Source organism: Artibeus jamaicensis, unplaced genomic scaffold (genome assembly GCF_021234435.1).
Source record: "Artibeus jamaicensis isolate MK-2021 breed Jamaican fruit bat unplaced genomic scaffold, CSHL_Jam_final scaffold_474, whole genome shotgun sequence".
In the NCBI taxonomy this organism is placed as follows: Eukaryota; Metazoa; Chordata; class Mammalia; order Chiroptera; family Phyllostomidae; genus Artibeus; species Artibeus jamaicensis.
The window spans coordinates 33,793,940-33,938,118 of NW_026522046.1; positions in this window are offsets into that span (position 1 = coordinate 33,793,940).

The following is a 144,179-nucleotide window of genomic DNA, read 5'->3' on the forward strand; positions in this document are numbered from 1 at the left end:
GTATCACATAGGTTTTTAAAGCTAAGGGGATGCAGGTTATATACTAAACATCTTACATTTTTATACTTTGTACTTACACTAAATTTAAGAAATGTTATCATTTGAAATGTTCGTGTTTTCATTCTGACTTTTGATAAGTTTTAACTTTCAGCTCCTTTACTTGTAGAAAATATTGAAGTGTACTACTGTATTACTTGACTTGCAATCGGTATATTGCTTAAGTCTAAGAGGAAAACATGCCTTCAACTGTTTACCTATTGTCCTCAGTCTGCTTCATTCACTGAATGCCATAGTGCATCCTTGGAACCTCTGATTCATCCCAAGTGAGATTAGGAAACACATGCCAGCACAGGATATGATTCCTAAATACAACCTCTTCTCATTACGGCATGAATAATTTTGAGTTTACAGATGATAAAACATGTTTTGAAAACTATTTGATAGTTTCTGAAATAAAATGTGCTATAAAACAAGCTCTAAGTTTGTGTAAAACTTTTCATTTAGGCTTAGTTTCTGTAAAACTTTTCATTTAGGCTTAGTTTCATGGTTGAGTATAGGATTGAAAATCCACGGGAAGTTAAAACTCGGGTTAGTTCTACCCAGGAGAATGTTAGTAGATGGCCAAGCATAGAGACAGCATAGTTTTAAGTGTGATATTTACATGGCAACAAAACATAAACTTCTGTGCTATAGGTTCTGTACTGCTATTTCCTGAATAACATCAGAACTGCAGTTATTCTTAAGCTTATGGTTCAAGTGGAAGTAAACATTGTGATGACTATTGTGGTATGAATGAAATGTGTTAGGGTATTGATAATGCCTATGTTTGGCTCTGATGTTTTGTTTAGTCTTCTGTGTTGAAGCTGGTATTGGTGGAGTAGCATCCAGAGTAGAACTTTATGTTTGTTTCTAATAAAAAGTAGGTTTAACATCAAATTCCTTAATACAGTCTGTATACCAATGAAAACTGTTTTCCAATGAGTACAAACAAGTAATGGACCATGGTCTGAGGAGCTACTAGAAAACTCCATGGGTTACAACCAATATAATGTAAATGGCCTTATCCTATAATGATATTTTTGAAAAAAGAAGCCTTCTGTTCACTGTATTCACCAATGCATTCTTTCATATTTAGAAATGTATTGCAAGAAGGAAATGTAAGTATACTATATTATTTCATTGTATTCGGTAAGTTGCTTAACTCTAGGAGGAAAACAGATCACAACTATTGCCCTCAGTATGCTTTTCATTCTCTGAAAGCTATAGTGCAGTGTTGGAACTTCTTAAATTTATCTCATACCAAGTGAGATTAGGGAATTCATAGAAGCACAAGACACAATTCCTAAATACAACTTCTTTTCATTATGTCATGAATAATTCTGACTTTACAGATGATACAACGTGTTGTTTTGAAATAAATACTTTGCATGCACTGGGAAGGAGCTGCTGAGCTACCCACGTGCCTGTTGATCTCCCCTCTCCCCAAGACCTCAGTGACTTCTGGGATCTGGCCATAGTTAATTCATGGCTCAGGAGGGAGCCTATGGGATCCTGCCCTAGAGCTGGTGACTGTCCTGATTACATTATTCTGAATGACGTCCTAGTTAAGATGTTGGAAAGAAAATACAGAACTATTTGGAGAAAAATGATAGATGTTCTCACATTTATTTACTGCCCTCCATCAGCATTCTGCATTGATCATGGTGACCATCTCAGACTTTAAGGTCTACATGCTTATTTTTTCTTCTTGGAATTAGTCCAACCCTATTCTTAGCCATCATCCAGCCTTGTCCAAAGGTAGCCTTCTGTAAAAGAGTTTATGTTTTCTAATATTTGACTTCACACAACCTTTAAGCCTCATCTCTTCCCCTTTCTCATCTGGACAAGCTGATAAAAAGCCCAGGTCCTCTCTCTCTCTTGGGGTCAACAGGAGTTTCAAACCACTGCTAAGTTCTTTCAAAAGGAAATTTACATGGCCCCACACACTGACCATAATAAAACTCCAAATTAGTTTATTTTCCTTGTTCTCTCAAGACATTGTTGGAACTTGGAGGCCTGCTCTGCTCTTGGGGAGGCTTGTCATGTACATCATAAATTCTTTCATACCTTTTGGGGTGTGTGTGGCCTTATCAGGCTTGACAACTGAAACAAATTTTGGATGAGGTTTCATTTTTGTTCCTAAAGAAAACATATATAGCACCTCTCCCTTTCCTAGTCTCATCTCAAATATATCTTCTCTTTTGAAAAGTATTCTATGGACAGCCTGTGAAGTATCTCCCACTCCTATATTTCATGTTCTTGAAACTTATTCTGTACAGAATATACTCTTTACTTTCTTCAAGTTGCATACAAATTGGTCATGACTGTGCTTATGTTTGTGTGCTTATGACCTGTGAAAAATCTGAAAGAAGATATGGACTGTATTTCTCTTCTTTATCATTGTATCTTCATAGCCAAAATTAGTTTCTGCCATTTAGTATTGAAACAATACTTATTTATTGAATAACATTCTAAATGAAATTGTACTTCAAGGAAATTTTTAGAAGTGATAACATTTTATTGTAAACTAAAAAAAAATAGATTAATGTATTTCCCCAAAACAATAAAGATAGAGTTTATCTAAAACTGTACTTATGGACATTCAACAGATGTACTTATGGACATCTTGTGGAAAGATGTCTAAAAGAATGCCATTCATTGAATGAAACCACGTTCCATGTAATAGTTCGTGCTGTATGGAGTAAGTCTCAGACTTTCTCTGTCTCTTTATCTACCTATCATCTATCTATCTATCATCTATCTATCTATCTATCTATCTATCTATCTATCATCTATCTATTGTAATCATCTTTTTATCTCTATCTCTTCTCTGTATTTCTCTATCTCTATGTATGTCTCTCTTTTGTGTCTAATTAGGAACTCGGAGTCTTACTGCCTTCAATTAAACTTCATCAATTTTCTTCAAATAGAAGCCTCCTCTGTACTTCCCCGAAGACCTAGATTCCTTCTCTTCTGGATTACTAAAGTGGTTCCCTAAAGGTCTCATTACTGCAGTAGCTTCCTCATGATTCACCATTCACTGCTTTTCTAAACTTCCTATTATAAATCCTATCATGCCTCTCTCCAAAATCCTTTAATGATTTATTATATTTATACTTCATTACATCTTACTTACTCCAACTTTAATTATACCTATGACCAGCTAAATAGAATTTGGGGGTAATTTTGATAATAAAACACAGAACTTTATATGCCCTCAATAATGTCAAATTTTCATCAAATATTCCTTTTAGTGTTATTTCTTCTTTAAAGAATCCCACTGTGTCCAAGGTTGATTTAGATGGCTTTCCACTTTATTCCATTTTATCTATCAAACCTTAAATATTATTAATTGAAAGTGTCATTTTGTTATCATGTCTTATTCTTAATTATTTGAGGGTGCAGTATTTTATCTATAGACTTTATCAATAGCATATATGTATTATATAACAATAATAAAGTATTAACTAAAATAAGCAATAATTAAATAATATATAATACTGACTAGTCCATATTAAATAGCCAAAAAGTAAACTGGGAATAAAAGTAACTGGTACTATGCCCATATTGATGGTTTAGAGATAGTCAAAATACTTATCAGGGAATGGAATGACACATAAGAGTAGAATAAATGAATTATGTAATAAGATAAAAGTAGTGTGTTAGATAAGCAACAGGCAAGGCCAAGAGATTTAAAATACAATGCTATTAGGTATAAAAAAATCTTTCGTAGTCAGGTATTCTGATGATGAATGGGGTACAATATCTGCTTAATGTAGTCTGTTATCTTTTATAGATTATTTGGTTCAATTATTTTACCTTTTGCTGGGGATATATGTAGTTGAGCTAAGGAAGTTAATTTTTTTTGCTTAACATTGTTTATTATTAGAAAAATCAGATGTAAGAAAGAGGATTTGCTATTCATAATATTAGATATGATATTGTTTCCTAAGGACCAAGTTGGCATTTTCTAAACTTAACCTTGGTTCTGGGATTTTTCAAAGCAATATTTACTTCATAAAGACTTGAGAAATTATAACATGTGATCTGAATGCTTATAAAATATAAATATTTTCTTAGGACAAAGTTTAGATGAGTTATTAAAAAGAGTTAAGAAAATGTGCATAAAATGTAGAAGAAAAAGAAAATAGAGCTTGGACTGAAAACAGAACCAAAGTTATGACAATATTAAAACAAGAGTGTGTAACTGTAAATGGAGTTTTAAGTCTATAAAGGATCAAAGACAAGACTCTAAGGTATGTCTCTGTGGATGATTTGATCTCAGATACATGAAACAACTTTAAATCCTATTGGCTCCCAGCTCTTAAGTCATCGCCATGTCTACCAAGCAGATGATAATGTGTGAGCACTTTTCTTCTGGTTCACCCAGTCTGCATCTCATTTCCTATGATTTGTTAATGCCTTGGAATGGGATGTACAATAGCAATGAAATAGCAATCTTTCTAAAGATAGAAAGAGGGCTTTCAAAACACTTCAAGCCCAGCATGGCTGAGTTGTGAGAGGCAGAAGGGTGTGATAGAACTCTGAAGAAAATTATAGTAGGTTAAGTGGAGGTTATGGAGGACATGGAAACTAATGTGGAAATATGTAACACTTCTTTTAAGGACATTAGGAAGTCACATGCTGAACTTTGTAGTTATGAAAATCATGATAGCTGTGGGAAAATTTTACCACAGACAGAGTGGTCATTAGAAAGCTGTCAGCAGGTGAGGGAAGATATGAAGCAGAGAACAGTTTTAACAGTAGGGATAAAATTGTGCAGACAAGTTGTGTAGGTATCTGTAAAAAGCAGAGGACAGTGGCTAAAGAATGATGGAGCATCAGAATAAAGCAAAATTACTACCTAAAATAAATGTTGAAATACATATGTGTATCTTTTAAGCATTACTGAAAAATTTCCTGATAATCTGAGCAACAAAAAAGGGTAAAAATGGGATTCTAACAATCAAGTAAGATAAGGGATTTTTGATGCTTGTTATTCTAATATTGTTTAAAGGTTTAAAATTGGAAGACAGATAAAATGCATTCCCTCAAACAAGGATACACAAAAATTTAATTTTAAAATAGCTTTTTTATTATGAATTATTTTAGTGTTTTGTTCCTATTCTGTTATACTTAGCTACATGGCAAGAATACATTTTTATCTATACATATGCATCTTGATTCTTATAAACAATGATTGGATAGGGCTTCCCTGGATAATTAGATTATTTCTCACTTTAAATATCCAATTACTTCCTATGAATAAATTCCTAGAAGTAACATTCTGAAGGAAAAATGCATGCCTACTTTAAAGCATTTAATATGTGTTGCTGAATTCACATTGGTATTAAATTCTGAACATTAAATTATAACTCATAAAAAGTAAACATTTGGCCAACATAGTTTAAAAAACAGAAAGGAAAAAATGAGATATCTACCTCTCACTTATTAGATGCATACTTTAGAATTCTTAAGAGAAAAACTTTCAGAGTTTTATGTTTCTTATCTGTTTGTTGCTAAGATTAAATGAGACAGGGCAGGCACTGTGCAAATCATTAACCATAATACTACCAGTAGACTTTCTGTAGCATTTCATGTTATTGAAGATAGTATAAATTCTTCCTTCCTGACAAAAATCTATTTCATTTTTAAACTCTGACTCTGAAATCAGCCACCCTTAACTAATAAGACTAAGTCAAATAGCAGATTTGACTTAATACTTTTCAAATTCTAGAAAATACCCAAAAGTATATTTTTCCCCTTTGTCACCATGGTATTTGAACATGAATCATATATTAACAATTGATGGTTAGTACAGCAGAACAATTAAAAGTTTGCTACATCTTTCTTGAAATGCGCTATAGTTTATGCGCGCATTTCCTGTCTTCACTTGAAATCTTTAAGATTATTTATGTGACTATTAAATTACATTCTCCACAATTTACTTTAATCCTATATCTTATTGAATTACTCCTCTAATCTAATCTTTCCAATTATTTTTATAACACAACCAGTGATATTTTCCTTGGCCTGCAAGGCTCTAAATAATCAGGCCCTGGTTACCACTGGGACCTCCACAACACTGCTCTCCTGCTCTCTCCTGTATGTCAGTCACATTGGCCACCTTTCAGTTCATGAAATGTGCAGAGCTGGCTTCAGGGTAAGTTATGTAGTTCCCTTAGAAATTTCTTCTCCAGCATTTCACATGCCCAGCTTCTTCGGTTGCCACCTTCTCACAATGGCTTTCCCAGATTTTTCAATCAGTTTTAAATAAGTTCATTTCATCATCTTTCACTCTCGTAACATCTTCATGTATTTTCTTCATATAGGAAAGAAACTGCATCTCAAAGTGTCTTTGTTCCAAATAGTTTTTCTATATTTACCCTAAGTGTTTGCAAATCTGTCTCTTTTATCAAGTAAGTAATAAGCATCATTAAAAGTAGGAACAATCAGGCAGAAGAAAAAATGAAACACTGTCCTTTGTGAGAACATGGAGGGACCTTGAGAATATCATATTAAGCAAAATACATGAGAAAGGAAAAGTCAAGAACCTTCACATGATTTCACTCACATGTAGGATATAAAACTGAAAATAACAAATGAACAAATAAGACAAACAAACAAAAAATTATGGACAGACAATGATATGGTGGTTACCAGAGGAATGGTGGCTAGGGGCATAGTAAAGGGTAAAGAAGATCAAATATTTGAGATACAGTGATGGAAGAAATGTTGACTTTCAGTGATGCACACACAATACAATATGCAGATCATGTATCATAGAATTGTATAATTGAAACATAATCTTATTATCAATGTTATCCCAATGAGCTCAACTTAAAAAATGGGAACAATGTCCTTCCCACTTCCCATTTTAATTCCTAACAACAGGGGTAAGTACCTAGGGGCGAGTGAAGGTAGGCTTACATTGTTCATATGGAAAATAATATAATAAATAATAATACAAGAATAAATTCGGTTTTGCTTATTCACAACTGTAAACCTATTTTTGCCAACCTCTATATAGCAGGATCCAAATAAACAGATGTTAAATGAAAGATTAGTATTTGAATTTAAAATCCTGGACACTGGGGAAAAAACACACTGGAAAAGTGTCTCTTGGATTTGTCACCTGAGAGCACCGGTGTTAGTATCCCTATTATTTAAAATTATTAATTTTTCATATGTGTATTCAAAAGCAACACCAGGAAGTACACAGTTTAAAAGGCAACATTTGTTATTTGTTTCATTTTTTAAAATGTGAAATAATAAGTTTTTCAAATTGTTGTGTTTATATGTTAGGATGTGATCTAACTATTAATTGGTATAATGTGAAGTTTTGTTAATTACGGTACCTTGTATATTTGAGAGTCTCCCTTCCATTCATAATGAACACAAAAATTTCCTCACAAACCCTGAAATTTGCAGTTTCCACTTAAATGTTAATTTTTATTTTTTAAATTTTTCTTTTTCAATTTATTGTTCAAGTACAGTTTTCTGTCTTTTACTCCCATCCCAGCCCACCCATCAGTCCTCCCCACCTCACTCCCATTTCCACCCCTGTTAGTTTTTGTCCCTGTGTCCTTTATACTTGTTCCTGTGAATCCTTCCCCTTTTCCCCTGAAATTCCCTCCCCTCTGGTCCCTGTCAGCCTGTTCTCTATTTCAGTGTCTTTGATTATATTTTGCTTGCTTGTTTGTTTTGTTGTTTAGTTTCTTGTTAAAGGTGAGATCATATGGTATTTGTCTTTCACCACCTGGCTTATTTCACTCAGCATAACGCTTTCCAGTTCCATCCATGTTGTTGCAAAGCGTCCTTCTGTCTTTCTGCTTCTTCTTTCTTTCTGCTGCATAGAATTCCATTGTGTAAGTGTACCATAGTGTTTGGATCTAATTTTTAAATACAGTATCAGTGGAATTTTGATATATAATCATTTTTCTCAGCAATGCCATCTCAGATGTTTTAATAAAAGATTTTATAATTAAAAGGCTGTTATTTGTGCCAGACTCTATATGTATGTGTATATATGTATCTATATCTATACCTACATATCTACATCTGTATATAGATAAATATGTAATTTAATCCTGGATGAATGGCTGATTTCAGAAACTTACTCATGCAAAATTCAATGAGATGTCAGATCATTATTGCTTTGTTTCAAAGCCATTCCAAAAAATTTAAAAAAAAGAACTCCAAAGTAATTTTTACATTTTGATATATGATGTTGAAAACAATGAAAATATAAGTGAGAGTCCTTCCAATTATGTAATCAGAGACTGAAAATTTCCTTTGCTCTCTTGATCTAGCTTAAAATCCACAACACTCAGTTTTCTAGTAAAATTTACAAATGTGTGCAAACATCTTCCCTGAAATCCTTTCGTATGTAAAACATGACCATAAATTTATTGATGTAATAATGTCGACTGAATATTTAGGGTACCATTTTGGCTGCTGAAAAATATCCAGCAACAAAGTGTCTTAAATAGTTTATTTCTCTCTCAGATAATGTTCAATGCATTAGAAGCTAAAATCTAGAATCACAGCTGTCTCACATTAAAGATCTAGGGTCCTTCTCTTGCTTATCTTTGCTATTCATTCATAATTTTTGTCTTTTTATTTTAATCGTTCAAAATGTCTCGTCATTATATCTGTATTTCTTCCAGCAGAAATAGATTAAAAAACAAGACAATGCTTTTTTTGTTTGTTTGTTTTAAGAATTGGAAAATAAAGTTGCCTACACCATCTCCACTTTGTCCCACTGACCAGATACTAGCCATACGATCTAGTTACAAAATAGTCTTTATTTGAATATTCGTGCATCTATCCTCAACTAACATTTCCATTATCATAAAAACAGTCAAGAAAATGTCATGATTTTCTATGTTTCCAATGGATGAACACAATCCAAAATCTAAGGTTGCTCTGAGTATATTATCACCTGTTAGTGTTGAGTTTTTATTATGATCTAAATAAAAATGGAATATCTGTGTATTTAAATGTAAATTTTTTCATGATTACAAGGTTAAGTAAAGATGAACTTTACAGTAAATTTTCTTTACTTAAAATGTTTTAACCAAATAAGCATATATGTGAATATGTATAACATGCAGTATATATTATATATATATAGATGTGAAAGATACATTCATAAGACACATGATTAATGGCCAAAATTTAAACAGAAATTGCATGTGGGTATTTAATATCATAAAATGTAAAACAAAATAAGAGCTCTTACAAAATTAAAATTGCTCTTTCAATAGTATTCTTCACCAAGTATTGAATTAAGTTAAATTATTAATAAAAAAACTCTTCTCGTATCTATTTTCAGTCATTCCACAATTCTATTTTATATTTGTTAAATATAGATATTTATTAATATATATTAATATATACTTAAAGTTTATTTTCTGTTTTTTTATCCCCAACAATCAAATGCCTCCTTTCAAAAAGATGTATTATCTCTAAAGCAAATATGTTACTTTAGAAAGAGTGTTCTAAAAAGCATAAGAGGATAAAAGAAGCTCCATAGGGAGAACAGAATCTATCAAGCACTGTTTGTGTTAAGGCCTATCTCTGTTAGATTCTCTAATATTCCAGAGATTTGGGTGCAATAGCAAACAGAAATGAAGCATATCAAGTAAAAGAAGAAATCCTATTAGGAGAATGAACAGTGATAATCTCTGATTTAATTTTCACAGATCTTAGTATTAACAAATGAAACTACATAAACAGACATTACTAAGAATCAAAGTAGATAAAGTACTGTACCATGCGGTAACCAAAATAAGTACAGATGTTTCATTGCCTTTCATCCTTCTTAATGTTGCTTCCGACTGATTCCCATTAAATGCTAAATGATTAGCTAATTGTTTAGAAAGTGAAAGAAAGCTATCCTTTAAAAGTGTTCTTCACTAGATTGCTAATAATTTTGCATGGATAAAAATCAGAGAATACAAAATATCTATGCACAGAGTGGATTTTCTTGCAAGTTCATGGAGTCTAAGAGGGTGGGAGCATAAACTAAAGAAATAGAGCCGATGTTGGCAGACTTTCCACTTACATTACTCTTCATCTTGACTCCTATATAAATCAGGAAACTTGGTTGTAGAGAAAAAAATTCAAGCCATCTTAAGTAAAGGCATTTTTTTAGGAAACTAATGACTCTTGGGAGTCTTTATGTAAATAATTGCTGGGCTACTTAGCAAATGAAATGACATCAGACAGATGTCCTCCTTAACTCTTTACTCTGGGGCCACATGGTATTTTTCCTTTATACTGTCTTTTTTCTCATCTGTATAATCCATTTCACTCTGAAAAATTCTTAATTTCTTCACTGGAGAATGCGGTTTGCACATGGCTTGGGGAAGAGATCTCAGTGCCTTATGCCTGTTTCTTAATTCCAAATCCTCAAATTGTTCAGTTCGATACTATGAAGCAGCTTATTCAAAATACAGTCTCAATTATTTCCTCAATTTCTTTCCTCTGCTATAGAGATTGAAAAGTCAAGAACATAATTTCTCACTTCCTTTTATGTAAGGATCACCAAGTAACACATTTCTGTATGGTGAAACGAGGTGAAATCTAACAGGGGTTTTTGGAAAAAAAATGCTTTTAGAAAAAGGCATTGGTACTTGCTACTCATCCCTCTTCTTGCCTGAAATGTAAACATATCACTAGAAGGAGAATAAATGCAGACATTTCTAAGAGATATCTTCTCCTAGTTTTAGTCAAGAGTTTATTAACAACTCAGACATTTAGGACTATGAGAATTGGGTTCACATAGTACATAGGACTTCTGAATTTAAGGACTGGGCACAGAAGGAATGAATGTGAGTAGCAAAGAAGTAATGTCTCTCACTGATAAAGCTCAAAGTCCATGATCACTTTTCTTTAATTCCTGCAGAGATCATTGATTATTGACCAGTTTTCAAATGGCATAATGATGTTATAATCAACCATGTAAACTTTCGAATATTATATTATTGAAAAAAAGTGAAAAGTGTCATTTTGAAAAGAAAGCTTGAGAAATAGTAATAAGAGATTGCTAGTGAGGAAATTAAATATTTTCATTTTTTATATTTCACTGTTAACCTTAAGTATTGCACAGTATCAATTCTTCAGGTACAATGTGAAAGCCACAACGATGCTTAATAGGTGGGACATTTTCTTAGACAAATATAATTTATTAGCTTCTAGGAAAACATAATCTATTCATTTATTTAACATTTACTGATAACTGACAATAACCAATTTGCTATTCTTGTTAACTAGTTCTCTGTCCTGAAGGAGTTTATTTTTTTTAAATGGAAACAAAAATGCCACTAATAATATATATTATAAATGTTTCACTAATAATATTGTGAATCACAAAAAGTAATTCATTGTACCTGCATATCAAAAACTATGCACAGAAATAATACATTTAAATTAACATCCTAAGGCATCAAGAATCACTGGATGGAAAAACACTGGGCAGCAAAGGCATTGAAAGTAGAGCAAGAACATGAAGGTGCAGAGACCAGAAGCTCCTTCATGGGGTAAAGAATTACTTTTAGTTTATTTACCTCTGTAAGACTGGAATTCATGGAGTGGCAGATCAGTCTAGAAAATTAGGTTGGTATTAGACTGCTAAAGTACTTGAAGGTCTTGCTGATGAGACTTAAATAATTTATTTACTATTAGAAGTGGGGAGAATTAGAGGCTTTAAAAATTACAAGAGACATAAATAGAGCAAAGCTTACACAAGAGTACTATGTTATTCATTTGTTTTCAGTGCCATTTACAGCCTTGACCTTGCTCTTCCTAGCATAAAAGGGGGCTGTACACATTACCTATGTTTCCATGACTACTGACTCTGGCTTGGTTTTCAGTCAATAGGAGACACTAGGAGAAGATTTCAAGATAGAAGAAAATTCTTCTTTGGAGAGATATGTGGCAGACTCTACATCTTTCTTATACCCTTGCTCCTGCCACACTGACTTTGCTTCTATGGTCCCAGATCATGACAGGCATATCTGCTGTGGTCCCAATACCAATAGACAGACTGTCCATACAATTGGGAGTTGAATGAGGTGTGGCATACAACCAGATAATAACTTCGCCAACCACCAAGGGCCATGGCAAGGACATTGAGTTTCACAGTGCTCCTGTAAGGCAGGTTACATTTTTGGGGTAACAAAATATATGCTCCCCTGAACCCTAGGCAAGATTGTGGCAGGAGAAAGTCCTTACACTGAGCATGTGCAGGGCTAGCTAGATAATTGGATAATAGGAAACAAAAGGTGGACCCACCAAAAGTACACAAAAGTTTAGGAAGTTAATTGTTTATTCTGATAAAGTACCTGGTCCATCCCACACTTGGAACAAAGAGATCTCACTCTTACTCATGGCTGTTGCTTCATATCTGCACTTGGCTAGTATACTAGCCTGTTTTTTTCCATGCACCCATGGCCTTCAGGATAGAGTCTCTCTCTTTTGCTGACCTCATGGAGCATTCATTGGTGCCTTCACTGGCCTAGGAGTATGGGATCTCGTAGCCCAAGAAACTGTATGGCCATTAGTAGTACCTGCTCCACACGCAGCCTCCAGGAGGAAGCCTGAAGCTAGACAGCAGCTGGGAGCAAGCTAAGCACCTGGATCACCACTTAGAAGCTACCTTAGGCTCCCAAGGACTGTACTTTAAAATCGAGCAGGAATTCTGGGCACCACTTTTGGTTTGGGTCTCACTAGGAGCAGCTGGGTTTTGCTTGCATTTGGTGGGGGAGATGAACTTTGCCATGGGAAGGCCCCATTGTCTCAGATCATTCTGCTTTGGAATAAAAACTTTTTTTTACCCAGCCTCTGCTGCTAGAGTTTGCCTTTTGGTGGCAATGGGCAGCTGAAATTCACTTTGGTTTGGTGGCAGTTCCACCATTCACTAGAAGCGCTGAATTCTTGAGGCTGGTACCACCACCTCCTCCTTTTTTTTCTTCAGTGCTCAGAAGGGCAATAGCCTCCTGTGGCTGTTAAAGTGAAGATTTTGCCATTATCTTCTAATTGTCCTTTTTCTCTTATGAAGTCTTTGGAATTAATTTTCCAAGTTAAATTCTCTCTACTGAATTACCTGACATGAGTTTGTTTACCTCACTCTACCCTGACAAATTAAAAATTCAGACAGTTTTGTTAGAAAATAGATTTGAAATTCTTTGCCATCCCTTTTCAATGCTTTTGAGTGAGTTGTGTAATATGCAGCTTTGTTCTTGAAATTGCCATCATGAAGATGACCTCAAAATCAATTAAGGCGTTTAATCACTAGAAGTTGAAGATTGTTTTGTCTTGTATTCAGTCACTCTGTCAAAGCCTTTGCACAAGCTTACATGTCATTTTGGTATCACCTGGTGCTACTTGAGCAATGTCAACATAACAAACAAAATCAGAGTATTTACTTTCCTGTTTTCTTCTTTCTATGCCTTTTTTACATCAATCCACTTTTTGCAGGAATCTAAAAAAAACTAGAGAAAGTTGTTTATAATTTAAAACCTTAAAGTCATTAAAAATTAAATGGCTCAATGCTTAAAACACGCAAGTACTTCAAGTTCATCTGGCTTTGTTTTTAGGACAAAAAATGTTTGACTTAGTCACCTTGCAGGTGTACCGTAAACACATCAGCAGTGACAATACATCTTTTGTTATCTTTTCAGTCATTGTTCTCACCTCTATATTTAAAGTGAATTTAGGAACAGCCCCACAGAGAAGGCAGGTGAAGTTGATAGACAACAGGAAGAAAGTCATTTGGGAAAGTAGATAACACAATCTATTTAAAAATAGAATTTGTACTAAGTAGTTTATTTTGATTATTTTATCAAATTAATTAAGTGCAAGATCATTCTTAAAGATGTCAGGTATACAGAAGAATTTCCATGAATCCTTATCTTTTGAAAAAAAACGTATTTTACTTCTCTGATATTTAGTAATTTTTTGCTTAAAAATACCTTTAAGTTCCATTTAAAATAATATGGCCCCCCTCTCAGATAATGACACACCTTCTTTCACATTTTGGAAACCAACAGGTTTAAATGTAACTTCGACTGAAAGCTTGCCTCACTGGATGGGGCACAGGTAGGTAAATTTATCCTGAATAAACTTTATGGAATAGAATTTTAAAAGCATTTTGGAACTCATTTTGTTTTCTAAACTAATATTCATACCAGAGCATCAATGAGAATAGCATACATTTTAATCAGATGTCTTTAACTCTCTGATCTTTCAATTAAGTTTGAGCTCTCCCTCTGGAAATAAAAAAGTTTAAATGTTCCAAAGGTTTCCTTGATGCGTAACTACCAAAAATGACTGGGATGCACAGTTGGAAAGTGTTTCATACAAATGACTTTCTCTTTGGGTATTGGAATTTATGTGTGATTATTATAGTACTGCATTTTCATTTTAGTTGTTCAATATAAGTAATAAAAGAATAGTTTTCACACATAATAATCATGTACTAAGCTTCAGGACTTATCAAAATACATGGACAAAGAAAGAGGTAAAGTTTGGGTTATAGAACATGGCTGTAAAAGTCAGACAGATGTTTCAGGCCTGCAGCGTTAAGTAGTCCTGGTACATTTTTACACCAATGAAGAGAGAGAAACTTATCTGCCATGTCGTGATTCCCTAAAATATGCTCTGTAAACATGATGATTCATTTTAAATTGTTATACACGTACATCTGTATTGTATCTATTGTTGTGTGTGTGTGTGCATGTGTGTACACGATTTCCAGGCTGTTCAATTTTACTTTCCTGATCAATTTACTTTTTTTAAAAGTTAAATCCAAATTATAGGCAGTCCTTTCATCTTCCATGCAGATTATAAAGAAAAAATACACTTTTTTCATGCCGCATGAAAAGTGTCAATGTAACAGACGTTCAAAGCTGTAGAGAATTCCTATAAGTTGCTTTGAGCCAAACTGATGACAGTTGCCGGGAAGTAGGACCTCAATGGATTGAGAAAAAGCTCCAGAGAATGGCTGCTATGCATCTTATTTTGTATATTACGATTCAAAGAGAAGATGTAAGTGAGTTACATGAATCCATTGGTGATCGTCAGGGAGGCAGAAGAAAGTAAAGCAGGGAAACCTCTGGGGTTGGATACAAAGTAAAATGATGGACACATACTTCTTTTACACAGGTGGTTACATGGTAGCTAACCATCATCAATTAACATAACAATGGCAATTAAGGGATTTGTGTCTCTGGTCTGGTGTTCATTCTTTGAGGGATCTGGATAAAGGGAAATTACTTTGTTGTTGGAAAGTTATTTTTTATCAGGTATGTTATCCTACATACAAAAAGAAAAAGGCTTAGTCAAGGTGATGGTGAACCATTGTCCTTGGAGATTAGAGGCTACGATATGACTACCCACCATAGACTGCTTTTAGTTAAAAAGTGGTAATTTTAGACCATTACGTATGGTTATGTAGGATTCTGAGTCTGTAAGGCTGCCATGCAGGCCTCCCTTGAACTTGCCAGACTTGGTATATGGCCTGTGTTCATCCACAGAAGTCTATCCTATTTAAAGCATTTTGCAAAACTAAGAAATATTGCTGTTAATTTCGTGGCTAATATTTCCCGTCAATGATGTTATAGACTATTTGGATGATGGGAGCGATCTGACCTGGAATCTTTACTCAAATGAATTAAAAATTACAGCCATGCTTTTAATCACAAAACATTTCAAGCCAATGAATGTTTCTTTTTAAGAATTCTTCTAGTGGTTGTTATAGGAATCTGAGTAGACTTGTAAGGTAAGAACAAAGCCAAAGAGCTGTTTTGCTCACTGTGAATGATAAGACATGCCAACTGAGGAGAGAGCAAACTAACCGTGATTATTATGTTCCCTTTTACATGCCTGCATTTAAGCCTAATGTGACATATGTGCTTAACTAACATTTTTTACAATGGTGTATAACAACATGCATTGTACAACTTCTGCCCTATAGTGTTACTGTACATAGTTAACTAGTTATTAATAAGTAAGTGAGAAAGACATTTTTGAGAATAATCAACCAAGGAGCATAAGCCCGCTTGTTCCACTAGGAAGCTACAGCTTCACACACTTCAGGTATCACAACACTGTCATGTTAAGGATTAAAACCCCTCCTTCCAGTACATGATTGTTTGGGAGAACAAGGGGATATAAGTACATATGCAAAATAAGTCAAAAGGGCACAGGGGGAGGTGCTTGACCATAAAGGCCTGCCAGTTTAACCTGGGAAAGGGGTCATTGGACCAGAGGGCGGACCTATCGGAATCTCGTGAAAGTTTGCTAAGTTGATTGGTTGTTTTGGAAGAGTGCCTGGTCTCTCCCAGTCTGGAGATAATATGATCCAGCCTAACAAAGAAACCCCTTTGCAGGGGCCCCCGTGCTTGCCTGTTCACTTCTCCATAGTAACCATGCTGGTCTAGCAACTGTGGAGACTCAAATACAGGCTCTGGGTGGGAGACTGGATACCACAGCACAGCCATCGGTTGTAGCCAGGAACTGTGCTAAGCCACCTGGATGGGGACTGAGACCCTTTTGCAGCTGCCTGTGAGCTCAGAAGGATAAGCTTTAATATAAAAACAGAAACTCTGGACACTGACCTTTGTTTTGGTCTTTCTGAAATCACAGTTGGACATTTTCCATGATAGGACAGACAAAGAGGGGATATAGAGTCACTCTTCTGTTTTCACCCTGATAAATCCTGGACACCACAGTCACCTGGGTGAAGATCTATGAAATGCTTTTCTGAGGGTCCCATAAGAGTCCCATTCCACAGGCACTGATAGTAGAACTTTTTACTAATATGAGCCATAGAGCCATAATTCCTCCAATTTATGCTGACTTACAATGCCCCTCAGTGACTTTGTCACGAATGGTTTGGTGACGGATGTATAGACATGGCAAGTATGATTCAACCTGATTCACAGCTAAGGCGGTAAACCCTCAAAGTCACTTAGTGATTTGAGAGCAAGTTTTAGAGAAGATTTTTTTATTGTTAGTCCAGTGTGGTATGACTAACAGAAAAGCAACATCCATAAATTATAACATCAGAAAGTCAAGTCTAGTAGTTGTAATTCTCTGAGTAGCCTGAGAACTAAGATGGAAAATTTTACCTCAAAATTATCAGTTTTTCTCTATAAAAACAGTAACATTATATTTTGGTGATTTCTTTCACAAATATGTGTTTTCCAGCAGGAACTGTCAATTTCCATTATTAACAATTTGGTATTTGCAATTTTTCCTGCATGCTAACATGCATTTGTTTTTTTGGTTTTGTTTTTAATATATTTAATTTAATTATTATTCAAGTGCAGTTTTATGTCTTTTACTCCCATCCCAGCCCACTTCCACAGTGCCCCCCACCTCCCTCCCATTCCCCCCTCTTAGTTTTCCTCCATGTGTCCTTTATGCTTGTTCCTGTGAATCCTTCCCCTTTCCCCCTGAAATTCCCTCCCCTCTCCTCCCCTGGTCCCTGTCAGCCTGTCCTCTATTTCAGTGTCTTTGGTTATCTTTTGCTTCCTTATTTGTTTTATTGTTTAGGTTCCTCTTAAAGGTGAGATCATATGGTATTTGTCTTTCACTGCCTGGCTTATTTCACTCATAATGCTTTCCAGTTCCATCCATGCTGTTGCAAAGGGTAGGAGCTCCTTCTTTCTTTTTGCTGCATTTGTATTCCGAAATCAATACTAACAATCTTTTGTGGTCATTTGGGGGCATGCATATGCACAGGATGGTGAAAAGTTTGAGGAGCCTGATGCTCACATTGCCAGCTGAGGTCAAACAAGCCATTCTCTTCTTATTTCAGCTCTCATAGTGTAAAATTGTCCTCTTTGCGTTACAATAATGCCACTTGCTTTTCATTTTTGTTTTTTGTTGATGTTGCTATTTGTGATTCCAGCTGATTAAGATGGTCCCTAAATGTAGTAGTGAAGTGCTATGCACTTTCCCTAAGTGCGAAAAGCTATCAGGAAACTTACTGAGAAAATAAGTATGTTTAGGTAAGTTTCATTCAGGCATGAGTTAACATGCTTACTGTGACTTCAATGTTCATCAGTCAACAATACATATTAAATAAGGTGTCTTTAAAAAGAAACATACTCCTGTGAGTGTGAAGTGTCAGTGCGGTGTACACATCCCAGAAGAATGAAAAGACTGAGGTTCTGAATTTACAGAAGACCAGTTTATACATTGCTGATGTTCCTTTCTCTTGTTCTCCTTTATTAGCCAGCACCCGAGTTTAGGAAACACAAGCTTTTGCTCATTGATATTCTGTACAACTTAAGAAAATGGTAACACTCTCATTTTTATGGGAAGGGAAAAAGACTACTCTTTAGTGCCAGGATTTTAACAGCTCTGATCACATGGTTTGTCTTGTACAGTAGATAAGGCAAGAATTCTGCTAAAAAACAATATGCATTTAAAAATTTATGGGGCATAAAGTCATTCTGAATAATCTGTGAAAAACGTAAGAAATAATTGCCAGGGAGTAGAGTGAAACAAGGAAAAACTAGAGAGAAATTGATAGTTGGTTTTAGAAAATAAAGTAAAATTTGTTGAACACAGGAGTGCAGGGGTCATCTATTCTGGTGTTTGTTTTTCTTCCTGTAACATACTTCTCTTTTGAGAAAAGTTCAGAGATGGCTGATGGGTTAGGGGAAGTTCAAGGGAGATTGATTAACTGTATGGTAGTCAAGGGGCAATGGTGTATGCAGTTGGAAATGGCAGTAGAGCGACAGCTGCAGACAAACACAGGAGAGTGAGCTATAGAATACTTGCACCTTTGGGTCACCATTGACTCACACAGTATGTGATATATTTCCCATACCTAATTAATAAGTATCTAAGCTACCAAATAGCTTTCATACAATATTTTAGGTTTAGAATTTTATACTATTGAAATGCTTATAAAAATATATAACTACAAAAGGTCTATATATGGCATAATTTGTAAGAGTACAATGCCAAAAAATAAAAAAGGAAACATAAGGTAGAGTATTATGTGGTGCTTAGAATGAACATAAATCTACAAGTTATTGAAAATTATTGCTTTCTAGTCCCAGTTGTAAAAATGTAATATTTTTGAATGATATGCATAGCAAAGAAAGAGACATAACCAACTAATAGTAATTTTCTCAGAACGAGTTAGAAGAAATTTTCATTCTTTATTGTACATGTTTATTCATTTTTTATATGTATTTATTAAAACACATATTTTGCTTTTAAAAATAAATAACAAGGAATTTCAAAGAAATTTGGGACTCTGGATACTTCAATCAATTAACTAATTATTTTTAGTCACTGGGCACATACAGATATATGTACTAACTGTGGTCATAGTTGAAATTATATATATTTCCCAGTGATCATTATTATTTTTGATTTTTCAGAGCTGATTTTATGTCAACCTATGCTTTATACTTGTGGATATAAGTATTTGGAAAATGATTGGTGCCTGAGAGTCACATTCGTGCTTAAAGACTAGATTATAAAATGTAAAATGCTCAGCACATGTAGAACACTTTAAACAGTATGCTGCCTGGCTGATTCAACAAGGCCTCTCTTTTTGACCATCTAATCACAGAACATTTGGAAAATTGTAAAGAGTAGCACGGTTAGAATCAGAAAGGCAAAATAAACTGAGTGAATAAGTAAGAGCCAAGAAGTGTTATTAATCATGAGCAAAAGATTGTCAAGATGTAGAGCACAGTAAGGTATCAGTAAGGAACAAAAAACAGAACAGAGTGAGGCAATCTGTCCACGACTATTAGAACGATTGTTTAGAACAATCGTTGTTACCGAATGTTGGAATTACATAGCATCCTAGTGATGATCATTCTATTGTACTGCATAGCATCCTCCTAATGATTATTCCGTGAGCCCTAGCAATGGATAGTATCTCCCATCCTTACTTCATTATGTACATACATACTATGAGTCTCTATCAATGGAAGTAACCTAAGTGTGTCCCTCTTTACGGAAGTAAAAAAGGAGTACCTGACACAGTTGGAAACCAGACTGACTTTAAAAAAACTAATCTCTTCTGCTTCCCTTCCAGTTTTATGATTTCACCCTACTCTTCCTATTACTTATCTCACAGTTTTTTAATCTTAACTTTGTCATGTATTTGGATATAATTTTCTCAAAGATTCTTAGTCTTTGATAACATTCTAAAGCCAATGCAATTTTTATGCCTAATTTCACTGAGTCCACATTTAGAGTTAGGTGTTTCTGCTTTGAGAATATTTAAGTATTTCTGATAAACATATTTAATCATTAAAAGTGTATGCTACATTTTATTTTCATAAATTCTGCTGACATAGTTCATATTTACATATAGCTTTTACCTGTGCTTAAAGCAAAGAGAAGAGGAAAGAGATACTTAAATTTAAACAATGTAAGTTAAGAAAAGCGTTATTTTTTTTGATGAGAGTGTAACATGTTTTAGGACTCTTAATCATATAAATAATCTCTCAAATTATGTGTAATACCCGCAATCCATTGCATATAACATATTGAACATTAGATAAAGACTTTCATTCTTAAGAATATAGTAGGTACTTGCTAAAGATTTCAGTGAGACAAAGGGTAGCAAATCTAAAATTTTACTAATACAATATAGAAGCCAAAGTACTTATGTGTAAGACCCATGGACATGAACAAAGGTGGGGGAATGCTGGTGGCGGGGGGGCGGTTTGCAGGGCAGAGGGTAATAAGGGGGGAAAATGGGACAATTGTAATAGCATAATCAATAAAATATATTTTAAAAATGAATAACAAGAAAAGAAAAACAATAGATAAATAAAATCTTGGTACTTTAAAACAACAAAAATAATGCACTAATAGATTTAAGTCTCTCACTTCAAAACATGAAACTAAAGTTCTGAAATTGTACAACTTAAAATCAGTGGCCACACTGAAAATTTTAGTACCCTAAACCTCACACAGGTAATCCACTGGCATTGACAACTGGCATCATATTTTACAATAATATTCCTTACTATTTTCCAATATCAGCCTATTGGTCTTGATGTTGTGAAATGGATTTTACTTTTTTAATTTTCTCTAGCACATTTGTGCAAATAAGACTTCAGATAAGGATAGTCATACTCCATCTTCTCACCATGTTGCTCTTTTCCAAAATATAATCACAGATAGAGTGTAATCATGGGATGCATTTAATGACCATAACTATTCCAGGGAACAAGCCTTGGGCTTTTCAGAAGGGCAGGAGTAGGAAACAGTTGCCACCACAAACATATGTAGTGTAGTCATTGGAGTTACCCCGAAGGCCAGGATCACTGCCATCATTAGTAACACTTTAATTTGTTGAGCAAAGAGAAATCAATCTGTAAAAGGAGGAAATGCATTGCTGTTTTTCCAAAAGCTAATGGCAATCTTGACATTGTAAAGATTCATTTACAGAGTTGTACAGAACAAGAAGAACTGGTCAGATATGGAATTGTTTATTTTCATGCCCGCCCATATAAGTGGTGAAAAACGATAAACTTATTTTCTTTGCTCCCTACTCTCCAAAAACTAGTGGAAATTTTTGTTCTTAAAAATATCTTACTGCCAAACCTAGTAAGAATATTGAATGCAAAACGGAAACCAGTACTTCTAATTAATGAACAAGGAGAAAATAGTACATAATCCTTCTCTAGTTTTAAACAACTCTATGTTAAATAGATTGTTTTAGTTATGTGAAAATGTAGAATATAAAATCTTATATGTGTTATAGATATTTTATAGCATATATTTGAATAGTTTTAGTATAAGCATGTTTCATTGATAGTGATAATTATATAATTATATATAGATATCCTTAAGTTTAGTAAGTAGAGCTCTAACAGGACAAAAATTGAACTTTAATTTTTAATTTCTTCTTGACCTACTACTAATGGAAGTTTCACTGCATTATCTTTTTAGAGTTCAAAATGCTAATTAGGAGTTCTTCATCAGTAATAATTCAAATATGTGGAAAATTATGATATTAGATTTTTATTTTTGAGTTAATGTATTTTGTGTTTCCTTCTCTTCTCCAAGTTCTGATAACATTGAAGACAGTTTAGAACATTTAGTACTTCCCATTTCAGCTATATATATATATGTATATATATATAGATATATATAGTTTAAAGGAACACATTGTATGTATTTCGTCACATTTTCTCCTTTCCAAATCTGACTCCATAATATATACTCTAATAAGCTAAATTTTACATACCACATTTTAACCCATAAGTAGAATATTATACATTACATCTGCAATAGTTTTTTCTATCTACAGACATTTCGATTTTCTGAATGTGTGTTGCATTGAAGATTTTTAATTTTATAATTTGAATTTCTTAGAGTCAGGCAAAATTAATCATTTCGAATTAAATAAAATTAAAAATATATATACTCTGCAATGCAAAGTTGAAATATAAATAAATAAATAAATGAATAAATAAATAAGCCCTGTCTAGTAACCTCTTTTCCTTACCTGTCTGGTGTTTCTTTTTGGATTCAGTTGGTCTTTGGGGCCAGACAACTTGCTTTGTTAACATGTATTTGAATATTTCATCTTTGCAGTTTTGGCATTAATTCTTCATTACACGTCCAGTAGAATTATCCAGTAAAGCAATGCGCTCTCCCAGAAGAGTAGAAAAGATTCAGTCTAACTAGTCTTATCATCTTAAAAGCCTTACTGAAGAAAATGACCAGGCACAATTTTATGGGATCTTATTTCATAGGGTAAAATCATATGATAGTTTTCTCCATCAGAATATTAAGATTCCAGTAGAATCCGAATTCTCACTGGAATGCCTACCTGTTCCAACTTCTGCTTAATTATAGAGAAGCACGTGTATGTGTTAGAACCAGGAGTAGAGGGGCCTTACTCCTGCTGCACTGACATTTTGCCATGTGTTCTGCCTTTCAACACTGATTGCGCTAGACATAATCCTGGATTTAATGAACTTTGATCTCGCCACATTATTTTTAAGTAAGATCTTAATATGGATGGTAATATAGTTTCAAAAAACATATCTAGTAGGTTATTTAAGCAACAGAGCAATCATAAAAAGATTTCTATATACAATTTCAGAATATAACTTTCACTATGGTATAAAAATTAGTGAGTTATTTTTTATTAAATAATTTTTATTGTTACTCTATTACATTTGTTCCAGTTTCCCCCTTTGCCCTCCTCTTCCCAGCCCACCCCACACTCCCACAGTCAATTTTCACACTGTTCTCTGTGTCTGTAGGTCATTCATACACCTTTTTTGTCTAGTCCCTTCTTTCCACTATTATCCCTCTTCCCCCTAACCTCTGGTCACTTTCAATCTGTTCCATGTTTCCATGCCTGTGGTTCTATTTTGTTCATTAGTTTATTTTTCTCATTAGATTCCTCTTATAGATGAGGTCATATGGTATTTGTCTTTCACCAGCTGGCTTACTTCACTTAGCATAATATTCTCCAGTTCTATCTCTGCTGTCACAAAAGGTACAGTTTTCATTTTGCTTTCTGCTGCATTGTTAACTAGTTTTTGAGGCAAGCATGCAGTTTATCATATGGTAGTTAAAATAATTTGCATAGCATTGACTATTTTCTCTGACTTCTGATAAACTCTAATAGATGAAGCAAGACTATTTTTATGACAAACGGGGAAAAGCAAACATGCTTCATTAACATTTCATTAACATAATGATTGTCCTTACTTTTTCATTACTTTTCAATCTGAAGTATAATAAATAGCAAATACTAGCCATGTGTATAATGATGGTTGTGTCATCAAGCATGCATAAATAATATTTTTATTTCCTATATGTTAAAAAGTGTATGATTTATGTTTTTAAACATACAGTTCACCGTATTTAAGATTTTATAGTCTTAAAGGGTTGAAGACTTTTGCACAGTTATTAAAAATATAAAATCCAATCCCATGTAAGGAAAAAATAACATTTTGAGTAATGTATTTGAAAAGCATCATACCTTCAGCTTTCCTTTTATACTCCAGTTTTAGAGTTGGGCATTTGACAAATATACCCATCTATCCACTCTATCATTGATTTTGGAGGTGATTTCTGACTCTGCAAGGGTTCTTCTCTTGAGTTTGGCAGCTTTTGATGAAAATATGAAATTAGAGAAGAATGTTCTGAGCCAAGACAGATGATCAACATTATCTGAGGCACTGAAGATAAGTACCTCTATCTTGCTCTCAGACTGATGATTTACTCCTCCAAAGGCACAGAGGAAAGTGAGGACTATCGGACATTATTGAGGAGACAAGCCTCAAGAACATAAAGGGAAACAAATAAAGAGTTTAACTCAAACACTATACTTCCAAAATATGCACTAGTACTTAAAAGAGACGGACAAGAAGGAAGAGGTTAAAACACATGAATCCTCACACTCCTACAACAAATATGAGGCAGAGGATGAGAGAAAAGAGAATATTCAAATATTGGGTGAAATAAAAAATTGATTATATTTCACAATTTATGTGTTTTTTGTTTGAAAGGAAATGGAGTTATAGAAAGAAGACATATAACAAACACTAATTTAGAATATCTCTTGCTTCTTATGGTTACTGATTTAGAATATCTCTTGATCTTATCCTTACTCCTTAAAAAGAAGTAGTTGATGAGGCAGTGATTATAAAGGAATTGAAATCAGATAACAAAAAGACATTTTGTAGGTTTATGTTAAATGTTTATTTTGATTTATTTGGTATTGCTTTTTAAGAAAAGTTTATTTTTATGTATCACAGAATGGCAGCCATTTTATTTTATAGAAGCAACTAATATTTTACTTCAGTTTCTTATTCTACTTTTTATATAATTTAAGCTTTCTTTTTGGAAAATTAAGGAAATCAATTTGAAAATATTTCTACACAGCTTATCATTTCAGGTTTAATTTATGGTGCATTTCAGGAGCAATTATAAGCATGCAAAATATTCTTTAAATTCAGGTAGAAATGTTGAAATCTAAAACAATAAAACTTCAAAGGTGATTTGAAATGTGGCTTTTATATTATTTTTTATTAAATATATTTGGATGGAATTGGTTAATAAGGTTATATAGGTTTAATGATACATGGTGTGTACATTGCACTGTGTGCCTACCATTCAAAGTCAAGTCTCTTCCATCACCGTATATTTCACCCTCTTGCCACTTACTACCATTCCACCCCCCTTTCCCTCTGGTAACCACCATACTGTTGTCTGTGTCTATGGGTTTTCATTTTATTTGCTCTTCTTGTTTATTCACTTGTTTTGTTTTATATCCCACATATGAGTGAAACCATATGGCTCTTGGCTTTTTCTGTCTGATTAATTTTGCTTAGCATGAGATCCATCCATGGAGATCCATCCATGTTATCACAAATGGTAGTATTTCATCTCTTCTTATTGCTGAGTAGTATTCCATGTACATATCACCTTCTTTATCCAATCATATATCAATGGACACTTTGATTGTTTCCATGTCTTGGCCACTGTGAATTATGTTGCTATGAGCACAGGGGTGCATATAGTATCTTTATGAGTAAATGTTTTCAAGATTTTCAAGTAGAATCCAGAAGAGGGGTTGCTGCATCATATGATAACTCTATTCTTAGTTTTTTGAGGAGCCTCCATGATGTTTTCCATAGTGGTTGTACAAGTGTACATTCCTACCAGCAGCAAGTGAGTCTTGTGCAGGCCCTTCTCTCAAGAAGATATGCCAATGGCCAACAGATATAGGAAAAGATGCTCAACTTCACTAGCTATTAGAGAAATGCAAAACAAAACTACAATGACATATCAACTCACACCTGTCAGAATGGTTATTATCAAGACAACTAACAAGTGTTGGAGAGGTTGCAGATAAAAAAAAACCCTCCTACACTTCTGGTCTTAGATTTTTGAGGAGCTTTGTATATCTAGGATCATCTACTATAAAACACAGAAGATATTGTAGAACACCTTTACCATATTAAACAAAACTATACAAATTTGAAGATGCACAATGTTTTCACAACTACACAAGTAATAAAAACCACACAGGAGTAAAAAATTAAAGTAATAAAAAAGTTAAAAATGACCCTCTATTTAAAGAACATTTTGAAAAAACAATATACTCACTTAAAATGTTCTGCTGTCACACTCAAAATTTTACTTTAAGAGATTGACATTTCAGAAAGCTATTCTAGGAACTTTTATGTATGGGTTTCGTTAAGTTATTTAACATGTGAAACAAAAAGAAATCTTGTTTGCCATGAAAACCATTAAAATAATTTGGAAGAAGAGATTACAAGTATAGGGTGCATGTATAGATATGGATGGAATTGGGAGAAAGAAAGGGAGAGGGAAAGAGAGACAGAAAGAGATTGATTCAAGGAGATTGTGCCAATGAAGTAGGTTTATTAAAGTGTACCTATTCTTCTATGACTCTGAGACATCCCATATAGATATATACCTACCTTTGGAAGTCATGTAATATACTAGGGTATTCTAAAGAAACAGACTGATATAATATGGAAAACAGAGAGAGATAAATAGATGGAGAGAAGAGACAGAGAGAGGGGCCCGCAATCTTGTCTGCAAACTGTAGAACTAAGAAGACCGTGGTATAATTCAGTCTGTGAGTCCGAGGGTCTAATAACCACAAGAGCTGATGGTATAATTCACAGTTAAAGGCTAAAGGTCTAAGAATCTGGTACTATTGGTGTGAGTCTTGGAGTCTAAAGGCCCCAAAACTATGAACTCCTACGTCTAAGGGCAAGAAAAGTTAGACATTCCCGCTTATTAAGCAGAAAAGGGGTATTTGCCCTTCCCTTTCTCTTTCTGTTTTATTCTGGACCTCACGCTATTGGTTGCTGCCCACCCCCATTGGGGAGGGTTGAACTTTAGTCAAGCTACAGAATAAATTACTAATCTCTTCCAGAAATGTCTTCACAGACATACCGGAAAGAATGATCACCAGACATCCGGACATCCCTTTGCCCAGCCAACTTGAAACCAAAAAAATTAAGTATCATGTGTAATCAGTTAACAAGTCATTGAGTTGAAATGTCACAAAAATGCAAGAATGCCTTTCACAGTCTTTGAATGTCCTTTAGAATCATTTTCTATCTACACGATAAATTTTTATGTTTGACTACATAAAGAATATTTATCATTTTTTGTAATAATTACAAATAGAAAGAAAACTGGGAAGTGTCATGAAAAATGAAATATGACTAAGAGACCCACAAGTCTCTTAGTCAATGGCAGTCCCAGGGCTGCCATTCTATATGTAGCATGAACTTGGAAATGCTATTTAACTTTCCATGGTTTTGCCTATTTTCTGGTTGAATCAAAAGCAATTTTAAGGTCCAATTTTCTTACTTGATGTTGACTCAATACTTATGTCTTTCTTTTTACTAAACATCAACCTCAGACTTGCATAAATATTTATTACACATGACATGCCTGTTCATACTTGCTAGTAATATGTCTAGCCCTTTTTGACTTTGCCAGGCTTATTTTGCCATTTATTTTGTTTCTGCATATTCTTTAAACTTTTAGAGAAATTATTGAATATAATATATAAATAATTATACGTAAAGCAAAGTGCATATTTCATCAAATTATAATAAAGAGAAAAAGCAAGTAGCTGCCATCTGTATCAAATAATTGAAAACTGTCTACACCCACAATGCTATTTAAACATTTAAATAAATAGAGTAATTCTCATTTTTTTCTTATAACTTTAGCATTTTCCTATTTATTTTTACTCTTTTATGTGTATATATTATTTTTATTTTATATTTATCTTTTATTACCTTGAGTGTTGTACAGTTTATTTGCTACATTTACTTATAAAATTGTTTTTATTATTTTATGCAAGTAATATTTATTTACACTTAGTCATTTACCTCTTTTTCTGCTATTCTTTCTTTAATGTATTTTCTTTTTTTATTATTATTTTTTAAATTTTATTTAGTTACTTTTCTTTTTTTTTAATTTTATTTAGTTACTTTTCAAGTACATTTTTTTTATCTATTTCTCCCATCCCACCCCCCCCGCCCAGTCTCCCCCCTCCCTCCCATTCCCCCCCCCAATCCTCATCTCTGTGTCTTTCATACTTGTTCCTCAAAATCCCTCCCCCTTTTTCCCCTTAAGTTCCCTTCCCTCTCCCCTCTGGTCGCTGCCCACTTGTTCTCTATTTCAGCGTCTTTGTTTTTATTCTGTTTGCTTGTTTGTTTTATTCTTTAGCTTCCTGTCAAAGGTGAGATCATATGGTATTTGTCCTTCAATGCCTGGCCTATTTCACTCAGCATAATGCTTTCCAGTTCCATCCATGTTGTTGCAAAAGGTAGTAGCTCCTTCTTTCTCTCTGCTGCATAGAATTCCATTGTGTATATGTACCACAATTTTTTGATCCATTTGTTTACTGATGGGCACCTAGGTTGCTTCCAACTCTTGGCTATTGTAAATTGTGCTGCTATGAACATTGTGGTGCATAACCCAACCCTCTACAGTCAATTAATATTTGACAAAGGGGGCAGTAACATAAAATGGAGTAAAGATAGCCTCTTCAGCAAATGGTGTTGGGAGAACTGGACAGATACGTGCAAAAAAAATGAAACTTGAGCACCAACTTACACCATACACCAAAATAAATTCAAGGTGGATAAAAGACTTAAATATAAGCCATGACACCATTAAAGTCCTAGAGGAGAACATTGGCAAGAAAATCTCAGATATTCCACGCAGCAACATTTTTACGGATATGTCCCCTAGAGCAAGGAATATAAAGGAAAGAATAAACAAATGGGATCTCATCAAAATAAAAAGCTTCTGCATGGTTAAAGAAAACAGTATTAAATTAAAAAGACAACCAACTGTATGGGAAAACATATTTGCCAATGATACCTCAGACAAAGGTTTAATCTCCAAAATATACAAAGAACTTACACGACTCCACTCTAGGAAGACATCGAACCCAATTAAAAAATGGGAAAAGGACTTGAACAGACACTTCTCCAAGGAGGACATACAGAATATCCAGAGACTCATGAAGAGATGCTCAATATCGTTAGCTATCAGAGAGATGCAAATTAAAACCACAATGAGATACCACTTTATACCAGTCAGGATGGCTATAATAGACAAAGCAACAAACAACAAATGTTGGAGAGGGTGTGGGGAAAAGGGGACCTTAGTTCACTGTTGGTGGGATTGCAGACTGGTACAACCATTATGGAAAACAGTATGGAATTTTCTCAGAAAAATAAAAATTGACCTGCCTTTTGACCCAGCAATTCCACTGCTAGGATTATACCCCAAGAATCCTAAAACATCAATTTTAATGTATTTTCTAATGTCCATCTAGAATCAGTTATAATGGAAACATATTTCAGTATTTCCTTTCTTGCAAACATGTGGATGATTAATCTCTCTCTATTTTATTTTGAAATATATTCACCTTCAACTATGAAGGATACTTTTTATAATTGGTGGTATTTTCTTTCAGCTCTTTGATGTTATCAACTTATAATAGTGACAATATTCGATGCTTTTTAAGATGTTTTTCTTTATATTTAGTTTTCAGAAGTGTTATTCTGATAAGTATCTCTTGTATTGGTTCAGTTTAGTGTTCGTGATATTTCAACTTAAACTTAGATATCTTTACAAGTTTTGGAAAGTTCACAGATACTATGTCTTCTTATGTCTTCTCCCCTCTCCTTTGAGAACTCTAAAAACTGTACAGTACATATTCTGACTACCTATTTCTTGACACTCCCTTTGTGTTTCACATGTTTCCTTAATTTTGTTCATATAACTCATTCTGCATACATTCTTCTTGACATTATTTCTAGGTTGGAAACTTAGAAACTTAACAATTTGCTTCAATTGTTAAGTCTTCTACAGTTCTCTTAATTGTTTTAGCATTTTTCAGTATACTAATTTTGTTCCTTTTCTGAAATTCTTATTTTTGCTTTTCCCCTTGAACATAACACATCTTATTATCAATCTGCTAATCCAAATGAAGCTTGCATAAACATCTTATTACCATGTCACACAATTGATTTTATATGCTTTTCCATTATCAGTGGATAAGTCCCCTAAGTATTTGTTGTTGTTGATAATGTAGGTGAAGTTATAAAGCATGAGCCTTAAAACTGCATAGTTTTATAAATCTCTAAGTCTGTCTCACTAGTTTAAATCTGTTCTTCTCCATTGATAATTTTAATACCTTATTTTGTCATTTGAAATATTTCTGTGTTCTTTTATGACTTTTAAAAATTAATATTTTACTGGTTTATTATCTAGCCCTTCTACTGTAAAATGTAGAGATTCTCTACTGTGACTCTGACATCATTCTATTTGTCCAACATGTCATTGATTACAACACCAAACAGATTATTAGGTGAAGATCTGGACCTTATTCTTGAGAACATTCACCTATAAATAAATAACTTTCAGTTGATTGAGCAATAAATTCAGCCAACAATTAGTTTATATTTGTTTTTCCTTTTTCTTATAATAATTCTGGAAAATTGTCTCAAATGTATTACTAAAATCAAGGAACAATACATCAATTAATCACATTTAGTAACTGGCATTTTACTTAACAACATGACTTCAAGGAAGCCCATAGAAAATAATGCTTCCTTTCCATCTTTTCTCATGGCATTTTATTTTACTGCTCCTTCTGGAATATTAACATTGTTAGCCATTTGGTTGTTTCTGTAATCTTTAATTTTCAACCCCAATTTTAGCTTTAGAAAGTCTTGGTCTCTGACTTTCCAAAAACATTGACAAAGGTGCAATTTTAAAAACAGCAAAATAATCGCCCTTTTCAGACAGTACCAAATAGCAGGGTTGTCCTGTTTTGAATACTGGAAGATTGACTAATCTCACAAAAACTGTTCTGTATCAAAAATGCAACCTTCATCAAAACATTTTTTTCGTATTCTAAACTATGCCAAGCAAACTGCTTTGCCCTTCATTTTCCTCAAAGGTCTCAGTTCAATCTTGGCTTTAACTTTCCTGAATATACTTACAATATCTGCTTCTCCCTTGAATCTCTTGTATGTTCCTCTCAGTCATTCTTCAATTTGTAATAGTGTGTCCTTCATGGTTAGATCAGTGTAAGCATCCAAGTGAAACATGTATAGTGTTAAATTAGAATACATAAAACAATAGAGCAGCAGTTAAAATTACATGTAGCATATAAAAACTATGAGCCTTCAAGTACCACCCCATTAGGAAAGACCAATTAAAAACGTCTGCTCTTTCACTCTTCCCTGACGGTCATTAGACCAAAGGTTTGATAGATTGAAAGTTTAGTCTGAATTACCTATATTGTGTGTTCCTAAAATAATCCTGATTCCTTTCGTGACAACACAAAACTTCAAATTAATTGTTTTACATATCATTTAAATGTTATAAGTACGGGCCAGATTTTAAACAATAAAAAGATATAAGACTCTCAGAATGCATCTTTGGACTTAGCTTCACAGCATGTTCTCAGGTTGCTTACTCTTGTCTAAACTACAAAGCCCACTGCTGGTTTCTTCAAATCTGTAGATGTCCCTCTTCCAAGCTACTTCTAGCTTGACTGCTATGACTGCTGTCAGAACCAGGTCTCCTGCTAGGTTGGGGAAGGGACTTGTGTGTACTTGATGGAAGATTTCATATTGCCTACATTAACTAGGCAGAATTATCACTAACTTTCCTAAGAATGGGAAAAAAAGTACCTGACTCAGGAGAGAATTGGAATCTACTGAGTAAACATAGCTGCTGCTATTTTGAAGACAAAAAGAAAAGGCAAAAGAAAAAAAGGGAATAGATCAAGTAAGAGTTACATTTTAACTTTTCTCTACAAATAGAAACCTTAGTGTATTGTGAAAATAAAGATGACTGAAACATCAATGTTTCCAAATCTCTCATCTTTTGCCTCAATCCTTTTTGCTTCTTTGGACTTTGGATAATGGAAAGGGCTATCTATCATTAAACAATCCAAGAACATAAATGATTAACTGTAATATTTTTAGAAACCCCGGATAATAAATAGATGCAGCTGATTTTCAACATTAGTTTCACATTACATTCCTCCTATAATGCATTTATAAATTGTTTCGCCATAATTTCTGAGTCCTTCAGCTTATAAAACCCCAGTCATTGTTGCTTTCTTGGGTTGCCAGGAAAATCGAGATTGGTTGGCTTTAAGCATCTCAAGAAAAGTATTTCACTTAGCTGTCCCACCTCAACTGAAAATTTAAAACTGTTATGCTACCAAGAATTACATTGTTTAAATTCTATTAAGAGTACAATTGCTTTTCCTTATAGTGAGTCTTGATTTAGCCCATCAAAGTACTTTAACATCCCCTATCTTTTTAATAAGCATTTGCTGTATGAGCAAGTGTGTCTAAGGTTATGCTCCTCAAAAACAAAACCTCAAACACATAGTTATACAAGTGATTTCTGAGAGAATCTTCTCAGGAGAAACCTGTAAAGAAGTGAGAGAAAGGAAAGTAGGCAAGAGGAAGAGACTAAACTAAGATGTTGGCTCAGGTGAAGGCTACTCATGAGACCCTCTGATCTCATGATTAGCTCTGGAGCATAAATCCCACCCAAATATAGGGGACTGAGCTCAGTCATTGACTAGAAGCTACCAAAAATTGAGAGAGAGAGAGTAGTGATACATCTTATGGGCAGTTCATGATAATGGATGCAAGTATGAGCCATTAGCTTTCAACACCAAGAGTAGATAGCAATTGAAGTACTAGCCTAGATTTAAAAAAAGAGAAAACTTGGTATGAGAATCACTAGTATCTGCTACAACAAAAAACATAAGCAATGAGCAGTAAAGGAAGTTGACAAAGATTTCAGGGTTGTTTTTCTTAAAGGACCTGATTATTCTAGACAGCTAGTTGTATCTTTGGTTATATAACAACAGTCATTCATCACTACAAAAATCTGCAGATAGATGGAGCCAAGCATTCTCAGCATTCTGTTTTAAATATTACCTGTTAGATTCACTAATGATTTGCTCTAAATCCTACATCACACAATATCACCTAAATGTCAACAAACTGACTTTGTATTTTCTCCACAAAACTAGGGAAAAGATAAACAGGGCCAGCCTTAGTTACTCAACTATACTTTAATCACAGACAGTAAAAACTGTGACACGCAAAAGGAAATGCCAATGGTCCACTAAGAAAAAAGTATGAAAGAGAAATATCTTCTGATATCAGAAACCTGCCTTTGAAGTTGTGGACGGACATGTCATCATTTCATTGACTGTTCTTTCTTAATCTTACGTAATATTCTGTATATCTTAAGTATGAAGCAACTCAACCTTTCAAAGAAACTGATTATACAATAATTGCCTGTGATCAAACTAATAACTTGGAAAGGAAATCATGTGTCTACCTTAATATAATGAAAAATACACAAAATTGTCACTCAATTTAGGCAATGTGTGCAACTGCTCAATTTAAACAAAATATTCAAAAGAAAGGCAATGGAGTATGGAAATGGCAATGGAGTATGGAAATAGCAATGGGATAGTAGTTCTTTGATGTCAAATATAAGTTCTCCTGGGAAAAGAATAGGTCCTTTTTAGCATGAATCCACTCCAGAGTTCATATTCTGTTCAAATATATGTATATGTGTATTATGTATCTATATCTGTGTATACATGTACACATTATATGCATACATTGAGTCTATTTATTTATTTTAAACATCTCTCTTTTTTATTTAATTATTTTTCAAGTACAGTTTTCTGTTTTTTACTCCCATCCCAGCCCACCCCTCCCAGTGCTCCCCACCTCCCTCCCAATTCCACCCCCCTTAGTTGTTGTCCATGTGTCCTTTATACTAGTTCCTGTAAATCCTTCCCCTTTTTCCCCTGGAATTCCCTCCCCTCTGGTCACTGTCCCCCTGTTTTCTGCATACATTGAGTTCTAAAAGATGCGTTTCCATTATGCTTCTTCTATCCAGAGAGTGGATGAAACCGTCTATGTGCAGAATGCATGCTCACTCTGTACTCCAGTGCTTTGAGGCTATGTTACTATGGCTCATTTTTAAGGCCAATTAAATCAGATGGTAAAAAATATTGGATATAGTGAAGGTTCCGCATACGGACTTCAACCAGTTTCACAACACAGAGCTATTTAGCATAGGTGTTTTTGTAGCTGTGATGACAGTGTCGGCTTTGATTGTGTTAATAGTGCCCTAGGGACCCACCACAGCTTGAGGCTCAGGCACAGCAGCATCTGGCACCGTGCGATGGGAGGGAGGAGTTCCTCCTGTAGACGGCTGAATGTTTGCGAGCACACACCTGCTGGTGGCTCCTTTTCTCCCTCCTCTACAGCTCTTTTGCCTCTCTCCATTTATACAAATTGTAAATGGGTCAAAAACTCCTCGTATTGAAGGACCGCAAACATTAATATGAGAGGTGTAATTTACTCATATATCATTTAGTGCAATCCTTACTAATAAAACATGGTTTCCCAGGAAGCATTCCTCATTATTTTATCTTCAATGAAACATTATTAAGTACTCAGTGATAACTTATTACACTGAATATCTTAACAATCATGTATTTCTATGATTTCTTTCAGAAATTTTATAAGAAGCTATGACATTTTCTCTAATTAAAAAAATGATGGACTTATACCTTGAAATCTCTTCTTCGTATTCCCTTTCAAATATCTACAAAAATAGTAATAAGATACCATAAAATGCTGTCTTACAAATTCAGTTTTACTGGATTAAAATAGAATTTCTGTTATCCCTAAGTATGATTCCGTTAAACAATATGGTTATGAGATTTCTCTTAACACTATTTTGCTTTTGCTGTAAGTACAATTTATTGCTACAATTTTACACATTCAGCCCTTTCATCTATAAATTATGTAGAATTACATTTGATGGTTTGACTATTTAGAAATAAAAAGCAATCAAGTATGTTCTTTGAAGCAAATACTATTTTTCAGTTATGTAAACAAAAATTTCATAAAACTAAAGCAGAGTCATTTCGGAGGCAGTCTGGTGCCACATTCTTCTCAGTGGTCTCAAGAGATATGTTCCTGTTTGCTGACACTTGGTGGTTTAAGCTTTTGATCTTCATTCTTAATAAAAGTCCTGGGACAGCCATTGTAAGGAACATATGTATTCAACAGACATGCATATGTTCTGTTTTTATCATGTTTAGAAGGTACGACTAACCTTTAAAGTTGGAAGATTTCACATAAATGTACAAAATTACAACTTCTCCTGAAAAAAATTATAAATGCTGGCAGCAAAGAATGTTTTTTTTTAATTTTATTTAGTTATTTTTCAAGTACAGTTTTTTGTCTATTTCTCCCATCCCAGCCCCACCCCTCCCACCCCCTGCTCCCCACCTCCCTCCCATTTCCACCCCCCTTAGTTCTTGTCCCAGTGTCCTTCATACTTGTTCCTCTAAATCCCTCTCCCTTTTTCCCTTAAATTCCCTTCCATCTCCCCTCTTGTCACTGCCCCCCTTTTCTCCATTTCAGTGTCTTTGTTTTATTCTGCTTGCTTATTTATTTTGTTGTTAACTTCCTATTAAAGGTGAGATCATATGGTATTTGTCTTTCAACACCTGGCCTATTTCACTCAGCATAATGCTTTCCAGTTCCATCCATGTTGTTGCAAAGGGTAGTAACTCCTTCTTTCTCTCTGCTGCATAGAGTTCCACTGTGTATATGTACCATAATTTTTTGATCCATTCATTTACTGACGGGCACCTAGGTTACTTCCAACTCTTGGCTATTGTAAGAATGTTAATTTGAACCTGACAGCGCTTGACTGCAGTGAAGTAGCACCACTTGCCTTAGTTGGCTGTGCCTCACCACAGTATGTAGTCACAAGGCAAATACATATGAACTTAAACCCAGACTATTTTACCCAATTAAATAACCAATAAGACCCCAGTGGAAATTCAAGTTTGGGAATCCCTGCCAAACAGATTTTACTGTCATTACTTTTTGCTTCTACACAGTCTTAAGATAGTTATCCTGTGATCCAAACACATGCCAAGCGGCGTCAGGAGATGTCACAGTAAAGCATCTTGAAATGACGGTGAATATTTTATTTAAAAATATCAAAATTAGCCCTGACTGGTATAGCTCAGTGGATTGAGCGCAGGCCTGCGAACCAGAGGATCTCAGTTGGATTCCCAGTCAGGGCACATGCCTGGGTTGCAGACCAGGTCCCCAGTGGGGGAAGCATGAGAGGCAACCATACATTGATGTTTTTCTCCCTCTCTCCTTCCCTTCCCCTCTAAAGATAAATAAATAAAATCTTACAATGAAATAAAATAAAAGTCCAGGACTAAAGGACCTCACTAGTGAATTCTACTACATTCTACATTAAAATATTTCATAGTTAGCCTCTCCAAACTCTTCTAACAAACTGAAGAGGCAGTACTTCTGAACACATTCAATGAGAAAAAGATAACACACACACACACACACAAATTCAGACCAATATTTTGATGAATACAGATGCAAATATCCTAAATGAAATGCTAACAAATAGAATACACCAATACATTAAAAATAGTACTTTACAATAAAGTGGGGTTTATTCCAGGGGCACAAGGATGGTTCAAGATAGGCAAATTGATCAATGAAATATACCACATTAACAAAATAAAGGGTGAAAATCACATGATCTTATCAACAGATAAAGAAAAGGCATTAGGTATGATACAACATCTGTTTATGATTAAAGCACTCAATAAATAAATATAGAAGAAAGTACCTCAACATAATAAAGGTCATATATGACAAAGCCTTGAGTAATATTATAGTCAGTGGTAAGAAAAATGAACACTTTTCCTCTAAAATCAGGAACAAGATAAGTACGTCCACTCTTGTCATTCTTGTTCATCATCATAGTGGAAATCCTAGCTGGAGCAATCAAGAAAAAGAAAGAAAGAAAAGGCATTCAAATTAAGAAAGAAGATGTAAAGGTGTCACTTTTTGCAGATCACATGTTTCTTTATAGAGGAAACTTTAAAGGCTACACTAAAAAAAAACTATTAGGAACAATAAATAAATGCAGTAAACTTGCAAGATACAAATAAATCAATGTAAAAAAAATATACTGCAGTCCTCTATACTAACAATAAAATTTCCAAAAAAGAAATTAAAAAAAGTTCTTTCATAATTGCAACAAAATGAATAAAATATTTAAGAATAAACTTAATAAAAGATGGGAAGGACCTCTGTGCTGAAAACTGCAAAACATTTTTAAATGAGATTGAAAAAGACACAATGAGATAAAGACATATTTTGTGTTCATGGATTGGAAGACTAAGCATAGTTAAAATGTTCACATTACTCAAAACAATATACAGATCTAATGCAATCCCGCTCTAAACCCCAATGACATTTTTTAAAGAAATAGAACAAGAAATCATCAGATTTGTGTTATTGATTAAAAATCATTATTTTCTCTTTTATCCTAGTGGATACTTTAGACTGAATAGAAATATCTGATTTCCCCTTAGGCATATTCTACTGCTAAATGCCAATGCATATATTTTAATTAAAATTGATGGGGGAAAATAGCAATATGAAACAAGAAACATTTTTTTCTCTAGCAGGTTTTCTGAAACCTAAAATTTTAGAACTATTTACTAATTTTTGGGGGGTAAATTATGGCTTTAAATGAAAGACAATAGAATATTGATAATCTGAAATCAATATTGATTGTCATATATATTTGGATAATCATACAATTGAATAATAAATTTCTTTCTCACTCCTTAAAAATGTCATTACAGCAAAAATAAACCCAATATTTTAAATCAGTAAATAAAATTATAAAAATTCATATCTCCAGACCCATAAATCTTTTAACATTTTCATTTTTAATCTTGTTTTGAATTGTAACATTCTTACATAAAAATACACAAATCATATGTTATTACCACAGTCTTCTTTAATAAGGCAAACTCACGTATAAGAATCAGAATATCATCAGCAACCCAGAAGGCTTCTAAAGATACTTATAAATTTCTGTAGCCCCTGAAAAGTACCTACTAAACTGTCTTCCCCAAAGTTAGGTTGTTTCGCTCATTTTATTTTTCATTTTTAAATTTTTTATTTAATTTTCGCTGTACTTTTTTCATTACCACTTACTCCCTTTACACTCCCCTCCCCCCAGCAATCACCACGCTGCTGTCCATGTCCCTGAGTCCTTTTCCCCTTCTGCTCCACCCCCCCCAACCTCCCCTCCACTCCCTGTCATCTGCTCTCCATCTGTGAGTCTGTCTCTGTTTTGCTTTTTAGTTCAGTTTGTTCATTAGATCCCACCTATAAGAGAAATCATGTGGTATTTGTCTTTCTCTGACTGGCTTATTTCACTTAACATAATGTTCTCTAGGTCCACCCATACTGTAGCAAAGGGTAAATTTTTCTTGTTTTTATAGCTGATTAGTATTCCATTGTGTGAAAGCCCCACAGTTATCTTATCCACTCATCAATTCATAGACACTTGTGCTGCTTCCATATCTCGAAAATTGTAAATAATATTGCAATGAACATAAAAGTACTTATGTTCTTTTGAGTTACTGTTTTGGGTTCCTTTAAATGTATTCCCAGCAGTGGAATCGCTGGTTCAAAAAGCAGATTCAGTATAAATCGAATAGTAGTTTTTCTCTTGTTTTTTGCTTCTTTCACTAAACATTATGTTTACAAAGCTGTACATTGTTATAGCATGGAGCAGTGAGTCATTCATTTTCATTAACAAATATTAATTTGTATAAATTACTACATAATTTGCCACAATTTATTTTACTATTACATTACTAATGGATATTTAATATCTTCAAGGTTATAGGTGTTATAATGTTGCTGTCATGAATATTCATATACATGTATTTTGCAAACATGTTTACTCATTTCTTTCAGGTATGTAGTTAGAAGAGGTATGATTTTGAAGGAACTGGCAAACAAGATTCTGCAGTTGACTTAACAATTTTGCTTCTTCATCAACAGTATACAAAAGTTCATTTGATTCGTATTTTTACTAACTCTTAGTGTTTTTCATTGTTTCATTTAAGTAATTCTTTTGCATGACTAACATGTTCCTTCAGATCTATTCTCAGGATTGGAATTGCTGGGTCGCAGGCAGTTGCATTTTTAACTTTTCGAGGTAGCTCCATGCGGCTCTCCACACTGCATCCCACCCATAGTGCGAGGGTTCCATTTTCTCCACATCCTCACCAGCACTTGCTGTTTGTGGACTGATTGATGGTAAACATTCTGACGGGTGTGATGTGATCTTACAGTGGTTTTAATTTTTCATTTCTCTCATAATTAGTGACACTGAGCATCATTTCATCCTTTTATGGTCTCCTGTATGTCCTCTTTGGGGAAATGTCTTGATGGCAGCTTTTTGTCTAGTTTTAAAAATCATTATTTCCCTAAAGCCGGGTAAATTATTTTCTTTCTTTTTCCATAAAAGGTTGGTTTACCTTCTGATTAATAATTCACTTGTGACTGATATTTCATTACGGGAGCTGGCATACAAGTTTCATTTTTCATGTACATTGTCTCAGTGCTATTTACCATTCTTTCTACTGCTCTACCATGTCATCTGTGCCATAAATCAATTTATAATATATTTATGGGCCTGTGTCTGCATTTTATCTTTCTTAATTAACCTATTTATGTGTATGCCAATACCACACTCTAATGTTTTAGCATTTGGGGCTTCAATGTCTGACAGGCCATGACCTCAAGGTTTGTATTTTGATCTTTCTTTCATAGTCTTAGATTGATTATTCCTGGCTGTTTATATTTCTATATAAATTTTTTAGTTATTTTATGAATTTCCAGAAAATCTTCCTGGACTTTACTTGGCATTTTATTACTAACATGAGTCAGTTTTGATGAATAGACATCATTACAACTTACAAGATACAGTCTGTATTTATTCTGTGTTTTAAAACAAATCAATTCAGCACATCCTGAAGAGGAAGTTCTCATACAACTTTAAATTTCAAGCTACTTTACCCAAATTAGAGATGTTTGGAAATATATTGCAATAATGTAGATGAAAGACTGATTTTTCAGGTAGGAAGTCACTGTATCCTATTTCATAGTTTATATGGATAAAAATACTTAGAAGCCCACATAAGCATATAAAAATCAATCTTTCCATTTCTGTTGTTTAGCTTTATTCCACTTTTGGATTTAAACATGTAGATGGAATGTCAAAACTCAAAAGATGCTTCTAGAGAAGATAGGATAGAGCAAAACTGTTTAGTTACTCCCCATGTAGTAGGCCCTGCTTATTACTAAGCTATTTAATTGAACACTATATGGGGGTAGCAAAATTAGTTTCATCAGAAAACAATGTTATATACTACATGTTAGGGAAAAATAGAAACATATGTAAGGAATCTTTTAAAAAAAGAAACTCCTATATTTAGTTGAAAACATAGTCCAAGAATTCAGGTCAATATTTCATCTCAACAAATTGCACAAGCAATCACTGATAAAATGGACTATAAGAAGCAGCCAAGTGTTATGAATAACTAGACCATTTCTGAGAACTACTCTATTCTTTCTTATTGGTTTGAGGCTATATTTAAAATAACACTTTTATCATTTTCACTTATTTCTTGACAGCTTCTGATAATATAAATATAAATCATCTTTAATGTAAATTGTATAATCTAACTGAACATATTAGCCAAAATTGCATCATTTCATTTTGCTGAGACAAAAATTACTGAAAAGAACATTTTAAGGTCAATTTTTTAGTAAAAAAAGAACAAAACACATTTTCTAAGTATATTTAACATTTTACCACATATGATACTTAATTCTCAAGATGAAGATGTTTTCAAGCCAACTTAAATAGACAAAAAGGACAGTTCCCTTTTTCCTGGTGGGAGTGTTATTTTATTTCACCCATGTGTGTCCATTGAACACAACAGAACTTACTATTATCAGAAGAAATAGTTTAATATCAAATGCAATAAAATTAGCTTTGTTGCATTTGGGCAACACTTTCAAACAGGTTAATAAATACCTAACAGTGTTATTTAATATCTGAACTTACTGAGGTGGTTAAAATATTTCTACATCTTAATGGTTTTATCAAAAAGGCAAACCTACTTAAAATTAGAACATATACAAAGAAAAATTTTATAATGCAGTGTCATTAACTAATATATGTCATGACATTTTAGACAAAAAAATTTTCCCTGCTTTTTGGAATAAAATCTCATGCTCAGTTATATATAAGTCAAAGCACTTAGATTAAAATCTTTTTAATGGGAGGGAAAACAAAATATGTATTCCATTCTTATAGGCACCCATGATGCCTGTGAGTCTAAGTGAATGCTGTGTATGCAGCTAAAATTAATCGCAGGTGTCTAAGTTTTCCAAAGTCAGTTTTCTGCTCTTTTTATATCCAAAGTGTATTTGGTATTTGAAAACTTCTCATGCATCAAAACATGAACTTATAGCTACAAGGCAATATGGCACAGTAGATAAAGCAATGAACAGTGAGTAGAGGACATGCTCTTTGGTGAGGATTTGTCATTTGCAACAGTGGATTGCAAACAAGAAGCTGAACCTCCTTGAAGAGGTTATATTTGAGTAGTCTTGACCAACAGAGTCTGTTTTATGTTGCTACATGCAAAGGATTGATAGGATCGGTAACTCGTATGCTTTGTGAAATTACTACTATGCCGCTGTTTTTTGGATATATCCCTTTCATTCTCAGTAATCATGATGTTACATTCAAAAACTTTGGAGGACAAATTTAGACATAGTTAATCACATTATAAAGCAATACTTCACGTTTTTGTTTTTCTGTACAATGTAGAAAATAACAAAATTATAGTGCCTTTTTATAACATTTTTTACTCTAAATTAAATTAATGCCCTAGCATTCTAATGATTAAAGAAAATCTGTATTTCTGCAGCTCAGAAGCCCTATAATATATCTTATCCTTGTCCAGTTATCACCAATATTATGATCTATTTAAGCAAAGCTTTGCCTGTTCCTCTTTTTTAATTTAATTATTGTTCAAGTAGAGTTTTCTATCTTTTACTCCCATCCCAGCCCACCCCCCAGTGCTCCCCACCTCCCTTTTATTTCTGCCCTTGTTAGTTTTTGTCCATGTGTCCTTTATACTTGTTCCTGTGAATGTTAATCTTTAATGCTCTGAAAAGACACCAATATGTGACATTGGAACATTTAAAAGTATCATGACCTTATTCAAGATAGAGGTTTTTGAGAAATAATAGCTTATTTACTGAAAGGAAATATTCCTTTTATTAATCTGACTTATATATTAGAAAACTGTTAAAAACACAGTATCAGAAGAGTAAGAGCTATTGTATTTTATTTAGTGAATATGTTATTATTTTACTTACAGCATATTTTTAAACTCTATCAATTTTTAAATAATCAAAAATTGTAAGTAATTTAAATATCTTAAAATGTATATTGATTCTCTTGCATATAGAAAGAACACCTAATGTTATTTCATGTTTTCAAGATACTAATTAAAATGTGCATTTTATTTTGTTTTCCTGCATAAGTCTCATTTGAAACTGATGACCCAATTTAGTTTTGCTTTGCAAGAAATTAGTAATTATCCTTTTTGTGTAGTTAGGATACCATAGTAAAACAAATTTATACCATTTTATAATAACTTAATCCAGTTTATACATACATTTAATGTTGTTTTCATTTAATAAAAAGTTGTTAGGCTGTATTTAGTATAGTGGAAACGTACACTATTCAAGTAATGATAGTATCCACATTATAAAATGTAAGATAATTAAATTTACCCCAAACATAAAATAGGCTTTAATAGCATTTGTACAATTCACAATTTCATATCCTATTACCTGTGTTGAAAGTTCTCTCAAATTACAAAACAGAGATTACATAATTGGCAGACGGACTGTGCTTGCCTAAATACATTTCAGGCTGTTCAGAATGGTGGTGAAAAGCCTGGTCTGAAGGAGGCTACCCCATTCAGTGCTACTTATAATAAGCCTCCTTTATGTCTCATACATGGTTATAAATAAAAAAAATAGGTGAGGAATATAAAAACTTTTGCCCTCAAAACAAAACCAAAATAAAAACCTGGACTACTCTTTAAGGTTATAATTAGCTATTTTACACAATTTCTTTTTCTTGGAAATACATTGTAAATACATTGTATCAATGGATTCATCCCTGCCGTAAATTCATTGTGACTTTGTAAACAAATATTCTTCATATAAGTCAATTATGTTGTGATCAAGTTTAGTAAATCAGTTAATGTTTAAGTTGAAATATGCCAATCCTGTTACTTTACTAAATTAGAAAAAAGTACACATGAATACAAAGGGAATTGACTAAATATTATTAATTTAGTGGAATTCGACCTGATGCGGATACATTTCTGACTATTCAAAATGATAGAACAGAATCAATAAAGTTCTTTGATATATATATACATATCTTAAAGTATTATGTGAGATTCCTTTGGGAATACCAAAGGAATTCCTTTGGAGATTCTGTTTGAATTTTGAATGTTTTTACATGCTTTTTAGAAAGTAATTGTATATAATGATGACATTTCAATCACTTTTTAATGAAAGTTTATTCATTTTTAAAATCTAAATTGTATGGTATTGCTTTAGGAGATCAATATTCACTGTATGAGAAAATTAAATTAAAAGCAGATATATAATGAACCCAAATAAAGTTTATGTTTTTAAGTATTCTTACCTGATTGTTGATAACACATGAGCCAAAAGTCCAATGCTATACCAGAGTTACTGTCTTCTGTTTTTTCTTCAGTTTAAAAAGATTGAGAAAACAGACAAATAAAGATCAAAATGACTAGAACAAGAATGGGAAAATCAGACTTCGATTCAATAGCATTTGGTCCAGTGTGTAAAATTTTTGGTCGCTGAGAAGGTACAGATTAATAAAGTATATTTAAAAAAAAAGAAGTAGGGCTTGCTTGAGTGTGGTTGGTGGGGTAGTAAAATGGGTGTAATAATTTATAGTTTTAATTTGAACATTTCATCTAAAATGTCATATGGTATGCATGGGTGGGATATGTTACAGAATTATATGCTTATGATTTTGTAATAAAAGATTTTCTAATACAAAGGAAAAAAAATAAAATGACTAGAACAAGAATGGGAAAATCAGACTTCGATTCAATAGCATTTGGTCCAGTGTGTAAAATTTTTGGTTGCTGATGGTAGATAAAATCAAATACTTGAATCTAGAGATTATTTGTAAAATTTAAAATTTAGAATGAGAGAGAGAGAGAAATGCAAACCTAACTGCAGAACTAACCTCCAGGCTGGAAATTCTCATTCACTGTAATATTCAGAATGAATGTGGGTTGTTGACTCCCTCAACTCTTACAATGGTTAGCGGGGCTGGGGGCTTGTAGGGTCCATAGGAGTATTGTTTTTACCAGAATTTGCTTCTTCCATTTATCTCACACATTATTGTTGTCTCAGTGTGCCGTGATATGAAAAACAGCAAATGTTGTAAGCTGCTGAAGGGAAGAGAGAGCTATTCCAATTCCACATTAAAAAACTAAAAATAGTTAAGAGCTTCTAGGATATATTGTGATGTCTTCAAAGGTCCTGAAATATTTTACCCCTCTCCTTTCCAATTAGAGAAAAATTTCTTTATCTGCCCATATATATTTAGTGCTACTTCTTTATTTTTATCTTTCACGATTAATCAAAACTGACACTTATCTATTTTAGTTCTTAAATGGCATTTAGTTCTACACTGTTCTGTATTTAAAATTACAAATATAATGTTTATTATTTGCATTGTTGAAAATAAGAACAATGGTCAGGCAGTGAAGGCAAAGCAAGACTATGTTATTCTGAACAAAGAATTTTGAACTTGAACATGGAATCAAAATTACAAGAAATAAGATGTCCTTAAACACCGCCAGATTGGGACACAGTGCTGAATCATGAACAGGATTTTAGCTGTGGTTTAGTACATATGCCTACAATTTTGTTTCCTCTGTGGTATCATCCCTTTATCCCCAGTATAAATTATGAAATAATAAAGCAGACGTATCATTAATATAGACTATCATAGGTCAAAATGCAATGTGGTTGTGGTAGTAGTTGTAACTGCTAAAACAGAGGGAGCTGTGGGCACTTTGGGTCTCATAGGAGGGCCTTATCCTTCAGATTCCTCGTCCACTTCGCTTTGACCACATTAACTTTCTTGCTGTTCTGTGTGCACCAGACAGGCTCACAATTTAAGGGCGCTGTTTTTCTTTTGTTTTCCCTGTTATACCTTAAACATCCACAATAGTGACTTGTGTGTTATAGACAATCAATAAATCTGGCAATTGAAAATATAACTCATAAAATGTGTAACAGTTTTCACCACTCCATTAAGGGCTGTGCTCAACTTGGGATAGATATGGTTACCATAAAAAATTACAAACTTGACATGAAAAATTTTATGAGGTCTGTTGATCTTAAGATCAAAGAAAATGTGCAATGCAATAGCATAAATCTAGCTTTAAATGCCCCTTCTTTTACATGTTACTGGATTAACTATTTTTCACCACTTATTTATTTTCCAATCATTTTTTAACTCCTTCTTACCACATAATACCATATCTGAGTCAACACTGGAAACCTTTACCATGAATGGTAGTAAAAGAGATGCCTTCTTTTAACAGCTGATCATTGGCATTGGTTTTTGAGTCCAGCCTCTTCTCTTCAAGGAGAGTGGCCAAATAGCATTCGAGATGAATGCTCTCTCAACAGCTCTGCATCATGGGCATTTCTCACTTAATTACAGCAGTGTCTGAATACTATCTGTGTATGTTGAAGAATAAAGGTATATTTGCACATATTCTGTATAGAAATATAGTGACTTTTAATGGATGACTCCCTTTATGTTTGTCTTGTTATTTCATTCAGCATTTCTCCCTATAGATAATTCCATGTTTATTTGTACAATTTGTACTATATATGCACATATATATATATATATATATACACACACACACATATATAGTCTTTTCGATATATGCATATATCAAGAAGACAAAAGAAACAGACTGAAAACTACACTGAATAGAACAACCAGAGCAGATACCTGAGTACACATGAAATTTCCGAGGAGAAATGCAGGACAAATAACACTGAAATCTGAGCCGCCTTTGCCACATACACTGATTGATAGCACAGTTCACCCCCTCTCTTTCTGTGTATCCCTCTTTTTTGGTCTCTATAAGGTTAAAGCTCTGAGTACTATTATGACATAGTCTATGATTTCCATGAGATAGAGTTGTGAGTGGACTAAACCCATTGTGATGCCTTGGATTATCAAAATATTAAAAAATTATTTTCCACTGGTATTTTTGAGGTTTTAAAAGATGCTAAAAATAACTGTGCTTTTACTTATGCGTGGCTCTGGCTGATTTTTTCCCACCAGATAAATGCCACTAAAAGGAAAAAATGTTTCATACTTTACATCATATTTTCATGTATAGGTAATAGTCACAAAATTTAGCAGAAAATAACATCTACCTTGCACTTTCACGATTTATAAAAGCCCCATTATTTTTTTGAATACAGCTATGCTGCTAATATTAAAATTGGCAGTCTTAATGGGATTTCTTTCATCTGACAAAACACACTGTGTTCAAGGTTAATAATACATTTTAGCAACATATATAGTGCACTTGGCAGATGTGTGCTGAGTTTCATCATGTTGATCGACAGATCCCATTCTTTCCCTCTTCATAGTAAGTAAAATTCTGCCAAAAGTCAACATCCTGAATTGCTTTAAAATTCATTTTAATGTAAATTTGGATAGAACATTTTTCTCTCGCTACAAGACAAGCCAGTCTCTGAAAGAAAACTGGCTGACTGGAAAGGAAGTTGGTGATTTTAATAGGAAACTTATAACAAAACAATGAATGGGATAAAAATTGTACTTGTTTCATGGAAAAATTGAAAAGATTTTTTTTGAGGGAGACAGAAAGAGCTACAGACACTGTCTGGTCTAAAGAATAATCCCAAGCAATCTTTTACTGGTATAATCATGATATTAAACTTGGAGATCTTCCAAGGGTGATTAACATTGACTCAGTCCTAGTATTGAAATTCCAAAAGGACATTACAAAATAGTCACGACTTTTCGAAATACAGCTAGTTCAAAACAATCACAGTGTGTTTTGTTATTGAGATTGATCGTAAATATACTCTGTAGAAGCAATCCTTCTATGAGTCTGCACATGAAACAATTTTGAAGCTAAACAACTCTTCTGGTGATTAAAAAAACTCAAGGAATCCTTCTTTGCAAGGTTGTCATATAGGAGTCTCATCTCGTTTGACAACAATGTCTGCAAAAATCTACCCACCATAAATTAACAAATGTTTATAGAACCTCTTCACGGTGCCTGCTTCAATGCCAGTTGCTAGAACACAGATTCAGACGTGTTTCCTGCTACTTAGGTCATATAATCTCTCTGGAGAGTAAAATAATGAAACTAGAATAGTATAATTGTCTCTTTGTTTTGAAAGTCTGGAGCTATGGGTATAAAGGTAAGTGTCTGTTTTGTACAGAAACCTTCAGAAAAATTTCTAGACGTAATTTCTTTGTAAATAATGGATAAGGATCACCCGTATTATATGAAAGAGGAAGGCTTTTTGGTAGAATGACCAGTAAAGGTGAAGCAGTACATGACTTTTGGGTTTATTATAATTAGGTTCATAAGCCTAAATCAAATACTATGCATAGGGGTGATACGGGAAATAAGACTGGGAAAATTAGCAATAATCAGACCATGAAATAACTTGTGTGCAAAATTGATTGTACAAACAACGATACATGTTTTAGAGAATAACTAAAGGATTCATGATTTTGTTCATCTTGATGGACCAGCTTCTTCTACCTGGAAAGTAAACCAACTTAAATAATGCTTGGGTGGCACAGTGGAGAAAATGCACCTGGATAGAACCAACCAAACTTTTATTTTAACTGTTTAAATCTTTCTCTTCCACACACACAAAGAAACACACATACAAACACGCAGGTCTGCACCAGTGACAACTGTCTGAGCATTTATTTAAAAAAGAAAGAATATAAAAATCTCATTTTTATAAATATCAGAACTAGTGAAGATATCACAGCCATTACAAGAAATTAATTTGTAGCCTTATACTGGACATGTTGCAATTTCAGAATAAACACTGTTCCCTCCTGTTAGACAAAGGTGTTGTAGATAGATTGACTGAATATTAAACACTTATAAAACACTTTAAAAGGCAAATATACATGCACAAATATAAAACACTGAGTAAGAACCAAGTGCTTATGCCAAAACTGATCTATTCAGGCCTAATGAACTCTCTGTATTTTCTTTTAGAAGGTGTTAAACTTTCTTTTGTAAATCCTGGGCGAGATAGTTACATTTCACAAGGTTTTATGCAGACTGTAACTTGGGAGCAGTTATTGAGTTTCAGCCTCACAGGGAACTTGAGTCTTTCACTTTTCACTTCTCTAGATTGTCAGTGGATGCCTATCAAATGAAAAGACTCAGAGCTGGCTATCAGGACACCTCTGGGGCCGGATAAGTTAGTACAGCTTCCTAAAGCGTTTGCACTCTGTCTCACGCTGGAAAGCCTGGCTCATTTCACATCAAGAATGTGCAGAGCAATTTGGGTCTGCAGACAACAACCAGATGGACTGCCTTGAAGACAGAAGTCCCTTGTTTGTAGACAAAACAAGTACAGAAATGCAGCCCGTGGCCACATGCCCGCAAACCTGTCAGGCAAGCTTCCATGGTTAAATCCCCTACCATCCTGATGTCCCGTGAGGATAGATTTCTGTATTAGAATTTTTATAGTGTTTATGATAATTGATTGCTCTTCTGAAATAGCAACTCATTGAACATGGATTAGGAAGCCTTTTTAAAGAAATAGGCCATGCGGAGAAGAATTAATTTTGATATAACAAATAAGCAGCTAATGCTTTAATGTGGAAGTGAGCACCATGATGCATCATCATAGTGCTATGTAGAAAATCCCAAGTGATCTGATGCAGAGCGTGAACCTTAAACAAGACAAAAGCTTCACTTTCGTTTTCAATTATTTCCTGAAAGTTATTTATTTGTGTTTTTCCAATTATTTGTTTACTTTCTATATTAAATTATGTGGGGATAAAAATAACATTTGTATATTTTTAATATTATATGCCTTATGTCATTGAAATGAGACAAACTACATACAAGGGATACATCCTTGTTTTCAAAAATATAAAAGAATAGTCTCTTATGACAGGGATAAAATAATAACTGTCCTAGATAATGACTTAGTTTTGAAAAACTTAAAATTTATCTTGTTTTCTATATAAATGTTTGTGTATATCATTAGACTTTATATTTTACAGTGTTTTTTTCTCTATCCTTTTGAAGGCATCTTTCTGAAAGGTAAGGAAAGATCTTTTGAGGTAGGACAAACTTAATCAACTGAGAAACATTCAACAGTTCAGAACATGGCAATGTTTATGGAGTGAAAACACAGCCACCTGGGAAGAGTTGGATCTCTTAAAAGAAAAGTAATTTAACTTAGAAAAATATAAAATCTTGTGTTTGGAGGTACAGTATAGGCTCCTGTGTGTGTCTGTGCACCTGTGTGCTTTGCACAAATATGCCTGTTTAAAATAATCCATTTTTCCAAATTTTAAACTTGGCATGTCCTTGGTGATTTATTTACTATGTAAGTAGCAACTGGTCAAATTTTAAAATACCATTATTATAAGCTGCTTCTTCTAGAGAAGAAAATCTTCCCTATCTGAATCAAGTCTGTAAACGTAGAACCACCACCAAGACAACTAGGTGAAACATGCTTACCTTGAATATCTAATTTAAATGACTACCTATGGCTGATAGAGCAGTGAATAGGAAGTGATATTTTTGCAGGTAAGAATAATTCTTTCTTTCAAAATACGTGAAAATTATTCCAGTCTCACTCGGGAGATATTTGCTTGTACAGAGACGCCCTAACTGGACCAGTGTGTGTTGGGAAACTACAAGTACCAGCAATTCTCCTAGACATGGGGGGCGGGTCTGAGAGAAATCAAACAACAAAATTAGGAAGAGTCAGTCTCAGCTTTGACTGCACATGACAATCCCCTGTTGAGTCCACAAAATCCTCAAGTTTAGTCACATGGAAGTCCAATCATCTCAGGATTTCAGGGATAAAACTCAGGAATCTGTTACCCCAAGTGATTGCTTTGTGGCTCATCTAGAAAAATACCATCCTAGGGAGAGTCTTATCAATTTTTAATATTCCTAAAAACCACCTGGAATCTGATAAAATGTGTATGCAGATTGAGTAAATATAAGTGGTACCTGACAGTTTACATATTAACACATTCCCCAAACCAAGTTAGGCCAATATGGCTATTTGCTGTTTCCGCTGGTGATTTCTTTTTGGCCTGTAATTATTATTTTTTAATTGCTAAGTCTTTAATATAATTAACAATTCTTTGGGGGGACTTATTTAAAACAATAATGGTAGAATTCAGATACATCATATACGACACATGTAAAATTATTTTACATTAACTTGGTTACCTGATGGTTTCTTGTATTAACCAAACTGTGTTTTTTTAAGAAAACAAAGCACCAAGAAAGTGAAAACTGAGAGTACCTATAAACTGACTTTTTATTATCTTTTTTCAGTAGTGCATATTTGTATTCACCTATATAAAATATTTTTTAAAATACTATTGACTGAAGTAAAAAATGATACTAATACATTCTGGAGGGTATACCATATCAATAAGTAAACTAGAATACAAAACACAAAAGGTGGAAAAAACATAAAGGGAATTATACTGATGTGAAATTTGCACATTTTTGTTGGAATAGTCTAATATTATTTAAAGGTTTAATGTGACAGGTTAAGTATTAATACTGTGAACTTTAGAAATACTGTTTAATAAAACTTTCTCTGATGATTGAATATGCTGTTAGTCCATGCTACCCAACGAACTCCTCATAACCTATGGTTAGCTAGCCTTTAAACGTGGCAAGGGCAGCTGCATAATTAAAATTTTAAGGACATTTAGTGTCAATTAATTTAGACTTTTATTTAAACAGCTATATGTACCTAGTGGCTACTCGATGGAAAATTCAGATATCAACCAACCATTAAAACTAAAAACAAAGAGGTACAGCCAAAATTTCAATACCGCAGTTAAAACAGGATAATAAAAGATAATTATTCCCAAAGACAAGAGAGGAATAAGGGACAAAAAAGACAATAAACTTCCGTAGCCAAAAACCAATAAATATACAGGTATTAGACTTACACACATATCAATACCTTGATCATATAAATAAATTAAACACTCATTTACAAGGAAGGTGTTTTCAGACACAATAGGAGAGCAAAAAACCATGGCTTGTGTTCTACTGTTGACCACAACTCCCAGGGCTCATGACTCAGCCGAAGTTGCAATCGTTTCCCACAGCTCTTTAACTGTTCAAGTTCATACCATGATGGCTTTGAGAAAACACAAAGTGTCCTGATTGTTTGTTTGAACTGTGAAGAATGAGTGAAAGGTAAAATTCTGTTTTCATTAACAAGCAAACCAGTGGGCCTGTATAAAAACATATAAATGTATATAGAACATACCTTTAAATGTACATATTTATTTATGCATGGATATATCATATATATCTACATACACATGCAATTTCAGGCAATGATTTCTTCACTTATATTATTTACATGGCCTCAGTGCTGTGTTTACTTTAAATCTATGTCTAACTAGACAAAATACATAAGCCTATGCAAGAACATAAGTAAGGTCTGTGAAGGCAATGATCGGTAAGGATGCCATGAGCAGTATTTATCTGTTCTGACTTCTGAGGATGCTGCAGTGTTGTCTGCAAGGGTCAAGCTAAATTCTTCCCACAAATCTGGTTATCACAGAAGCAGGAGAACTTGAATTTAGAATATAACGGGGCCAAAAATAGATAAAGGTGACTATATGCAAAGACTTTTACATTGTACCCCAGATTTATTGTGTTGATTTTTCAGATGTTATATCATGGTAGGGGATTTGTGAGGAATAAAGCTCTGAGATCTGTACATACTTCCAAATGTAAAAAAAAAGGCCCTAAAGATATAATTTCAGTTCTAATTACAGTAATAATCATAATAATCTAACATTTGGGGACTGTTTACATTACTAGTGATGCTGTCCCACCTTTTGCCATTTCTGTGCCATACTGGATGACGGACGACTTGTCTTGGGTCACACGTTAAATACACTGCAACATGTAATCACAAAAAAATATCTCACAATGTTTTAAGGAAGCTTACGATTTTGTGTTGGGCCGCACTCACAGTCGTCCTGGGCCGCACATGGCCAAGGGGCCACAGGATGGACACCCTGTGAGGCTTTCTATATAGTAAATCACTGAATATTCAAAATGCCTTTGCAGTGATTACAATCGGTCCTTATATTAAGAAACACAAAATAGAGAGCAGGTTAAGTGATACATCCAAGTGTACAGAAATTAAGGAGTGAAATCAAGGTTTTAAACTTAAACACACTGTTGTGAGAGCCAAATAAAGGGTCCCACGTGGAGTCCTGAGATTTTTGCCCGACTTTCTCTGACCAGACTGCTGGAGGGAGTATTTGGGGCAGCTCAAAGCCTTCTTGCTCCCTATTTATTCTTGTCTTGCAGAATTAGTATCTTACTACATTCCAGATTCATCCTCTTTTAATAAAGACTGAAAATATTCCACCCTGGCTGGTGTGATTCAGTGGATTGAGTGGCAGCCTATGAACCAAAGGGCTGTTGGTTCAATTCCCAGGCAGAGCACATGCCTGAGTTAAGGACCAGGTTCCCAGTTGGGGACGCATGAAAGGCAACCACACACTGATGTTTCTCTCTCTCTCTTTCTTCTTCCCTTCCTCTCTCTCTAAAAATAAATAAATACAATATTTTTAAAAGACTGAAAATATTCCATATCCTCCCCTTTTGGTTACATTGCCACCAATGGAAAACCATTCCAGATATTCCTGTAGCCCAGAATCCTCTGTCCCCCCAAGTATGGCCCTGATGACAGAGGAAGGGATAAGCCCCCTTGAGCCTGATCTCTTTAACGTTGCCCTCCTCACCTTACAACGTTGCTTCTCATATCCTCATACATTTTGATATCATTATATTTCTCTCTTTTTTTCTGAGATGGCTTTTATACTTTTCCCAGTAACGTGATTACAGAGCATGGAAAGGAAAACAAACCAACAAATATTAGCAAATAGTATCCATGTGGGTACAGGCTGGTCACATAATTGGTCATCAAGTTAAAAGAATCTCTCCACAAGAGTCTGGACATGGACATGCCTCATCATGATGTCAAGTGTGGTCAAAATCGTAAGTGCGAAGTAAGCATAAGGCCGGATGCACCGAACACTGTGGCATTGGCCCACTTTTCAGAGCATTCTAAGGGCCACTCTGTTTTGAGCCCTGTCTCTTCTTACTAGCTGCCTCGTTAAAAATCTGTTCTTGTACTTCTTTTCTGTATTATGGAAATGCTGAAGGTTTCAAATGAAGGAACTAGTAACAGAATAATTGAGGACAAAACTATAACATTTCCTACATGGAGCATAAAAATTGAAGTTCTTATTCTCTGTGAAATCCAATTTAATATTCCTTCCACCAAACACACATATAGTCACACACAGCATATCACACACACAAATGAACACATTCCACTTTAGGCCAAAGACGATTCACGGTAATATCAATTTCAGCTCTGTGAACTGTGAACTACAAAAGCATTTCTATGTGTCTTGTAGTTCATCTTCCCTGTATTGTTTCTATTGGATCTTTCTCTTGGGTATCTATCCTGCATGAGGAAACAGCAAGGAATATGGCTGCACAAAACAACAATCATTTTAATGTGCTCATGATTTTATGATTCAGAATTTGGGCTGTTCATAACTGTGACCAACTCTGCCCCATGATGACTGAGTTCAGGTGGCTCAAATGGTTGGAGATGCCTGTGAGGGATTCAATGGGACCACATATCTGGAGGTGTCAGTTCTCTGGCTGTTGGCTGATCCAAAATGTCAGACTCATCACGTGTCTGACACCTGGGCTGCGGGACAACCCCAGATTCAAGTAAGGAGAATTAGACTTTACCTCTTAATGGGAGTAGTAGCAAGAATTCGTCATTTTATTCTACTTTCTTTTTGGACTATTTTATTTTTAACCATACAGTGGTGTTCCCTATCATTATCATATTGTACATTGCATCCAAGCATTGAATTTTCTGGGGCACAGCCACAACATGAACTTCCTGTTTTTGTTTCCTTTAGTTATTTTTCCAGAAGTGGAATTGCTGGATCATAGGGTAGTTCCATGTTTAATATTTTGAGTAATCTCCACACTCTTTTCTACAGTGGCTCTTTCCATTTACAATCCCGTGAGTAGCTCACAAGAATTCATTTGTTCCCAGATCCTCACAGTTTTGTCACCGCTTGCCTTTTTACTTTGTGTGTGCATTCTAGCAAAAATGAAGATATCTCGCTCTATTATTGATTCATATTTTCCTAAAGACTCATGCTGTTGAGCTTTTTTTTTTTTTCATGGGCTGTTTGATCATTTGTACATATTCTTTGGAAAGAAAGGGTCTATTAAATGCTTTGCCAATATTTTTCATTTGATTATTTGGTTCTGCTGTTTTTTTCTATTGAGATTTACAAGTTCTTTATATACTTTGGACATTAACCCCTTATCAGTTATATAATTTGCAATATTTTCCCATTCCTTAGGTTGTCTTTTTATTTTATTTCCTGTGCAGAAGCTTTTTACTTTGATGTCATCCTACTTGTTGCTTGTGTGTCTTGAGTCCAGTCCAGTCCAGCCCTACATGACTCAGCAATTAAGGACTTGCCACCTTCCTCCCACCCCTTACAGTGAAGCAGGTTTGATCTCTTTGAACCTTTCAGTGAGAAGTAATACATTTACTACATCCTCATACTCAGAGTTTTATAGACTCCTTGCTTTTGGAGCTGTGAGCAGGGGCAGATGATATCACTAAACTCCCAATGAATGCAGTTTTCATATCATATCCTGTGCATCGTAAAATGCCAAAGAATCAGAAAATCTCAGTCAGGTAACAAATACAACAAGACTACAGGGAAATAAAAGCAAAAGTAAAGAAGCATGAAAAAAGAGTGAAATAATTGGTAGTAGTGTGTTATTTCTTGTTATTACATGTTAACTTAGATAAATAACATTATTTACTAATTTATTTGTTATCACGCAAAAAGTTATTTTAATATCAATAAATTAAACATTCTTTTTATAGCACTGAGTTACACTCAATTGAGAACTCCGTGGGAGCAGCATTTTATGAGTTAGATATTTATACATTAACAGATTTCAGAAGGCAAGCTCTTTCAGAAATGGTCACAAGATTTTCTGCTTTTTTAGAGTTACATATATTTTCAGTATAAATGTAAGCTTTCCTGTACTTTTTTCTTAAGTGATTTTTTTCATTAAGTATTGATGTGCCTTTGGTAAATTTTTTAACCTAAAAATTTACATGCTTATTGGTTGAGAATAAAAACAGAAAATCTTTGGGAGATGATTATAATTTGTTGATTAACCTCACTAGTAGAACTAAGTGAATTAGAGTCATAGATGTGGGAAGGGATATACACATAGATATGTAAACAAACACAAACACATATTTATACATAGTTAAATAGCTTCACGGAATACTGTATGTCTCACAATCAATACTCAACTGGAAAATTTCTGTAATGATGTGCATGAAGGTTAAGTTATTCTTATTTGGTTTTTCTGCTATGAAATGAAAGTCATGCCCTGGCTGGTGTAGCTCAGTGGATTGAGCGCAGGCCTGCGAACCAGACAATCGCGGTTCGATTCCCAGTCAGGGCACATACTGGGGTTGCAGGCCAGTTCCCTGCAGGCCAGTTCCCAGCAGGGGATGCATGAAAGGCAACCACACATTGATGTTTCTCTCTCTCTCTCCTTCCCTTCCCCTCTGAAGATAAATAAATAAATCTTAAAAAAAAAAAAGAAATGAAAGTCATAAATATTTTTCAGTATAATACAACTCTTCCATTTTCTTAACAATTTTTAGTTGAGAAGCAGATGGTGTTTTGGTAATGTAAACGACATCCCATTTTATAGAATTTGCTTAATTAGAATTGGATTCCATGTCTCACAGGCATTGAATTTCATTATTATACATATTGCTTGTAGTTCTATCAGCTGTCATAAATACATACAATTTTATTTTAAAATATTACTTTTAAATAATGGGTTATTTATTTCTCTGAATAAGTGGAAACAAAATACCTTTTTAATTGAATTTTATAGGGTGGTATAAGCAGTGACATTATCCTATTTCAAAATGCATGGAAAATTCAGAGTACAGATAAATTTGAGAACATATTGTCATTTTATATCTCTTCAATTACATGAGTATTTTGTGTTTTGTTTTTATTAGTAACTGAAATATTATATAATTTTAATATTTATAAAATAATAGTCATACAAAATACATACTTATTAATCCCTGAAGGCATTCTCAATTTATTCACCTTTTTTTTGTCAAAATGTTCCCACAGTAGGTTGTATGTAAGAATCAAATAGCCAATGAAAATGAAAGACATGATGCTTCTCAGAGGAATGACTTTGCATCTGCATGTATTTGTGTGTGCACACTTTTATGTGTATGTATCTCACATTTAATATTCTAATATCTTATTGTTGCTGTCCATATTTAGCTAGAAAAGGAGAGCAAAGGAAACTGGATATTAAACTCCATAATCTGGGAAGCATAAACCTGTTTGCTCTACCAGGAAGCTACAACCTCACCCTCCAGGAAATTACAGCCTTGCTCTACCAAAGAGATGAACACTCCTACCCCAACCTCTCCAGTATGGATTATGGGGGAGAACAGGGTGAGATACTGGATCACAGAGGACTGTCAATCTAATTATGGGAGTATAAACCCATCCAAACCCCACAAAAACCTTGGAAGTTCATTGGTTATTTTGTAAAAACACTTGGCCTGTCCCCAAATCAAACTCATATAATCCCAGCGAAACAAAGAAGAAATCTGTCTTTGTTTTTTCTTGCCCAGTTGTTACAGAATAACAGTCCAAGGGGGAGCAATATTTGGTCCACCGAGGGATGCCAAAAACTGCTACAGAACAACAGGGGCCCCTCCCAAGGACGGTATACTAATACCTACTGGGCTCAAAGATATACAGACTTAAAGTAGTGACCCAATGTCCCTGTTAAAATATCAAAGTCTTTCAGGATACCCACAGATGCCCACAGTGCTTCCTTCCCCCCTGCCTTAATTTGGGGTACCCTATCTCAGGAAAAGAAGCTCACGTCCGTTTTTCAGGCTGCTGGCATGGTCAGCTGTGTCGCCATCCAGGCAGGATCTCTAATTACTCCAAAGCCACGTGGCACCTTCTCATGGTCTACTGGCAAAGAGATCTTTCACCCTTCTTCCAGGCAAAGTCTCTCCTGCTTCCTAGGCCACACAGCCAAGGGGAGCACCCAAAAGCTGAGTGGGCCGCTTCTACCAAAGCTGCAGGGGTCAGCACTCTGACCAAAAGTGTGTCGCTTTCTTCTTCACCTGGCTACAGGGGTCCCCATTCTGGCAAAGCATGTGGTTCTCTTTCACCTGGGCAAGAGGGGGTCCTCACTCTGCCCAAAACCACATGGCTCTCCCTCCAATGGGTGCTGTGTCTGGGTTTACATCCCCACACCAATCTTCCTCTGTACCCCTATTTCTGACTCCTCCCACAGTCGGTTACACCTGCCAGGACTCCCATACCCTCTCTGCTTTACTGGGCTGCCATAGTGAGTCTGGGCAGGTGTGGCCCCATGGTGTGGAGCCAATCAACTTCAAGCTCTCACCCAGGTGTTATAACTCAGGGGACCTGCCCCTAGTTACATCTTGGGTGGAAGTCACTTCCTTCTCCCTGGCTCAAAGCATGGCCACAGCTATTTAACATATCTATGAAACCAGTTAAAGGTTATAGATATGTTAAATGACCATTCCAGAGGTTAGCTGTGAAACTGTTGCTATGCAAAACAACTCTCAATGGCTCTGCTCCATTTGTTCCTTCCCCCAACTGACACCTGGGGGGGTTGAGGACATCTTAATATTTCCTGGACACCCTGAGCTGTGGACCCCATCCCAAATCCTTTTCTGGGGCCCACCTCTTGACTTCACCCTGTTACGCAGTGACCTGCCCTTACATGGTGTATGCACCTGTTTTCTCCAGGACCATTTGGCCCCAGCAGTTGCATGGCCCATGGCCATGGGGACTTCATGTGCAGGCCCCAGGAGGAGCCTGACCACCCCAGCATAGCAATGAAATGCAGCTGGAAACACACCGAGTTAGCCAGAAGCTGGACTGGACTATAACACGGAACACAAACTTTGGACAGTGGCCATTATTCTGGCCCTACTGAAGACAAGATTGGACTTTCCATGGTGGAATGAAATGATACAAAAATGATACTGGGACACCAGGAGGGAACCCCTCTAATTTTATATCATCAATAAAGTTCACCACAAAACCTCATTCTTCCATGCAGGTCTCAGGAACGTTGCTTCTTGTAGACACCACAAAAACTTATTTTCCATCTATAACAATGTTGCTGGAGTAAATAAAATATAAAACACGTTATTTTGCCCTGGCTGGTGTAGCTCAGTGGACTGAGTGCGAGCCTGCGAACCAGAAGATCGCGGTTTGATTCCCAGTCAGGGCACATGCGTGGGTTGCAGGCCGGTTCCCTGCAGGCCACTTCCCAGCAGGGGACGCACGAAAGGCAACCGTACATTGATGTTTCTCTCCCTCATTCCTTCCCTTCCTCTCTAAAGATAAATAAATAAAATTAAAAAAAACATGTTATTTTAAATTACTTACTTTTATATTTTAAAATGTATCTTTTAACTATTTGATAATCGGTTGTTGGTCTAAAGAATAAGACTCTCATGGGTCTAAGGTGTATTTGACTTCTCACGGAGCAACAACAACAGGGTTATTTAAATATATTGAGCATACAATTCTTGCACTTTGGGAAAGTATAAGATAGTTTCACCTTTGTTATTCCCTTTAGTAATGGTTTCCAATACATATAAAAACTATGTTTTAAAGTAATCTAACTACAATACAATTCTAAACAACATTTAGAATTTTTTTAAAGCAGCTTAAGCTTAATATTTTCTTAACAACAGTTCTTAATGATACAGGGTACAGCCGGGGGGCCCCCAAAAAAAGATTTGGAATGGTGTCCAGAATTCAAAGTGTATAGGAATATTGGAGAAACATATAAGATGTCCTCTCCTCCCCGCCCCCAGGGGAAAGGGAAGAATGGAGCAGGGCCATTGAGAGCTGTTTTGCATAGCAACAGTTTTGCAGCTAACCTCTGGAGGAATGATTATTTAACATATCTATAACCTTTAACTGGTTTCATAGATATGTTAAATAGCTGTGGCCAAGTTTGGAGCCAGGGAGAAGGGAGTAGCTGGGACTCAAGATGTAACTAGGGGCTGTGCCCCTGAGTGAGGGGGCAGGTGTGAGAGCTTGGAAAAAGATTGGTTCCAGAACATGAGGGGATAACTGCCCAGGTGAAAGGGAAAATCACGCAGCTTTGCCAGAATGGAGATCCCTGCAGTCAGGTGAAGAAGAAAGCCACATGCTTTTGGTGGAGTGCGAACCCCTGCAGCTTTGGTAGAAGAGGCCCATGCGATTTTGGGGTACCCCCTTTGGCTGCGGGGCCTGAAAAAGCAAGAGAGACTTTGACTGGAACTGGGTACAAAGGACTCTTGCCAGTGGACCATGAGAAGGTACCACAGTACTTTGGATTAACTAGAGATCCTGCCTGCACGGTGACACAGCTGATGGTGCTAGCGCCCTGCAACACAGACGTGTGCTCTTTTCCTGATTTATGGTACCCGGAGTTGGGACAGTGGGAGAAGGGAGAGCTGTGTGGGTGTAGGTGTATACCCTAGAGGACTTTGATATTTTAGTGGTGGCATTAGGCCTGAATAGCATTAATTAAATAAACATTTCATTTCCTTTTCACAAATCTCTGGCATTGAGAGATGTCTTTCCAATTGGCGGCAGACAGAAGAGCCCAATAGATATTAGTATTTTGTTATTTGGGGAGGGGCCCCCTGTTGTATAGCAGTTTTTGGCATCCCTAGGTGGGCCAAATATTGTATTGCCCCTCCCTCGGACCTCTTGTTCTGTAACATTAAGTTGTAAAGCTGAGGTTTAGGTTACAGTTTCACTTATCTCTCTTAACTTAGTGTCAAAAACTGAATTAACTTCAAATCATTTCATAGAATAATTAACAAGTATAACAAATAATACTTAGACTTCTAAGATAATGTTTAAGTTGTTCTGACAAATAAAACCTTTTGTAGTAATACGGTATAATCAATGTTATATTTTACATTCCTTTAGCAGGTCATTTAAAGAAACACCAAAACAAATCAATAAAAAATATATTATTCTTGTTGGTGGTTGTTTTCTTGACTCTGGAATATAGACAAAAAGTCAAACTTTTAATCTCAATTTAATAGAAAGTATTTTTATTGTCCAAATAATATAGCAACTCATATTTCCACTAAACATTAGTAAACCTATCAAATAAACAACTTTAAGGTAACAATTAACAATGAAGTTTGTATTAGATCATGAACTACTTTCAGAATTATAGGAAAAATGTTTGATGTCTATTTTGATACTCAGTTTCAACTCCCTTCTCTCACCAACTTTAATTATTTAAATAAAAATTTATGTTCTCAGGCTCATCGCTTACCTATTCTGAAGTCACAAAAAAGCCAAGTACAGGTTTATCGTAATTTTGAAGAGCTCTGTGATATTCCTCTTGATCTAAATGTCTGAAGGCACATGCAGACTATACACTACATACTCAGGAAAGACATACGGAAAGCAAAGGCACCAGCCACTTACCACTGGCGCAAACACAGGGAGTGAAAATGAAGGCTGTCCTATAATCAGTCTGCGGTGTGAAGGTGTGCCTTCTAACACTGATATCACTGTTCCAGGATAGAGGACACACAGTCAAAGCATTTAAGAAAATGTGGATAATCGATTGACCACTGAAGTATACTGGAAGATGTTAACCCCAAGAAGTCAGGATGAAATTTTTTATTTATTTATTTATTTTTCGAGAGAGGGGAAGGGAAGGAGAAAGAGTGGGAGAGAAATATCAATGTATGGTTGCCTCTCATGCGTCCTCTGCTGGGAACTGGCCTGCAACCCAGGCATGTGCCCTGACTGGGAATCGAACAGTGACACTCTGGTTCGCAGGCCCTAGCTCGATCCACTGAGCTACGCCAGCCAGGGCTGGATGAAATTTTTTAAAGATGCAAACAAAACAAAGCAAAAACAGACAAACAAAAAAAAAAACTGGAAAACTCAGTGACCACATACTATGGAATACAAGATACAAATTATTCCAGAAAAATTGCTAAACAAATGGCTATGTGGACAAAGATAAACTTACATAGTAGATAGAAGAAAGGGTAGAAGAATTTGATATCGGAGTTGTTACAATAATTGTCTAAAATCTACAATGATCTGTTTTTAACAACAAATCACATGGTGTGCAAAGAAATAGAAAAGTATGTACATATAAATGAGAAATAGAAAGAAACAATGAAAAATTTCTCTTAGGAGGCTGAGATTCTTGACCTAGGAGGCAAAGAATTTAAGTTAGCATTACCAATGTATTTAGAGAGGAAAGGAAATCATGTCTGTGGAATTGAGGAAAGTATGGCAATGATGTCTCACTAAATAGAGAATTCCAAAAAAAACCATATTTTTTATTTTTAAATTTTTTTTAAATTTATTTTAATTGTTGTTCAAGTACAGTTTTCTGTCTTTTACTCCCATCCCAGCCCACCCCCTCAGTGCTCCCCACCTCCCTCCCATTTTCACCCCCCCTTAGTTTTTGTCCATGTGTCCTTTACACTTGCTCCTGTGAACCCTTCCCCTTCTCCCCGAAACTCCCTCCCCTCTCCCCTCTGGTCCCTGTCAGCTTGTTCTGTATCTGTTCAGTGTCTTTGGTTATATTTTGCTTACTTGTTTGTTTTGTTGTTTAGGTTCTTGTTCCAGAGTCACATGAAAAGATGCTCAAATAAACATATTTTTTAAAGGAGCCAAATATAAATTTAGGAGTTGAAGAGTACGATAACTGAATTTTTAAAAATTGCTAACCATTGGTAGAGCTCAATACCATGTTGACTAGAAAAGAGCCAGCAAATATGAATATAGTTCAATAGGAATTATCCTGGCTGAGAAGTAAAAAGAAAATGAAAAGTGAACAGAGTTAACAGAACTGAGGGACATCGGGTATACAAGGACGCACACCATAGCAGGCCCGGAAACAGGAGAGAAAGGGGCAGAAAGATACTTGAAAAATTGGGGTGAAAATGTCTTCAATTTGATGGAAAACATGAAAGCTACATATCTACATATTCAAGAACCTTACTGAGGTACAAGTAGGAGAAACACAAATGTACATTCCTTTGTACATTATATTCATAATGTTTAAACATCAGGAACAAAATGAAAACAGGAGGAGTAAAATGACTCGTCACATGTAGAGGATTGTCAGTAAGTTGACTTTTCATCAGAAACTGTAGAGATGAAAAAACTGTGAGATGATATTTTTAAAGTGTTTAAAGAAAAAAGTCTGCTCAAAAAGTAAAAAATGTCAAATGTAAATTCAGTATCCTTATAGCCTATATTTAGAAAAATACAAAATTTAAATCTAACTTATTTAGCAGTTTAGTGTCAGTTACATTTGGAATTGACTATATCTTCTCAATTCTTTAATAGATTAAATATCAAAAGTATTAGAATAATGGCCCAGGGAAGAATTAACAAAATATCTGTGGCTATTAATACTTTTCCATCTATCTATCTATCTATCATCGGTTTATCTAGAAACCTGAAATGTGAAAAATAAGAAGGGAGAGAAAAAGAATAAAACGGGAAGAGAAAAAGATAAACTGTTGGAAATTTGTGTGTGTGTGTATCTATATCTATATCTATATCTATATCTATATCTATATCTATATCTATATCTATATCTATAGATATATGTATCAGTCAGCTAACTAAAAAAATTGATGGTCTTTTAATATATACCCTTAGGCTAATTCACTGTTTTGTGTATTAAATACAATGTAAAGTTAAAGTTTTCCCTGTATGTGTGTGATGTGTGTGTGACCCTGTGAACAAAATAAGAAAACAATTATCTGAATTATAGGCCATTTTAACTACACAATTTTGCACTTGTGAAAATATCTTCAAATTTGTATTGATTATCTTTGAAGAGGCCACTGAACCTATCACACTTGTAGAAATTGCTTCTGAGAGGAAGATTTATTGGGGCAATTACTGCATTGACTGAGGAACAAGGAGGCTAAATCCCCTCTCAACACAATTGTTCTTTCGTTGACTAGTGTTAAGTGAGAGCAAGTCGGAAGCTAAGGACACAGGAACAATCACCTTCTCCAGGGAGCAGAGCATGAAGCTTTTTAGAGACATGAACTCAAGACTAATCCATCGCAATACTGTTGGCAACAATACAGATCCACTGAAGATAATTTTACCTCATGTACTAATGTCACGAACAAAAATACTAAGCTATTTTCCTAATATTACCTATTTTTTTCTAGGAAAGACTGATTTTAAGTCTAATACCAAGGCCCATGCACACAAAAAAATCTTACATAATTCCCAAGTCTAAATTGTATGATAAAGCAAATTTCTCAGAAAGAAAATGATTATTAGTCACATTAGCTGCAGCAACTAGTCTCGGTGAGAAAAGTTACACACATTTATTCTTGTTTATTTAGTGTGTGCTGTTCATTTATTTATTCTTATTACATGATAAATACTAAGTGGACTTGGTTACAGAATGAAAGTATTCATATATTGGAGTGTGAACCATTCACAGTCAAATAATAACATTAATTGTTGAAAAAGAACTTTCAGAAAAAGTGACAATGTTAATAATAAGTATGCTATGGAAAATGCTAATTGTGATTAGAGTAAATTAAGTAGACAATTATAGTTGTATTAATAGAATAATATTCTAATGCAGTATTAATTATAAATGAGAATGAGTTTGAATGAAGTAACTATTTCATTTAATAACTTAATAGCATCAATAACTATTGATTTAGATATTTTGAGTACATCAGCCACCTTCCACATGGTAAAACATTAATTGTTCTCAGTTAATGTGTCGATTTGATCACTATCAACTTCAACTGGTCTACCCAACCATGGAGCATCGTCAGAGAGAAAACCTCCAGCATGAAATTCTGCAAACCAATTTTGACAGTTCAGTCAGTCATAGCAACTTCTCCATACACTGTACAAATCTTTTTTGGCATGTCAGTTGCATTTTTACCTTTCTTGAAATATAAAGCATACTATGCCAAAAATGTTGTGTATTTTCTTCCATTTTCAATATTAAAATGGTTATACAAAACTGCACTAATTTTCATAACTTTTTAAAATGCACACTAATATGACAGCTGTCATGATACAATCTAACAAAACTCTTTTGTATAAGGTCGAAGGCAACTAAGCACTACTAGAGCCATCTTATGAGGGAAAACAGCGAATGGACTTTTTGCCCCTTCCAATAAGAATGATAAGCAAACAATTAAGGTTGTCACTTAGACTTTACAAGTAGATTTACTCCTATCCTGACATGATCTTATCAAAGTCATTTAATACGCCATGGAAAATAACTGATAAATAAGTCAACTCTTTTGAAAACAGTTATACTCAGAAAACAGAAAGAGAGAGAATTTCTAGAACATGATTAGGCAAATGGAGACAATGAAGGAAACATCAACTTGTTAAAAATAAAAATCCCACCAAAACAGGGACTTCTTGGTTGTGCATGATGAAATCATAATTGAAGTAAGTCCAGACTAGCTTCAAAATTGACCACTGTGAATACACAGCAGTTCAATACAAACATACTGTATTAAAAACTTCCAAATTCTGGAAGGGTCTGGTAGGAAGAAAATATAAAACTAAAGGAAAATCCTTGTCCTTTTAGCAGAGTGAAAAGGACAAACTCTAACTCTGTATTAGTTAAAAGTAGGCAATTGGCGGTCCTCAGATTGGCAAACATATTCCATATCTTTTAGAAACACGGTCTCTTCTATTTGCAAACATACTTACATTTTTTAGAGATATATCATGTACAATGCAAACATTTTTTGCCCAAATTTTGAGTGAAAAGTAAGGATGCACATTATACATGAGTATAATGATTACATACCATGGGTATAATAATCCCATGTACAATGTACACAAAAACATGGGTGCACATTATACATGGCAAAATACAGTATTCCCATGAGACAGATATTATAAAGCAAAACTCACTGATGTAGAAAGTTACACCTGAATTCAGTTAAATTGATTTGCTCAGATGGCTAAGTTTTTTTTTTAATCTTGATAAGAACTCTCACCCAGAAATTTGTATTTTAGAAAACAGTCCAGATAAAAATTCTTGGAGACCAGATATTTGTGTTTTAACGGCAGACAGCCTTTTCCTTGAGAAATCCAAAATCAAAGGTCTTCCGGTTCGAGACTATGCACCCTAAAAGAGAATTCTCTTGAGGCATTGTGGATGGAGACTGTATTGCCGATTGTGTTTAGGGAGAGAAACTTTCCTCCTTGTAAAAGAGAGAGATAAACCTTCATACCTATAAGACAGGGAGAAAAAAATCCCTCATCTGATAAGTGAGGGAGATAAAACCTTCATCCTCGTAAAAGTGGGAAGTACTGGGTACCTGAGGGAGGCATGGGTGCCCTCCATCCTCACTAGCCTCAGTCCCACCAAAACCTGCGATGGCCTGTGACCCATTTTCCAGCCTGTAATGTCCCACAGCCCATGCTGTACCCCTCTCACACCAGGGTGGAGGTCTTTCCAAAGTGGTGTGAAGTTTTATTAACTGTCAGTGTTAATCAGACACTGCAGCCTCTGTCCTTTAGCAGTTGGACAAGGAACCGTTTGCCCTGCCTTTCATATTCCCACCAGTTCAGGTCCTTCAGAAGGCCTAGAAGAGTGAGGCAGCCTCCCCCGCTAGGAGTCGTGGGGAGCATTACCTGTTAACCTGGCCAGACAGAGATTTAACACTCCAGGACCAGAGGGTAAATCCCACTGCTTTCTCTAGGGAGGGAGTAATAGACATGTAGTCAGTCTCCAAGATCATGGAACAATTACATCCGAAGCTATTTTACTTACTAGGTACACCTGTAAAATCATAAATGGAGACTAGAAGATTCTCTTGAAGCTAGACAGGCTACTGTTTTTGCAAGAGATACTGAAATTTACCAGGCTTCAAGGTGCATGGTTGCAGCTGGAAGCAGAGCTCTCAGCTGTAGCTCCAGTTGCCTTAGCAGTTCAGGATCCTTTACAGACACCAACCTGGCAACAGCTGTGGCTGGTGGCTTTCTTCACTACCCTCTCCCACATGGTGTAGGGCCTGAGGCTGCTGAGAGGCAGCCATGCTGCCAGGTTGAAGGCAGAGAAGAATGAGATAGGCATTGAGGATAATGCCGTAGATAAGGCTGTAAAATGTCTTCTGCAAGATGCTGGGCTGTGAGCCACACCCTAAACCACAGGTGGCAAACACAGGGCACACTACTTAATCCGGACCTCCACCTTGTTTTATCTGGCCAGGCACCCTGTTTCTGTCCAGGATCAGTGCCAAGCTTCTGAGCTTCTTGCCCCTAGTTAAGGAGTAGTTACATTTAAACAGTCTTAAAATTACATTCTGCCCTTTGAAGGCAACCACAAGGCTGATGTGGCCCCTGGTGAAAATGAGTTTGACACCCCTGCCCTAAACCCTTAACCATGCAACCGCAAAAGAGGGGAGTTCTTTTCCAAGCTGTGGTTTAGGCAGTGGATCTAACTATGGTCTACCCCACCAGAATGGCAGACCTGCATTGTGCAGTCTGATCCACCAAGAGACGGAGTGGGAGAGGTCAAAAGGGAATCAAGCTGCTGGGCATTTGTGGGGTTTCACACACCAGGAGTAAAATCCAAAGCAACAGAGGGTACCCACCTGAGCTGGGCAGTGCTGGGACAGAGAGTAAATAAACCAGGAAAAGTGCAGGCAGTATCAGAGGGGTAGAGAGAGACTAGTTGAGTGAAGATTAAGCAGTTTTCTTAGGACAAGTAACAGCTCCTCTGACTCCTGGCTGACTCGTCAAATGTTGCGGGTGCAAATCAGTCTCTTCCACAGAATTAGGAGGAAAGCCAGCCAAGTATCCACACATGGGAGACTGCGGTGTGACAAGACTTATTGGGGTGGAAATCTGCCCCTGGGTTTCCCATTTCCCATCTCACTCCATCCCACCATGGAAAAAGTCCAACCATGTCTTCAGCAAGGCCAAAGCAAAAGCCAGTGTTCAGACTTTTAAAATTCAGTAGTTTAGAGCCCATGCAGTCTGTTGTGGGTCCCTGTAGATGCTGGATCTACATGGCTGCATGTTCCTAGGTGAGAGAGAAGGAGGGAGAGAGAGAGAGCATGAACAGGGTGAGTGCATTACTGGTGGGGGGGGAAGTATTGAGCAAGAGAGAAAGTTTCTTTGTTCCCCTGGGATTATAGTAGCTTGTGTTGGGAGAGACCAGTTGTTTTATCAAAATAATCAATGAACATCCTAAACTTCCGAGTGCTTTTTGATAGGCCCACCCCTGAGTTTGACTGACAGGCGTGTGTGGTCAAGCACCTCCTCCAGCATCTCCCCAACATTACAGTACCACAGGAGGATAGGTAAGAATATTAATGCCTCTGGTGGAGCAAGGCTATAATGCCCTGTGTTGGGAAGCTGTAGCTTTCTGGTGAAGCAAACAGTCTCATGCTTCTCAGTTGATTAAGCTCAATGTCTAATTCCCTCTGCTCTCTTTCTTATTAATAATTAGCTAGCTATCTACAGTAATATTATCAATTATATACTTCACTTTTCCAAGTCTCTAAAGGGTTAAATTTTTTTCATGAGTTCATTTGCTGTTTGCTGAGGAAGTGTTTACTGATCTCTTTACCCCATCATTCTGGAAGCTTCTTGTTTCCTTTAGTTTTTTTTCTTTTTAATACCATGTGTATTATAATCACCTATATTATTTATTATTTTTGTTATATAAATACAACTATTGTATTTTCCATCTTTTATATGCAAATTAAATTTTAAGTACTAGGTTTACAAGAGTAATAACCCTTTTGGCTTTTGGTTTTGTTTAGCCTACATAGGTATATAGTGAGATATTTCAAAAGTTGTACAGAATCTGGTGATTTTTTCTTTTTGTGCAATTTGATAATGCATTGCAAGATATTTAACATGTCTTGTTACCATTCCCTAAATATCAGTAGCACCATCCCAATAATCATGGCTTTTAACCCTCTTAATAAATTTTTCAAAATATACAATCTTATATGATTATGGTCATACTATAAATATGTTCTATAGTTCGTGTGTATACAACTATTATATATCTTTGACAGAATTCATTGTCAGTGTGTGCAGATCTCTCTCATTCTTTTAAAGCGCTAAGTATTAAGGTCGTCTTTGTTAAATTTTCCAGGTAGAATTGATTTTATTGGCTCTTATTTAAAAACTTTGAAAATTAATTGCTGTTAAAGTAATTATTAATTACTATAATAGATCAAATAACTTATTTTAGAACTATACTTATTTAGCTTATATTTTACTTTTCAAAAACCTAATTTCTTTGCATTTTCAGAGCCTGCTAAGATCCTGATATTGTATTTCAAGATGGGGGAATTGAGGATCAACCAGCCCTCACAATTTAAAATGATTGGACAAGATTTAAAGTCAGAGGTAAATGCAGCATTATTTACAATAGCCAAGTTATGGAAACAACCAAAGTATCCACTGACAGATGAATGGATAAAGAAGATGTGAAATATATATTATGTATAATATAATTATATATTATATTTGCAGATTATCTAATATCTATATATTTATAAATGCATTAATATATTTATGTATGTAAAATGGAATATTACTCAGCCATTAAAAAGAAGAAATCGTATCATTTGTGACAACATGAAAGGACCCTGATGGGATATGCTAAGTGGAATAAGCCAGATAGAAAAAGATAAGTATTGCATGTACTTCATGGTATCACTTTTACATAAAATCTAAAAATAAAATTAGACCTGTTGCCAGGGATTGGAGTGTTTGGGGTGGGGGATATGAAGAGGCTGGTATAACTTCAGCTATAGGATGAATAAGATCTGTAATACATGATCACTATACTTAATGATAATCTCAGTTGAGAATTGCTAAAAGAGCAGAACTTAGATTTTCTCACACACAAGAAAAGATAAATATGTGAAATGATGAATGTGTTAATTAACTCAATGTGGGGAATTATTTTACAATATATGTAGGTACCAAATTATCACATTCTACATTTTAAATGTCTTACAATAATATCAATTATAACTCAATCAACCTAAGATTTAAAAAAAATGATCAGAAGTAAATTTGAAGCCAGGTTTTATACCTCTTTCTTTGCATTCTTATACCTAGGCCACTCTCCTGTGTTCTGAATTACACACTTCACATCTCTGTTGATAATCTTGAATTCTAGCATTTTAAGATATTTCTGCCTTCATCCAACTCTCCTTAGTAGAAACTAGTATGCAAATTGAAATGTCTCTTTCCAAAAAAAGACTGTAAATGACTAAACTGTTTAGAAAGTGGGGAAATGTTTTCTCCTCCCGACAAGATCTGATTTCATTTGTCAACTGCAATTGTTTAGATCAAAGTTGAGGGACACATGAAATTCACTCTGAAGTCTGCAAGCTGAAGGACATCTGGCATTTATTTCTACAGTTGGTTTCAGCACAGAATCTGAAAGTTGTCTGTTTACTCTGAAAAAATTTCTAACAGGCATTTTGTTTTCATTGTATGTTTAATGTCAGAGAATAAATGAAGATATTTTTTGAAGAAATATTCTGTGTTTGAAAAACAGTAAAAATATTAACAATTCTTGTAATTAGTATAAAATTGTACATTGTTCTTCTAAATACAAGCGCTATTTGACATAGAACACTACCACATATCTATTATATATACTGTACTTATATTTCTTTAAAGTCAATATTTTGTAAGCAAAATCTTTATTATTTATTGCGTATAAGTTATTTGTTCTCCAACTGAAAAAAAGACTAGCTAATTGTATAAAAGCATTAGAACATAAATTTCCATTTCCCGGAAATTTTATTATTCCCTAATTGCATCTTTGCAGAGACCACACAATTCTTTTCTGAGATTAAATTTGTTTTCAAGATAAGCTCCAAAGTAATAATTGAAGAATTATTGTCCTAACTGGGACTCTGAATTGGATATAATTTTGTATTTCTGTTTTGGTAATAATAGTTCTTACCTAAAACAGTCATCCATTGAGGAAAACAAAGAGAAAGAGTGGCATGATTTGACTTTAAAATAATTTTTCCATTTAATGATCAGGAGCTCATTTTGGTTTTATGCTTTATGTGATACCTGAACAAAGCTTATTATACTTCCCAATTTTTTTCATGTCCAAAGCCCATTTTATCCTCAAATTTCTTGACTATATGCACAAAACTTAACTCTGCACATTTATCAATGTTACTAAAGAACACGTAAATAAGTTATTACATCAGAATAAAAACAAATGATAGCATCTATGATACAGTACAGGATGGGGCAAAAGTAGGTTTATAGTCATAAGTACACAAAACACAGAGTTCAAAAAGCTCTTATAATAATCATTACCTGCATGTCTTTTCCATAATAACAATCATACACCTATGTAGCAAGATATTACATTACAAAAACAGCCCTGGCTGGTGTGGCTCAGTAGATTAAGCACAGGCCTGAGAACCAAAGGGTTACCAGTTCTATTCTCAGTCAGGGTACTTACCTGGGTTGTGAGTCAGGCTCCCAGTAGGGGGTGTGCAAGAGACAAGCATATATTGGTGTTTCCCTTTTTCTCCTTTCCTTCTCCTCTCTGTAAAAATCAGTTAAAAAAATATATTTTTAAGAATTACACAAATAAAAATATGCCATAGAAATTCTGTCATAGTTTATGTAGATACAGAGATAAGTATGTCATCTCTGAAACAGTTTGGAGAAAAATTTTTGTGAACATAAAAATTCATGTCAAAAATAACAGGATAAATATATAATTATATATTAATAAATAAAACAGTAAATATAAGTAATTCTAAATTACTTTTGGATATCTAAATATGAATGTAAATTAACAACTACTGACAGTGCTTTTAACATAAGTGAATGGTAAGAATGTGTATGTATGAAACTACTGAACACTGAACTGTATCATAATCAATTTATATCAAATGCATTATTTAAGTTCTAATTATAACTCCTATAATATTTTATATGTTATTTCCTAATAGAACATTCTGAGATCATTAATGAGACATTACATTCTTTAGGATAAATATCATCTTTTACTAACTTACATTTTAAACTAATTTATGACTGCATAAACTTTTAAAACTTTTATATATTTAAATATTGCTTTTAACTTTTCAGATAATATAAACAATTTTTTTAAAAATAAGAAATGAAACAAACTTTTTAATGATATTTTTTCTGTTCATACTTAGTCTCCTTATGTCACCCTTCTCCTCAGGTATCATTTCCTCAAACCTGAATGGAAATTAAAATAATAGATTTTCCAAAATGTATAATACACTTTAAACTGTGACATACGACTTACATGTTACATTGATTACATGTGGGAGTATTTTTGAATATCTTAAGCATAATTATTATACTTCAATAGAATAGAAGTTAAGTATGTTAAATAACATTTCTAAAACATTTAATATTTGGAAATTAAACTTATTTTGAGACAAAAACTTTATTTTAAAACGCTAAAATATTTATTTATCTAAAACAAACCAAAAAATATAATAAAGTTTTCTTAAAAAATTAAATGTCCAGAATATGTAAAGTTTGAACTGAAAGATTCCCTTATTTTAATCTTTCATATACTGTGTTGACTAAAATGTTTGTTTGTTTTCTATAAGGAGGCTCTAGAAGTACTTAGTCATCTTTAACTTCATTTGATACAACTTTTTAGGTTGTATTGTGACAGCAGTCATATTAGCATGCATTTAAAAACAAACATGAATGCTGGTGAATTTTTGTTTGTTTGTTTGTTTTTATTCTTTTTTAATAAAGTTCTTTATTTCTTTTTTCTTTAAAAATTATATTTTATTGATTATACTGTTACAGTTGTCCCAATTTTCCCCCTTCATCCCCTCCACCCAGTACCCCCCAATCTTTCAGACAATCCCCTCACCACTGTTCATGTCCATGGGTCATGCATAGGTTCTTTGGCTGCTCCATTTCCCACACTGTACTTTACATACCCATGGCTACTCTATAACTTCCTATTGTACTTCGTTTTTTAAATATATTTTATTGATTATGCCATTACAGTTCTATTTCCCCCCTTCATTCCCCTCCACCCTGCACACCCCTCCCCCACCATTCCCCTCCTTTAGTTTATGACCACATGTCTCAAGTTCTTCAGATTCTATATTTCTCATACTGTTCTTGCCCCCTATTTATTTTCTACCTACCATCTATGCTACTTATTTTCTGTACCTTCTCCCCCCTTTTCCTTCTCCCACTCTGACCCACCCCCACATATAGCGTCACAAACCAGCGACCTGGGTGGCCCCGCCCTGGTGAATTTTTGTGTGGTCATTTTAATATCGAAGATGAAAGAAAACCATAGTATTTTCAGCATATTACACATTATTTCAAGAAAGTTAGAAACACAACTGAAACATTGAGAAATAAAGATTTGTCCAAAGTATGCAGAAGGTGCTATGACTAATCAAGCACATCACAAGTGGTTTGTGAAGTCTTGTACTGGAGGTTTCTTTCTGGACAATGCTCCATGGTCAGTTTCTGGTTGTATGTGTACATTCATGTAATTGCATGTGTGTAGAGATGGAGTTAACATGGTTATTTCATGTAAAATAGCTCTCTTTTTCTTTTCACCAGCTACATAATAGTTCATTGTTTGAATTCCTGTTAAGTAAAACCATTTATTTAATCCTCAAAAAATCATATAGTTTTAACAAAAATACATGATTTAAAAACAAATGACAGAAAAGTGTGTAAGGGACTGCATGGCAGAGCAAATATGTGAAAGAGTTTTTACTACATAACAAATGGACATTAAATGAATTACAGCAAACAATCTTTTGAATTCACTGTTATGCTCAAAATTACTTAAGGAACATCATTCAGAGATTAAAAATCAATACATGAACAGCTGAATCTGAGCAGGGAACTCTCATAATATATAACTTCACCACTGATGGGTTTTGGAACAAATGATAATGCCATTGTGAAAGGCAGGTTTTGAGCTTACCTGCTTCAGCTCAACCTGAGAGACCCTCTTCCATTCATAATCCAATAAGGAACATTGCTCATCAACTCAAATGTCATAGACTTTATTTCCCTCTCACATAAAGGGTCAGAAGTGAATGTTTCAATGTTGGCAGAGTTTCTCTGCTGCATAAAATTATGCAGAAACAAGCAGGGTCAGGTCAGCATTGGCCCAGCATCACTGTCTGTGACGTTCACCTCCAGGGCCGTGGTCTAATACCGTGGGAGCCATTTTTGCCTTTGTGGTTGGTAGAGTTGATGAATAGATAGTTAGTGAAAGTGTACCTTTATGTGAATCTCCAGCATTCAAGTCAACAATGTCCATCAGTATTTGTTATGTTCACAGAGTGCTTTGATGAAGTAATTTCACTTATAAAAATTCCATCTGGAGGGAAGACATTAGTGTGTACAAATATGTGAACAACAGTGTCAGATAATATTGGTTATAATAATAAAATGTTTAAATTTTAGATGGTGGTGGCAATTTAAAGTAGGTTTTTCTTTCAGACATCTCCAAAAATATGAAAGAATTCAGGACAAATTTCTGAAACGTAGTTTTAAAAAGCAAATAAATTAAACATTTAAAAATGGAAATAGAGGTTATTCTGAGTATTATTTCAGATATTGAAAAGCCAAAATCCAGAGGATTTAAAAATCCATAATATTATTGATACTATACCTGTGTGTACATATATATGTATATATATATATATACACTTATAGATATATAATTTTTAAAGATTTTATTTATTTTTAGAGTGGGAGGAAGGAAGAGAGAAAAGGAAGAGAAACATCAAAGTATGTTTGATGCATCCCCCACTGGGGACCTGGCCTGCAAGGGAATCGAACCAAGGACCCTTTGGTTCTCAGACCAGTGCTCAATCCACATAGCCACACCACACAGGGTTGTATATGTATTATTTATATATGTATATTTATAAATAAACTACATTTATTAGAAATCTGAGCACAATTAAAGAATAATCAATAGTGTTAGAGAAAAGGTATAGTATGGCTTGTAGAAACATATTTCTCAGTTTAAATTATACCTTTAACATCTGTGTAAACTTTAGCAAGTAATTGATTCTCCCCCATGTTCAATTCTGTCACTTGAAAAATCAGCCTACTGAAGACTTTTTGTGTAACTATGGGTATTAAATAAGACAATATTTATAAAGTTCTCAATGTAATGCTAAGAAGTAAGTGTTCAAGAATGGTAGTTTTTTGTTGTTTTTAATTGCTGTTATTACTTTATTTATTTGCTTATTTATTTATTCACTCACTTATTCATTCATTCATTTATTTATTAAAGGGATCTTTAAAGTCATATAACCCAATAATTTTACACATATTCTTTTTACAGAGATTAATCATCAGGTTCTGCTAGAATACATAGAGACAGGGAAACACTATGCTTTAAATTGTACCATTATCTATAAATGTTTTAATTTTATATGTGTTGCTATACACAATGTGTACATTGGTATATGTTAACAAAATCTATAACTAAGGTTTTCAACATTTGCTCAAAATTCTCATGTTTGTCTAATATTTTATGAGCAAGTAATTAATACATGTAAGCTTTATTATTTGGAATAAACTCAAAACTAACTAACAGATTCATTTTAATGAGAAAGTGCACAACTATGGATTTCTTTTGTAAGCCAATTAAATAACACATATATTGAAGCTGGGAGTCTCATCTGTTCTAGAACAAGGCTGATGTTTGTGGGCTTTTTTTTTTCAGAAGTAATTTTTAAAAGCTGGGAAAATGGCAGAGCTGTGCTGCAGTATAAACAGGCCTATTTTTAAATGAGATTTTGCTTATTAGCCATATGTTAAATCTCTTTTTAGGGAGATGAGGAATGAACTTATGGCAGTAACTACTCAGCCACCTTTTTTTAAAAGTAAATTTATTGAGGTGGTATTGGTAATTAAGATCATAAAGATTTCAAGTGGACATTTCTATGATCCATGATCAGTATATTGCATTGTGTGCCCACCACCCAATGTCAAATTATCTTCTGTCACTGTATTTTCACCCCTTTTTCCTCTACTGCACCCTCCACCCCTTTCCCTCTGGTAACCACCATATCCTTGTCTGTGTCTGTGAGTTTCAGTTTTATATACCACATATGAGTGAAATCCTGTGGTTCTTAGCTTTTTCTGTCTGACTTAGTTTGCTTAGTATAATCTTCTTAAGGCCCATGCATGTGCTGCAAATTTCAGTGTTTCATCTTTTCTTATGGCTGAGTAGGGTTCCGTTGTCTCTATGTACCACATCTCCTTTAGTCAATTCTGTATCGAAGTTCACTTTGGTTGTCCTCATGTCTTGGCCACTTTGAATAATGCTGCAATCAACATAAAGATGCATATGTCTGTGCAAATGAATGTTTTTGAGTTTTTCAGATGTGAACATCTACATAGAGCAAGCTTTTGATTTTACTTTTTTTAAATACATATCTGCTAGATTGCTTAATTTTGCATACAGCTAGAATATAATTAAAATAGATAATTAGAGAAAGTAATTACTGAGTTCTTTCAGTCTTTGCACATTCATTAAGGATTATATATAAATCTAAGTTAGCCTAAAAAGTACAGTAGTTGACAGCTCAAAAGCTATCTTGAGTTATAATATTAAGGAGTCATCCTTTCTCATAAATATAGGTGTTTAATTTGGAACTATGCAAAGTTATATTAATTTGCATAATCAAGGTTTTTAAATGCTGCAGAGTAATAAATGATGAACTAGTAGAACAATTTGAATTTATATTTCATATTTATTTTAAATGGAAAAACAGACAACTTTATTTCCTTTTTCCATTTTATTTGATTTATTTTCAAATGCCAAATGTTTTACAGTCATTATAATTTCTATAAGATAAACTGTATGCAAACTGATACCTGTCTACCTTGGCCTGTTTAAAATACATAAGATATGGAAAGTTTCTTTTTATTGGTAAAAGGAGAAAACAGACAATGAAACTATATGATGTATTACTGCATTACAGCTGTTAAAGCACTGTGAGTAAACTCAAAACAGGTTAACTTGAAAGGATTTCAACCCAGACCACAAGTCACAAAAGTCTCTAACACCAGTAGATATTTACAGTTCTGAACTTGATTACAATGTAAATTGCAGGTGTTCATTTTAATGATCACATCTTTTTAGTCTCTACCTTTGCTCTCACCATTGATGCCTGTTTAGGTATCCAAAACTCAACAGTACATGAATAATTTATTTTTTGATACAAAGTTACCTTTGGTAGAAAAATTTTAAAAAGTTATAGAAGTTGAGCAATGGTTTATGTTTATAATAGTGACACTCTGGCTGGTGTGGCTCAGTGGATTTGAGTGCCAGCCTGCAAACCAAAGGGTCACTCTTTTGATTCCTGGTCAGAGCACATGCCTGGCTTGTGGGCCAGGTTTTCAACAGAGGGCTCAGGAGAGGCAACCACACATTGATGTTTCTCTCCTTCGCTTTCTCAATCCTTTCCTTTCTCTCTAAAAATAATTTAAAAAATAAGTAAAAGTCTTAGAAAGGAAAAATATATGTAAATATATATTTTTATAGGGATGATATAGGTGCAGTAAATTATTGTTAATTATATTTCCTTATATTTATATGTATTGGCACTGCCAAATTTATTTCTTAGTTTCCTTTGGGTACCACTATTTAATATTTTTATGTGATCAGAATGGCATTATTGAATTTAATTATACATTTTCTACTTCTAAGCGTATACAATAGTTCATGAAACAAAATTAAAAAATAACATTATTAAGCCCTGACAAAGATAACATTAATCACAAAAAACACATTTTAAAATTTAATTAAATAAGAGTGGTACTAATGATTTAATGAGTAGTCTATAATGCAAAGAAAACTAATTTATAAATAGACAAAAGTAAGTATATTTTAAAAGATTTATAAGAGATAATTTCTTTTTATTGGAATAGATATTACAACAGATACATACTGCCCCATGAAGTTTAATACCGGATTTCACATTATTTTTCTTAGATAAAGACTTCCAGAATGGCATTTCACCAGGAAGCCTCTTGTTTGCCACAGAGGAAAGCATCGTGATAAGTGGATGATCGAGAAGGGATCTCCATCCCCCCTTCCACTGTGCACCTTCTACATGTCCACTTCTAGTCTGAGCTCCCAGCATCGGGGGCGCCCTTCTCTGAAATCTTTCACTCACCGCCTCTGTAACCTCACTGAGAATTCTTCAGATGCTTCATTTTATTGGATTATACTTTCATTTTTGTTAGGTAACATCTTCCAACTAAATCACAAGCCCCTAGAAAAGCATCCTTGAGTTAGAAGAAGGAACTCTTCATTCCCACAACCTCTGGGGGAGTCCATCCCACTGATTTCTTTCTAGATGGAGAGAAGTGCAGTGGCTTATTTGCAATGGATTGTGTACCTTAAATTACAAAAAGGTTGGTTATCTTAAGTGTCGTTTTCATATTAAGGCATTATAGCAGATATTTACCTATGCATACCATTATGAACACTTGAATACAAAAGCAATTTTCCTACTAAAATAAAATTTAAAGAAAAGTCTGGTTTTAGCAGAAAATTGTTCAGGAGGAAAGATTTATTTCTAAGTATAATGTATTGCTTTCCCTTTAGTTATTTCCCAATCCCAATGTAAAATATAATCATAGAGTTCAGATGAGTCCAACTAGATATTAATCACTATAAGATTCTGAGGAGAAAGAAAACCAAGTATATCTGCATAGACTTATACTAGAACTCTTCCTTAAGAAGCAAAGAGGAAATTCAATATTAGAAGAATATGAGGAAGAGGATGTTGAAAATGAAATTGAAGATATGGAAAGTAGGATTAATTCAAGAGAGAAAAGCAAGATAAATGTGGCAACACAAAATCAAGAGTTCATTACTGACTCAGTCCAAAAATAGTTTTAGAGCCCCACCTTTTGGGAAACAATTTTCTGTAAGTCCCTATGTTCGTGGATAACTTACAGGCAAAGACACTGACAGCTTTTGTTCTAGGCTATAATTTATTTCCAAAGCTGTCTGTACAATGAACTACCCTGAAAGAGAGAGATGAAAGAGAGAGAGGAGAGAGATTATTTGTTTGGTGGCCACAATAATAAAGGTAAAGTTTCCCTCTGTTGCAAAGGCTGGGCAGGCTTGATCGCAACACCTGATAAAGTTGGGCATTTTCTGAAATGGAAGTACTTTGGATACAAGCAAAAGCAGTCCATGCATCACATTGCCTAGGCCCATCGGAATCAGGGCCACGAAACCTAGGGGAAAAGCAGGTGGGGAGCTCATGGTGGTTTTTTTTTTTTGGTGAGGGGATGTGAGTTTAAAAAAAACACTTTATGTATGGTAAGCGGGTCTTCTGTTAGCTTGAAAGTAGATGAAAATCTCAGTTCTTTCAAAGTTCTTCACACCTACTTAAGTACTAGGCAAATTTGTAGGCACTGGAAGAGGTAAGTGCAGGAAATAGACCTTAATCTCTGTTCTACTAGAGTTAGTGTTACAGTGACACAAAATTCTAGATTCTAGGTATTCAAAATATTGAACAATAATTATAGTAAATAAAATATAAGCCGTGTAAATAATTTGAATTTTTATAGAATGAACTTCTATTTATAATTTTAAAGAAAAAATTAACATAAGGCAGTACCCTGTGAAAATGCCACAATGAGCATGTACTTAAGAGGCATTATTTAGTAGCAGACGATGGTAACTGTGCTGGGACTGGTGCTTAAAATAGGCGCAGATAAGCACGTATTTTGTAGCCAACTAAGAACTCCTTAACAAGAACTCCTTATTTTATAATTATTAATCACAGTGAGGATAGAAACAAGGTTATTTAATTGTTTGTGTTTTAGGGAAAGCAGTATAACTCAAGTTGTAGCATTTACTGTAAAGGAGTTAATATAAAATTAGAAAAATGATTGTTATGCTGAAGGTGACAAAATGAAAAATAAATAGGAGAACAATGAAGCTAAAACTATGGTCTTAAAAATTGTTAATCTAGAAACTGGTAACATGAGTGAGAGACAGAAAAATGTCAAAAACGCCTTCAGTTATGTTTTAGGCACATCTTGAATTTGGGATGATACTGAAACTTCCAAGTGAAGGGATCCATCAGGGAGCCAAAATTTTGGCTTTAGAATTCAGAAAAAAAGTTGAATGTGAGACAAGACAGACAAGATTATGATTATATCCAGAGAGTGAATTTCTAAAGCTGTGTGAGTAGATACACTCTCAAGGATAGTACAAAATAGAAAGAAGGAGAAAACTGATTGTTGAATCACCCCGACTTTCAGAGAATTGTAGAAAACAATCCACACCAAGGAAACACTACAGGAGAAAGAGAAGCAGGAAGTGGACGAGAGGCTTCAAGACCTACTGGCTCCTAAATACCAAAGCAGAAGAGAACATCAGCAAGGGCGTGACCACATCCTACATCGTGACAAAAGAATGTAAACTCTGGGAAGAAATTATAGGTAACCTTCAATCTACAATAGCCATAGAATTCACAGAGGTAAAAAAATATGCATAAAACAATTTACTTTTCATGGTACATATAATTATTAATTTAATTATTTAAATTTTATGTTGTTATTTATAATTTACTTTTGGCAATAACTTTATCACATTTGAAATTTTTGATATATAAAATATCGCTTAAATAAAATTAATGATAATGATGCCTACCTATAATTTTCTTTATTTGTAATGTCTTTTCTGTGCTGATTCCCAAAGAATAATCATGAGTTGCTTTAATTCACACAGTTATAGTAAAAAGTGGTTAAAACTATGAGATGATCCTATTTGAGTGAAGGGATACAGCACTAGAAGAGCAATAACATTTCTTTAATATTATTCTTTTATTTTCTATTTTATTTCCTTGCTCTATGTCTATGGGGAAAATATATTTCCACCTCAATTTTTCAATATTTGATATAGGAATAATAATACCTGCTTCAAACTTATCTGAAATTGCATAACTGATTTTGAAGCAAATGGGAGAAAAGATGGGGGAGAATATAATTTAAAGCTTTGCTTCAGGAGTTAAATCATTTGGAGGATTTTTTTTATTGTAGTGCTTGGTTTAGTTATACCATTTCATTATATGAAATATTAATGTGAAAAATATATATTTCTCTAAAATATACATGAACTCCTAAGCCTGGGTTTTATGAATAATCACTGAGTTTATTAGAAACTGCTGATGTGTGCAAAATAACTTGATAGCTCACAACACCATATATTTAACTTTGCAAAGAAAATGTAAATGCCGTTGTGTTAGATTTGCTACCACTTGCCTGCCATCTTTTGCATCAACTCAAATAAATATTAAAATACAATACTCTGTTAGAATGCTAATACTTAACAATTTCCTGATAAAGTTTCAGCAGAGTAATATAGTGGGTCCCCCAAAACCATGAGTTGATTTACAAATTTTGTATTTTTTCTTACATGTTTAAACTTCAGCCACATTCAGAGTACTCTCCATTTGATGCAATACACCTATTGAGATGTGTTTTTCACTGCTCAAAACGGTTTGGGAACCACTCAATTTTGATGCCTTTCAGTGCTATTGCCATTTTTTGCTTCACCTCTTCCATATGAACAAAATGTCTCCCTTTAATTTTTTTCCTCTGGGGAAGCACAAAAAAGTTGCTCAGGGTGAGATGGGGTGAGTAGGTAGGGTAGGGCACAGGAATTATGTCATTTTTGTTCAAAAAGTGCTGAACACTCAGCATCATGTGGGCAGATATGCTTATAAATTGCCCACCATGAAATGGGCAAACATGCCCTGGCTGCTGTGGCTCAGTGGATTGAGTGCCAGACTGGGAACCAAAGAGTCACTGGTTCAATTCCCAGTCTGGGTACATGCCTGGGTTACAGGCCAGGTCCCCAGTTGAGGCATGTGTGAGGCAGCCACACAATGATATTTCTATCACTCTCTTTCTCCTTCCCTTACCCTCTGTCTAAAAATCAACAAACAAATCTTTAAAAAAAGAAAGATGGGCAAACACATTGAAAAAGTTTCAAAAAATTCACCGAAGCCAAGCAGAGCCTCTCACAGCAATACCAGCTGGTGCCCTGATGCACATGGGTTCCTAGGACACTCACCTAGTCATGAAAGCCTGTACTACAAGGGGTCTGCCCTGCACAATATAACTTCATGTTTTTTTGTGTTCCCCTTTGTATACATTTAATGATGAAGAAAAGAAAACAAAATAATATTAAGGATTATTTATTGTGATTTATTCCGCTGCTATGATATCAGAACATTGCAAAAACTTATCATACTTCCATTACTTTTTAATTTTAATTTTCACAGTTTTTTAAGAAATAGTTATGTGCAGGCAAGATAATGAGTACAAAGAAAATGTAGTAGAAACATATTCCACAGATACATTAAAAGGGAAGTTGACTAAGATTTACATGTAAATGGTATCATCTACAATCCCCAAGTTAGAACAAAATTTTAAGGACTATTAATTCTTGTAATTGAGTACATAAACTCTTGCCATATGAAGTCAGTAAGAAATACCCTATGTGAATTTTATTTTGATATAGATGAAAATCTTATGTATTTCCATAACTGCAACAATAAATACAAGCATGTGACACTATTTAAGAAAATTGTAATAAGCTACTATTTTTAGAATCAACTACATTCTAAGCACTATTATTTGTACACAGTTTCTTGTTTTTTCTTAAACTATGTCTGTAACCTAGGTATTATTACCCCATGTTTAAATGAAAAGGAAGAAGGGAGAAATAAGAGGAAAGAAGAGAAAAAGAGAGAGGGAGGGCTAAGCAGCCTGCAAAAGAAAAATGACAAAATTATAATATTTTATGAATTAAAGTATTACATTAACTGTTTCTAATGTTATGCTATTTAAGCTATTACTGCTTATTATAACATATAAGGAAACAACTATTTCTAAATTATTTAAGGAAAGTATTGGCCCCTTTCACCTGGATCTGAACATTAATTGCACAATCCTGATTTTTTTTTATGAAATGATGATAGTTTTGTATTATTGATATAAATGATAAGTACATTTTATCAAATTACTTTCCCCAATATTACCCTGATTTCAGTTGACACTTGACATATTTCTCGAGGTTTCTTATTTATTTCAAATTCTATGCTTTTAATTAGCAAACTTCAAGTGAATGTAGATGTTTTTGTGATGATATTTTATATTAGTTGAACTGTATTACTAAAATGAATAAAGTTGTAGTATCCCATTTTTATTAAATAAGTGTTAGCCTTTTAAGTAGGAATGATTTCTGATAAAATTATATAATAACCATATATGGGGAAGAAAGAAAGATAAAATACGAGAAATTAAATATTTTTTAAAAATCTTCTGCCCTATCTGGTGTGGTTCAGCAGATTGACCATGGGACTGTGAACCAAAGGGCCTCCAGTTCAATTCCCAGTCTGGGCACATGCCCAGGTTGCAGGCCAGGTCAGATCCCCAGTTGGGGGCGGTTAAGGCACCAACACATTGATGTTTCCCTTTTTTCTCCTTCCCTTCCCCTCTCTGTAAATAAATAAATAAAATATTTTTAAAAAATCTTAAGGGTTCCTGATGATAATGACTGTTCTCTATTACATATCCATCCATATCCCATTTCCTATTCATGTCTCTCCATTTGAAACAGATCTTTGATAATGATTCAGTTACTTTTAACCAGATTATCTCAGAGTTTTTAGTCCAGAAGTTTTTATGTATCCTCTGCTGATTGATATCACTCAGGAAACCGAGAATCTGTACCAGTAATACCTCCAGTCAGTTGATGATATTTTATAATCCAAGGTACCATCAAAGTCAACTTTTGTGTATTAAAAGAAAAGAAAAGTAGTTTAACTTTAGATAATCTTCGCTTTATTTCTTAGTAATAGGCCTTCTAAGGAAAGAATGTCAGTTAAAGTGATCCAACTGTGAGCTGCCAAGAGTGTATCAGAATCTATCCTTAGGAGTAACCATTTCAAATTTGAAAAATGAAGTCTGGTTTTATATTTTAAGTGCTTTACATTCACATGAAAGAGGTGAGTTCAAACAAGATAATTTTTTCACAAAATCAAAGACAATAAGGTGATTTGAATTAATGCTTCCTATGTAGGACATGCACATTTGATCTTTCTCTCCAGATATGAACTAAAGTTTGGCAGTTTGAATTTTTTATGATGCTATCAAAAATGTAATAGTTGCTGAGTTACAATACACCTAATGCATTTAATTTTTGTCAGACGCATTATAGCTGGATCTAGTGATAAGAAGCAAATCCAAGTGCCTGTCTGAGTTGGCTTTGATGCAACTAAGTGAGAATATACAGAGTGAGTAAAAATCTCAGCACATATACAGGTGCAAAAATACAACTCTAAATTTCTTCTCCTGAACTATATTGCTAATGTGACTGTGAACTGTCTGATATGTTAATGCAAAGTAAAAATGGTCCAATGAGAGCTTTGTCAGTCAAGTTAGCTTTCCCTCCCCCTTCTCCTTGCAAGGTAGGTAAAAATTGTGAAAAGATAAATCCACAGTTGACCCATTGACAGGTGAGCCAGCCCCTGAGGTTCGGTCAGCATATCTCCTATGTTCACCCGACCATACAAGACGTATGTGGCTAAGATGACATGTTATGTGGTTATAAAATTGTCTTCTGGTTATAAAAGTGTCCTTGTTCTGCCTTTTATAGGTTCATTCAATCATTTATTTGCTACAACTTTCCTACCTCAAACTATGATGCCTTTATTAATCCAACTCTTTCTTTCTCATCTTTTCGCCCAAGTTAAAGGCCTTTCAAACTCAGGTAACATCATCACCTGTTGAAAAGTGAGTTAAATAGTAGGGGTTGATTTTAAAATATAGTGAGTATAGAAATAATTTGTCCTGTGATTGTTTAATCAAAATGATAATGTTCGTGCTGTGCATGACTTGATTTTACTCTCCTAGCCCTTCCCTCCAATCCACTGGTTGGGTATTATAGTTCCAATTATCACCTAACTTTATATTGCCAGCAACTGAGGGCTATTTATAAAGACCCTGATGAGACACAAAAAGCTGTGTTTAATGGCCATCCTCCAGCCTGGCTTCATGTGTTTTACATGATGAAACATGAACATTTTTAAGTATTGCTCTAAAGCAGTAAATAGTTATCTGGACATGCAAATTAAAGCCATACCGAGAGAGCTCTTTACCCCTACCTAGGAAAATGGCCTAAATTGGAAATATTTATGTTCCTAAGGGAAATGAAAACCTGTGTATAGAATCAAAAGTCCTATACAGAAAAGTGTATAGAGAAAAATTCATAATAGCCCAAATTGTAAATAATTCAAATGTTCTATAACAGGGTAAGGGATAAAGAATAAACTCATTGTTATATACAAATACCAGAGGATACTACTGAAGTCATCAAAAGGGAAAAATCTATATCTCTTAACAAAATGGGTAATCCTCAACAACACACTAAGCCAAAGATTCCAGAGAGAAAAGAATACACACTGCATGATTCTATCTATGTGAAGTACACACAGGATAACAAATTCAAATCACAGTTAGTTGAGGAATTTTGAGCGTGAGGATTAACTTGGATGAAAAGTGTGAAAACTTTCCATCTGCTATGATATAAATCTTCTTGATAGAGGGTGGGTTACTCAGGTGTGTGCACATATAAAAACTGATCGCACTGTAAATTTCAGCTGAATTACAAATAAAAGTGACACAGTGCTACAGAATTATAATATTCCAAAAGACACCCTGCATTTTTTACATTAGACATGCACGAGTTGAGTGAGGTAGGTCAATAACAGTATTGTGAGCTGCCTAAGGAGAAACTGAAAGTTTCCATATGAACTGCAAAAGAATAATAATAATAATACAATTTTTCTCCAAACACATTTTAAAATGCTTCTTTGAATTGCAGTGATATTTCAGAGCTATACGAAGACATGAGCTGGGAACACCCATGTCAGGTAATATTGCTAACAACTTGTCAGAGCTAATGAAAGGTATCAGAGATAAAATTTGTTTTTGTTTTTAAACAAAAATAAATTATAAACAAAACCATAAATGTTTTTGAAAATATATTTTCTCATTTTGATTTTATTGTTCATAAAAATTCTCACTCCTTGGATGTTTTGCCTTCTTCTATGTAATGGTTTTGAATATATTAATAGGATAAGAAAATGCTTGAGTCTTGTGATTATATCCAAAGGAGTATAAAAATATAACTCGAAAATTAAAATTTTATTTTAGTATCAGAATTTTTATATAAAATTAATGTGTACATTATCATATTTATTTCAAGAAATAAAATGTTTAAAATGAGAATTCGGTTAAACTTCAAAAACCTAATCAATTAAAACTGTACAGAAATATGTGTTTTTATAATATAATATCTCTACAAATCTCAGTAAAAATGTTCTCCATGTTAGATCAAGAATATTTTGAGGCTTCTCTAAAAAGTAGAGAAGTAATCTATTTGTTTGTAATATTACAAAATTAAATGCTTAGATGTTTCTACCTATATAGTGTATACTCTTCCTCATTATGACAATGTGACTTTTAGTTAGATGTATATGCATACACATATTGAAAAGTAAACGTTTTTCCCCATAACTCACACTTTTTTAGTCTAGGTATTATCCATCGTCATTAAAATTATCTCCCTCCCCACCTCAGTACTTCCACATTTTTCTCTATTTCTCTTTTAGCTTAAAGCAATTAGTTGGTATGAATATTAAAACTAAAAACATGGAGGATTGTTGAGGGAAACATTAAATAATTTTACAGATGGCAAAATCACATTGTTTCATTAATATGCCTCATTAAATATGTGGCTTGTTTTAAGTTTTTCTTCTCATTTTCAGAGAATAAAAATAAGTGTGTTCTCAAATTTTCCAAAAACACTTAATCTAGAAAATGTGTACTGGCTTCATTAATTATTTTTTAAAGCAAGCATAGCATTTATTTTATCCTTATGTAGAGGTGAAATCATCCACAGTCCAAGTGGTGTGATGGAAGGACCAATGGTAGTCTTTGAAGTTTTTTTCCCAGAGACGTGATTTTATATGCTCCTGTAATATTTTTAACTGTTCTTCAGTACAAAATTCATTACACAATATTCAACTAAACTATTGCCTTGCACATTTTTCTTACTAAATTGCATGGTTTCATGTTCAGAAACCATACCTTATTTATTCCTGTAGCATTAACATTTCATATAGCACTTGGATAGAGTTCACAGTGAATAAATACTTTAAAATTAAGAAATATTTCTTACCCAAACTGTTTTTAACTATATGAATTTTATTTTTTACTTTGTTTAATATCCTCACCTCAAATATTATCAATTTACTTTTATGAGTTACATTTTCTTGCCTTTTACATAAATAATCTAGGAGTTAAAGCACTCTGTTTTGTATAGCTTAGTTTTGATGCTTTTTTTTTCTTCTTCGAGATAAATAGATGGGCATCCTAATGAAAGATTTAGTGGTGGCAGAAAGAAAATAAACTTGTCAAGCACGTGTAAATTTGGGAGCAGAGTAGATTTGGTAGGGCTGTTTTACTGAGTCAGGTAAAAAGTTGAGGACACAGAGTAACCAGGGAGACATAAGGAGTTTGGAAAATAAAAACAGATCAGTAAAGACAAACATCCATTGTTTGACATTTTCCCTGGAACTGTGTGGCAATTCACACTCCCTTCTGCCTCTCTAACCATTACCCACTTACCCACTACCACACGCCTGTGCCTACCTATGTCCAGTCTTCATTCTTTTCCAGAAAAGCTCAGTCCAAATTCTAGCTTCTACACATTCTTTAACATTAGGAAGAGAATGAATACACATGAATCCTCACAAGGGCTGTTAAAGTATGTTTGTTTCTATACCACATTGACAAATTTAGTGATACATTTTTTCTCAGTCTCCCCTGAAGCAGCATTTTTCAAATCTGGCTGCTTATTCCTATAACCTGGGGAGATTTTAAAATGCACCGATATCCACACATCAGTATATTTTTAAAGTACTCCTGGTGATTCAAATGTACAGCTATGAAGGAAAGCTACAGCCAAAAATCGAACAGAACAATTGATTCACTTAGTGGACATTTCATATATAAATGACGACACCTTCAACATCATGCAAGGCAATGAGCTGTTCGAATGACTTCCATATGTGAATTGAGATAAAGGTTTTTACTATGTTTACCTGAAGATTAAAATATCAATTTACTAAACAAATTTTCAGGAAAGCAACCCTGAAAATGCAGGGTTTCTGTTTTCTACTAGAAGAAAAACAAATGTGTACTTTTAAATCAAGGATCCTTCATGTGTCTTCTTCCCCTTCTAGTTCTCCTTCCTCCAAAACAGCACAGAAGCTACAAGAAAGCCATCTATTTTTACTTTTCTATTTGCGGAATTCTTAAAAAGAACACATGACCTATAAGTACAGTAGCACTTCATGTTGCAACGCTTCCTTATTAAAAAATGAATATTTGAATTTGAATAGCTTTAATTTGAAAAATAACTTCTACCGTTAAGTGCCTTAAAAAGAAAATTAATTTGTTAAATTAAAATACTAAGAAACAAATTGATAAGAGAAGTGGTTAAAAATGTGATACAGAAACACTTTTTAATATAGTCTTTTCTTTTACCTAACATATTTTCCCAGGACTCAGGTTCTATTTTTCCTCAGAGCTAAGGTAATTTGCTATCTCAATTTGGCCTAGAAAGCTAAAGGTGTTTACATCCCATATTTTAGGAAATGTCCAGGTAAGAGCAGCTTACCCCAGAAATGAGTACTGTGTGTATCTTCTTTGTGATATATTTACAATGATGTCATTCTGTGCTGGTTTACAGAATTCCTTGTATTATGTCCACAAATGTCTTAGTTTCTTTTCTAGGACTTATCCAGTCCTCAGGGTTTGATTTTACTTTGTATGAAGGACCCCTGGAAGAAACTTCCAGCATTTAAAGTCACTTATGATCTTCTATTCCTATATAGAGACCACATGCTTAACTCAGAAGATACTGACATTAAGACAAATAGATGCATTTAATCTGCTAACTACTTTATCGGTCAGCCTCTGTTCCCCTGACTTGGCATTTCCATGTGGACAGTCTTTATTTTCAATTTGTTCTAAAGTGTGGAAGTGAAGGGAAAGGTCTTTATTTAATTGATCTGTGGAGACCTCCATATTTTGGGGAATTGACCAGGCACTGTGAGAGATGTACAAGGAATGACTTTTGGCGGACCGTGTTACAGCCAAAACTTGAAGGTCCTTGTTCATCACAGGAACTGGTTGTAAATACGCCAAAGGAGCTTGAGCTTGGTGGTTTATGGTTAGTTTCTACTGACTAATTTTTTTAAAAAATTATTGCTCAACCAGTTTTAATGGCTGAGCAAACGACATGCAGTTAAGCAAAGGCCAACAGCTTTGACAAGAATTTATGAATCTGATTTGATCAGCCCTTACCTAGTACTCTTGAAACAGAGTTTTGAATCAATGAAGAGAAGGTGTTTTTGTTTCTAGATATCACACAGACTTGTTTTCTCAGCCAGATGTGCAAAAAGCCATATTCGACTTGGTGTTTCTTAACATGTTTCAGAGACAAGGCAGGGTCTATGAATAAGAAAATCTCTTGGATTCCACTTTTTCTTAGGCAAAAAAATTGTTATAGCATCAACATGGTCTCCAGTTAACTGGCTACATCAAGTCTGAATGTGGCTTTAGGTAATAGATTTCAAAAGTTTCTCTTTAAACACAGAAAACAAAAGTAGTACATTTACAAACAGAAAAATACTAAAAAGCAATGAGACCCATCTAGAATGTATCATTTGAACTAGACAAACAACTTATTAAAATTATTGCAAATAAAAAAACTTGTAAATGGAAATTGGACTTCATTGTAGGCATTTGAGAAATAATTTGAAAGATTTTTATATTTATGCATTTTATTGGTGCTTGTATGTACCTTTATGTATTTGAAATGCATAACTGTTGGTGAGCAATATTAGATAACAAAGCAAGACATGGTATGGTGAAGACTACCAGGGTGGCAAGGGAAGTAGAAAAGGGTAAAGGGGGGTAAATGGTTAAAAAATATATAACATGAGAAGACAAACTGAATAGAAAGTAAAATCTGTGCCTAAGGTAGTGGACAACATTGAAGTCTATTTCATTACTGTGGGTCATTTGGGGGCCAGTAATAAACTGTCCATCAGTTGTACCAAGAGATACAAAGGGTACAGTGACTAGTCTTGGGAAAACAGTTTCGTGGAAGCACAAACCCAGTGTCCTGACCTTCCACTGGTCTTCTCGGGACATTAGGACGTCCTAATGCATCATGGGCTTATTCCTTAAGCACAACACATTAAAAGAAGGAAACTAGGGGATAATAAGATTCATCTGCATTTCCACAAAGTCAAGTTTTTAGGTGGAGGAGTACCTGTGAGTCATATTCGTGACTCCTCTCCTCACTCCTTCCCTCCTTCTGCCACTGAAGGACAATCTCCTTGGCCCACGTCCACTGGTTTTATAAAGCTGAACATATGCTTATTCTAACTGTACCAGAAACAGTAGTGTTTTAAGTGGTAATCACACTCAGTATTTTAGCTTATAAATAAATATTTTTAAGATCATTTCTTCAACAACACAATATTTAAATGTCCATTTAATCCAGCAATTTCACTTGCGGGTGTATAGCCAAAAGAATCAGAAGCAGGTACATGAAAAGACACATGTACACCCATGTTCATAGCAACATTGTTTACATTAGGCAATAGGTAGACGCACCCAAGTATCCATCAATGGGTAGGAGCATAAACAAGATATGATACATACATATGTATTCGTATATATGCCAAATGGAATATTATTCAGGCTTTAAAATGGAGGGAATTTTGACACATGCTATGACATGAATGTGTCATGTTGCAGACGTCCTGTTAAGTGAAATAAACCAGTCCCAAAAGGATAAGTTCTGTGTGCGCCTACACGTGTGAGGTATTTCGCGTTGTGAAATTGACGAAGCAGAAGCATAATAATGGTTGACCAGAGCTGGGGGGAGCAAGGAAAGGGGAGTTATTATTGGTTTGTGGGTGCAGAATTTCAGTTCAGGAAAATGAAAAAGTTCTGGAGCTGGATGATGATAATGGTGGCACAATGAGGTGAACATATTTAGTGCCCCTAAGCTGTACACTTAAAAATGGCTAAAATAGTAAGTTTTACGTTATATACATTTTACCACAAAAATCATTAACTCACTTTAAGAAACTTATTGCATGAAGCAACAAATGAATTTTCTAGCACGCTAATAATATATGTTATATGAAGGCTCATGCATGACTGCTCCAAAATTATGTTTTGAGGCTTTTGTTGCCAAGTTCTGTAAGTTCATTCTAACAGTAGTTTTCTTATTACAGCTTTCACTAAAGATGCCTTGTGATGGGTGAGTCCTTGACACATCTGGGCTCTATTGTCTTTTTTTTTAATCACACCTACTTAGAAAGGGAAAATGCAGCACTACCATCTAACTCGTATATTTATTTCTGTATGTAAACAGTCAGTATATTCAAATAATTCTACAAAGTTACTTTTTAAAGCACCACCAACTATTATTTCAGAGGATTTACATCTAAGCATAACAGTAATAAATAAGTTCTTCGGAATTTTTCTTCTGTTTTATCTTCAGACCTGTTTTATTTTAACACTCACATATTTCTCTAATCAGAATTGGTTCTAGTGCAATGAAACCAGTACAGTCAGACATAAATCCAAGTAGAGTTCTCCAAAACAAATTCACAGCCTAGGCAACTAACTGCTAAAAGATGAGTTTGATGTGAACAGAGCCAAACTAAGAGAAGTAAATGAGATTTAGTTTTGTTTTCCCTATCTCATGAAAGCTTTGACATAAACAGAGGAGATGTTTGATCATATGTTAAATGTGGCATGATCCAAAACTACATAATAACTGTATAAGTCCTGTTTTTGTGTCCGTATGTTTTTATGTATGAGGCTATGTACCTGTGGGTATACCTCTAAAATTTATTACAAAGTTATTATCTTTAATTTTAACAAATAGCATGAGAGAGACAGAAACAAGAGTGAATAAATTGGCTATTCATTTCTGTTTTACTCCAGAGATGAGTAGAATAGAAATATCATTCAAAGAACATTGACAAGCCTTTTGTCATATGTTTACTTTTATCTAGCTACTATTTATCTATCTGAATAAAATGCAAATGAGAGCTGAAAAATCAGTCTTCTTAAAGATAGCCAGTGATCCTTTCTACTTCCAAACAAAATTGTATTACAACATCATTTTTCATATCTTTCTGGGTATCAATGTTGTTTAAAAACTGAAAGGTAAATTTAAAATGTAAGCAAGTTTGTATCTAGAAAATGACATTTTCACTAGTAACCATTATTGTAATGCTTGAAAAGTCAAATCAATGGTAAGTGTCAAAATCATAAGTAAATATACTATATGCTGCATGGTGGTTGAGATAGATGGAAACAAATCTACTTTGGAGTGGTTAAAAATTATGACCTTTTAGAAAGAAATCCCATTTGATATAGCAACATGAAAGATAAAGTACCTAGGAATAGACCTAACCAAGGATGTAAAAGAATTGTACTCAGAAAACTATACAACACTAATGAAAAAAATTAAGGAAGACACAAACAAATGGAAGCATATACCATGCTCACAGATCAGAGGAATTAATATCATCAAAATGTCCACTCAAATGTCACACCCATTTTAAGACTGGGAACTTAAGTGCTGTGTGTGTTCTCACTGCTCCACTGACTGACTATTTCTCTCTCTCTCTCTCTCTCTCTCTCTCTCTCTCTCTTTGGGCCTTCCCATTCCTAGAAAAACTATAATATTAAAATTGGGCTCATTAATAACCTAATAATTGTCATTAAGTATTCAATAGAAAAGTAGAGTCTCATGTCTCTCACTTTAAATAAAAAGTTAGAAATGATTAAGCTTAGTGAGCAGAGCATATTGAAAGCCAAGGTAGCTGAAAACTAAATCTCTTGCACCAGTTAGCCAAGTTGTAAGTGCAAAGGAAAAGTGTCTGAAAGAAATGACAAGTGTTACTGCAGTGAACATATGAAAAAGAAAATGAAATAGCCTTATTGATGCTATGGAGAATGTTTTAGTGGCTTGGCAGGAAGATAAACCCATGACAAAATTCTTTAAAGCCAAAGCCTAATCCAGAGAATTTCCCTAACTTTCTTTAATTCTTCAAAGACTGAGAGAGGTGAGGAAGTCACAGAAGAAAAGTTTGAACCTAATACAGGTTGATTCGTGTTGTTTAAGAAAATAAGCCACTGCATAACTTAAAAGAGCAAGTGTAGCAGTAGCGGGGATATAGACACTGCAGCAAGTTACTCAGAAGATCTAGCTAAAATAATTGATGAAATTGGCTACACTAAACAATAAATATTTTTTAAGATTTTATTTATTTATTTTATAGAGGGGGAAGGGAGGGAGAAAAAGAGAGAGGGAGAGCAACATCAATGTGTGCTTGCCTCTCATGCACCCACTACTGAGGACCTGACTGAGAATCAAAATGATGACCACCTGGTTTGGAGACTGGCACTCAGTCTATTGAGCTGTACCAGCCAGGGCTAAGCAACAGATTTTTCATGTGGACAAAACAGCCTTATATTGGAAGAAGATGCTATCTAAGGCTTTCTTTTTACCTTATTTTTACTGTTTTTTAAAAATATATTTTATGGATTATGCCATTACATTTGTTCTATTTCCCCCCTCCATTCCCCTCCACCCTGCATACCCCCTCCCCCATCATCCCGCCCTTTAGTTTATGACCACGTGTCTCAAGTTCTTTAGATTCTTATATTTCCCCTACTATTCTTGCCCTCCCCTATCTATTTTCTATCTACAGTCTATGCTACTTATTTTCTCTACCTTCTCCCCCCTTCTCTTCCTCCCACTCCCCTGTTGCTAACCCTCCATGAGATCTTCATTTCTATGGTTCTGCTCCTGATCTAGCTGTCCTTTTAGCTTGCTTTTGTTTTAGATGTGGTTGTTAATAACTGTGCATTTGCTGTCCTTTCACTGTTCATATTTTTTATCTTCTTTTTCTTAGATAAGTCCCTTTAACATTTCATATAATAGGAGCTTGGTGATGAAGAGCTTCTTGAGTTTGATCTTATCTGAGAAGCACTTTATCTGCCCTTCCATTCTAAATGAAAGCTTAGCTGGATAGAGCAATCTTGGTTGTAGGTCTTTGGATTTCATGACTTGGAATACTTCTTTCCAGCCCCTTCTTGCCTGGAAGGTCTCTTTTGAGAAATCCGCTGACAGTCTGATGGGAACTCCTTTGTAGGTGACTATCTCCTTATTTCTTGCTGCTTCTAGGATTATCTCCTTCATTTTAATTTTGGCTAATATAATTATGATGTGCCTTGGTGTGTTCTTTCTTGGGTCCAAATTCTTTGGGACTCTCTGAGCTTCCCAGATTTCCTGGAAGTCTATTTCCTTTGCCAGACTGGGGAAGTTTTCCTTTATTATTTGTTCAAATAAGTTTTCCACTCGTGGCTGTGCCTCTTCCCCTTCTGGTACCCCTATAATTCAGATGTTGGAATGTTTAAAGATGCCCTGAAGGTTCCTAAGCCTCTCCTCCTTTTTTTGAATTCTTGTTTCTTCATATTTTTCTGTTTGGTTATTTTTTTCCTCCTTCTGGTCCATTCCTTTGATTTGAGTCCCAGTTTCTTTTCCATTACTATTGGTTTCCTGTACATTTTTCTTCAATTCAATTAGTTTAGCCTTCATATGTTCCTCCAATGTGTGACTAAAATCAACCAGTTCTGTGAGCATCTTGATCACCAGTGTTTTGAACTGTACATCTGAAAGTTTGGCTATTTCTTCATCGCTTAGATTTATAGGCTCTGGGGCTCTGAGTTGTTCTTGAGCCATGTTTTGATCTGTTCGTGCCTATTACATATGAGGAGAGGAGCCTTAGGTGTTCACCAGGGTAGGGCCGCCCAGGTTGCTGGTTTGTGATGTGCCCCCACATATAGCATCACAAACCAGTAACCTGGGTGGCCCCTCTCTGACCATGCCCCCACAAACACTATCTAAGGCTTTCATAACTGGAGAGAAGTCGATGTCTCAGCCAAAGCTTCAAAGGATAGGCTGACTCTATTGTTAGGGGATAATGCCACTGATGACTTTAAGTTGAGGCCAATCCTCACTTTCTATTCTGATAATCCTAGGACCAATACAAATTATACTAAATCTACTCTGCCTGTGGTCTAGAGATGGAAAAACAAAGCCTGAGAGGCAGCACATCTGTTTGCAGCATTATTTATTGAATACTTTAATCCCACTGTCAAGACATACTACTCAGGGGAAAAACAGATTCTTTTAAAATTATTACTGCTTATTGACAATGGATCTGGTCATCCAAGAGCTCTGATGGAGATGAACAACAAGATAAATGTTGTTTTTGTGCCTGCTAAAGAAATACCCACTGCAGCCCATGGATCAAAGAATAATTTTAACTTTTATGTCTTGTTATTTAGAAAATGCATTTCATAAAACTATAGTTGCCATAGATACCAATTCCCCTGATGGATCAGAGCAAAGTAAATTGAAAATATCTACAAAGGATTCACTATAGTATAGTGTAAACATAACTTTTATATGCATTTGGAAACCCCCCAAAATTATGTGACTTGCTTTATTGTTATATTTTCTTTAATGTGGTAGACTGAAATCAATCTCACACTGTATTTGAGGTATGCATGTATTATAAAATGAATAATGATACAATATGATTTTAACTCTTAAAACATACAACCCAACCAAAAACCCTTTAAATATCTCTCAACCATGATCAAAATAGTCTGTGAAACAAGGACTGATTACAAATTCCCAGGGTTATTTCAGTGAAAAGTTCTACAACAGACACGACTTGAAACTAAGTAAAATCTTTAAAGTATTTTATTATTCAAGTACTATTCAAAAACTTTTGTGACTTTGTAGATCGCAGAACACATTTTAAACACTTATGCAAATGCATTACATTAAAAAAGCCTTATTATGTTCTTCTCTTATAGAATTAGAGTTGGTAATTAGGGTATTAACCAACAAATCATTTAGAAAGGAGAATCATAAGACCGATACATGTGCTATCTGTCTAGCTAGTAGGGATAAAACTCATTATTTGAATTTTTAAACAGTTTCAAGGCTACAAAATTTCCTTTAATAAATCACACATATATTATATTGACTAAGGTTGAATAAAAAGTTAAAACAAGTGTGAATAACTAAAAAGGCAGGGACTTTTTTAATCTAGATTTTTAGTAAATTTTATTTCTATAATTTTTACCGTTGTATACCTCTAATATAACAGCATTTTATTTAATGACTCACTTTTTTTGAAGATAACTATTTATTTTAATTTTAATAACTAAGTGACTTTTCACAAGCGTTTTACATTAGGTTGTTGAATTATTCGTTAAATTAAATTAGTAATTACAACATCTTAGCAATGGATAGCGTTGATGAATTCTAATATTTTTAGCACATCGCTGTGAAAGCTTTTACAGCAAATATGTATTACTATGTACAATATCTCACTCACTGTAGATTTATTAATATAATACTTGCACACAGGAACACTCTCATTTCTTTTTTAAAAAAACAAATGTGAGGTTCATAGTTTTATTTTTACATAATGGATCCTATGTTCATTGTTGTGATGGTTCATCCAGAATTAAATTAGACTTCAAAGAGGAGTCATTTTTCCACAGCAGTAAATACATTTTTACAATCAACCCTCCTAAAGTGTCTTCTAGGAAAAATATAGAACATATGCTTAGACTTCCCTTTAATATTCACAATGATGCCATTTGGTAGACATTATCTGAAGGCTTATTGGCTCAAAGAAACCCTGAAAAAAACTTGTAGGAAGATTATTCTTACAAAGTGAGTGGAATATTTTGAATGACTTTATTGAAAATGATGACAGTAAATTTCATTTTTTATCCCCATGGTCTCTACTCATAAGAAGTCTTTTTCCACATTCAATCCTCTCTGCTTTTTATAACTTAGTGACAAATGTTTCTCAAAGGATGATTTGTCAGCATGATTCCTCATAAACTTTCTTTAATGTTTGCAACCTTAATATCAGCTAAGTTACATTAGCCAGGGTTAAGTTAAAATTATGTCCTTATTCATACAATACACACTGATATTTTCTCCAGAAATGTTTATCATTTTCAAGTGTTATATGCATTTCCTATAACTTGCATATTTAAGACATTATATAAAGACATTCAAAGACAAAAACTTTAAAAACATCTACTCTTTAACAGCTTAAAATGCATAAAATACATTTTCAAAATAAGAGGATATATAACTTATAGTACAGAAGTGAACAGACTTAAAATATGGAGTAATTTACCAAGAAAAACAGAAGATTGATTATAAAACTTTTTGGACTCTGTTCCTAGCTGTGATGTGCTTGTCTTTGGCAAGGCATAAAATATAGTCAACTTTTCACTTACTTTATGCGTGTGAACTAAATTAAATGATTTCCCTCCTACCCATATGGTGGACTTTCTGCACAGATGCAGTTAGTAACACATGCTGTGTGAAATCCCAGCTGTAAACCAAAAAATGGTGCTTTCACTTATTTTGTATTGTTCTTTAGCTTAAAAAATAAATTTAGGAAGCAAATGAAAAACAGAACACAGGATCAGAATATTGACCAGGTCCACAATTTAGTGGTGAAAAATGGAAAGATCTGAAAACAAAAAGGAAATAGACAAATACATTTAAGTGAACAGAATGTTGAAAATGAGGAGACTCACATTAATTGTAAGCTTCATAAAATGTATATTCTCCAGATGAAATATCCTCCAATAGAAATATTCAGAAGCCAAATGTCCTCCAAGGTTGTAGTACACAAAGTAAGTTCTCAGAAAAAGTGCCTGTGATGTTTTCTTCCAAGAAGATAAAACTTGAAAAGCACAGTAGGAATTTGTAATACCTAAATTTATGGGCAATTCTCAGCTCTAATGTTTAGTTCTAAAAGATCCCTATGTACAAAAATTAATTCAAAATGGATCAAAGACCTAAATATAAGACTAGTAACAACAAATTACATAGAAGAACATATAGGTACTAAATTTATGAACCTTGGTCATATATAATGTTTTGTGAGTTTGACCTCAAAGGACAGGGAAGTAAATAAAAAATAAATGAATGGTACAATATCAAACTAAAACATTTCTACACACACAAAAAAACTTCTACAACAAAGCAAAATGTGAACAACTGAATGGGAGACCATATTGTCAAACAACAGCTCCAACTAGGGGTTAGTACCCAAAATATAAAAAAAAAAAAAAACCCTCATAGAACTCAACACCAAGCAAACAATGATTTAAAAATGGGCCGAGGACATGAACAGACCCCTCTCCTGAGAAGAAATACAAACAACCAACAGATATATGAAAAGATGTTCAATGTCACTAGTTATTAGGGAAATAGAGATCAAAACCACAATGAGATATCATCTCACACCTGTTAGAATAGCTATTATCAGCAGAACAGGTTATATCAAGTGCTGGAGAGGTTGTGGAGAAAAAGGACCCCTCCCTCATTCAGTGCTGGTGGGAATGCAGACTGGTGCAGCTACTTTGGAAAACAGTCTGGCCAGTTCTCAAAAAATTAAGAATAGAGTTACCATATGATCCAGTAACCCCACTTCTGGGTATCTACCTGAAAAATTAAAAAAACATTTATTCTCAAAGAGATATGCACCCCTGTGTTCACAGCAGCTTTATTCACAGTGGACTAGATACGGAAACAACCACAGTGTCCTTCGATAGAGGAGTGGGTAAAGAAGGTGAGGTTCATGTACACAATGGAATACTCCTCAGCCATCAGAGAAGATGAAATACTGACATTTGGGACAGCACGAATAGACCTTTAGGCAATATTATGATAAGCAAAATAAGTCAGACAGAAAAAGTAATAACCATGTGATTTTATTGATATGTGGGATATAAAATCAAAACTCATAGAAACAGACAACAGCATGGTGGTTACCAGAAGGGTGGGAGTTGGGGGAAGTAAAGGGCAAAGGGGGTCAAACATGGACAGAAGATGATTTGACTTTAGGTGGTGGACACAGTGCCACATACAGACCATATATCATAAGGCTGTGCACTTGAAAACTACATGACCCTATTGAACAGTATCACCCCAATAAAATTAATAAAAGGTACAATATAATAAATAATAAAATGTTGTAATAAAGGTAGGTCTAAAATAAAATTAACTCCCTACTCTAACTCAAGTCTTTAACTCGTCTTAGAGAAATCTCTTTTCAGAACATTCCTCCGTGCCAGATTCCTTTATGTTTCTCAGTAGAAAATGAGTTTCACATTTCTTTAGGCTAAAAGCCAATTTGAAAATCTGGAAGGCTTCAGCACAGGTCTGTGTGTGTATAATAGAGGCAGATAGATGTGCTGGAATATGTGAGTGAATTTTCTAAAATGATACTGACAAAACTATATCATTCAGAATTATTTTAGATAAAATATTTTTCTGTAGATTAGATCTATCACTAATTTCTGTTCCTATGTCTGTATCACTCTGTCTTGGTTGAAGCCACCTACATGGGCCTCCCAGAGTCAGTTGTAATAGTGGCTGATAGGCTGGTCTGCAGGCCTTCAAAAAACTTTATTTGCCTCAAAATATTTCAGCAGCATATGCACTAGTCCTTTGACTCCACGGAGGAGGATTTGATCCAGGCTTTCTGAGAACACAGAAAACCAGGGTTGCTCAAGTCCCTTATGTTGAATGAGGTAGTATTTGCATATAAACTATGCACACCCTCCCATATAATTTAAACCATCTCTAGATTACTTATAATACTTAATACAATGTAAATAGCTGTTACACTACATCATTTAGGGAATGATAACGAGAAAAAAGTATGTGTTTGTTCAGTACAGACACAACCACCTAGGCCTAATTACATAGTACACGTCAGCAACAAATTAACCATTTGGTTTTTTTAAACAAATGTCTCAATCCACAGTTGGCTAAATCTGTGCATGCAAAATCCATGCATAGGAAGAGCTATCTGTAATAATGTAACTTTGATTAAATTAGATAAGATTACTAAATGTTTATATCTGTCCCAAGGTCAGCCTTTTCCCTTTACTGTAAAAGCACATAATGAGAACTGAGCAAAGTTATTATAAAAAATATCACCTTTCTTGTCTACTCCCTGTGTGCCATATATAATTATTTTTACCTAAAATATGTAATTAATTTAAAAGTAAAATTAAATGAATATTTGGTATCATGTGATATATCTTGCCAATTCTTTCTTAGAAAAAATCTTAGCCATATTCAAATTGCCCATATTTCAGAATGAGATATCTTCTATATGCTCTCTAATGCCCATTATCTTTGTGTCAACAATAGGCAAGTACTGGAAGTATGTTATTTACAGTTAGATAGGGAAAGATTTGTATGGCTGGGGGCTGAGCCAGGCTTGCAGGCATGGAACTCACGGTCTTTCCCAATGAGCAACACCTTGAGGTTCCTTGGGGCTCTTCTAATACATGGCCTGTTTTTTTTTACAATTTTATTTTTAATTAAAGTTTATATTCAATATCACTTTATATTAGTTTCAGCTGTACATTATAGTGGCTAGAAAAATCATATGCTTTATAAAGTGATCCCCTGATATTTCAAGTACCCACGGCACATACATAGTTATGGCAATATCATCGACTATATTCCCTGTGCTGTATTTTATGTCTCTGTGACTGTTTTGAGACTGCCACTTATATTTCCTAACCTCTTCACTTGTTTCACACATCTTCCCACCCGCCCTCCCATCCAGCAACCCCTAGTAGGTTTTCCCACAACACACTAAGTGGGAATTGCCACTTTCTAAAGCCTGAGCCCAGAAACTGCCACAGCATTTTTTTTGCGCACACTAACTGTCAAAGCAGTCATGGAGACCCTTTCTTATTCAAGGAAAAAGAGCATTGACTTTGTCTTTGAATGAAAAAGTGTCAAAATTTTTTTGTCCAGATTGAATTTTATACAAATATTAACCTAAGTCTACGTAAAGCATATTATATAGGGAACTAGTGAGCCAGTTTTGAAATATTCACTGATATGAGACCCTTATTCTTCAGACTGTGTTTCTAAGTGGTGTACTACAATTTTGTTTTAGTAAATCATTTTTAAGTGTGTCCAAAATACACCAGCATATTTGTGAAGGATTTTCTTTGCAGTAACTCAATAATTTTGAATACCTTAAAGATGCATTTTACATACAAGACACATACACTTTATTTTCTACATATATCCCTCATTATTTTAATAAAATTTAATTGAAAATAGCATTGTCATGATTGATCTCTTAAATTATAGTTGAATTACTCAGTATTGTATTAACTGTGGGTTTACAACACCTAACATCAACATAGTTATAACTATTATTCACTAATATTAGAATTTATAACTACTATAATTCACATTACTTTTAATTACCTTAGGCCATCCTACACTGTAACTTACTTAACATGTCACTTTTAGTTTAATAAAATGAAAAGAAAATTCAATTTAAAATATAATTACTGTGTAATTCTCATCCAGCAAGAATCAAAGCCAAGCATGTCATTGTTTCTGTTTTGGCTACTGCAATTTATAAATGCTGAATGTGTGAAAGATATGTATATTACATATTACCCATTATACATATTTAGCTACATACGATATTACATATGCATTTCATTTATTTTATATATAATATATAACATTATATACACATAACATAGTACTTATAATGATTAGTTCATACACACACACACATAGAGAGAGAGGCTTGAAATTAATAATAGGAGATGTACTGATGCCCTAGCAGCAAATGAGGAAATGCAACCTATGTGTAAAGTGACTTAGTTTGCCTGAACATTCCATCATTGCCTATTGTACTGGCTTCATTAGTAGTACTTCCTTATGCCCTCAGATGTTACCTTTTTTAGATGAAAAGTTGTATGGTCACTATACTTATGGGACTATAGAATCCAAATGTGCTGCCATAAAGCGGTAGTGGATACAAGGTGTAGGGGACTGGTTTGTTTTGGTCTGGCAAATGTGACTCAGCTCCGTATGGAAAACCTACAGAAGCAAAGTGGTGGGCAGGAGCCAGAAATTCAAACTGAGTTTTCCCGTGGGGATCAGGCCTAGAAAATGTGTACAGACTGTTCTGGCTTGCTCTTGCTAAAACTCCCTCACCCTGGTCTGAAACAGTAGATGTGTATTTTCTATCTTCAAGGTAATTTCCAAAGCCTGTGTGAATTTTTCCAAGGATGGAGCTAATCAACTCACCACCTTTCCCTTCTGCATGTGTTATTTTCATTTCCTTGATTGTACCTAAAATGTAGACAATAATATTTTATGTAATAGATAATAAATCCTTCTTTGATGTAAGACCCAAGAAAACAATAAAATCCTGTCTAGGCAGGGGTCAGGGTGCTCTCTTCTTGAGAGAGTATCTACACTGTCCCCTTTTTCTTCACAGGATTGCTGTAGCCTGTGCATTTGTTCTCCTCTTCAGTCACAACAGGCGAACTCTGCTGGCTGGAGTCTGCCACACATGGTCATGGGCCATGACAAACCAACAGAAAAGATCTGTTTATCTCTGAATGGGAAAGACACTGCCAACTGTCAACCCAGAAGCTGAATTAAGTTAGAAATGATAAGTTAAACATGGTGTCAATTGTGATCAAACTGAAGCCTAACCCTTGACCCCAAAGTTTTGGGGGACAAAACTTATATTTAAAAAACTAACCTGAAAATTGTTCAGACATGACTGGTTTCTGCAAGTCTGTGGGGACTTACATCAGTCTTGATTCTATCTGAAAAACAAAGTCATTTTAATGAAATCCATATATATTATATAATATGTATTGATTGCATGACTGGGGGGAGAGCTGGAGGAATTATTATCAAATGCAAGGTCATTGCAGGTGGGAGGCAAGGAAGGCAAAAGGCAAAGTCTTCACTTAAACACTAGAACGGGTGGTTCTCAGGGGCTGTCCAGAATGGTTGAAAGCTGCCATCTCAGTCAGCAGCAAATGAATATGAAAGAAAATACCTTCTAAATATTGCAGTTATCTTGTTGGTAAACTACAACTCAGAAGTTTGGAGGGAGCAAAGTTCTGGAAAAGGAAGCTATCTTCTTTTTCTCTGCCACACAGAGAAAACCACAAATAAAGGGTGGCTAAATTAACATCGGGCAATTCAGCACAGCTCCCAGTAGAAAAGATTCACTCCCCATCTTCCATAGATGCTTCTACAGCAAGGAACACGTAAGACTACTTTTGAAGGCAATTCTTTTGAAGAAGGGCTCTCACAGACAATTGAAATATATGGACATGAATTTGCTAAAAGGGAAAATCCACACCTAGAGTCTAGGAGGTTAAAGCAATCTGAAACTTATTTACAGTACATATAGTCAATTTATTCAAAAACATAAAAGAAATAAAGCTCATAGTGGCCCCAAAACATTTTAATATATATAAATCCAGAAATAAGTAATATTGTGTTTAAATTTTTAAAAGTGATCTATTAGAGTTTGTTAGTTGTTGTTAATTAACGGCTTGGCCAACAGATATGAAAAATACACCAAGAATATCAGTGAGTGTACAGATGGTGACTGAGCTGAGCAGGCAGACAGAATATAAACCTGGATATATTCCCAACGGAATATAAGAGAGTGAATAAAAGACATAGAGAAGAGAGGCTAAACACTCAGATAGAAGGTGAAGTAATTTTCTCTAGAAATACAGAAAATGTGTTCTCACACAGAAAGAGCATGACTTCTCAGTAGGAATGGAAGGCAATCACTATTTTCTGAACATCAAGAACAATGAAATACTCTTTACTTCTATATGTATATAGGAATTGTAATAATAATTGAATAATTTTGAGGTAAAGGACAATATCTAAGAGTTACTTCTAACTAGCAGTCTGATCTTAAATAGTCACATAGTTTTTTAGCCTTAGTTTACATATCTGAAATGTGGGAATGGCATCATTGATTCTAACTACTTCAGTGGTGTATGAGCAATGAAAAACGTAGCATATTAGGTTGATGTTACTTAAAACACAGCAAATGATGTGAATGTGATCTGCTGGCTACTCCCACTGCTGGCTTGAATACTTAAGGAGTCATTATATATTTTTATCTAATTATTGTTTCAAATATTAAAATGTTCATTCATCAATATGAAAAAAACAAAATTAGAAAATTATTAAAATGTGGTGGCAAGCTATTTAGGGAAGAAATTTTAAGAGTGGGCAAACGACAACTTTTCAAAAATTTTTATTTTTGTTAAAGCATCATAACTATATTTAAGTGATGCTATTAAATGGATTAAAATAGTATAAAAAGGGTACAAGTTCAAGATGAAAACATTCTTTCAAGTATAAGAATTACCAGTGATGAAGACTGATGGTTTCAGGTTATTCTGACCTTCTTAGAAGTAGACCTCAATACAGAAATCTAGCAGCTTTGGGGAAACTATATTAAATTATCACTTTTCAGGATTGAACTGATATATATGGAGGTGTATATATATGTGGAATGTTAACTGTATTAACCTAAGCATTTATTAACAGCTTTATTTTAAGAAAGAATGATGATTTATAAAATTGAGACTGAACATAAAACTTTCCACTCTGTTCAAGTCATTGTATAATCCATCTTAAATCTTCAGGACCTGAAATTTTGTTGATAAATCAATAAATAAAATAAGTGGTAGCATTGTAGGCCGCTGGCCACTGCTGGCCTTCTTCTCCCGAGAAACTGGCCACTGCTCACTTCTCCTCCCCAAGCAGATCACACCATGTCTCAGTCATGTTTACTCTCATCTGTGGCACACGGGGGCGGGGAGGCTTGAGAGGAAAGTTGCCCCCATATGGTAGCAAACTCCAGATTTTAAAAATTGAAGAGGGAGAGGGAAATTTGTCTTTGTTTATCTACAATGCACATTAAAACTGAAACCTCAAGCGTTTTATAAAATACAGTGTATATTATTTGTATAATATTTTCTGGGAAAAAAGCATTATATAAAATATAGCAATTCCTCAAAGAACAGATTATTTTAAAACCAAACCATTTTATTCAAGCATAGAATGGAACTTCATAATGAAAACAGCTGTCTGTACAAGTGGAAAGGCTTCAGAGCCTCTTTCCCCAAGGAGGTGAAAGCAAACTGGGCCCACCTTAATCAAGGTTATGGCTTCCTTGAGGCTTATCTTCTGACAGAATCATTTTCTACAATCATTTTCTTTTCTGTTAGCAACTATTGTCTGGGGCTTTCCTGCTTCTATCACCTTCCCCTTTCAATAAGTCAAAAATGATCTGATATCCAAGTACAGGTACTTTTTCAAACTGGTCTAAACTCAATTAGAATTGATTCACAAGTCAGTATACACTAATTACAGCTTTTAAATTCCAGGTGTACGGGTGGAAGTCTGAGGAGACAGTGAGCCTTTACAATGCTTCCTGACTTCAGTTGGAAGGCTGTTGGGAAAGAAAGAGAAAGGCAGGCCCCGTGGGTGGGTGTCACACGGAAGGAGTGGCGATTTGCCAGTGGCCAGCCAAGCCAACCAACAGCAAAACTTACTTGCTTTTACTCTTATAGCAAACAGCACATTCTTCCGTGCTTCCAAAGATTATGTTCAATCTTGAGCAATATAGTACGCTGATCCTCTAAAACATTATCAGTACGAGTGTATGAGACCAATCTGAATTCATTTCTCACCACGCCATGGGGGTACACTGCCTCGGCAGATGGAAGAGATATATTTATTCAGATTTCGAAGCCTGGTTCCATGTGTGTCATTCCATGTGGAGGCCTGATTAGGATTGGGTAGAATCTTAATTCAATTCCTTAGAATTGTGGACAAAGGGGGGAATATTGAGGCAAGGAATACAAAAGGTCTTAACGCGTACCTTTCAATAAGATCCTGACATGGAAAATGAAATTACTTGTAATTTCCATCTTGTTTGACAAAAGGTTTCTGTAATACTAAAGTTCAGCGCATGAAGTCAGCGGAGGAATAAAGCATGTTAATGTAGACAGTAAGCTTGTGTGCATGTGGACTCAGTACTCAGCGGGGACCCCCAACAAAATAATATCAAGACTGATGACGCAAGACAAGAGAGCCGACAGCAGAGCGGAGACACGGCAGTATCAATGGAGGGAGACATCTGAACACAGAGAAACAAAGCCGTAAGATTGGATTTGAAAGTAAGCATGGTTTTAAACATCCATACACAAGGAAATACAGTAATGCCCTAAAAATTTTTAAAAAACAGGTTTTATTTTATATCAGAACAAAAACACCTCAATGCATAGGTTAAATTACAAAATAAATATAGCTGAAAGGTAAATGGGAAGGCATATTTAATTTACTGCTCCCAAAGGGAAAAGGGATTGGAGAGTACAAAGAAATAAGTATGGGAAAATCATGTAAGATCTAACATTCAAAATGCTGGAGTACAAAAGGAAAAATAAAGAAAATACTGAAGAATCACTGATAAAAACACTAGTTTCTAATGCACAATATGATGAATACAGGGTTTGTGTGAATAATGCCCCATTTTTATTGCAAATTTTTATTACAAAATCATAAGCATGCAATCCTGTACTATAACAATATCACACTCAAGCACACCATATGACATTTTAGGTGAAATGTTCAAATCAAAACTATAAATTGTTACACCCATATTATTACCTTACCAACCACATTCAAGCAAACCTTACTTCTGCCAGACCCTGTTTAGACAACAATATTGTATTATAATCATCAAGCTTGATAAGATTAAATCTTAATTATTCCCACCACAAAAAAAGAAATGGATATTATGTGACTTGATAGATATGCTAATTATTGTTAAATTGGCAATCATATCACAATATATGTTAATCAAATTAACCTATTGTACCCTTTAAATTTGTACGATGGAATAGGTCAAATAAACTTTAATTAAAAAATAAAAACATATACAACCCCGACATCGGATTCACTTGAGAATGTCCTAAAAGAGAATTAATTAGCATTTTTATGTTAATTAAATATTTTGTATGTAATATGAAATTAAAAACATATATGCTTCTCCAAGCAATATACTGCTATTGAAAAAGCAAAAACTCACCCTGGCTGGTGTAGCTCAGTGGATTGAGCACGGGCCTGGGAACCAAAAGATCACAGTTCGATTCCCTGTCAGGGCACATGCCGGGTTGCAGGCTAGTTCCCAGCAGGGGCCAGTTCCCAGCAGGGGATGCACCAGAAGCAACCATACATTGATATTTCTCTCCTTCTCACCTTCCCTTCCTTATCTAAAGATAAATAAATAGAAAATTTAAAGAAAAAGAAAAAGCAGGAACTTGGGCTGCTGAGGAGTCCCTGACATCACACTCGCTGACTGTTCTGGAAATCCCCCCTTAAGGAATGCGCACAAGTGTCTTGAGTCAGAAGTGGTCCAGCCTCAGGATGGATATTTCTTTGTCCTCCAACATTTCCTTTAGGTTGTGAGTGCTAGGGAGCTCTTTATGCAAACGATGAGAAAGCCTGGAATGGAAAAGCCTGCATCCTGGGACAGAAGAGTTTCCTTGCCTGGAGTTTTCTCTCCAAGCACAAGCATGAAGTAATGGATGGCGGATCGCTTGCCTCCAAACCGGACATAGCCTTTTTGACTGCATCCAATGTAATCCACTCAAAGATTACGTTCTGAGTCATTGGGTTAATTTTAATGACATTTTTCCATCAATATCCATGTTATCCATTTTCTATCTATATCCATATTCTGTTACCGCAAAAGACAATGTCCATACCTTTATTTCTACAACTGGATGTAGAGTTCCTTGAAAGAGTTGCTATGAAAAGAATTCCAATTTTTTAAGAAAGATATTCATGTTCATTCAAAGTGGCTTTTCATAACAAGGTAGTTATAATGTTATTGTTGGCCAGGAACCACAATTTTATCTGAGTGGCTAAAGATAATCTTACTGAAATGACCTTTTACTACCAGCCTTTCTGTCTCTTTAGATGCATGAAGGTTGTTAGCTATATTCACAGAAGACACAGGACCATCCTGCCTTGCTCCAGAACCATCATCACAGCCAAGCTTAGATGACACCTGCTCATTTTGATCTGAAAAAAGCTTCTTGCCACATTCATTTTATTTTTCAAGACTAACACAATACCTCTCTTCATACACTTATTCATGATGGTTATAAACTGATGGGAATGAAGGTGCTGTGCTTCCATTTTTCCTTCCTTATTGCCTAAAAAAAGCAAATCTGGATTTAGTAAGGAGAGGAGATTTATTTGAAAGGATTGTTGAAAAGGCACAGCAAACAATTGCAATGGGGAGGGCAAGTGTTGCGGTGGGGAGAAGATGCTGATCATAAAGTTTCCAAGCTTCAAGGCCTAGGCAGAAACAGTTTTCTCTTAGAGAGAGGCATGAACAAGGCTAAAGGGAACCATAGGAAGGGAAGTGGAATGGAAGGCTGGCCTGCTGGGATAGGAGATGGGAGAATGTTTGCCTCTGAGGCTACCCCTACTCACGGGAATGGCTGCTGAGTAAAAGTTCCATTCTGCCAGATTTAGTGACCTGGCAAAGGACGGAAGTTTAACAGAGGCTGTTTTGTTTCTGTGATTGTGTTTGCTTGTTTTATAAAGCATTTTGTTCTGATGGGTCAGTGGAGACAAGCAGTTTACTGATTTATGAGGCAAAGAATGGGTCAGGTCTGTATCTTTTTTGTTTTTTCTTTGTATTGTTTTTTGTTCAATTGTTTTTTTGGCTTTTTTGTCAAAGAAAGCAAGGGGCAACATCCAGGATTCTTTTTTAAAAGATTTTATTTATTTATTTATTTAAATTTTTAAAAGGTTTTATTTATTTACCTTTAGAGGGGAAGGGAAGGAGAGAGGGAGAGAAATATCAGCGTATGATTGTCTCTCATGTGTCCCCCGCTGGGAACTGGTCTGCAACCCAGGCATGTGCCCTGACTGGGAATCAAACTGCGATCATCTGGTTCGCAGGCCTGCACTCAACCCACTGAGCTACACCAGCCAGGGTGAGAATAGTATGTAAAGTCCCTTCACTGCATTAAAGCTACAGAAAAATGAAGCAGGAAAAAAGGGGGTAAAAACTCTTTAAATTAACTAATTTGCTTATAAATGAATTCTGACAATATGGAGAATCAACACATTAAATCTAATGCGAGAACTGAGTTTATTCAGCAAACACACTACAATTCTCAATCTATCGGCCTAGTAAACTTTTCCATTTGTCTGCCCACATACCATATAAATCATTCTTATACTTGATTAAGTTTTTCCTAGAACAAAGTTTAGAAGCATTCCATCATATTTTTAACTTTATAATATATATTTTTACTAATATGAAAAATATGACAGATAAAAACTTTCAAAAGCTAATTATTTCCATTCACACCTCTAGAGTTTCCTCAACTAGCATAATAATAACTAGGCTATTGTTCCTCTGAGAACTGAAAATGAATATTCATAAATAATTGAGGCTTTCAAAGTCATAATCATCAGGACTTTTAAATGTCACATTTACTTACCACATTCGCCTTCTGTTCTGCCATGTAATTTTTATGTACCTTTCTGTGTCCTGTACTTGGTTCCTTTCTGTAGCATTGTCTCTGGAGAATGTTGAATTTTCCACAGCAGAGCCTGCAGTAAAAACCTAGAGGGATATCAGAGACTGCTTATTGTATAAGGGGCACTAGGAGTCAATGCTGGGGATTTTGGGCCTTATGCACATCCTTGATAATGCTGGTACTCACTTTAAAAAGCATCAGGGAGCAACAGGGTGAATCCATAATCATTTAATAGCAATTAACAAGAAAATTTATGTGACTTATTTCTTCCTAGTGTGTCATTTTTAGCCAGTGAGATTTTACCACCAGAACATAGCATATCTTTTTTGACAGTAAAGCTATGATTCTGTTAAAAAGTAAATTGAGCAATAACACCCAGAGAATATGAGGTTATTCAAGAGCTGTGTGCAATTAGCTGAGGGCCTTATGGACAGCCAAGTGAAGCAGCAGTTGACTACGTGAAAAATCACCCCAGTCATGTGGGCAAACATCTGAATTCCAGATCCACTCTGTAACCCTGGCTTAGCCTGCACAAAAACCATGTTGTCCAAAAGACCAAAATCTCTGAAAAAATTTTATGAGGCAATATAACAAACTTTTAATCTTGAGTCCTGCATATCTGTAGTTTTAGCTATCCTGTTATTTGCTGTCTGGTATTCCAAAGAGGGTATGAGAACATAAAAGAATAAAGTGAAGGAAAATATGCTAGAATTAGTTTCCCTAAATTTTTTAAAAATCAAGTATCTGTATCAGCAACAGACATGTACCCATCGGTTGTCATCCTAACAAGTGTCTGTAAGAGGTTTGGGGATTGGGACAATAAAAGAATGCAGACCACACCCTGACATGTTGAGCCTAAGTAAGTTAATTTGATCCACAGCATTCTTAAATTATTGTTGCAGTTTATAAATTCATTTTTAAATGCTTACAACAGGCACATTCACAAACAGGCAATGGATTTTCCCCTGGAATGATGGTGTTTCTGTGTCATCAATAATATTCCAACTTATTGCCCTTGTTTAGATTAGTATGCCAAGATTCAAAAAGATTACATAAATTTCTAGAGTTGCAACAATCAAAATATCTACCAGAGGGGCCTTCGGAATGAATTATGTAAATAACAGAAATCAGTTAGGAAGGTTCCTGGCACATGGAAAGGACTATATTATTATGATCTCTGATTTTGAAATATTGAACTTTCCATCTTGCATTACAGACTTTGGAATGCCAGGATCAACTGCCCTTTTACAAGAACTGGAAACACTCCAGGACTCACTTTCAGCCTGGGGGCTCTACACTTTCTGGAGTGATGCTAGCCACAAAACAGTAGCCAGTAGTGAAGTGATTGCAAGGTCCAAAATGTAACTGCTGCAAACATCCAAAGAACTTAGCTTAGACTTGCCCTATGCCTGGAAGCATAATTGGTCCAAGGCAGGTAGGGTTCTAACCAATGGTGGCTCAGGTAATGGACAGGAAGCCCTGGGGATGGGTGGTTGGTCCCACATAGCACCCTGACTCTACTGTGTGATTCCTGACCAGTTGACGAAGAAGTTGGATCAATGATCTGAGTCCAGGTTCATAGATTCCTTAAGTTAAAAGTGATGAGACTGAATCCATGCTACTTTTTTTCTTATAACAACAATTTAACTTGGTGCAATCTCATGACATTTACAAAAACTTTGCCCTGTATATTAGTTCATTGATTCATCTGTAAAGATAAAGGACAGATATCCTTATTACAAATTCACACTGTACAAATAAGTAAACTAGATTTCACTCAACATTGTTGATAAATTCTTAGAAACTGCAAGTTTAAACAACACAATGTATAATGAAACCAATTACACCAAGGGCTAATTAATATATACAGAATATGTTATAGGAATGTAACTCTTATTTATATCAATTAGCTTATGGTCAAATTCACTGAAGTCATAGCTTTCAAGAATGTACTGTTGATAACATTAAATGAGGACTTACTGTATTAATAGGAAGATACAAATTCACATGCCATTCTGTAACTCATTTCTAATTTTATTCCTCCTTTAAAAAATAGGGTTACAACCCTAAAACTACCAAAGACTCTGGTCTTGAATCCAAGCAGGCTCATTCCAAAGGCATCCATTGATGTCCTGTGCTTCACAGATTGAAAACACCAGTTCCTCCAGGGCCACATAAGTACCAGCAGAGGTTGAAGGGGTGGGAACTGAAGGGTGCTTCCCCTTCCATAGGCATCAACTACTACTCAGCTCAAGCCCGTTGATTCTGCCAGGGAATCTGCTCAGCATTTCCAGATCTCCTTATATATTACAAGAGCTAGAATTTGCACTTTTAGTGGGAATTTGACACATTTTAAAGGTAGGCAACTAATTCAATTTTGTAAAAAAAAACCCCACATTAAACACAACGATTTACAAGTGGGATTCTAATATGGCTAAATCCTTTGCCCCAATAGATGGGCACTTCAAATAATAATAAAAAAAAACAGCCTTACACCTAAAAGAGAATGAGAAGTGGGTAAATTGTGTAGCAGTGCTAGGGGTCATTGTGGGACAATGTAAGTGCTAGTTCAGCATTCGGCGACAGTGTTTTTACCAAAGGGTGGCTTAGGGAGATACCCAGCAGACTTGGTTTCCCACGATCTTTATCTCTGCCAGCAAAACCATCCAAACTTATAAATATATATGCAAACTATTTTATGATAACAACATTTTGAACTATATTATATTTTTAGACTAATTTAAATTTTAGAAAGATTTTAGCAGCTATTAGAAACTAAATTAATAAGACCAGGTTTAAGTAAAAAATGCTGGGAAACTTGCTATTTTTACAGTTACATTCAACATAAGTGAATATAAGCTTCTTGTCTCACTGGGAGGCAAAGAATTTTGGCAAGGGACAGTGAGGACCATCTACAGGGTGTCAATTCTATTGGGGTGGTCGATTCATATTTAACTACTGCATTGTTGTTTTTTAATTAGTGCTTAAAAATACTAATAACCAATGTAGATAAAACATGGCCCAATTATTAAGAATGTGTTGTGAAATTAAATTATGATTAATTTATTTTTGTGCTACTGAGGGGAAATATAAATTTCTCAAAAGCATAAAGTCAGCGATGCTATTATGCAAATACAATTTAGCACATAACCTTCGTATCTACTTCCAGTGAGACATGGTCTTTAGGTTCCCTCCTCTGAGAGCCTTTGGTGCTGGTAGCGAGACTAGAATAAAGGGAATACATCCGCAGGCAACTTGCTGTCTGCACTTTGTCATTTGAAAGACAAATCATGACATATAATTTCTCCTTGGACAAGCCAGATAAAAATTCTTAATTTTTGCTCCCTACACTGAATTACAGTAGTTTATCCCTAACACACCCTTCCTTAAAAGTGCAGTTGCTAAGACGTGTTAAAAATGCCTCCACTATTAAAAGTAAAGATAATGGTCACAGAAATACACAGAGCTCAACCTGAGGGTCAGATATAACTGTGATCCACCTACACACACACGTGCTGTGTGACCTTGGGCAAGCCCCTCTACCTCTCTGTGCTTCACTTAATGAAACTGACAAAAGTGCCCTGTTATGTTGATGTCGGTGTAGCAGGGTTCTGAGGCTTGTGCAGGGATTGTGCCCCTGCTGGGGTCTTACTTTAACTGGGTACATTTGGCAGGGTAGCAATAGAAAAAGTTGACTTGCAGGAGAGTGTTTAAATTTGGTTTTGGCAAGAAAAGAGGCAGCGCAGAGATAGGAAAATGGAGACTATTTGATGACACTCATTCGTCAAGCCCAAAGTGTGACTGGTAGAACCTGTGGAGGTACTAGTTCAGCAGAAGCTGCCGAGAGCCAATTTTGCCTGGCATGAGCATTCCAATATAAACCTCATTCCAGTATGAGCAGTACCCGGGGCTTTTGCCCCTACATGTGTGGTCCTCAGGCAGGACAGCAGGAGGGCAGCAGGGAACACCATGATGGTTAGTGGGTCACACCAGATGCAAGCTGGACACATGCTGTCCAAGGAAGATTTCCAGGAAGAGATGGTAGAGTCTCAGTGAGAATGGTGCTAGAATAATGGTTTTCAGCAAGGTCAGACTCGTGACATGAACACATGCAAGGGTGCCTCTAGGAACACTAAGAAGTAAGCATTTTGACACTGCTCTTTCAATAGGAGCAATTGAGGCTATATTTCTAATCGCATTTTATTTAGCTCAATTCAAAAGCAGTGTGCTAATAATAACCCACTAAACATAATCAGCGAATCAAAATGTTCTCTGCTTTAAAATATTTCAAGGCCTTAGAAGATGATTCCTGACTTCCTGATTTGGGTACTCTACTGATACAACCGATCCCTGTATACAAACCTTCTAGATGAAAAGGCTTTTGATTGTTTGAAAGGATATTTTTAAGGAGTCATAAAGTAGGTGATAGGTAGTAATGAAGCAATTTTGATTTTTTTGTTAGTGCCAAGAAATAATAATGATCATATCCTTTGCCTTCAAAATTACTTCCAGTAACCATTAGCTTTTAATCCAAGAATATTTTCCCTCAAAAATACCAACCATGACAAGAGTCCTTTATAAGGAGGACTTCATGTTACTCTCCCTTTCTTTACATATTTCAAAGATGAAAGTCAGAAGCTCAGATAATGAATAAAATTGGCTTAAAATAATTATGATAGTAAATTAACAATTATAACAGGTAGCTTTACAGAAATATTGAGCTTTCAGAAATCTACAACAATATTTCTTATAGCCCCCTTAGAAATAATTCTTCAGACTGGTGGGGACACATTCACAAATCAAGATCTTGCCGAAGCAAAAGGAACAAAATCAACTTGACTAATGTTATACAGAGTTACAAAAAATAGATGCGGATGGCATGGTACAGTACCTGGCACATAGCTAAGGCTCTTTGAAAAGGAGGGAGAGATGAAAAATGAAGAAATAGATAGTATTGTAAGTCAAAATCTCACTGCAAATAAGATTAATGTACTCTAGCTAACTTAAATGGAAAATAATGTCATCAGAAGGGTAACATAAAGGTCACCAAAAGGATGGAAATTTTAGAGGAGCTTAGAGATAAAAGCTGATGGGGAGACTGATTCAGCAATAAGAAGCAAATCAAAGGGCACCACACAGAGACAGCAGGCCAGGTTATCAGGACAGTGGCATTAGTCTAGGTCAGTGTCACTACCACTCACCCCATGGTGCCACCAGCACTGATATGAACATCCAACTACTGAGTCTTAGTCCCACGCTCAATTTAGGCATTTTTCTGGTCCCATGGGTTTCTTTTATAGGGTAGCGAGACTCATGCTTTCACCAAAATGCACACAATGTGAGAGAAGGTAAGCTTAAAGATGGTAAAAAAATAACAAAATGCTCTACAATATTAAAGAATGGCATCTTTGTTTTGTAAAAAAATATATATAAATATACATGTATATATAAATATATATTTAAATATAAGTATATAGAGAGACAGAAAAAGATTATAGTAACTGTGATTAATTTAAATTATGGAACCATAAATCAGTTTATTTGCTCATTTTTACTTTGTATGTTTATATTTTAATAAAAATAAATAATTGGATTAACTAAAAATAAAAGGCACTATTTACAATTTTAGATTATTTATTTACTGTTCTTTATTCATTAATTGAATGAATGTTTATTGAATAACTACCATGTTTTAAGGAAATTAAAACATGATATAGTGTAGTACACTATATCAGAAATTAGTGTACTACAGTGAACAGACAAGACAGGCTCCTTACCTTTATGAGGTATACAGTCAACTAAGGAAAAACATCATACAAATTCATAAAGAACTATAAGTTTTGATATAAAGAGAGGACATAAATTAGTTTGCGGTATAATGTCTAAGTAAGGAAGTGACATACAGGATGAGACCAGAAGAATATATCAGCCAGACAGTAGGTATAAAATAGATAGGGGGGAGGGCAAGAATAGTATGGGAAATATAGAATCTAAAGAACTTGAGACAGGTGGTCATAAACTAAAGGGAGGAATGGTGGGGGTGGGGTGTGCAGGGTGGAGGGGAATGAAGGGGGAAAATAGAACTGTAATGGCATAATCAATAAAATATATTTTAAAAAAAGAAAAAAGAAAGAAAACTGGAGAAAGACCTGTCTAGGCAGGGACAGGAAACTTCTATGAAGAGCCACAGAGTAGATAGTTGCACTCTGAAGACCATATGTTCTCTGTTGCAGGGGTAACACAGCCACAGACAACACACAGTAAATAAATGAGCAGAATTGTTTTCCAGTAAAATAGGTAGCAAGCTGTTGTCTCGTGAGCCATAGTTAACTGATCCCTGAGTTAGGTAAAGGGAGCATTTGGCATGTTTGAAAACTTTGGCATAAAACCAGGATATATAGTTTCTTAAAACACATGATACATTCTAAGCACTGTATTTGAAATAGGAAACACAATTTTAATGTGTTATCTCATTTAGCCCTCACAACTATTTCACTAAGTAGGTGCTCTTATTATTCCCATTTTACACATGAGGAAAATAAAGCATGGGAATGATGAGACAATGGTCACAAGTCACGTATTTGTGAAGTACGTGTTCAGAGTCATGTAGTTTGATTCACCACAGTTTTTAAGGAATAATCCAGAATATATACTTCTGTGGTTCTGATTAAATGCCATTAAATGCTTTATTAATATTGTGCCCTGGTTGGTGTAGCTCAGTGGATTGAGCACGGGCTGAGAACCAAAGGGTTGCTGGTTCAATTCCCAGTCAGAGCAATTGGTTGCAGGCCAGGTCCCCAATGGGGGCTACGTGAGAGTCAACCACACATTGATGTTTCTCTCCCTCTCTTTCTCCCTCCTCACCCCTTTCTCTAAAAATCAATAAATAACATCTTTAAAAATGCTTTATTAATTTTGCATAATTGATATTGTTGTAATATTTCTTATACTCAGAACATACTGTGTCTTTGCATTTCTTCTCATCCAGAAAAATATTTTTTACTTGTCTTTGTCTTATTTTATATATTTCTCTAACAGTTTATACATTTCTTCAAATAGAACTTGAAAGTTATGGCTTTAATTTTAGTGGTAGTTATTTTATTATTTTTGTCACTGTCATAAAACAACTATTTATTTTAAGGCCTTTTTTCCCCACATTTTAAGTTCTTATTGTCAACGTACAAGAAATCTATTGTTTATACAATTAAGTTTTCTCTCCCTATATCACTTAATTCTAGTGTTATCTAATAGTGTCACTTGAGTTTTCTAGACAAATCTTCAGTAAAGAAATTTTTTTTTATTTTTTAAATAATTTTATTTAGTTATTTTTCAAGTACAGTTTTTTGTCTATTTCTCCCATCCCAGCCTCCCCCGCCCCCTGCTCCCCACTTCCCTCCCATTTCCACCCCCCTTAGTTCTCATCCCTGTGTCCTTCATATTTGTTCCTCCAAATCCCTCCCCTTTTTCCCCCCTTAAATTCCCTTCCCTCCCCTCTCTGGTCACTGTCCCCTTGTTCTCTATTTCAGTGTCTTTGTTTTTATTCTGCTTGCTTGTTTGTTTTGTTGTTTAGCTTCCTGTTAAAGGTGAGATCATATGGTATTTGTCTTTCCACACCTGGCCTATTTCACTCAGCATAATGCACCACAATGTTCATAGCAGCACAATTTACAATAGCCAAGAGTTGGAAGCAACCTAGGTGCCCATCAGTAAATGAGTGGATCAAAAAATTGTGGTGCATATACACAATAGAATTCTATGCAGCAGAGAGAAAGAAGGAGCTACTACCCTTTGCAACAAGAATTTTTAAAATTTATATTATGTTCACATAAAACCCGCACATGAATGTTCATAGCAACTTTATTCAAAATTGCCAAAAATCATTGCAAAAGGTATCTTCCAATGACTAAATAAATAAACAGTGGTACATATATACAATAAAATATCATTCACTGCTAAAAATAAGTGAGCCAACAAGCCATAAATATAAAGATATAGAAAAAACCTAACTGAATATTTCTAAATGAAAGAAGCCAATATTAAAAGACTACATATTGCAGAATTCCAACTATAGAATATTCTGGAAAAGGCAAAGCTATAGAAACAGTAAAAAGATCAATGGTTACCATGGTTTGGAGGTGGGGGGAGAAATGAACAGGTGGGGCAGAGGGGATTTTTAAGGCAGTGAAACCATTCTGTATGATACTGGTGTGATAGACATATGACCTTTCCAGACCCACAGAATGTATAGCACAAAGGATGAATGAACCCTAATGTAAAACTATGGACTTTAGTTAATAATAATGTATCAATAATGGTTCACCGAGTATAACAAATTTGCCACACCAATGAAAGATGTTAATAATTGGGGCAACTGGGCTTCAGTAAAGGGAATATATGAGAGCTCTCTGTATTTTCTGTTCAATTTGTCTCTAAACATAAACTGTGTTAAGAAAATAGGTCTATTAGTTAAAGGAAAGAAAACCAGAAACATGAATAATGTTTTAATGTTCCCATCAGTCACTCTGTTAACTGCCAGATTCCTTGGATAGAGGCAGAAGACTCTCTCAAAGCGAACACTAAGCAAAGAAGAAGTCATAGATTTAATCATGTCTTCCAATTATATGAGTGTGAGTTCAGGATATTCATCCAAAATTATTTCACTTTCAATTTTTAAAACTATAAGTTGACTTATTTAAACAACCAGTCTGTTTCCTGATCTGTCTATGCTATTGTTTATTGTAATTGTACTTAAATAATAAATATTTTTAGCTTGAGAGCAGAAATAGCGCATTCATCATTTAAGATAAACAGTAAATACTTTTTTTCAAAGTAGTGAAGTGTTTTTGCTACTGTGGCTGGTTGCTTTATGAGGACAGAGAAAGATTGTATGTGTGTGTGAAGGAAAATTGTCAATTTTGTGTATAAATGAAAAAATAATAGTTTAATAATATGTAAATGTTGAAAATATTTAAAATATGAAATGTGAGTTATTAAAACTATAATTACTATAAAAACAAAGACATAAAAGGATATTATTGCTAGAAAACTAATTTGGTAGTGTGGACAGTAATGTTTTTACTTACAATGTGCCATTAATTAAATGATATTATTTGATTTTAAAGTCATTTATTGTCACAAAAATAACAGCTGAGATTCAAGATAAAAAGGAATATTACTACTCAATCATTAGACTGACTTATATACATGTTTATAATTTGCATCAAGATCAATAGATATTATGCATATTACATATATGGATACAAGTACTTTATGTATTTTTGTCTATTTCAGTGAATGTTTAACATTACTTTTACTTTTTTCCCCTGGATTGATCCATATTAAATACACAAAAAGACACAAAGTACTTGAAAACGTATTTTCAGATGCATTATACGCTATTTTCATTAAGAACAGGCTTTTCTAACTTTCGAGAATCATTATAAATCATTGTGATATAAAGTTGTGGCTGCTGAAAAATTTTAAGCACGTATTTCAATTACCATTGTGTCATTAGGTACATATGGTATTCTTCCAGATTCAGTCATTACATGACTTGTTACTCATGCTCTTGTTGAGCTTATGGAAAGAGATTAATGTAATAACTTCTCTGTGTTTCTTTTAATTAAGATAGAGTGTGCTTCATTCTTCTATTGTGTTTGATATAAAATTATTAAAATAAAAATCTAGTACAGTCATAGTATTTACTAAAGGCAGGTTTGGAGACCACTTGCTTTGTGGACCAGAATCCATTTAAAAGATTCAGGTACTGCTGGTTTCAGATGGAGCCCAGGAGTCTTCTTATTAAAAATTCTCAGTGATTGTTGTGCATACCTAATTTTGAAAATGAATGCACAAAAGTGCAAAAAAGTCTCTTTTTCTTTCCACATTACATTTTTAAATAATTGCTTATTGAAAACTCAGTATATAATTATCTGAGACATATTTTATGAAATCTCCCTATAAATCAAAACTGTCACGTAAACACAAAGAAGAGTTGAATCAGGAATCCACCTGTGGATAACTCACATACCAAAAAATCTACAGGATAATATCAATGAAAAGAATTAACTCGTGGCCAAATTTCTTCAACAAATAAAAAGTGATACTTTTTAATCCAAATTTGAAGAAGCCCTGAAAGTAACCCTTGGGGAGATTTTTGGTGCAAATAAGCCAAAATTCTCAGGATGATATTTACACTAATAAAAACAACACTAATGATTACAACTATTTCACAACTATGTACAGGTACTGTATATAACAGATTATTTATATTTAATTCATATAATTTCACAGTGATGTGTGTGATATTGTTTTTTACTCTCTTCTTTTAGGTGAGATATTAAAGAGATTAAATAATCTTAAAGACATACTGCAGCCATAAATACAATGAATCAAGAACATATGTACCTGTCCTTGTATTATTCTGTATTCTACTAAATGGGCAGACATTTTTCTCTCAATAAAAATAAAAAAATGCTCTAAAACTTCTAAACCAGGCTTAGCTGCAGAATGGCACCAATATTTAGAGTATTCTTGGAATTATGACAAAATACTAGAGAGGGAGTTGAAATACCAAACCAGTCTAAACTGAAGAGAATCTTGAGGTAAATGAAAATATTTCATGTTGCCATCTCTATCTTCACAGAGCCCACTTCAATCTACCAAACGGACTCAAGAGAATGAGCTGGGTTTTATAGCATCCTCATAATATGAAACTTCCTTATACTATGGAGTCTCATAAAGGTCTATTCAGGGAAGGCTGTTATAGATTTGAAAACAATGGAATATATATATATTTATAGAAAAGTCCATGTTAATGATTTAGCCATTATATATCTATGTATTTATTTTCTTAAATTTGTGCCTGGAGTGCTGAGGGGTATAGCATAAATAATGTATCTTTTTAATTTACTGGGGAGACATTGTTTAATAAAATATTACAGGTTTCAAGCACGCAGTCTATAAAAGATCTATACACTGTATTGTATGTTCACCACCCCAAGTCAAGTTTCAGTCCATCACCTTTTAATCCCATTTACTCTCCTTTTCCTCCCAGAAATCACCACATTATTCTCCAAGTCCATGAGCTTTTTTTTTCTTTTTTGTTCAAACCCTTCATCTTCCACCTTCACCCAACTCCCGACCTGTCAGCCTGCTCTCTATCTATGAGTCTGTCACTATTTGCCTTGTTAGTTCATTAGGTTACACATGTGAATGAAATCATATGGTATTTGTCTTTCTTGACTGGCTTATTTCACTGAGTGTGCTAAGTGAAATAATGGTCCATCCATGCTGTCATCAAAGGTAAGATTTCCTTCTTTTTGATGGCCAAGTAGTATTTCATTGTATAAACAACCCTTGGTTGTGTTTCTACTCATCTACTGATGAACACTTGGGTTGCTTCTGTATCTTAGTGATCATATGTAACACTGCAATGAACATGGATGCATATATTCTTTCGAATTAGTGTTTTGGGTTTCTTCAGATAAATTCCCAGAAGTAGAATTGCTGGGTCATAAGGCAGTTCCATTTTTAATTTTTGAGGTAACTCCATACTGTTTTTCACAGTGGTTGCACCAGTCTGTATTCCTACCAACAGTGCACGAGGGTTCCTTTTTTCTACACCCTCTCCAACATTTGTTTGTTGATTTATCAGTGGTAGCTATTCTGACAGGTGTGAGGTGATATCTCATTATGGTTTTAGTTTGCATTTACCTGATTATCAGTGACATTGAGCATCTTTTTATATAACTATTGGCCATCTCTATATCCTGTTTGGAGAAGTGTCCATTCCATATTAACCAATGATACATCTGATAAGGAGTTAATATCAAAAATTCATAGAGAATTTAAAAACTCAACACCAAAAAATAATAAAAACCAATTATCAATATTTTGAGCAAAATAAACAGAAGCAGTAAACTGAGAAAACATGTTTAGTTAAGGGGTAGAATAATAACTAAATTATATGAATAAACAAAATAAACCAAATACAATAAAGAAAGGATCTAAAATAATTAACTAAATGATCCAATAGAGGATCATAGGCAGGGAAAACCTGCCAGTAGGTAAATTTACCATAATAAAAATGTCAAAATTTTTGCTAGAAACAGATAACATATATAAAGAGATTACTATTTTAGGAAAAAAGGAGATTTATAAGAAAGGGTCATATTGAAATGGGAAAATTAAAAATCATGGTATCAGCACTAAAGAATTTTGTCAAACATCTCAGAAGCAAGATTGAAAATGTATCAATGGAAATTATCAAAACTGAAACACAAAGAAAAAAACTATTAGGGAAAACATCGAAACAATCTGTGGGACAATATTAATCAGTTTATCATGTAATTAGAGTCTCAGAAGGAAAAGAAAGTTATTGATAGAACAACTGGACAAAAATTTATAATGATATATAAATTCTGACAACACTTCTAAAAAGGAAGAAAAGGGAACAAAGAACAAATAAAACTATGAAACAAACTGCAATATAATAGACTTAAATCCTACAATATGAATAAACACATTAAATTTAAATGGTTTAACATCCCAATGAAAAAGCAATATTAGCCAGAGTAGACTAAAAGCCATGCCCAAACATATGCCACGTGTAACAAATTCACTTTTAGAGCTCACAGGCTGACAGAAAAAAAAATGGAAGAATAAGACCCTCAAATTTCCACTCCTGAGAAGGCAATGAATACACTGCTCTAAAAGGGTCAAAATCCACGTTTTTCTCCAAGTCTGGATATTCACCAAAGGCTCATAATAATTTAGAGAGTGCTTATTCAAGAAAAACAGCAGAATGTCAGTAAGCACAATAAGCTGTGTGGTATTTAAAGTTACTCCAGTTTGACCCCCTATTGGCTGTGAAAATAATAGTTCACATTTTCAGTGCCAGAAGGAACAGAATAGGCCTTGTTTAAAATAATTGTTATTATTATTATTATTATTATTATTATTATTATTATTATTTACCTGTCTAGTCATTCCTTGGAAGACTAGCTCAAAAGTTTTGCTGTTATTTCTCCCGACTCAGAACTGGCCCAGTGCTAAAACTGCCTCCAGGAGTACTTTGTAAAAAATATTAGAAGGACAATGTTTTAGACACAGCTACCATAGGTGACAGCTAAAAACCAGAGCAAATGCAGGACCACCAAAAGTCTTGGAAGAAGTGGGTGGTTAATGAGTTGAGATGTTTACCTGGGCTTTGAAAATATCCAACATAGTCCTGGGAAGCTGGAAGTTCACACACTTGTCCAGAGCTGTGTGAGTGTTCAGGGAAATTTGAGCAGGTCCTCAGTGCTGTAACTGAAGGCCCTTTGGCCTCCTTGGGACCAGGAAGTCACTTGTAAACTGCTTGACTGACTGTTTATGCCAACATACCCAAAGAATCACTCAGCAAAGATTAGAAGACTTTTTGGTTTTAGGTCTTTAGGGATATTCTCCCAAAACATTAGCTGACCACTAAGCTAATGGAACAGAGACTTCAGAGGTCAAATATACCAAAAAACAGACCTGATATAGTTTAGAAAAGTCATTACACAAATAAATAGAAACAACTACATTAAGTCCAAGCAAACATACACACACTCACACGCACAAAGAAGTGTGTTCGATTTCCAGAATTACCACAAAATAATATTTAAAATATCCAGTTTTTAGTAAAAATTGAGATGTGCAAAGTAAAAATAAAGTGTGGCCCATACACACAGGGGGAAAAGCCACTGCTAAATGCTATACTTGAAGAAGCCCAAACAGGAATGTCTAGACAGGTACTTTAAGTCAGCTATTCTAAAGTGTTCAACAAGCTAAAAAAATAATATGTCTAAAGATCCAAAGGAAATTATAATGACATAACACTGAGGAGAGAATGCCAATAAAGACATAAAAATTACAAAAAGAAACCAAATAGAACTTTGGATGAAAAGTATGATAACTGAAATGAAAAATTCAATTAGAGGCTTAACAGCAGATCTGAGCAGAAAGAATCAGAAAGCTTGAAAATAGGTCACATGAAGTTATTCAATTTAAGATAAATTATAATAAAGAAAAATGAGCAGAGGCCAACATCTGTGAGACACCCTGAAGCACACCAACATATGCATAATGGGAGTCCCAAAAGAAACAGAGAGATAAAAAAGGGAAGAAAGAATATTTAAAGAAATGGTCAAAAGCTTTCTCAATTTGATGAAAAATATTAACATTGCTTACATATCTGGCAAACCAAAACCAGCAGAACACCAAAAGGATTATACACCATAGCCATACTGAGTTTACTCAATGCAAGGGCTGTAAGTGTTTCAAAATATAAAAATCAATCCATAAAATATACCCTATTAATAGAATAAAGGAAAAAGAACTATTTCAATAGATGCAGAGAAAGCGTTTGATGAAAAACCACATGGATTCATGATAAAAACACTCAACAAACTAGGGTTAGAAGGAAACTTCCTCCTCCTGACAAAGGATGTCTACAAAAAATCCCAGAGCTTACATTATGGCTAATTATGAAATATTGAAATAGTCCAGCCTAAAATCAGGATTAAGACAAGAATGTCTGCTTTTGCCACTTTTATTCAATATTGTACTAGAGGGTCTAGCCATGGCAAATGGTCAAGAAAATGAAATAAAATACATTCAGTTAATGGGAAAGAAGTAAAACTATTTCTATTTGCACACGTACAACTATTAGAGATAAAATGCAGTTTTAGCAAAGTTGCAAACTATAAGATCGACATACAAAAGCAGTTGTATTTCTATACACTAGCAGTGAACTGTGTGAAAATAAAATTAAAAGAACAATTCTATTTATAATACCATCAAAGATGTAAAATACTAAAGAATGAATTTAGTAAAAAATTGTATGACATATATTGAGCATTACAGAATATATTTTTAGTAAAGAAAATTACTTAATGAGAAATAAACACGATGAAACACAATATAATTACTGTGATAAAAATTAAAATCACACTAGGACATCACTAAACACTATTAGAATTAATTTATAATATACTGACAATATCAAGTGCTGACAAGGATTCAGAACTGAAATGCTCATACATCACCAGTAGAAATGCAAAATAGCACAGCCAGTTTCTTATAAGGTTAAAATGTGTGCTAACTATATGACCAAGCAATCCCATTCCTAGCTACTCACCCAAACGAATTGAAAACATATATCCACATAAACAAAGTATGTTTGAAAGTTCATAGCCATTGCATTGATGATCACCCAACACTGGAAGCAGCCACAAGGTCCATCAAATCATGAATGAATAAACAAAGTGTTATATATCTATATAGTGGGATCCTACGCAGCAATAAAAAGGAATGAACTATTGATACACACAACATTCATGAATCAATGCCATTACACAGAGGAAAGAATCTACTCGCAACATATCACATAATGTATAATTACATTTATATAAGCTTTGATAAAAGATAAAATTTAAGGAACAAGAAAATATTGAGAGATTGCCAGAGATTGATGTTGGAGGGAGAGGTTTGACCACAGAGATGCAAGGAAACTTTTTGTAGTGATGGGAATCTTTTCTATATCAACTGTAGTGGTGATTACACAACTAAACACATCTTTCTAAATTAATAGAACTGTATACCTAAAGAGGTAAATCTTATTGTATGTACATTATGCCTCAATAAACTTGACTAAGAAATAAATATCACTGAACAGTGAATATCGCCTATAAAATAAATAGATCCCTGTTTTGTATTCACATGTTGTCCGGGTAAGATAATACCTTTTCAAACCTATATGCTTTCAAAATTTTTCTCCAGGATAGATAGTTTTTATGAGTCTTTCATCCAAGTATCCAATTGTCTAATTGCTATATTCACTATGTCCCACAGGCAATTCAAACTCATTACGTTCAACACAAAAATCATAATCTCAGTTACCTCTGTCTCATTTTCTTCCCATCTTTTGTTTCTAACTTAGATAGTAGGATCAGTGGTTGAAGCTCAAATTCTGGATATTAGGTTTGTTTCCTTTTCCCCCTTTCCCTACATTCAATCAGATCCAAATTGTATCTAGCAGAGTAGAAATTCTAAATATATTTTTGAGTGAATGAATAAATTAAAGAATTCTGCTCCTGGGAATAGAATAAATGTTTGAATGGTACTAAAGTATGTCTGTGCCTCCAGATAAAAATCATGAAACATTAGCTTGGCTTTTACAAGAAAAACGATGCAATTAAGCACAGAGTGCAGGGGAGAAGTCAAAATTAATCTGTGGCTGAAAAAAATATTTTTAGAGAAATGGGAATAGATTGATTGAGGCAAAAGTGTCATAAACTCTTCTGTGTTTATCTCAAGTTTTATGCTCTGCATCCTGGATGTTATTTATAATTCTTATATCTGTCTACTTATGAATTCATAACTGCCTTGTTCTCTCATAGGCACTCCACTTCTCTATATTTTATGCCTGGCTTTGCTAAATCATTAACTTCAATTGAATTTACCTAAATAAGTCACAAAACTAAACCCAGAAGACCGCATTAACAAAGAAATACTGCTGCATTTACTCCCAATAAATATTTAGTAGTATCCATATTTCCTCAGTCTAAATGCTTATTTGATTTATTCTTTGAGCCTGTAAATAGAGTAACATTGATTGATCTTCAAATAATAGGCACTCTTGTCGAAAGGGAGGGGAAATGCAGTAACCTGAAAATACACAGTGGTATTCTTGAGAGTTGTTTTGGTCATTTGAAAATAAAATTTAAATAGATGTCCTAGGGGGCTGGGACAAGCCTTCCCCTCCTACCCCCCGTAGTTTCAGTTCTAAAGAGATCACGAGACTACACTTGAAAACGGAACTGGAATTGCATGTGACTTATTTTTGCAAACCCATGATGGTTAATGGGCAGCACTGTGGTAATGAAGCACTGGCTTTTGAACAATACAGTTGTGGTACTTGAGGATATTTTAGTGTTTCTTTTGCTTCACAAATGTAGCAAGTTTCCCAGAAGAATTGGCCAATAAAACCGCCCGCTCGGGAAGGTCAAGCACAAAAGAACTAATAGGATCTCATGGGAAGAGTGTGGCTAGTGGTTGTAACCACTCATGCCTAAAGCAGGGGGTCTGTTAGAAAGACAATCTAACCTCTTTCAGCAGGTGAAATAAATGAACTTAACCTGCTCTGTGTTGGCGTTCCTTTTCTCTCAGATAATCAAATCTGCATCATTTGCTTCTTCCACTTTGCTTTAAAATAATCATACATTTAAATTTTTCCAAATGCTCCCTCAGAAAGGAACATTTGTAATGTGGACCATTAAGAGTTAAAGAGAATATAAAATAATAAACATGGATAATGCAAGGAATACTTAAAAAGAATTCATATTGTCAAATTGTTATCTTACTGCAGCCTTAAGGCCTGTGTTCATAGTTTTCCATTGACACTAAATAATATATTTAGGGGAACTTTTTCTATTTATTAGGCCATTCATCTTTTCCTGGATTAATTAATTTATTTTTTCTTGGTTATATATTATTTTTTAATAAAAGTAATGTAGAGAATTCTGGCCTGTGTGTTTCAGTGGATTGAGTACCATCCTGTGAACCAAAGGGTCACTGGTTATATTGCCAGCGAGGGCATATGCCTGGGTTACAGGACAGGTCCCCAGTAGGGGGCGTGTGAGAGGCAACCACACAGTGATATTTCTCTCTCTCTCTCTCCTTCCTTTCCCCGCTGTCTAAATATAAGTAAATAAAATCTTTTAAAAAACAGAGACAGATCAATCAGAATAATGTCACTGCTAATTAACATGGCAAAAGTCCTTCTATTCATTTAGAGATTTTTAGACAAATTAGGTACAGATTTTATTAATCAACCATTATGGCTGTACCTATTTAAGTAGAAATGTAAGTAAAATTAATCAATTTAGGTATTCTTAAAGTGCATTCACGATCAGAATCCAATTTTTAATAACTCTTTCATCAGGGTTCATCATTAACAATATTGACAAAATTTTTCTGTGTCATTAAGAGTTTGCAACATTTCTTGAAAGAATGCATGAACTAGCCAAACGCCTCTGGTGGTGTGCTATTGTTAACTAGAAAACACCACTCTGAGATCGCTGCTCTGTGTTTGGTTCACCAGTTACTGGATGCCTGTCCCATACCAATTCAATCCTAAGGATGAGCAGAACTCTCCAATGTTTTTATTCTAATACTCTTCCAATCTTCTGCCACTTGCTACACAAATTTTCAAGTAGAATATGAATATTCAATGTTCCGAAGTGTATAAGCAGTTAAAAATTATGCCATGGTCACAAATTTTAAGAGAATATCAATTACAATATGCATACTGATGTCAGAGTTGTTAAACTCAGTCTAAACATGGATTATGCCTGAAGGAGGATACACAGCTAGTTAATGGTCAAGCCAGAATTCAAGAACAAGGCCATCAGACACGAGAACCCACAAGAACTCTTAACACATTTTAACTAGACCAATTTAACATATTCATCTGCATATTCAATATTCTGCAGGAAAAATATTTTAAATTTAAAATAGAATTGCCTCAATCTATTCCCTTAGTTTAATATCTACTCTAGTTCTCTAATTACCATCTTATTACCATAAGGTACAGAGCACCAAAGTATTCCAGCCATGTCAAATTAGTTATCATTTATGCAACCCCGAAATTCTTTTATGTTTCATGTACAAGGTTTGCTTGCTACAATAACAAACAGGCCTCCAAAGTAAGAAAGTTTCAAAAAGAATTTTTATGTTTTATGTTATTGCATTTTATTGATTACCATTTATCTTGTCTATACCTTCTTTGACCTCCATGTACTACACACCCGTGCTCAACACTGTGTTGTCTGCAACCATGAGTTCTCTTTTTTCCCCTTTTAGTTCAATCCCTCCACCCCCCCATCCCCCCCAGAGCTGTCAGCCTGCTCTCCATCTATGACTCTGTCTTTATGTTGCTTCTACTTTAATTTCTTCATTAGATACTGCATATGATTGAAATCATATGGTATTTGTTATTCTCTGACTCACTTTTTTCACTTAGCATAATATTCTCCAGGTCCATCTATGCTGTCAGAAAGAGTATAATTTTCTTATTTTTTATAGCTGAGTAGTATTCCATTGTATAAATGTACCATAGATGTTTTATCCACTCATCTACCGATGGGCACTCAGACTGCTTCCAAATCTTGGTGATCATAAATAACACTGCAGTGAAAATAGGGGTACATACAATCTCTCGAATTAGTGTTTCAGTCTCCTTTGGATAAGTTCCTAGAAGTGGGATTGTTGAGTCATAAGGCAGTTGCACAGTGGTTGCACCATCTGCATTCTCATCAACAGAGCCCTATTGTTCTCCTTCTCCACATCCTCACCAACACTTGTTGTTTGTGGACTTATTGATGATGACAATTCTGACAGGTGTGAGGTGATATCTTATCCTGGTTTTGACTTTATTTTCTTTGATTAGTGCCATTGAGTATCCTTTCAGATATCTATTGGTTCTATTTCACAGAACTAGAACAAATATTTTTAAAATGTATATGGAATCACAAAGGACCTCAAATAGCAACCAGGATTGTGAGGAAGAAGAACAAAGTAAGAATTGCACTATCTAATATCAAAATATACCACAAGATCATTAGTAATAAAAACACATAGTACTGGCATGAAAACACATATAGATCAATGAAACAGAATAGAGAGCCCAGAAATAAGCCTATGACTTTAGAGTCAATTATATTTGACACAGGGAGCAAAAAACATACAAAGGGCTAAAGATAACTTATTCAATAAACAGTCTTGGGAAAATTGGACAGATATGTGGAAAAATGGAAACTTCTTATACCACACACAAAAATAAATTCAAAATGGGTTAAAGACTTAAATGTTAGACTTGAAATAAAAAAGTCCTAGAAGAAAACATAGGCAGTAAAATCTCAGACATCTCTTACAGGAATATTTTTTCTGATATATCTCCACAGGCAAGGGAAACAAATGAAAATAAAAACACATGTCACTACATCAGACTAAAAAGGCTTTGCACAACAAAGGAAATCATCAACAAAATGACAAGATAACCCACAGATGGAAGAATGTTTTGCCAATACATTTGATAATGGGTTAATATGCAAAATTTATAAATAATTTATAAAACTTGACACCCCCAAAACAAACAATCCAATTAAAAAATGGGCAAAGGGCATGAATAGACACTTCTCCAGAGAGGACATACAGATGGTTGAAAAGACTTTTATGTACATATTTTGGTTGAGAGTTTGGTAAGTCTTTAGGGATCACAGTTTAATGGCAAAAATTATCAAGCCATGGTTTCTAAGGTTGTTTCATACTATAAGCCATAACAAAGGGTTATACATAGCAGGTGCACAATAATTATAGAATGCATAAATATGTAAGTGAATCTTATGCTCACTTATCCTGAATAAAATATAGAATTTATATTTTGATGGAACAACCCATTCAGATAAGTCATGTTAAGCATATTTAAAGCATCTGCCTTTCGATTAATAATTCCTGCTGACTCATTTAAGCCAACATTAAATCATAAATCAATTATTACATTCATTTTTAATAAATAACATTTTTATGACAGAAGGCCTATTTCATTTTTAATGATTCCAAATAATGAAAATGGTAGTGAAATGTGAATGACTCCCTTGTAGAAATGAGAATAAACAAAATTTCTAAAGCAGAAAAAAAGTATGTCATTCAAGGATAGAATAGATCATACAAGGAATAACCATAAAAGCTTAAAGTATCATTTCAGTCCAAATTTCCCTAGGAAAGTATCATATCTTTAAGGTGCTGGCTTTCTCTAATTATTCTCACTGTACATTAAAGGAAGGAGATGATTTTATTTGAATGTTTCTACTCAAAACCTTGGCCTGGTTTAAATGTCCCCCTCCATTCATTTTGTAGGAAATGAGTAGATTTGTCCAAAATGATCATGGAAGTTCACTGTGCATTTCCTGGTCAATGAGCCAGTTGGGTCAGCTGGGAGCCCCACTCCCCCAGCACCCACAATGCCTCATCAGAAGGGTCTGTACCCACTCAGCATCACAGGAATCAGTTGTTGTCATTCCTTGCAAAGACAGGACTAATGTCTCTTGGATGTCAAGCTCTCCAGGTCCTACGCAGCTGGTATTTCCAGACAACTCTTGTCAACAGTTGTCATCAAAATTACAGACCGCCTGACACCAAACTCACTTTGTTTTCCCAAAACTCCTTTCTTACAGTTGATCCATGTAACAAAGAAGAATAGGTTTCCTTAGAGCATAAAAAGCATTGTGAATCCATGAACACCCAGGACTTGACAATTCTCTCTCTGAAGGGACCAGGAAGAACAAACTTTCTCCTTTCCTAACCTGGCCTTACAAATAGGAGTTAGTTGAATTTATCTAGAATCTAAATAGAGAAAATATGAGAGACACTTTAACCGCCCCTCCCCCCAAAAAAACACTATGCATAGCATAGCATAGCATTTTTCACACTCTTACTTCTGAGCCCTAATTAAATAATTTAGTAAAATTCTGTACAGAGTGAGCCACTCAGAAACAATTTGCACTAAATGTTATAGCTCTCACCTTCTAACCAGTATGTTGTTACTAATATACATATCCAACTAACACAACTCCTCATTTCTCTCTAAGCTGATGATTTCTTTCATTTCCCTAGCCCCTCTGTAACAGAGGCTCAATTACCCTGAAATAATTACTATTACTTAAGCAGAACTTTCCCATGCAACTGCAAAAGCCTTCCTTCAAATGGTACAGCATTCTGTTATTTTTCTCTGAGATACTCAGCCACAAATTCGTTAACATTTTCACAGCTGTGGTTTATAAAATTTATACCATCATTTCCAGCCAATGAAGATGTTTTCTATTTTTAATACATATGCTACATTTTTCTTATTATTATCATTACTAGTACAATGATAACTTGATTGTGTAAATATTAACACTTTATGGCTTTGGTGTTTTCTGATATAGACATTATATTTTCCATATTACACTCTAATTTCTTAACATATTACTTGAAATGGCAGAAACAGAAAGCTGAACTAAATTTATAGTTTTGTAATATATTAAATATACTACATTTTTGTACTTTTCAATTCACCATAAAGGTTTCACTACTAGTTCACTTTTGATATGTAATTAATCTTTATATGCATTTTAAAGTGTGGAGTTATAAAAAAGGAAAATGTGAGTGGCTATTGCTGAGTAAGAAGGTTAGAGTTGCCTTATTTTCTTTCTATTGATTGTCTACTTTTTCTTGTTATGTTCAATAAATGTTTGAGAACACGAAAAACACATTAAAATCTAAAGGTGGCAACTACACAGTTTTAAAAAGGCTTCTCTAATTATTAAAAAAATATTGTCCAACTCCATCTCTGGAAGAGAATAGTATAATATTTAAGGACTAACACCTATCAGATTATTTATACTATTTTTTTTATTTTTAACCTTTATTTTTTAATTTTATTTTTAATCACAGTTAACATTCAGTATTATTTTATATTAACTTCAAGTGTGCATCATAGTGGTTAGACAATCATATAATTTATAAAATGTTTCCTCTGATATTTAAAAGATGAACATGGCACCATACATAGTTATTATAATATTATTGAGTATATTTCTTATGGTGTACTTTACCATTTGGTATCTCTCAACTTGCACTTCTTAATCCCTTCACTTTTTTTCACCCAAACCCTCAATATTTACACTATTTCTTAAAAGTTATAATACAGAGCAGTTAGTCATCTTTCAGGGTCTCAATTTTCTCACTTAGATACTCAAAGTACATTTACTCCTTTATGAGTTTTAATGTTATAATTATGCTACTACCTTGCCCTTTTTACTTGGTAGACCTAGCTTCTTGATATCTATTATGTTAATTAGGTCTTCGTAAACTAGCAGATGCCCACCACTCATTGTTTTCTATGAGCTAGGAATAATATTTCTGTTTGTCACAAGTACTAAAAATCTAATTAGCCTGATTTTAAGGTAAAACAAAAAAGACAGGCATCATTTCAGTAATCTGCCCAATGTCATCTAGAAGTAAGCAAAAAATCCCAACTCAGATCCCCTTGCTCCTCCAGCATCATCACCTGGACCAGCTCACGGGGGCACCAGTCACATGCTAGGGAGCTTAAGGGAAATACACCAGCCATCCGCCCTTGGCCAGAGCCCTCTGCTCTCACTGTGGAAATGCTGTCAGTTCCTTCCCAATCTACCAGGCTGCCCGCCAACCCCTGACAGCCAAATGCAGCAAATGGTTTGGCCTTAGAGCATAGGACTAAGTATACAGGTAATCATAGACTTATCTACTCTTTCCGTGAATTCATAAATAAAGAGACAGCTGCTTTATCACTGGTGTGAGAGAGGAAGCTACTGATTTAAGATTGCACTGTCATTACTCTTTCTAAATCAGAAAAATGGCATAAAAATGGGAAAGTTGACCTGTCTGTGAATTCATTTTTACACAATTTTATTTTAGAAAAGCCACAATCAATGAAAATTCTAGCATTCATATTTTGCCAGCCGCTGGCAGATGTTAAGGTTTATTCACCTCTGCTGACTGTATTATGAGAAAGGCTAAATGGCCTGACTTTAAATTACCACCCGTAATTCACCATGATGCTAGGGCTGCACATCCTGATCCCAGAGCAATGTGTTTTACTATGATAAACTGGGATTTCTCTACACCGTTGTAACAGCTGAATGACCTTCATTGTTCTGGAAAGAAAGCACCCTGCTTTCAGCTCCCCAGGGGAGACTTTGCCTTAAATGAGGGTCTAGTTGTTCCCTCAGATCCACCAAGTGGTATCCTAGCAGTGGTACTGACAGCTGAGAGGGAAAGTAAATGGTACTTTATTTGCTTTAAAATAAAGCCTCAGGTAATGACATAACTGCCTTTTGCCTAAGTATTTACAGAAAAAGCAATTGTTTCAGGAACATATGAGATGCAAAGATATATATATACACACACACACACACAGACACACACACACACAGAGGAGTTTGTCACTACATGTATTCTTTTCTGAACTAATGTGCTTTAGTCCAAGAATTTTACCTCCAAAGAAGATAGAGACATACTGTGGAGACATTATGGGTTCAGCTTCAGACCACTGCAATAAAGCAAATATCATTGCAAATGAGGCACACAAATTTTTGTTTCCCTGGTCCATATAAAATTTATTTTTACACTATACTGGTCTATTAAATATGTAATGTTATATTTAAAACAATGTAAATAACTTAATTAAAACACTTCATTGCTGACCATTATCTGAGCCTTCAACAATCATCATTTTGCTGGTGGAGAGTCTTGCTTCTCTGTTGATGGCTGTTGCCTCATGAGAGTGGGGTTTGCTGAAGGGTGGGTGGCTGTGGAAAGTTGTTAAAATAAGACCACAAAGGAGTTTTCTGCATCAATTGACTCTTACTTTCATGAACCATTCTCTAGAGCATGTGATGCTGATTGTGAAAATGTTACCACAGTAGAACTCCTTTCAAAATTGAAGGCAATCCTCTCGAACCCTATCTCTGCTTTATCAGTTGACATAATATGCTAAATCCCTTGTTCTCATTGAAACAATCTTCACTAAGAGTAGTTTTCATCTCCAGAAATCTCTTTCTTTGTTCATCCATAACACCAACTTCTCATCCATTACAATTTTATCATGGAGTTGCAGCGATGCAGTCACATCTTCAGGTTGCAATTCTAATTCTATTGCCATTGCTGTTTCCACCACATCTGCAGTTACTCACTCCACTGAAGTCTTGAACCCCTCAGAGTCATCCATGAAGGTTGAAATTAACTTTTTCAAAACTCTTGTTAATGTTGGTATTTCTACCTCTTTTCCACGACTCACAAATTCTCTTAAGATAGTAATCATCTTCTAAAATAGAATGGGGAATTCTTTCCAGAAGGTTTTCGATTTACTTTGTGCTGATCTGTTGAAGGAATTACTATCTATGGTAGCAATAGCCTTATGAAATATATTTCATAAATTATAAGACTTGACAGTCAAAATTACTTTTTGATCCATGGGCTGCAAAATGGATGTTGTGTCAGCAGACAGGAAAACAACATTTACCTCATTGTACATCTCCATCGGGGCTCTTGGGTGACCAGGTGCATTGTCAATGAGCAATAATGTTTTCAACAGAGCCTCTTTTTTTTCCTATTCAATTGGTCACAACTTTGGGCTTAAAATATTCAATAAACTACACTGTAAACAAATGTGTTGTCACTCAGGCTATGCTGTCCCATCTATAGAGAACAAGCAGAGTAGATTTAGCACAATTCTTAAAGGCCCTATGATTTTTTGAATGGTAAATAAGCATTGGTGCCAGCTTAAAAATCACCAGTGGCATTATTCCCTAAAGAAAAAGTCAGCCTGTCCTTTGAATCTTTGAAGCCAGTCAATGACTTTTCTTCTCTAGCTGTGAAAGTTCTAGATGGTATCTTCTTCCAATATGAGGCTGTTTCATTAACATTGAACATCTGTTGTTTAGTATAGCCATTTTCATTAATTTTCTTATCTAATCTTCTGGATAACTTGCTATAGCTGCTTTATCAGCATTTGCTTTTTCATCTTGCATTTTTATATAATGGAAATTATTTCTTTCTTTAAACCTCATGAACCAACCTCTGCTAGTTTCAAAAGTTATTCTAAAGATTCATCACCTCTTTTACCCTTTGTAGAATTGAGGAGAGTTAGGTTTTGCTCTGCATTAGGCTTTGTCGTAAAGAGTTGCTGTGGCTGATTGATCTTCTAGTCCAACCACTAAAACTTTATCCATATTTTAATAAGATCATTTTAACTTTCTTATCATTTATATTCTCACTGGAGTAGCACTTTTAATGTTTTTCAAGAACTGTTTTCTGCCCTGGCTTGTGTGGCTCAGTGGGCTGAGTGCTGGCCTGCAAATCAAAGGGTCCTTTAATCAATTCCCAGTCAGGGCATATGCCTGGGTTATAATCCAGGCCCCCAGTAGGGGGCACTCAAGAGGTCACCACACATTGATGTCCCCCCCATCTTTCCCTCCTTTCCCCTATTTTTAAAAATAAATAAATAAAATCTTTTAAAAACCTGTTTTCTTGAATTCACAACTTAAGTGGTGCAAGAAGCCTAGGTTTCAGAACATCCTGGCTTTCAAAATGTCTTCCTCACTAAGCTTAATCATTTCTAACTTTTGATTTAAAGTGAGAAATGTGTGATTATTCCTTTCACTTGAACACTTAGAGTCTATGGTAGACTTATTAACTGGCCTAAATTCAATATTGTTGCTTTTCAGGGAAAAAGGGAGACTGAGGAAAGGAAAAGTAGAAAGGCTTTTTCTAAAAAATATTTCATTGTTTATGCTCTCTCACAGTTGTCCCAATTTTCTCCCCTTTCCCCTCCTCCACCCAGCCCACCCCCAATCCCACAGTCAGTCTCCACACTGTTGTCCATGTCCATAGGTGATACATAAATGTTCTTTGACTAATCCTTTCATCTGGTTATTGATGTAACATTTATCAATTAAGTTTTCTGTCTTACATGGGTGTGACATCCCAGAATAATTACAATAGCAACATAAAAAATCAGTGATCATAGATAACCATAACAAAATAATAATAAGAGTAATAATAATAAATGTTTGAAATATTAAAAGAAGTTCCAAAATGTGATAGAGGCACAAACTCTATCAAATTGCTGTCTCCAACAGCAAATGCTGTTGGAAAAAATAGCACTGTAATACTTGCTCAACCCAGGATTGGCCACAAAACTTCAATTTGTCAAAAAAAAAATGCAGTATCTGTGCAGCACAATAAAATGATGTATGCTTGTATTGGAAATATTGTCATCTTTTTCATCTAATGTGTTTTACATAATAAAATCACATTGGCATTATTCCAGTCTAAGAGATTTTCATAGCTCTTGTTCATTCCTTTCTTAAAATTCAAAATGACTCCTTTTATTTAGTGAACTATAGAAAGAATACAAATAACTATTTTAGTAAGAGAACTACTCAATGTTGTTTGAAAAAAACAACCTTTTGTCACAACTAATTATTTTCCTAGATCATAATTTATTCATATTGACTTTGGCAGTGAGTTTTTTTAGAATCACAAAGGAATATGTAATCTGGAACAAAAATATTTAAGAGGTGGAGAGAAGAAGCTGCCCACTTTGAACTATCATGACCTTATTAGGTTTCACAGGAAAAGCAAAATGGATTAGACTAAATTTCAATGAATTTAACATCTAGGAACTCTAAACCACTGAGCTAAGTGAATGAAGAGACAAATATCAAAAGAAATAAAAAATTGAAGATATTACTTGACTTGAATCATTAACTGACATTGGTGTACATTTAAGTCACATGGCTCTTTCTCTCAGGTGTATTCTTCATATGTCCTTCCCTACCTACCAAAGAGTCATCCTAGTCTTCAGAATATTATCTGCTTCAGCTCACCTCGAGATTTCCCATAACAAAAGTTAACTATACACGTTTTCCCTGTAGAGTTCTCCTCACTTTCACCAGTAAATTTACTTGGAAAACATCAAAATATAGCTAGATTAGTTTCCTTCTAGCCTGTTCACTTAACTCAGTAAGGTGCTCCTTAGTTTTACCTAATCAAACCTTGGGAACAAAGATGTTTGTCATTGAAGCCCAGAAAAGACAGTGCAAGCCTAAGATTGCACTGTCATCTTAGGCAACTCAGAGCAATCTCTCTTTGGGGAACTGCTCTGCCTGGTTTCAGGAGTTGTAACTGCCCCCCATGGCTAAGACTGAGTGAGGGACCTATGGAATGCGAGCCACTAAGGAGACGAAGCTTGTCTCTGGTAGCAAATGCTGCTTCTGCTTCATCCCCTTGCTCCCAATGTATGGTCGGTTAGTCCATGATGGGGAAGATGCCTCAGAGGTGGGGCAACCTAAGCCAGACACGATCACTTGGGAGGCCATCCTGGAAGGACTAGAGGGGGGCTGCAACAAAGAAGGAGTGATGGACTTTCACCCCCTGGCTATTCTGACACAGCCTGAGTCCCTAGGTCCTCTGGGAGAAGTGCTTCCTGGCTCTAATCCACTGAGGCCTAAAAACCTATGATGGGGGAGGTGGTGCAGCCGCTTGCTGGCTACAGTGGGATCCTGGGTGATCAGACATAAGAAAGAATTCCTAAAGTTCTGTGAAGCTGGCTTCGCTAAGAGTGCTTTCATTCATATGATAAGGGTCCAAGCAGGAAATAAGCATGTTTCCCAAAGTTTCTGCAACCCCCTTACCTGACAGACACTGACTCAGACTAAGCCCTCAGATTTCTTTGAAGTGTTATCTACTGTTTGGTCCTTGCTGCCTGTATTCCAGTGTATTACAACCCAATAAAAGCCATTGAGGAAAGGGCTCCTGGCCTTTTTCCTCTGAGAAATTGGCCACCTCTCCTCCCCAAAGCAGATTATGTCTTGGTAGTGTTCCCTTCATCCATGGCTGAAGGACGGACTTGCAGGCAAAGTTGCCCCCACACCTCTCATTTTTAGATTTATGCTGGAGAGTGTCTGGCCCAGTTTCCATGCTCATAGATAAGTATCTCTAATTGTTTACATTGTTGAAATTGCTATAAAGTCCATCAGAAGAGAGAATTGAAAAGATTAAAACCTACCTAATGGTGAAGTGGACAGGAGTAGAGAAAGAGATCAGTTGAAACTGAGATATAAAAAACATTTGTACAAAGTTGCAATTAAGACTCAGGAGAATATCGGGTAAAAAAGAATAGAAAATTTCTAAACTGATGAGACAGTTATTACATCTCAAATATAATTTGACAAAATAGCTCTTTGGATTTGGATTTCTTACTTTGATAACATTAAGTCCCATTCACTGCCTGCCAAAGAAAGGGAAAAAATGGACTATTTCTTTAAAAAAGTGTCTACTGAAAAGGCTAAAGATAATACTAAAATGCGTACTATGCCCAGACAGTTAATAAGAGTCATCAAAAAAGTTTTTTGAAGAAAGATATTCTAAATTCTGTGATTCATTCTAAAAATCTAATAATTTCAATGAACTGCTTTTATTCAAAATTAGATTATTGTTAATGTAAAGAATATTCAACTTTTTAGAAAAAGATTTGGTTTTGTCTCTCTCCCCACCCCCCTACTGACTCTCCTATTTCTTCCCTCCCTTCCTCTCTTCCTCCACATACACAGATAATGCAAGATGCTGTGCACACTCACTTCAAAATCTCAGGCTACATTAACAGAGTAAAATCTTTAGGTAAGCTGAGAAGAGAAAAATAGATGGTTTTAATAATAATGCAAAAGGAAAATCCATGTATTCATTATATCAAATACTGACTGAGAACCAATTATGAACTGGATATACAGCCAGGTATTTGGGATTAAATGGTAAATAAACACAGATGTTTTCTACGTCCAAAGAGCCCAGTGTTTAGTGAGTAAAACAGTGCTTGGACAATCACACAAAAATAAAAATACTACCAACAATAGTTATCACAATAAAAGAAAGATGCATGGTGCTGTTAGAGCTTTAATGGAAGGATGCGACTTAATCATTGTCATTGTGGAAGCCACCACGGAGGAAACAGTGACTGAGCTGGGAAGAAAAAAACAATAGGTATTCATGAGAGAGAACAAGGAAAACATTGCCTATGGAGTTCTAGCCTTTAGAGTAAAGGTTCTGCTTCAGAAGGCACAGACCTTTGAGGAACACCCAGGAAGGCAGTTTGAGGAACTGAAAGGAGTTTGGAAAGTGGGAGTCCAGAAAGAAAGCAGAAATGTGATGGGTATGAGATTATATACATGATCCGCAATGACTTGCGTGCTCATTTTTTAAAGGTATGACCCATGTTCTGAAGCCAATAGGAAGCTGGAGAGTATCTGCCTGACAATTGTATTTCTAAATGTACACTCCGTTTCATATTGTTTGGAGAATGAATTATTTGGGTACAAGATTCAATTTAAAATGATTATTTAGGAGGGTAACACAATATTCCAGATGAAAAGGATATCAGTGCTAGAGAGATAAAGAGGGACGATAACCTGACTTGCACTTCTGAGGTAAATTGACAGGACATGGTGAAGGACTGATTATAAAGTAGTCTCAGAAAGAAACCTAGAAAACTTCTATGTTTCTAATTTGTTTAAAAAGATGGATGGAGATATACTGAAGAAAGATTGTACTGTCCACAAAAGAGAAAGTCATGATTTCAACTAAGAACATGTTGAGTTCGAATTACATTTGTTCTAATCGAGCAAGATTATCAAGTATACAAATGATATCTGAATGATAAAATTAAAGTTGTGGCCAGATGAAGAGATTTTTTTTAAAGTGAGATTCACAGATATACATAACAATGTAAGTTCTGTGTATTAATACTATAACACAGTATTAATAACACAGTACTATAACATTAACTTGATGAACAGAAACCATGGAAATTTGGATTTTTGTGGAGGACCAAGATGGACATTGTTGCTTAATTCTATTTGTCTTAATTCTCTTTGTTTAAGCTGAAATATAATCCACTTCCAACTCTGATCTAGTTCAATGGAAGAAAAATGTAGCAGCCAAATGTCAAAGCATGAATCAGAGGAATTAAGGAAGAAGTAGACCCCTATAGAGAAGACTGGGCTGAAAACTAGACAATGGAGGAAGAGAGAAAGGGATCGTAGAGAAAGAACTTCCTCATACACCTCTGAGTTAAATCTAGATGTGGACTGGTAGGGGCAAAGAAAGATTGAAGAATGCCATCTTTAAGTCAGAGAAAAAGGGGAGTACATTTTGATCATTTAATAAAACCCATAGAGTATACTTTAGCTTCTTAAAAATAAGCCTTTGGGGTGCCAATTCACAGGAAAAATGACCTGAAATTAATCATGTAACTTTAAACATGTATCCAAGCATGTTATAATGCCAAATTCCCATTAAAGCACATTATAGAATTAAATCAATTAGCAGGACATCATGGCAACTAAGCTGTTAACTGCATGTCAAAGCAAAAAAAAAAAAACCTGGCAAAAGCGATATTGTCCTTGATATTAATTCACTCAGGAAACAAATATGAAGAGAGACAGTGATTTCTGACTCTAGAACTTTGGGTAGGTCATATTTTGGGGAGGTAATTAAGATGAGATGAGGTTATGAGAGTGGGGTCTGGTCTGATGAGATTAGTGCTGTAAGAAAAGACATCATCTATCTGTATCTGTATATATCATCTATATCTATACCATTTATATCTATATCTGCATCATCTATATCTATCTATACCTCACCTATACCTGTACCTATATTATATCATATATATATATAAAATCTAGCTATATCTACATCTACATCTATATCTACATTGTATTAATATCCAGATCTTTATCTGTATCTGTATCTTTAATCTCTACTCTGTATCTTTTCCTCCTGTGAGGTTGCAGTGAGAAGGTGGCCAAATACAAAGTTCTCATCAGACCACACTGGCATCCTGATCTGAGAATTTCAGTGTCCAGAACAGTAATGAATTTCTGTTGTTTAAGCCACCCAGTCTATGGTATTTGGTCTTGGCAGCCCAAGCTGACTGATTAATGTACCACCTTTGCAAAGGAAACTAGACACAAGTTTCAAAGAGTTCTTTCCCAACTGAGTCACACAGTATGTGTTTAATTCTAGCAGTGAACTAAGATAACATGAATAAAATGTCTACCAGAGAAATTCATTAGACTCTTGGTATCCAAGGTTATAAGAGAGATCTAGTCATATAGGGAACCTCTGCCTGGCATATTTCAAAATCCCAGACCCCTAAGATAGAAAGCAGGTGTTCAGCGTAAGAAATACTGTTTGTACAAGCAGTCTAGGCACAGTGAGCCATGCTTATTAGTTTGGAAAATGATGAGAATCCTCCCTAAATCTCAGACGTCACCAAGGGCATTTCCAGGAATAGCGGACTCAGGCTTGCTATGTTAACACTTTTCTGGATATAGTCCAATCCGGACTGTAAAGAAATCTAAGGAATTCTACAGGGAAAGAAAAGTCAATATCGAAAGAAACATTTGAATGGTGCACTGAATACAATAAAAATTACAAAATTAAATTTCTGAGGGCTTGAGAAACACTGACAGTTGTGTAAACTTCCTGGCCTTGAGGTAGTGCCTGGGGTGAAAGGCAAGTTTGCAACACTACCTGTACTTGAATGGCTGCTGACAGTCCATGAGGAGTTCGGCAGCAGAGAAATTGCCAAGGAAACATATGTAGAGTGTGAGACCATCTGGCATAAGTTGTTGAAGAGAATTTTAGTTTTGTAATAATATGAAAATATTATTTGCAAAAGGCCCTGCTGAAGGAGACCCCGAGAAATGAGATTCAGAGAGTCACGCAGTGATCAAGTTCCTGTAGGTGTGACTCGCTTTACATAAACCTAAGTTATTTTAGCCTCAATGCCCGGCTTTCAAAGACCCCAAGAGCTTCCCTCTAACTAAAGTCTCTTTTAGTGTTAGAATTAATTGCTTTGTGTTGACTTTTTTTTTCTTTCTGGACTGTTCCTGACAGAATTTAGAATTCATGGTTTTCTTAGCCTCATAAAAGTAGTTAGGAAAAAGTCACTTCTAACTTCTTTTCCTGTTTATCAGAAGATTTATGCAGGATTGGGGTTGTTTCTTTTTTAAATAGTTGGAAGAGTTCACAATTATACCCATCTGGTTCCAGGGTTTTTGTTTGGGAACTTTTTTGAAATAACAAACTTAATTAATTTCTTTAACAGATGCCTCACTACTGAGATTTTATATGTCATCACATAACTTTGGTGAATTGTATTTGTGGAAGCAGTTGTTCATTTTAAGTAAATTATCAAATTTCTTTGCTCAAAGTTGTTCATAATATTCTTTTATTGCTTATAGTACAGATCTATGCTTATGCCCACTTTACCAATTTTATTTTTATATTCTTCTTTCTCTTTTATTTTGTCTTGATCAATCTTGTTGAAGATTTATTAAATTGATTAATATTTTATTTTTTCAAAGTTACAACTATTGGCTTTGTTATTTTCTCCTTTCTACATTAATTTTAAAAATTGTAATCAATATGTTTTTTGTCTGTATAATTTTTTCTTTTTCCTATTCTCTTTCTTCTTGACATAGGAAGTTAAATTGTTGCTTTCCCCTTTCTTCTTTCTCATCCATGCATTTAAGGCTATATATTTCCCTTTAGTCATCATTTTAACTGTATTTTATAAGTTTTTATGCACCATTTTTATTATAATTCAGTTCAACGATTTTCTAATTTTTATGCTGATTTCTATTAGATGCAGGAGATGTTTAGAAACATATTATTTACTGTTCTGATAGTACAACATATTTTTACTGTAGTCTTATTGTTGATTTCCATCTTAGTTCCATAATTAGGGAATATATATTAATTATTTAAAGTATTTTACAATTTCCAATTATTGCAATATTTTAAATTTTTCTGAGGCTTTCTTATGACTTGCCACAGGATGATTTTGATGACCATATGCTCTGAAAACAGGTAAATGCTGTTGTTGGCTTCAGCATTCTATGTGTCAACAAGTACAGGGTCCGTCACCAATGACACCCCTTTTTTATTATACACTTATAAGCACATAATTCGGTAACATAACAATATGATGCTCAAGCACACCATATGACATTTTTTGGTGAAATATCCAAATGAAAACTATAAATTATTACACCCATATTATGAGCCTGCCAACCACACTCCCACAGGCCTTTCTTCTGCCAGACCCTACATGCTGATGACAATTTTCAGATTTTTTCTATCCTTTCTTATTTTTGAGTGATTTTCTTTAAACTATGAAGAGACACTCCAGATAATCAAAGTCAAAGTTCTTTCAGGTTGGTGCTACTCATTTGCATTCAGTTTTGAGATGATTCAGTTGAGAGATCAATGTCTTAGCCATTGAGATAATCCTTAAATGGATGAGGGCAATCCATGTATGTCACGCATTCATATTAAATGCATGTCTGGGGACGCTGCAGAATAACCCATTAGAATTGATTTTTAACAGGAAAGTTTTTTAGTAAGTGCAGTAAAGTGTTAGCATGTTTTTTCACAAATAATTATTCTTTAAATCTAACACAATAGCATTTCACAAAAATATATGCTTATGGTGGAAAAGGAGTAGGATAGTTTTATATTTATCTTTAGATTTTAACAGTTATTCATAGGATAAATTTGCTAGTTATCCTATGAATGGCAGAATGATTCCCTTATTTTAAATTACTTCCTCTCCAAATATTCTCAGATTATGCTTGGGAGTAACTCCTCACTGAAGAGAGAGAGAGAGAACAAAAGCAAGAGCAAAAAGTAAAGACATGGCAAACTGGAAGCCTACACCCAAAATTTGGCCCTCAGACATTTCTTATTTGATCTATAGGTTTTTTAATTACTCAATATTTTAGAGTTGAGAGATGCTATATGAACGTGTTTGTTTTTTCCTGTATTAGATAATTGACAAACCCATTGCCACAGTGCTCTCAGAACTCCACAGCCTCCAGGGTTGGAACAAGCACCTGAATCTTAGAAGCTTCACCCTCTTAAGTTTCCTTCCTGGCAAAGACAAAGAAAAATTTGTAAGCTCAGCTATAAATAAATTCTATGATCTTAAGCCTCCAGTTAGTCACTATCTATTCTATGTCCTGTCAAATGGAGTGTTTGGGTGCTGATTATATATTGCATGTCTATCTATGGTA